Source organism: Sardina pilchardus, chromosome 15, assembly GCF_963854185.1.
Source record: "Sardina pilchardus chromosome 15, fSarPil1.1, whole genome shotgun sequence".
In the NCBI taxonomy this organism is placed as follows: domain Eukaryota; kingdom Metazoa; phylum Chordata; class Actinopteri; order Clupeiformes; family Clupeidae; genus Sardina; species Sardina pilchardus.
Genome location: NC_085008.1, coordinates 16,980,855 through 17,124,178, shown reverse-complemented (window position 1 = coordinate 17,124,178; position 143,324 = coordinate 16,980,855). Strand labels below are relative to the sequence as shown.

General features: G+C 42.3%; 8 protein-coding genes and 1 long non-coding RNA gene across 23 annotated transcripts; 4 read left to right on the top strand and 5 right to left on the bottom strand.

Annotated features, from left to right (window-relative positions):
• Window positions 1–32,031: 32,031 nt before the first annotated feature.
• On the top strand, window positions 32,032–36,289 carry dio1 (iodothyronine deiodinase 1). The gene is made up of 5 exons (XM_062556366.1): window positions 32,032–32,421; window positions 32,549–32,692; window positions 32,812–33,011; window positions 34,285–34,384; window positions 35,077–36,289. Exons 1-4 carry the CDS (start codon window positions 32,091–32,093, stop codon window positions 34,348–34,350), a joined length of 741 nt encoding a protein of 246 aa, XP_062412350.1. The 5' UTR covers window positions 32,032–32,090; the 3' UTR covers window positions 34,351–34,384; window positions 35,077–36,289.
• Window positions 36,290–38,114: 1,825 nt separating this feature from the next.
• LOC134102432 (dynein light chain Tctex-type 4-like) lies at window positions 38,115–39,842 on the top strand. Its single transcript, XM_062556529.1, has 4 exons — window positions 38,115–38,213; window positions 38,474–38,581; window positions 38,759–38,866; window positions 39,132–39,842. Exons 1-4 carry the CDS (start codon window positions 38,115–38,117, stop codon window positions 39,492–39,494), a joined length of 678 nt encoding a protein of 225 aa, XP_062412513.1. The 3' UTR covers window positions 39,495–39,842.
• Window positions 39,843–40,125: 283 nt separating this feature from the next.
• Window positions 40,126–54,761, bottom strand: ssbp3b (single stranded DNA binding protein 3b). Of its 7 annotated transcripts, none has more exons than XM_062555935.1 (18): window positions 54,593–54,761; window positions 53,799–53,871; window positions 53,582–53,643; window positions 53,374–53,458; window positions 50,100–50,189; window positions 48,259–48,333; window positions 47,967–48,029; window positions 47,481–47,544; window positions 47,100–47,161; window positions 46,040–46,104; window positions 44,443–44,494; window positions 44,318–44,353; window positions 44,076–44,130; window positions 43,854–43,945; window positions 43,571–43,643; window positions 43,447–43,475; window positions 42,969–43,067; window positions 40,126–42,380 (listed from the first exon to the last, which is right to left on the bottom strand). In XM_062555935.1, the coding sequence occupies exons 1-18, from the start codon at window positions 54,646–54,648 to the stop codon at window positions 42,348–42,350; spliced, it is 1,164 nt and encodes a 387-aa protein (XP_062411919.1). In that variant the 5' UTR covers window positions 54,649–54,761; the 3' UTR covers window positions 40,126–42,347. The 7 variants fall into 7 exon arrangements, with proteins under 7 accessions (XP_062411919.1, XP_062411920.1, XP_062411921.1 ...); XM_062555936.1 differs by having other exon boundaries at window positions 40,126–42,377; XM_062555937.1 differs by having other exon boundaries at window positions 43,881–43,945.
• A 7,364-nt stretch (window positions 54,762–62,125) lies between these two features.
• On the bottom strand, window positions 62,126–65,151 carry LOC134102591 (uncharacterized). 2 transcript variants are annotated; one of them, XR_009941527.1, is made up of 7 exons: window positions 65,079–65,151; window positions 64,632–64,693; window positions 64,205–64,315; window positions 63,974–64,069; window positions 63,647–63,713; window positions 62,639–62,770; window positions 62,126–62,413 (listed from the first exon to the last, which is right to left on the bottom strand). It is a non-coding gene; the product is annotated as an uncharacterized LOC134102591 (long non-coding RNA). The 2 variants fall into 2 exon arrangements; XR_009941528.1 differs by lacking the exon at window positions 65,079–65,151 and having other exon boundaries at window positions 63,639–63,713; window positions 64,632–64,824.
• A 1,172-nt stretch (window positions 65,152–66,323) lies between these two features.
• LOC134101929 (DET1- and DDB1-associated protein 1) lies at window positions 66,324–69,005 on the top strand. Its single transcript, XM_062555833.1, has 5 exons — window positions 66,324–66,554; window positions 67,232–67,312; window positions 67,420–67,471; window positions 67,638–67,699; window positions 67,817–69,005. The coding sequence occupies exons 1-5, from the start codon at window positions 66,546–66,548 to the stop codon at window positions 67,919–67,921; spliced, it is 309 nt and encodes a 102-aa protein (XP_062411817.1). The 5' UTR covers window positions 66,324–66,545; the 3' UTR covers window positions 67,922–69,005.
• A 2,510-nt stretch (window positions 69,006–71,515) lies between these two features.
• prpf38a (pre-mRNA processing factor 38A) lies at window positions 71,516–74,536 on the bottom strand. Of its 2 annotated transcripts, none has more exons than XM_062555467.1 (10): window positions 74,339–74,536; window positions 73,969–74,128; window positions 73,642–73,763; window positions 73,457–73,542; window positions 73,133–73,243; window positions 72,708–72,814; window positions 72,552–72,578; window positions 72,287–72,402; window positions 72,099–72,147; window positions 71,516–71,983 (listed from the first exon to the last, which is right to left on the bottom strand). In XM_062555467.1, the coding sequence occupies exons 1-10, from the start codon at window positions 74,466–74,468 to the stop codon at window positions 71,944–71,946; spliced, it is 948 nt and encodes a 315-aa protein (XP_062411451.1). In that variant the 5' UTR covers window positions 74,469–74,536; the 3' UTR covers window positions 71,516–71,943. The 2 variants fall into 2 exon arrangements, with proteins under 2 accessions (XP_062411451.1, XP_062411452.1); XM_062555468.1 differs by having other exon boundaries at window positions 71,516–71,980.
• Window positions 74,537–74,615: 79 nt separating this feature from the next.
• On the top strand, window positions 74,616–85,775 carry orc1 (origin recognition complex, subunit 1). 3 transcript variants are annotated; one of them, XM_062555461.1, is made up of 19 exons: window positions 74,616–74,720; window positions 75,945–76,051; window positions 76,144–76,271; window positions 76,364–76,536; window positions 76,893–77,340; window positions 77,616–77,862; window positions 78,136–78,240; window positions 78,768–78,833; window positions 78,930–79,031; window positions 79,742–79,991; window positions 80,089–80,216; window positions 80,674–80,775; window positions 80,912–81,083; window positions 81,488–81,595; window positions 81,836–81,985; window positions 82,459–82,578; window positions 83,013–83,182; window positions 84,352–84,439; window positions 84,598–85,775. In XM_062555461.1, the coding sequence occupies exons 1-19, from the start codon at window positions 74,709–74,711 to the stop codon at window positions 84,790–84,792; spliced, it is 2,871 nt and encodes a 956-aa protein (XP_062411445.1). In that variant the 5' UTR covers window positions 74,616–74,708; the 3' UTR covers window positions 84,793–85,775. The 3 variants fall into 3 exon arrangements, with proteins under 3 accessions (XP_062411445.1, XP_062411446.1, XP_062411447.1); XM_062555462.1 differs by having other exon boundaries at window positions 74,617–74,720; window positions 80,092–80,216; XM_062555463.1 differs by having other exon boundaries at window positions 74,625–74,794.
• A 470-nt stretch (window positions 85,776–86,245) lies between these two features.
• Window positions 86,246–95,790, bottom strand: mpl (MPL proto-oncogene, thrombopoietin receptor). Of its 2 annotated transcripts, none has more exons than XM_062555464.1 (12): window positions 95,655–95,790; window positions 94,831–94,948; window positions 94,365–94,546; window positions 93,561–93,715; window positions 93,328–93,478; window positions 91,815–91,941; window positions 90,428–90,588; window positions 89,966–90,108; window positions 89,693–89,852; window positions 88,519–88,600; window positions 88,265–88,346; window positions 86,246–87,952 (listed from the first exon to the last, which is right to left on the bottom strand). In XM_062555464.1, the coding sequence occupies exons 1-12, from the start codon at window positions 95,740–95,742 to the stop codon at window positions 87,488–87,490; spliced, it is 1,914 nt and encodes a 637-aa protein (XP_062411448.1). In that variant the 5' UTR covers window positions 95,743–95,790; the 3' UTR covers window positions 86,246–87,487. The 2 variants fall into 2 exon arrangements, with proteins under 2 accessions (XP_062411448.1, XP_062411450.1); XM_062555466.1 differs by having other exon boundaries at window positions 90,428–90,585.
• A 2,020-nt stretch (window positions 95,791–97,810) lies between these two features.
• Window positions 97,811–111,413, bottom strand: tie1 (tyrosine kinase with immunoglobulin-like and EGF-like domains 1). Of its 4 annotated transcripts, none has more exons than XM_062555996.1 (23): window positions 111,172–111,413; window positions 110,134–110,424; window positions 109,933–110,046; window positions 109,596–109,751; window positions 109,359–109,490; window positions 109,011–109,151; window positions 108,570–108,698; window positions 107,296–107,441; window positions 106,841–106,985; window positions 106,370–106,528; window positions 105,633–105,770; window positions 105,095–105,379; window positions 104,449–104,739; window positions 103,345–103,535; window positions 102,705–102,966; window positions 102,386–102,496; window positions 101,612–101,802; window positions 101,289–101,402; window positions 100,972–101,042; window positions 99,107–99,147; window positions 98,775–98,871; window positions 98,423–98,522; window positions 97,811–98,050 (listed from the first exon to the last, which is right to left on the bottom strand). In XM_062555996.1, exons 1-23 carry the CDS (start codon window positions 111,212–111,214, stop codon window positions 97,979–97,981), a joined length of 3,420 nt encoding a protein of 1,139 aa, XP_062411980.1. In that variant the 5' UTR covers window positions 111,215–111,413; the 3' UTR covers window positions 97,811–97,978. The 4 variants fall into 4 exon arrangements, with proteins under 4 accessions (XP_062411980.1, XP_062411981.1, XP_062411983.1 ...); XM_062555997.1 differs by having other exon boundaries at window positions 102,705–102,918; XM_062555999.1 differs by lacking the exon at window positions 105,095–105,379.
• Window positions 111,414–143,324: the final 31,911 nt, after the last annotated feature.

Sequence of the window (143,324 nt, the reverse complement as noted above, 5' to 3'; positions counted from 1 at the left end):
CCAGTCCTCTTAACTCGATTTCTGAAATCTAATTTGCTCGCCCTGATGTTATTAATGATATTACAACACCCAACGAGCTTTTATCAAAACCGGCACCCAAACATTTGGCATCCAATAACATGAGGAGGGAACCTAAAGCAATACAAAGGCAGAGGGAAAGAAGGGGGGGAAAGCCCCTTGAACACACTTGAGCACTCTGAAAACAGACAAGGAGAGTACACACTCAAAAAATGTCCTTCTCCAGGTGGGATGACAACGTACAACTTCTAGAGGCTACACACAGGACACAAAAACACACACACACACAAAAAAAAAACTCAGCACGCTTTAAAAAAAAAGAAAAAAAAAAAAGTTTTTCCAGACACTGGGTAGGATCATTTCGAGAATAATCCTACATACTATAAAAAATATATTTATACTTCAGTCCAGCAAGGCCAGTCAGCATTTCACTTACACGTCGCATCCCATATCCCAGCATCCCCTAGAGACACGGGATGCAGCGGGGAAGAATGTGTGATGAGAAGGCGGACAGAAGGAGGGCTGGGCTGGATAAACACATGAGCAAAGGCTGAGGCAAGGGGGGTCAGATATCACACTCACATGACTCACAGGGGTCAAATGGGCAAAATACTCGCATGGAAAACGTATCTATTGGAGAAAAGAAATGTGTCTGTGTTTGCATTCAGAAGCGCTGAAAGGATCTCTGAAATGGTCTTCACAGAAAGCTGTCTACTCCACTCACTCCACTTTCTGTGGAATAATACGTTTAATTAATAAATTGCCATTAATCATTTGTTGTTTTTTTCTCTCTTTCTTTCTTTCCCCCGTTTTCTTCCTTATGTCATTCTATTTCAATTTCAATCGTTCTTTTTCATTTCTTTTTCTTCTCTCTTTGCTTTCTTTCTTTTGGCTGAAGTTCATCACATTTGGAATGTCAAACTGTGTTTGTGTACTGCATTGAGCTTTCTTGACTCCAGGCCAAGGGTTTGTTGCTTCATCTGGAAAAGGCATGGACGTTGAGCGCGATACTGACATGCTACGGGAGATGGCCTTGCACTGAACACATCAACACTGATGGCGCTGTCAATCCACAGTCTTCTGGGTTGTGTTATCTACGGGCCCAAATGTCAAATATCACCTGAAAAGACCCTGTGTACCTGGGTTATGAACCAAATTTACAAAGTACCCTTATTGTCCGAAAACTGGCGCTCACTGAGTTTCGCAATTTTTTTGTAGTGGTCCTACAATGTGCTGTCTCAGAAATAAATGTAAACATATGACTCATCAGACCACTAATCAAATGCAAATTCCCGATCAGAAAGAGAGATTGTTTGAGTCTACCACAATTGTGTAGCACAAACATCGCAAAAAGCTGAGTCTCTGAGCCCTGAAGCTGAATAATCAGCTCACAAGCAAACTCGTACAGCATACTGTACATGTAGAAACAGAACATTTCCCAAACACAAAGCTAGAATCCAGATAGACCAGAAATGAGAGTAAAGCATGAAGTGAACTCTGCTCCCTCAACAACCTTACTGCATTAACAAGAGTGATTGACTGAAATGGCATGAAATGTTTAAAAAAAAAAAAAAAAAAAAAAAATAGGCCTATCCCTAGAGAGTAAAAGAAAGCCTTCATGCGTTGCAACCTGTCTCCCAAGAATGAGTGGTCCAGTTAAGACAGGCAGCATTGCCAAGACGCATCAAACCACATACACGTCTCGTCCACGGGCCTTACGCTGTGCTATGTGGACCGTGAGTCTATGATTTAAAGCCCTGCTACATTAACAGAATTAGTCATGGCTGGGCAGAAGGAGGTGCTTGCTCGGACATATGGTGGCTTGGCCAGGGCCCAGCAGTAAATTTGGTTTATATTGAATGTGCCGTGGTAATGCAGCGTTGAATATTTCATTGTGAGCCCGTCGTGAGCGTCGCGGGCTTGTTTTGGTTCGGGAAGGTGGGAGCCTGCGAAAGCTCCGATGACTGACGGGCAGAACAAAAAAGGTTCCGAGCGTGAGTGGAACCAGCCACGGGCAGTGGGTAGAGAGGTCGACGGTTCTGCTCCAACGCTAGGCTGACACACTGATGAGAACCCGACCCGGGTGAGTGGGGGGGGGGTCCATTCTCTGTGCTAGCGCGGTGCGCCACTAGCCCCCGGAGGGGTCCGCAAATGCTGGGACTAGAATGGGTGGTCCCGATCCCCTCAGCCAGGCCACTGTGTACTGCTTTATCAAAAACACCTTCACCTGAGGCACCTTGGACCGGCTACTCTTAACGCTTCCCAGTCCCGCCCGTCGATAACAATCCCGGCTGTGGTGCTGCCAGGTTCTCATGCGTTGATCTCTCCCCCTCTGAACCCCCCCCCCCCCCCTCCCCCAAACAAGCGCCGTGACGCAGCACGTAATCATAAGCAGTCGACCAAGGTCAGGCGCGATTTTTCCAACGCTGACCCCTGCGGCAAACTCTCTCCGTATCGCCCACGAGATAAAAAAAAAAATAAAAATGAGGCACCAGAGCTTCTCGGTCCGTCGACCGGCACTCGCTCCGTTCGCAGGCCATTAGGACCCTGACAGAGCTGGGCGTGAGATCAGGGGGAGAGAGTGGCGGGGAGCGCGTGCCAGAATCACCTGGAGCAAACCGCGGCAGCGACGGCAGTGGAGGAGGAGGAGGAGGAGGAGGAGGGCGCAGATGTGCTGGCTCTCTGCACATAAACAGCACTGATGTCAGCATATAAGATAAAAGACAGAGCCGAGAAGAAGGCCTCCATTGTTGTCCACTGCAAACAGAAAAAAAAAATACTGACACAGGCTCGGGGAGGGAGCAAGGGGGTGTTTGGGGGAGGGGGGGGGTGGACCACAGGGAAAACCACTGAGAAGTCCTCTGCTCTACTCCCTATCTGCTCTATCCACGCCTGTCCTCACCTCTGAACAATTAGGCCCCATGTGTGAGAGGTGGAACTGATCATGGATGGATGGCGATAAGGCCAAACTACTGGAACGCCACAGGAAGATGGAGTGGGTCGAGGATAAATGGCGCAGAGAGATACGGAGACAAGATGATTGTGCTTTTCACAGATTCATTTTGGAAAACCGTCCTTGAGTTTATACGGTTTCCCATATAATTGTACAGTGTATAATATTGCAGTATATTTCACCGGAGTGTAAGGCTAGACATTTTTGGAACAAATATGATGGCTTTGTGATTTAAAGCACACAATAGACACACACGCACATACTCTCTCTCTCTCCCACACAAATACACTTTCTTTAACAGTGTGTCTTCCAGACACAAATACCAGATGTCCAGACAAATGTTTTGTATTTCCTTTTTGTTGGGACCATTTTCCACATTAGAATTAAAATATAGCACTTGATGTTTTATTACACAAATGGGATAAAATGGCCATTATTTTCCAAATTCTATCAACTTTGCTGTGTTCGCACTGTAAACTGTAAGAGGCCGATCTCGTGAGAGTGCAGGTGTGGGAAACAGTTACAAACAGCCATTTGAGATGAGACTCTTTCTTTGGAGTCAGAACCCGTTCCATTACACAGCAGAGTTTTCGCTCGTCAGCTCTTTCCTCCTCCATGTTAATCCTCTCTTCTTCACACTCTATCCTTCTTCTTCTCTCCTTTTCACTCTATCCCCTCTTTCCCTGTCTCAAACACACCTCCTCATCATTTCCCCTCCTCTATTTCTCTCTCCCCCTATTTCTTCCTCCCTCATCTCTCACTGCCTTAGTTTGGACCATCCACTCATTCACTACATAGTACACTATATAGTGAATAACCACTTTAGTAATTAATAATAATTATACTTAATGAATAATGACTACATTCACTACTAATAACTAATTAATAACTACAGCTATTAACTAATAGTGCACTATGTAGTGGTAGACTGGATGTTCCAGACACAGGCTCTTTCTCCCCTCTTCCTATCTCCACTCGCATCTTTCTCTTATTTTCCTCTCTGTCTGTCTTTCTCTCTCTCTCTCACCATGTTAACCACACTATCTTTCTTCTCCTCGCACACCATATCTGTTCACCACAGACTCTTTCGCTCTCTGTCTTTCTCTCTCATCCCTTTCTTTCTTTCTCTCCTCCTTCTCCTCCTTCCCCACTCCCTGCTCGTCTGTAGGACGTGAGTGCCCCTGCATCTGATGAGCAGATGGCGGGGGCGTTATTAGGTGTAATTGGTGGTAATCTCGGGCGATTTTTTATTTCGGTGACACTTCATTTTCTATAATTCTCGCCTCTGCCTTTTAAGTCACCTAAGCGCTGCGTTAAGTGGCGGACGGAGAGCGCCGCTTGTGCCAGTGTTTAATGTTTTCAAGTCTTCCGAGATGCCGGCAATGAGAAGCAGATGTGACCCGACCGGCCGGCCAGCCGTACGCTCAGGCAGCCGGTAACCACCCCACCACCACCACCACCACCACCACAACCCACCGCCATGCTCCTCACCACCCCCTCCTCGCTGCAGGCGTACAGTAGAGAGAGTGTTGCTCTCCGACGAGGGATATCGGGGGCCCCGACCGACGCACGTCAAACAACTGAACTCGAGGTATGACGAGCTGCCAAAGCCACAAGACAGACGCAGCTGGAAATCTGCAGTGACACCAGCGAGCTCCGAGTGCTTCGGCTGCGCGAGTCGTGCCATTAACGCCTCAGACAGTTCATAATGATCAGCTATAATTTACTCGCGTCTTCACTCGCCCTGCTGGCCTGACTCAACAAACATGGTCAGACATCAGGCCACAAATATGGGGGATGGGAGACCTCTGGGGATATACTGTCTCTCTTTATTTTTCTTTTTTATCTATCGCTCTCTCTCTCCCTCTCTCTCTCTCTCTCTCTCTTCATTCTTGCTTGACACGACTTTTCGTCCGGTGTGCAGATGTTGTGTATTACAGTCGAAAGCCTTTTCCGTGTTTAAATCTCATAACTCATGTCTATATTTGTGTCTGCGCACAGGCCCGGAACTTATTTGTTTGCTTAGTAATGGATGTATGATTGAAAACCTGCGGGCACGAGTAAATGAAAAATAACAAAGTCCCAGGAAAGGCTCCTTTAAACAGGTGCCTCACGGAAAGAGAAGGGAGTGGGGGGAAGGGAGGAGAAATTCGAATTAAATTAGGAGCACAGAGATGTCTCTGTTTTTGTCACAGGATTACTCTGGTACCACCAGACATGGGGGATTACAGAGGGGATGAAATCGGTTGGTTATGGCAGATTTTGGCCACGGTCAAACAGCAACCACAAGTTTGATTTTCACCGAGCTGCATGTCTCAGAAAACAAGGTGATGGTAACCTGATAAATATTTGCAATAGAGTAGTAAATGACATACATATTCCTCCATTTCCCTTCCAGCTCAGTCTGATCTCTAAGCCAGCACTTAACAAAAGACAATATTACTTCAGGAGAACACAAAACAAGAGAGGAATTTAATTCTATCTCAAAAAGAAAAAAAAAAAGAAGCTATATATAAATTGAAAGATTTACTATATCAAATACCAAACCGGTTTGCTCCTAAATCTGCTAAAATCAGATCGTATTACTGTCTACATGGCTGGAAAACGGGACAGATGTTTGAAGGCAGCAAACTCTCGTAGGGTTTCAGTGGCTGAAAACCCAGAGCACTGACCGCAGTCTCCCGAACACAAACAAACAGCGACCAGCAACTGCACCACTCCCACAGTCCAATGGCTTAACCGCATGGCTGGACAGAGGGAACCTTGTAAATCAAAGCCCACACTGGATAAAGCATTACATGGCGATTTGAAGCCCAAGTAACGTCTCTACACACACACACACAATATCTCACTGACACACACACACACACACACACACCATCTCTCTCTCTTTCTCTCATACACACACACACACACACACACACACACACACACACACACACACAAATGCCAGATGCATTAGTGGGCCTCAAACAAGCCGTCTCGTCCCTGATTGAAGCCGCAGCCAATGAGAGGCTCGACTAAACGACTGCAGACGCGTAGGCGGTGGGGATGGGGTTGGGGATGGTGGTGGGGGGTAGCCAACCTCACCGTGTCTACCTTGGCTGGTAATTACTACCTTACACTTGTGCATGCCACCACCTGGTGGTCAGTGGATGTCACTGGTGGTGCCCGGCAGTCTCCCTGCGGCGGACGCGCGTGGGCGACCGGTGGCAGTCGTGGCAGCCGCCACCTCGACAGCGGACCACCCTTGGTTGCTAGAGCATTTCCAGTAAAGCGGGGGCTGACACATACATACAGTACACACACACACACACACACACACACACACACACACACACTAAATTGCACACACGTCCATTACGGCTCATGAGAGGACTGCTTTTCATCAGCACAGAGACTTCCCCCGAGAGACCTGTCCCGCTGTCACACTGACTCAGCCCATCAATCTCTCTCTCTCCCTCTCTCTCTCTCTCTGTCTTTCTCTCCCTCCCTACTCTCTCTCACTCACTCTCTGAAGGGCCATTAAAATCTCCAGTCTAAAGACCTGGACCCTACTGCTCATTACGGGGCAACAAGTCTATTTGTTCACAGCACAATTAAAGTCAGGCACTGTTGCTAATCCTCTTCCTCGTTAATCACGACGGCCTGTTCGCCCTCCAGCTCACCATCATCGGCCCTTTTCACGGAGGCTTTTCACGCACGCAGCACCCCGACTGCTGTTGCATCACTCTTCCAGTCAGCGTTTGTGTGTGTGTGTGTGTGTGTGAGTGTGTGTGTGCGTGTGTGTGACTGTGCGCGTGTGTTTGTGTGTGTGTGTGTGTCAGCGTTGGACGCGGAGCGCGTATAGTGAGCCAGATCCGAAGGCAAAAAGGAGGAGTGAGGGAAGGAGGGAGAGGAAGAGAGAAAGAGTGGGAGAGAGAGGGAGTCAGCGTGAGTGAGTGTGTGAAATGAAGAGCATGAAGGACAGATGGAGTGTCTGTGTGTGTGTGTGTGTGTGTGTGTGTGTGTGTGTGTGTGTGTGTAGTAGTAGGGAGTGTGAGAATGAGTTTAGATGTAAGAGTTGACAGTAGGCAGAGCGTTAGAAAGAGAAAGTGTGTGTGTGTGTGTGTGTGTGTGTGTGTGCGTGTGTGAGTGAGTGAAAGAGAACGAGCAAGTGAGTGAGACTATGTGTGAGAGAGTAGTGTGTATGGGTATGTGTATGTGTGTATGTGTGTGGGGTGGGGTGGGTTGCTGTCTGAGAGATGGCTCGGAGTAGGAGCCGGTTCCAGACATGACAGCAGTCCCCTGGCCGCGTGTCAGACAGCTTTACGAGGCAGGTGAGCGCAGCTGAGCCGAGCGGAGCGGAGCCGCGCGGTGTGGCGAGCTGAAAGCGCCCATAGAGCCGGCAGGCAGCCGGCAGGCAGGACGCAGTTCAAACGCCCGGGCCGCGGAAAATACAGCCCACATGGGAGCGCCGAGAGCGCCGGCAGCATCGCGCAGACCAGACCAGACCAGACCAGCGCGGCGCGGCGCAGCTCGGCTCCCAGCGCTGAGAACGTCCCACTGCCCAGGCAGAGCCGAGGCTCGGCTGCCGAGGATGACGATGATGTGTGTGCACACAGTCTCGCTGGCTTCCCGCACCACTCGTAAAAACAGAGGATGAAGAAGGAGGCTCTTTTTTTTCTTTTTTTTTTTCTTTACAGATTTTATAGATAAGAAATCCCCTCTTTCAGACATCCTGTGGTTAATTGCTAGGAAATGACAAATCACACATGAAATCCAGAGTACTCCACTGGATGACATAACAGGCCCCTCATACTTTGAATGCCCTCGCCAAACTACAGTACTTCCCCATTTGATTTATTTCCTATCATCCAATAACATACCATCCCTGCTTCATCCCACAGACTACACACACACACACACACACACACACACACACACACACACACTAGCAGTGTTCATCGTAGCTGCTCTGGGTGTTGCTCAAGTTGGCATAGAGTGCAGAGCGGCTTCATATTGGGGGCACCTAGAGCCCCCAGTCCCACTCTGCCTGTTCTGTGGGCCTTTTTATTGCATCCTCACTGCTCTGCTGGGCTCTGTAAAAACAAAGAGACCAGAGTCCCGCTGATACGGAGAGAGCCTTGTAGAACTCAAGAGCTGCAGCGGCAAAGTGTGTCTTTGTGATTGTGTGTGTGTGTGTGTGTGTGTGTGTGTGTGTGTGTCCCAATGTAATATCTGCAAGTTAGAGTGTGTAAAATTGCACAGGATAAGCATGTGCATGTGTGGCTCGTGTGCAACCCAAAGTGTGATGTGCAGCATCTGCATGTGTGAGTTTGTGTGTGTGTTATGTGTTTTTAAACAAGAGTGTGACCCGTGGGGCACTAACAGAAGTGTGAACTGTGTGTGTGAATGTGTGTGTGTGTAAGTGTGTGTAAGCGTGCGTGCGTGTGTGTGTGTGTGTGCATGTGTGTGTGTCTGCTCCTTTGTATAATCAGTCTTGAGAATAACCGTGGCGTATAAATCTGCTGTGACAAAATAAACAGACGAGCGTTTGCGCAGAAATTGAGCCTTCCTCTGGAACAAAAGGCCTCAGTTTCTCCCTGGGCCTGCATAAGCCATATTAAAATACTTTCGTATTCCCTGTGAAACCCAGGTGAAATTACTGCCATTTGTACAACATCATTTCACGCTAAACTTGCTTTGTCAGAATTACAGTAATAACTTTATAAAGCTGTCTTATCCAAAACGCCCCCATCGCAGAAATTGATTTTGTATAGTCCTTGTATCTGATCCAATAATCTGTATATCACATCGAAGCTAGGCCATGAGCTGGAAGCCTTAACTTCTCTCTTCATTTCGACGGGCTTCTGCAGAATTAAACCAAAGAATAAAGTGAGTACAACTTCAAGTAAAAACATAATGTGATTGACTTTTGCTTTATTTAAGAGACAGAATACTCTCACTCATTTCAGTCTTTAATTTATTTTATAAATGCATTTATTTTTTTATTACAACTTTCTTTTCAGGAAAGTGTAAAGGTCCAGCAATGGGTGCCCAGATTCAGGCCTGAGGCTGGAGGCAGTGATGGTCACTAATGGAGCTGTGTAAGCACTGCCCTGGGTCCCACGCGAGGCCAGGACTCACAGCCTGACTGGGCAGAAAAGAGAGAGAGAAAGAGTCAGGGAGAAAGAGAGAGAGAAAGAGAGAGAGAGAGAGGGAGAAAGAGAGAGAGCTGCAGCACAGGGAAGCACGCAAGAGAGAGAGAGAGAGAGAGAGAGAGAGAGAGAGAGAGAGAGAGAGAGAGAGAGAGAGAGAGAGAGCACAACGAGAGCGAGAGCCGCTTGTAGCCAGTTCTCCAATATTTACAAGCAGGCCCGAAATCTGTGAGAGAATACGATTGAACGCAGATGGCAGGAAATTCCTCCGAAATGACAGTGGCCAAGCCTGACCGCAAAACATGAGAATAACCTCACGAGGCAGATGCAAAGAGGCACATCGTATGGAATCCTTCCCTATGCAATTTGCCCGTCTGTCATTGATTACCGCTCTGACAAGGGTGAAGATTTACAGGACTTCTGTAAAACAAGTAATCAATTTGCAACAATTATTGTATATATTTAATGGTTTTTGCAAAGGGGGTTTCCTGTGTCCTCTCAAAAAAAAAAAAAAGAGCCAAGGAGATGGGATGCCTGGGGAATTCCCATGACAGCTGCACCGTCTAATACAGAGGTTGGATTTAAGTGGTCGTAATTATGTCGCAATTAAACGGAACAACATTCGAAAATGATTATATTGTTACCTACGCAGTGTATGTTAATCTGTAATCCTTCAACGGGATGCTAGTTATTTGTTTTTATTTTTTTCAAAAGGTGGTGAGGTGGTGCTGTGAGGGGGGGGGGGGGGGTGTAGTGAAACAGATGTTTACGTGTGGAATGCAAAAAAAAGAGAGAGAATCATATTTCGCTTCCTACTTTTGTTATGATTGTCTGTGCAGAGAAAAATAATGGAACCTTTCTTTCTGAATAAGATACGTTCAAAGCGCTAGCAGTAATTGGTTTGGCTTTGATGTTGGCTGGCTGAGGTCGGGATGGAATGTTTCTGTCCAGTCTACACACTGGGTATTGGGTAGTCAGAGTGATTAAGAAATGACTTGGCCCATAATGTTTCTCTTTGAGGGGAGACTTGGGTTTGCTCTTTTTTTTCTTCCTAGAGAAATGATACGATTTGCTTTGACAACAGAGGCAAGGAAGCAGTGGGCTTTTATTTTTATTTGATTATTCATCTTGTTTCATGTTCCTGTTTTCCGTGCCCTTCCATACGGCACACAAGGATGGCTCGTCCAAGCCGAAACAAGAACTTAATCCCTCTGAATATCCTAAAACAAATGTTATCTTTAAAACTGGAGACAGATGACTGGGTTAACCATCCCATCCCGCCCCCAACCCCCCCCCCCCCCCCCCATTCACAATCCACTGCAACTGACTCAGTATCAGTCACTGACTCAAGTCTGAGAGATGAAACATTGCACCTTTGAAGGAAAAGAGAGAGGGGAAGGTTTGCTGATTCGGTTATTAGGAGTAGAATGAAGTATGACGTGTTTCAAAGTCAGAGGTGGAATGCAAGTACACAGAGAGCTGCCGATTCCCTAGTGGATCTTTTAATAGGCCCAAAAGACTGCAACTCTCTAACTTCAAAAGAACCTTAATGAGATGAGGCATTCCACTTTATAAAGTGCATTAATGTGAAGCACTGTTTGAAATGATGCCTACCTACACCTATTCATGGGCACTGACTGCTACCATTTAAGGTATTCTCTCTCACCAAGACCAGAACACACACCACGTCCCATTTCTTCTCTTGACACCGTTTGCTCTCCTCTCAACTCCCAGCCCCCCCAAACTTCAGACTTTTGCCCCCTTTGCAACCTGATAGGGAACAATTCACCGGACAATATCCACCATCATCCATCAAACCTCATCCTACATCAATCTCACAGCGCAGCCTTCCCCAGAGAGGCAGTGTGAAAGTGGGGTCCGTCCGTAAAGATGGAGGGGGAACCCTTGGTGGTGGGGCTGCACTTGAGAAATGATGACTGGGGTCTCACAGCGCCGTTTGGAGACCCCGGAGGGGACATGGCTCCACGACGCAGAAGTGTGGAAACAACGCTGAATCTTTTAGTCGCGCAGAGGCGAGGGCCGAAAGGCCAGCCTCGTAAATATCTGTAAAGCTATTTACACAGAGAGAGAGAGGGAAAGTGACAGAGAGAGAGAGAGAGAGAGGGGAGCAGGGTTGATAGAGATATACAGACAGAGACAGACAGAGAGAGAGAGAGTGTGTGAGAGAAAGAGAGAGCGAGAGTGAGAGAAAGAAAGCGAGAGAAAGAAAGAGAGCGAGAGAGTGACGATGGGAGTCGGGTCAGACAGGCCCACCCTGGCAGGGTTTTATGAGCGAATCCATTCTCACTGGGCAGACGGCTGGACGTGCGAGTGCTCGTGGGCACCCCCCTCCATCACCCCCCTAATCCCCCCCTCCACCCCGTCCCATTGCTCCCCCCCCCCCCCCCCCCACCACCCCACCCCTCGCCCCCTGTGTTTAATGGCTGTTAAAAGTCATAACATGCCTCGTATTATTACATTTCCTCTCTGGGGGCACGCTCCCAACTGTCTGCCCCGCAAATCAGCGTTGAGCCGGGCAGCCCTGCTCAAACAGGCGCCAGTGCCCCGGCCCATGGGCTTCAGGGTCAGGGGACCACAGGCCACGGAGGGGATCCGCACCACAGAGGGGGGGCCCTGGAGAGGCCCCTGAGCCAACCCGGCGAGGAAGACACAGGACAGGAGTGAAGCGTGCTGCTGAAAGACTGAAGAAGGTAATGCAGAGGTGGAAGGATCACAGTGTAGTCTGTGTGTGTCTCTCTTTCTGTGTGTGTGTGTGTGTGTGTGTGTGTGTGTGTGTGTGTGTGTGTGTCTATGTAAGTGTAGGTGTGTGCACGTGCATGCTGGAATACTGAGGAAGGTGATGTAGAGATTGAAGTGTTACATTGTGGAATGACTGTGCATAAGTGTGTGCATAAGCGTGTGTGTGTGGGCACGCGCATGTGTGTGTGTGTCTGGTTGTCTATGTGTGTGTGTGTCTGTGTGTGTGTGTGTGTGTGTGTGTGTGTGTGTGTGTGTGTGTGTGTGTGTATGTGTGTGTGTGCCTCTCTGTGTGTCCGTGCATCTGTGCGTCTGTGCATGCTGAAATACTGGGTAAGATATTGCAGAGGTTGGAGTGCCACGTTGCTACATTGTGACATGCTGGTCTAGTGTAGCTGTTTGCCATGTTTTGCAACTCTTCTGTGCTTGTCTCCGCCATGTGTTGTCTGTCATGTGCTGTTGTGTTGTTGTCCTGTTGTGTTTTCCTCACTACGCCTGGTTTGTTTGGAATTACCACTTGGGGATAAATAAATGTTTTTTTTTATTGATTTATAGTTTGTGAGTGAGTGAGTGTGTGTGTGTGTGTGTGTGCGTGTGTGTATGTTTGTGTGTGTATGTTTTATGCAAACATACCTATGCCCTGGTGCGTCTGGTTTGGAGATTAATGCGCATAACAGTTAAACATGTACTTCAGCGTAACATAATATCAGAATAAGTAAATATGAGCGTTAGTGGGACCACTCAGAAGTTTTATGTGTCCTTGGTACTCGTGCTGTAACAATCCACTAAAACTGCTTTGGGAAACAAAAACAATATGGGCCGACAATGCTGGAGTTGTGCTGGGAGCCAGCGCCGAAAACAGCTGGCCGTGTTTGGAATTGATTTGTCATCAGCTCGGCACAGAGACAAATAGCGCATAATTATCCAATTGTTTTAATATTAATTGAGAGCGCCTCGTCTGTTTAATTTATGTGCCAGATATGTTCTGCTGGCCAGATTGGGGGGATAAAATGCGATGGGATTCTCTCAAGGTTGTAAGCAGTACCATGTGTCAGGTTTTTCACATACCCTGGCATTCATGCCTCTTTCATGAACTATAAAACATATTTATTTCGACCCTGAGCTTTTCCAGCGCAGACTCCAAACTCCATAAAAAGGTTTGTTTTTCATTTATTTTTACAAGCAGAACTTTGAAATGCAAATGTTTGTTTCCTCGGGAGTGGGAGACTGAAAAGCAGGTTTTTTAAAAAGTTAAATTCGAAGTGAAATATGAATTCTCCCCATTTTACATCACCCTTAACACAAACATACAAAGAAGGGAGTGGAAAAAAAAAAAGCTCTTGATGGCAAGCCCCCGCTGCCACTCGCTGCGCGCTCTTAAATGAGTGTACTTTGGCAGGTGGTCCCCCACAAACAGATCGGCCCCTGATCCGAGCCAGATCCGAGCCGGATCCGCTTCTGAACCATCTGCAGTTGGCTTACAGACGCCTGATTTGTGGCTCTCTGGTTCGACCCAGTTCATGCTTCTGTGCGCCTGAGACTTGCACAGGACTGCCATTGCCACTGAGGGTTGATTTATGAGTATGCAGGCAGCACTCTGTATTACTGTAAAGTGACGTTCTTCAGCTACGTGCTCCAGCAGATTCACACTAAAGTCACACAACAGATGCACACAGAAGTCACACTGTTCACAAAAATGCTAAGCTTTAGTTCTTCTCCCTTAATTGTGACTCCTGGAACTACCAGTGCTAATTTTTTTGTGATCATGTCTGACCACGGCCAACACATGTCAGATAAATATTCCTGGCTGACGTAAAATAGTTTCAGGCAACGGGGCCTACCGCTCGAGTTCTTAGCCCAATGTATTCTCACTCAGGTACTTGGAACAAATACATTTAAAATGTTCCAAGAAAAGGAATTACTAGAGTTACTAACTTACAGCCAAAATCACCAGAACTGTCAGAGTGAAATTCAGCCTCTGCTAACCTAGCAACCAAACAGTCCAAACAGTCTTCATTACGACCTAATAAATGCCATTTTGATTAGATTTCCTGCGAATACTATAAAAACATGACACAATGTAAAGTCATCTCGTTAGGATGGAAGGATTTTTACATTTCACTGCCCTTGGGCAAGTCCAGAAAAGACAATCCCTCCATTTGTCACTGCAGCACAGCCAAAGCTATATGGAGCCAATTAGCACACAAAGTGGTCTGAAGATGCGGCTAACCCCATGTAAACAAAGAGAGCGTATGAAACTACAATGCACACAGTCCTCCCCAAGATGTGTGGCTGGCTGCCTTCTGGTTTTGTGGAATGGAAACCATGTTTCCAAAAGCCCTGTGCTCATCTGAAGACCTAGAAGGATTTCTGAGAGAGATAGAGGGTGGGGAAGAGGGGAGGGTGGGGGGACCGTTTAGTGGAAGGCCACAAAAATGAAACCGTATGCTTTCTTGCGCTTTAAAACCATGTCCTGTGATAAGATGTTTGTCTCAATCACGTCCTAAATTGTGTAAAGAGAAAACCTCTGCGCAGCTGGTAAACTTAGGTGATTCAATTGTTTTCATATTAAAGGAAGTGTGTGTGTGTGTGTGTGTGTGTGTGTGTGTGTGTGTATTAGTGTATGTGTGTGTGTGTGTGTGTGTGTGTATGTGTGTGTTTGTGTTCCTGTGTGTGTGTTTGTGTCTAGAACCACATGTGTATATGTGGGTTTTGTGTGTAGTCAGCATGAAACCAAAAGAGATCAGCATTCTGCTGGTTCTCGTTACCCTGGGAGCCAATAGTAAACACAATTGAACAGATAGCCATCTGAAGCTGTAGATGTTTCAAAGGCATATGCTTTGGATTCAAGATGGCTCCTCTATTTCTTTCTAGCTCTCTCTCTCACTCTCTCTCTCTTTCTTTCTTTCTCCTTCTCTTTTTTTGAATAATGAAAGCCTTCCTGGCTGTAGCTGTGGACCACGCTAAACAACAGCCACCCTTCAACAACTCTGTGCGGCCCTATGCCGGCAGCCCCCGTTCCTGACACACTGTCTGCCCTGACAGCACAGCCACGTGTGTATGTGTGTGTGTGAGTGTGTGAGAGTGTGTGTGTGTGTGTGTGCCTAGGCCCCGCCGCTCCTCCGGGCCACGCAGCAGGTACTTGTTAGTGGCTGTTTGATTCGCGTCTTGTCTCTCACTGAGGCCCGTTCCCGAAACAGAGGCTGTTTTGACTCGGCCATCTTCTGAGAGGGCCCCGGCGTGGAGACGCGCAGCATTTGCTAAAGATTAGCGGCCTAGGCCCCGGTCTACTGTGCTCGTTCCTGGGGGTCAGGCAGAGTGCAGGGCCCAGGACATCGGGGGGGTGGGGGTGGTGGGGGGGAAACCCGTCCACGTCTCTTCCCTATCGCCACATCTGCAGCAGGACAGGACCGGTGGAGCGGCAAGCGGATCGTGTGGGGCGGTAATGTGATTACGCTCTGCGCGGCGCGGTGGACATGACCTTGTGGCACAGGTCAGGCTTTTAGTCGTGCTCTTGCAAAACCTCCATGTAACAGGACAGGACAAGCAAGGGGGTTTTCGACTGTTTTTCTTTTTTGGGGGGGGGGGGGGGGGGGTTGTTGCTGGTTTGTGTTCCTGCTGTTTGGTGTTTGTCACTGTTGTTGCACAGTGCTGAGCTATCGAACTGTCACTTTGTCTTTTAGCCTGAATAGCGAATGTGCTTTGCCACATTGGATAAGCCCCAAATGGGGGATGGGAGGGAAATAATGTCGAATAACGCAAAAGGAAAAAAAAAACGAAAGGGAGCACATGGTCTTAACCGATCATTAGCCAAGAGAATAAATGCAAACCAACTGTCCGGGAACAATAAAATAATTTGTCAAGGGAAAAGGGTTCAGATAAATTCTGCAAAGCATTTTCCAACGGGCCTGAGCCAATGGGGACTGGAGCCAGCTTCTCTGCACCTGGCTGTCAGAATCGTCCTGCTGCCTCGCTTTTGTTTCACTTTAATACAGAGATGATTACATCACTTCCAAAACGCAACGCTGCTGATTGCAGTTGTTATCAGGACGAGTCAACATGTGTTCCGCGCAAAAGACTTTTTAAGGGCAGGAGTTAAACAAACAAGAACCAAAACGCTACAAAAGAGGAAAAACTTCAGAAAGTGGGTGGGGGTGGGGGTGGGGGGAGGGGGCAAAACAAAACAACTTATGACTCAGCCCTCCGAACACTGACTGGGGATGGAGCCAGACTCAACCTCTGCTCTGCAATGCTCTTGTCAGAAAGTCGGAGTGATATATAAGAAACCGTTTCCTGTTGCGTGTACTCCTAAATGGGAGCCCTGTGATTCCAGGCGTCCTTTACATGTAGATCCAGGAATGCCAGCAAATCAGTTATATGGCGTGGCTTCCCTTCATGGGCCGTGCCTCTGTCGTAAAGGGCGAGCGCCGAGCCAAGCCGAGGGCCGTAAACGTCAGGCTCGGTCCAGAGTACAGGAGGACAGCGCAGTGACCTGGTTCTGATTAGAGCCGGATTGTTTTCTTTTCCACTTTCACTGCAGCCAGATCGAGAAAAAAGGAACCCCCCCCCCCCACTCTCACTCACACACACACACACACACACACACACAATAGTCCCTCAACTGCCCAGCTTTCTTTCTACTACACCAATCCAACCCCCCCCACCCCATCCACCCCCCCGAACAAATACTTCCATGCTCACGATCGCCTTACAAAGGATCATGTCTTCTTTTTTTTCCCAGCGAGAGGCAGACATGCCTTGGCCCAATCAGGAGCGTGGACGCAGGACCCAGGGATCGCGCGTGACAGAAAGCTCAACACAAAAGCCGACCGACGCGCGGCAGCTCCCTGACAGCTCCGGCCCGCGCTCCCGCGCTTCAGAGCCAGCGCCGCTTGTTGTGCTTGCTCCTGTCTGTCTGTCTGTCTGTCTGTCTGTCTGTCTGTCTGTCTGTCTGTCTGCCTCCCCCTGCGCCTCCAGCTAAGAGCCGGGAGCACACGTTACCACTAATTCCCCCCATAACACACCACGCACACGCACACTGCTAAGAACCCCCCCCTCACACACACACACACACACACACACACACACACACACAGACACACACTCGCACAGACACTTGAGAAGTTCAAGGAGATCCTTAAGTGTCCAAATAGACTGATTGCTTTTCAGCCACCTCTCCATAGGCTCACTGCTCCTGGCTGCTGGAGGAGGTGTGTGTGTGTGTGGGGGGGGGGGGGGGGGAATTGGCAGCTGGCTGAATGGAAGGACTCGAGTGCTCAAAGCGGGTCGGTAGGTGAGGAAAACACAAAAGCAAACACACTTTTACGACTGAAGTAAACTGAAAATAAACGGCGCCCTGGAGCTCGCTGAGTGGCCAGATGAAACGAAGATGAGTGCATTCGCACACATGCCGCGCGGCGCGAGTGGGCTTTTCTCCCCTCCCCTCCGCGCTGGAAAACTCTGGGGCTCACGAGGGATCCTGGAAATCTCATCTGCGAGAAGCGGTCGGCCGAAAGCCTTGAGGGTACGACCATAGAGGGGGGGAATATTTGTGGGAAGGTGATAAGTCAGCGAAAAATCCAAAAGTTGAAGTCACCATTGATTCCTCAAATTCCACTGCCTCGGTTCAAGACTTTGGGCTCTTCATTTTGCTCTCTTCACTTAAGTTGGACTCCTAAAATAGCCATTTCTCATCAGGCGTCTGTCACATTCGTGTCTAAAGGTTAATGGAATAAAAAGTCCAACAAACCAGACTCTTAGCCTCAGATGGAGAACGAGAGCTGGGACTGTGGGAGCAGGCCTACTCGCACTAGATCAAGGGTTCTTTGGGGAGGGGGGAAAAAAAGGTCCTCTACAGTGTAAGTAGAGAACAGAGGACTGTATCTACGAAATTAAGAGCAAGCGTCTGTGTCGTGGGAAACTGCGTCTGTCTTATCATGACTTGCAATCTCCCCTTCCAGATTATTAACCCGAACGCGCAGCGTCTCTCATTTCAAATATCGTTTAAGTCTGCAAAAATAACCCCAAGCAGTCCAGAGGAGATCACAGTACTGGCTGCATGCCCCCATCTTTTTATTAACATCCAGAGTTGTTCAGGCCCATGGCTCTCTCTTCCCCTTTGGATCCCTGCTGCACTGACTAACCTGGCCATAGTGTTTGCCCCAACATTCACACCACACACACACACACACACACACACACAGACACACAGACACAGACACACACACACACACACACACACAAACAAAAAAACCCCGACAACTCCCACACAGCGCACAGTGGCCAGAGATTTCACGGCGTCAGATTCAGTCCAACCGAACTTGGATTTTTTTTTACGACCCTGGCTACTGAAAACAGTGGAGGCGCGATAAAATGAAGCACACGCTGTTACACCAGTCGTTAAAGTTGTGAGCGAGTTTATCATGATCAGAGATTATCACTGACCTCATCCCCCCCGAAACTGGTGGAAGGGGCACCACTCAGGCCGGCGTCCCATGAAAAGACCCACTTGTCAGAAAGAGAGAGAGAGAGAGAGTGCGCGAGAGAGGAGAGAGAGAGAGAGAGAGAGAGAGAGAGAGAGAGAGAGAGAGAGAGAGAGAGAGAGAGAGACCTGACTTCACTAGCACTGCTATTCCAAGGGGCTCTTAATACAGTGTGGAGTTGTGCCCAAGCAAAGCATTCAAAACAGCAGGATGTGGATGCTTTTCAGCTCCTATTAGCCACTCTGAAATCACACTCTTTCCATTCCCCCTTCAACCCTACATGACATCATCATCGGCGACGGCCATATATTACGCAGCTGACATCAATCTCCAGCTTTTTGAGAGGAAACGGTCATCGCTGCGCCTTTACATATTTTTGCAAACATACTGTATACATTTCCAAGCGCAAGCTAGCCCTGAGGCCTAGCGTTTGTAAATGCCCCCGCGTGCGGCTTCAGCTGCCGAGACGTTTTGACAGCCGATAGCTCTCTCGTCACATAACTCACCACTGTTTCCACGGGCAAAGTGTTTTCATTTGAAACAAGCTGAATTCTCCCCACTCATGCGCAGTTATTAGACCAAGAAATGGTCCTGAGTGTAATTTAATATCACACCGCTATGGCTGCACTGGACCGAACCACTGAGGGACCAGAGAATAGCTAATTCTTCCAAAAAACGTGGGGCTCTCTCTCTTTTTTTTTTTTTTATTAACGACTAGTAATAAAATATATAAACTGCACTATTAGACTTTATAATGTCTTTCATAGTCCACTGGGGCAGCGCCAGCCAATCAGCTCGTGGGCTGAGTGGGCACTGCCCCATGGCAGCTTCCTGGCAGAGCGGCGCGGGCGAAACAACGCGCTGGATAAAACCAGAGCCGTTTGGCTGATTCCCGGCCTGCTCTAATGAAGGCATAAAGCAGGACTCAGAGCATCGTGTTTGCCCATTTGTTTTTGACCATTCAGATGAAGCCAGGCCGTGACTTGGGCCGCTGCTGGGTCTCTGACATGCCCAGACTTGTAAAATGCAAGAGAGAGAAAGCATGCAAGTGTGTGTGTGTGTGTGTGTGTGTGTGAGAGAGAGAGAGAAAGAGAGAAAGAAATAGAGTAAATGTCTGTGTGTGTGTGTGTGTGTGTGTGTGTGTGTGTGTGTGTGTGTGTGAGAGAGAGAGAGAGAGAGAGAAAGAGAGAGAGAAATAGAGTAAATGTGTGTGTGTGTGTGTGTGTGAGAGAGAGAGAGAAATATTGAGAGTAATTATATGTGTGTGTGTGTGTGTGTGTGTGTGTGTGTGTGTGTGTGTGTGTGTGTGAGAGAGACAGAAAGTGTGTGTAAGAGCGAAACTGAGATAGAGAGAGTGAGAAAGAATTAGAGATGGCAAAAGAGGCAGAATGGCAAAAAACACTATTAGGCACCACCTCTAAAGCACTCAATGAGTCAGTAGAATACCATCCCCTCTCCTCTCACTAAAGTCCTGAGAGTCCATTTCAGTGGGACTGAATCATTCTGGCTGGATGAACATTCACTGTGGGGTTTTTTTTCTCTCCTTTTTGTTCAACATTCAGTGAGAAATTTCACCATCTCCAGGTCTGTTAATGCTGTACAGTCTGAATGTATGCAGTGCAGCGCACACCTTAGTAACAGATGAACCGAGCAGATGAAGACACTCAAGCTGACAGATGTCGGTCTGCGGTGTGCTGTGACCATGGGGCGCTGATCCCGATCGGTCGCCTCCTCCCCCCCCCCAACACTCCAGCTACGGAAAAAAGCACCCCGAGACCACAGCCCCATGGGGTGTCCCACATAACCAGCTTCTCTGAAGTGGGGGGGGGGGACCTGAGGGTGGGGGCCCAAAGGGGTCATAGCCATCCCAGAATGCCTCAGTGTAGGAAGCCGAGCTCTCATGTCCACAACCCCCCCATGCCCCCCCTCCCCCCCCAATCCCCTCTCTCCTGGGCCGGGTGGCAGACGGCGATCGAGAGGGCCCGCTGTGGAGCGGATTTTTCTTTGATGAAACAAGCTTCGCCGAGAAGCGCCAAGAACAGCAAGTGCCACTGCTGCAATGTAAATCAAAAAGCCACCCGCGCGCTAAGTCATACACGCCGAGGTCTGGAGACACAGTTGCTGCCGTCTAAAAATGCATGAGCAATACAGGACCGCGCAGTTGTGTGGTTAGCTGTGGCATGTTCCCCTGGCACGAGAAGAGAATGAGTAGCCCCTTCATCTCAGTACGAAGTCAGCACATGAGAGAGAGAGAGAGAGAAAGAGAGAGAGAGAGAAAGAGAGAGAGAGTTCAGGCAAAACAATCAGATCCATTTCACATAAGGGAGGAATTCAACCCCTATATCAAAAAAGAGAAGAGGAGGAGGAGGAAGGGGGAAAAAACTTTGAGTGTGTGGGTGAAGCTTTATGAGTGATTCTCAAGACAAGGTTCAAGCTAAAAATACACTTTCATGGTGACATATCTGAGCCAACTGGGCTTTTTTTTCCCCCTCTTGCACAAACTGAAGTCCAAAGCACATTTCCTCTGGTATTCCAGAGATATTTCAACACTTATTCAGGCCACATAATATTTTCACAGAATTATTGAGTTGGGGTTGCGCTGGCAGAGTTTTCATACCATTGAAATCAAGGAGCGCTCCAGTTATTTATTTGTGACATACCATTGGTATGCCTCAAAAATAAAACATCACACACACCAGAATGTGTTTGAAAGCGTACAACTAGTTTTATTTGAGAACGTATTTAACTTATTCAAGTCACATTTCTTTTATATTAAAACTGCTCGCGAATGTTTCCGCACTTCAGATTAGATTTGATGAAAGATGAATAAACAATATTTGGAAATCCAAATGCCATCGCAAAAAGACTGTGTGTTTTATTTCAGTAAAGGACAAAATGTGTCACTCAAAATGAGGCTAAATGGGACTAATCTAATCAGCCATTAATCTGTGAGTGATCTAATGGCATTCTCCCTGTCTTGCATCAGAGGCTTTCCCTTTTAACTCCCCTCTGGTTGCCATGGCGGCGTAGGCTTTGTGAATAATAACTCGCTTAATCATAACGTTTCATCAAATACTTCTTTCAGTGACTGAGGAGGAGAGAGCTGATGCAACACAGTTATCTACAATGGAGACATGTGTTTCATTTAAGACTCCTTCCCTCACTTTAGACGTTCCCATCAGAGGGTGATTCAACCAGGAGTCTGTTCCATAGGAAACCTACATGAAAAAGGAGGAGGGCTCTGTCATAAAATCAGAGACAAACAATCCCTCCACCCGTCTACCCCCCCACCCCACATCCCCACCCCCCATCTCAGTCACAGCTCTTGTTCAGCACTCTCCCAAAGAACTCCGTTTAGGGTTTTCGACAAAAAATACCACAAGAAAATGATCACCGGAGCTTTTATGAATCAGTGGAACAAGCTGCAAGCATTACACTATCCCAGGCACAATCAAATTATCCGTGCCTCACGGCTGAAGTCATCGGCGGCGAGTCACCCAAAGTCTCTTGGACTCGGGGGACTGCCCGCCTCCGCATCCTCCGCTTTCATGCGACTGCTCTCTGAGGCACCACTGTTTGGAGCTGTAAGCAAACACTATGGGCCGACAAATCCTGCCCGACAGCCCATGGCAAAAGGTTAAGTCATTAGATAAATACAAGTGACTGACCGGCCATGTCCATCTGTATAGGGCCTTATAGTATCAGTCAGTTAATGCGCTGTTTCTCCCTCCACCCCCTAAATCTGTGACTTTTTTTTTTTCTTCAAACAACTAGCTAAATGTGGGGTGTATAGGAGCAGCCAAGAGTGAGACAAGCTTCTCACAGTAGCACTTAAAACTGCAAAGACCAGTTAGGAGCAGAAACAGTCTTTATTGCCTGTGACACTCCGAAACAGAGAACGACATGGCGGTAGAATCCCCTGGAATATTTCTACAACATTTAACACTTCACCTCAAATCCTGCGAGGCTAAAAAGATCAACCAAGCAGGGCAGGAAGCTCAGTCAGTCCAAGGGAATTCAGAAGGCATGCCAATGCCACTTCTTATGGACTGACTAAAAAAAAAAGTGTTGATCTCACTCGGTGTGAGTATATGCGTGGGAGTGAACATGTTGCCATGGAGATCCGAATAATCGACCCAAGGAGCCCCTCCAAAGCACATTACTCATTTATCCATGAGCTGAATCAACACTATGATTAGTGTGTTTGTCTGAAAAAGGAGGTCATTAGCTAGAAAAAGGTATGTTTTTTTCCTCACACAACCAGGGAGTCGAGGCCCGTTGTCTTCCAAAAATAATTTCTCCGGAAGGTTTCGAATGAGCAAAGATACAAACTGAGAGATTCTGTTTCAACAGGATGCATTTCTCGAAGAGGATAAGTATTTTTCTATGGTCACTGCGTGTTTTCTTTGGGTAGTGGGCACTGATAGGCAGTGTGGGATATGACACACACACACACACACACACACACACACACACACACACACACACACACACATCAGTGCAGCTGTATAGATTAATATCTCCAGTTCTCCCCTCTGACCAAAGAAGCCCAGAGTCCCAGAGACGACCTAGCAGCAGTCTGAACTGACATGTGACAGCAGAGTAACAGAGCCGTCCCATTCAAATGGAATAAACTACTTGATAATCTAGACATGACTGCATAACACATGCAACACAATAAAAAAAAGTTATTTTCCTACTGAACAACCCCATTTATGATCATTGAATCATTTTAGGCACTTTGGAAGGTAAATGACAACAATGACTCCAAGCACTGGCCCTGTGAGAGAAAGGCTTCCTTTTTGCCAAGCGGGGGGATTAAGGCGTTATATGCAGCATAAGCTCTGGCTTTGCTCTAATGAGGGGCACACTGTGTTTCCCTCCCGAGAGCAGACACCAGCCTCCAGATGTGTGATAACGCGCGGCCAGGCTCTCCTGAGCGGAGCGGAGCAGAGCAGAGCAGCAGACCGACTGACCAGTCGCTTGCTCGGTCGCCACAGCGGAGGAAATCTGCCGCAAAAGCAAGAGGGTCTCTGTTGCTCAGATTTCAATCTACAGCTATGGCTATGGCAATTCCATGTGGCTGGAGACTTCACAGGAAAGAAGAGGGAATCTCACTGGTGCCATCTTAACGAGCGGTCACTTCAATCTTTATGCTGCCAAAGCTGATATGAAATAACGTTTCAGTGACTTGGAATATTATAGAAATCAGGACGGTTAAAATGTCTAATGTGTAAAGACATAGTCAGGTAGAGATTATTTCATTTCATACAAAGGCCATTTCACCATGAAGAGATGACTTTGTCTCTCTGAAGCACTCCACACAAAACCACAGATAAAGGAATGTATACTGACTTGTAAGCTAAGATTTAACTTTTTGTGAAAAATGACCACGTCATTACTTTGACCAGACTCTACATCAGCTTCAACCAAACTACAGCATGCATATGTATTCCTTATAATTTTCTAACTTCAAAAATCATATTGCGAACAATAATACTGCATTAGAAAAAAAAAAGAAAAAATCTAATGCTCACATGCCTAACGCCCCATTTGTCAGTGACTTGGTCACAGTAACAAATGCGTATACATGCAGCTATCAGCACACTCAGCAAAACACAACAATTAAAAGGTCCCAACATTCAACTGATGTAAAAAAATATATAAAACGTTTTTAATGGCAAATGAGTTGTAATATTATAGTGAAAGGATTCTCTGTAAAGTTCTAATGTAGGCTACTGTGCGAGGCAAATACTCCAATGAGTAAATGTGTCCAAATGTCCAAATGTCCAAATATACCCGAATCCCCAAAACAAGTTTCTGGGCCGCTATCTGCGGGCTCTTGGCTGGTTAAAATCCTTGTTAACTATATCTGTCTATTTCTATTTCACAGACATCTTCATCACCTCCCTGTACGTCATGGCATCACAGAGGGAGCACAAGTACTCTGTCGCGATCCTGTATACCAGCATATGTTGGGAGAGTGGTTGCAGTGTTTAGGTTTTGAGCTTGGGGGCACAGAACCTAGCCACGGTACCGCAAATGTGTGGTGCAAATCCTTGTTTATGAGCCATTTATGTGCAATGTAAACACAACATTTACACAGGCCACAGCCCAGCAGAAACAACAAAGGCAAATACAATATGTTGGTTTACCAGAGATTATGACCAAAAAATGGTTCAAATGAACTGGATACATTTTTAGGACACGGCCAATGAATGTTTGCGTATACTCGAGTACACCAATTTCATCAGTAAGACACTGCACTGACTGTCTGATTACAACATATTGCCCCCAGGGATTACCTTGGTTAATTACTTGACTGATACAATGTTACAACACAAAACCATCATTCAGCACAAAGATACGCATTAAGCTGCTCCATGACCTGCAACTAAATCCAGAAATTGTGAAACATCTTGAAATGTGAAGTTCAAAGACACACACACACACACACACACACACACACACACACACACACACACACACACACACACACACACACACACACACACACGAGAAAGAGCATAACTTTGTTTGGCCTCATGTCCGGATCTGAGAGACAATGAAATTGTTCATGTGAAACTGGGACGATGGTGAGGGTACAATTGTGGAATAGAAGCTCATAAATGCTGAGACACATTCAGCAACATGTGGTTTGGATTTGGCAAGAAAAAGTAACAATCAACCCCTCCGAGTCTCGTTGTGCCGAGGGATGATTGCTAATATAAAAGTCAGATTTGTATAATCATAACGTAGAATGGGTGGATAATTACCTCCACCCACCACCCCAGTGACCCCCTCCTCACCAGCGCCACACCATCATCTAAACAGGATGTCGGGCATTAGGAGACATTGGGGTAAATGCCACTTGTGCATGGCCTTGGCATCTGAGCATTATTGATGTGGACTGCTGACTGTCACATACGCACACACACACACACACACACACACACACACACGCGCGCGCGCATGCACGCCCGCATACACATATATACACACACACACACACACACACACACACACACACACACAGGATACCCATGAGACAGGCGAGCCACATACACACCAGAAACAAGTCTGAATCGGGTCAATAACACTGTGGCGAAGCGTAAAATGAAGACGTAAAAGACAAAACTTGCACTTGGGTTGGTGATAAAATCAAATTGCTGTGTCAATACGAGGACTTACAGCTGTTTCTGCAATGTTAAATGTGTGTAGTCACATTTCACAGTAACGCATGTTTGGAGAAGTTGAGAGCCCTATGGTGACAAAAAAATGTAGTCCCAACAGAGCCCTTTCAATAGAGCACTATGGAACTTATACAAAACAACAACAAAAAAACCCCACTAAAATGACGTCAAATGTATCTAAAACAAGAGAGCAATTTTAGATTTCCACTGAGTGCATTTTAATACAAACAAGTAAGTCCTATTATTGTTGTGTGATTTACTGAACTGCTTCATCATTTATTATTATGCTCGGCGCGACTCCACATAACAAACCGATGATAAAATTGGTATGTCTTGCATTTATCTGCCAAAATATTACACTCTGTTTCAATAATCCAAACAAATAAAATGCTCTGCTCAAAACCACTACCCATTAAAGCCTAAACGGAAAATGCTTGTTTCTTTTAAAAAGGTATTACTACATTTATTGGAGGTTGGGATTTATTTTCAATTATAAAAACAATGAGGTCATACAAATGCATTATTCATTAGATCTGTAATGCCAAATTAATTTATTAAGATGGTCTAAACACATCTAGCAGGTGAATCTTTCACTAAAATTCATCATCACGAATAATGATGGGGAAAAAAGGATATTCATGCAGTCCTTATAATTTCCTTTGTCATGTGTTATCTGGTTACTTTCTAGAGTTGCTTCCAGTGGTTTAAAAATGGTCAAAAACTCAGGCAAACTTTTCCAGTCTGTTCCCAGTAACTAACGTATATGTTAAACACTTCCAATGAAATGATTCCAAGCTGACATCTGTTGGCATTCTTTCTAACAGAACGGCCTCTGTTATCTGGCAATTCTTCATGCAACACTTCATGATGTGATAGTTTTGGCTCTGTGTTAGATGCTGGCGGGACTTCATGCTCAGTTAATGAACAATCAGTTTAGTTGTGCTCTGGGTTGGCAAATGGGATATCCACACCATATTGTGTAATTGAGTGTGTGATGAGTTGGGGTCATTAGCTTACCCATTACTTTAATGGCTGTTAGTGTAAGCTAATCTAAATCGATGGGGGGGGGGGGGATCTCAGCTGTTTTTCTAAACATTTTCAGTGATTTTATTTAACATGTCCAGTGCATTACTAGTTTTCGCCTACTTGCATTGTTCTTTGTAAAACCTTACCTTGTGCAGTGGTCAGGGGAAAGTATGCCGTTTGTCCTTTAGCCGACTGATGCGCCCGCGGTTTCTCCTGAGCTCCAAAGCGCTCTGCCGGGACAGCTACCCGCATGGGGCTGGGACCGTGTACATGATCTGGGTTGTGATCAGGGCTTCGGCATGGCTGGCCACCACAGTCGTCGTTCCCGAGGCGCTTGGACGCAATGTCTGATTTACTGTTGAACATGGAGATGGTCAGCCCCGCGAAGTCCGTGAACGCTGGGGCTTGATGGTGACTGACCATCCCAAAAAGCGCAGAGGTCCTCTGCATCTGGAGCTCTGACTTTCCTGTGTGCATGTCCACTCTTGGCTGCGAAAGACCCAGTCTGTTCTCCTACCTGCGTAGAGATCAGTGACATCAATGTAACGCATGTGGTATTGGTAAGAGAATACAATCACAGTGGCTTAACAACCCAGCTGCTTCAGTGATCGTTTCAGTCCCTCTGGTGAACTTAACTTAACGATATATACGTACGATAAATACGATCAGCATGTAGATACGTGCAACTTCATTACATTCCTGACATAAGGAACTTTCCCCTGATAACCCAACAAAGTGTATTGTTAACTCTTACCTTGATAAACTTTGGAAGGGAAGAGAGAACAGATTAGATTTGGAATGAGCGATGAGCATCCACGTCTGCGTCAGGAAGGTTGGAACGTGCGCATTTACCGACCGCATCCTTTCTTGTTTCGGCCGCAAATTTTTATGAGTTTTCAGAGCTTGAGTTCTGAAACACCAAAATACTCGTCCTTTTTTTCTGATTGACTTCTTTAACAACCATTCGGCAGCCCAAAAGAGGTAGGCACAAGTGACGATCACGCAGTGGGCAGGAAATTAGTAAATTGAGCGCTAAGACCGCTTGAACAAGCAGTTTGGAGAGACCGCGTTAAACAATGTGTCCCAGAGGATCACGACTGACAACCGGAGTGGACAGGTGCCAGTATCAATAGAAACAAATCATAGTGGGATGAACACTACGTCTCTGTTTCAGTGGACTTGAGTGAGATCCCTCTACCCACAGGGCAATAGACGCGCATATAAGCTACATCATCATCAGAGGATGCTGTGCGAGCGACTTCCACGGCACAGAATGTAACGGTTAATTAATACACCAAAGTTCTTGCTGAAAGGTTTATTCAATATTTCAACGCACCGCCCCTGACAGAAGATCATTAGTCGTACGCCGTGTTGTTTCTCTTTGCTCGTAATTAACCAGTTTGAGAAACCTTTTTGGGCATTTCAGAATAGATAATTATGCCATATTTCAGTTACGTGGGACCTCATCCATGGAGTTTTTGATTGTTACAGTAGGCTATCAATCAATCTAATACCATTCCCTATCCAGTATTGATGGCACTTGGTTGCATATGTTAACTGTACAAAGATAACAATAGGAATACTTCAAGCAATCTGCTGACGTAGTGATACACCTTGGCACACTACAGTTAAGGCATGTTCCAGATGTTTATTTTAGTTTGCTAGAGTATGTCCACAAACAATACGCATCAGCGAGCTGTATGTTATTAATCCATGTGAAAATAACTGTCCCTATAGTTTATGGTGATCTTTTTTGAAAGATGTAAGCCAAATGTTTTTGTTGCAATATTGCTGTCCGGCGTCTAGCATAACAGTTAGCCCACGCATATTGCGGCTAATTAACAAAACATTCTTGTCTAATTGATGACAGAAGCAACATCAGTCGATCCCTAAATTCAACTGCAAGAATCCATTGCTATATAGCTAAATTGCGACCTCATGTGGTCAATAGTTTACATTGGCTATTTTGTTGCTCTCATAAAACACTTTTCTTTTGCATTGTATTCACAGTTCAACAGTCCGTTCGTGCACAGATCCTCACTGTAATACTACATTATATAAACAACTATTTTAAACCCCCTGTACATTGTCTGTGGGACCCATTTCCAATGTGGTTGGTTCTGGTTCTGATATTTGGCAGACACTTTTGTCCAAAGAAAGCGACAAACAAATAAAAACAATACAATAATTGATTTAACAGTGAACAATTTCAGAAGTTGATCTGACTACATTAGGGAGAATAGCAATTATAAGCTATAGGCTATCAATTCAAGCAATAACCTAATGGGGGTAAAAACCTTGGGAAAAGGACAATATGAAATAAACATGTTAAGGCTCGATTGCTAAAATGCCTGCTGTATGTGTGTGTGTGTGTGTGTGTGTCTTCTTGTGTGTGTCTGTGTGTCTGTAAGTGTGCGTGTCTGAGTGTAGGTCTGTGTGCGGGAATGGTGTCTTTCTGCACCTGTTGCTCCCATTCAAAGTTACATGACTGTTACATGTTAAGCACTTCTACCTGTTCTGATTAAGTTCCAAGAAATAAGCACGAATAATGGTCAAAAATGTTGTTTCTTTCTCTTTTTTTTTTTTTTTTACAGTTTTCTTGATGGAATTTCCTAATTTTAAAAGGAAATCTATATCAGTGCTAGCTAAAGTAAAATGTTTTTAAAAGTATTTTTACATAAAGTGTCTGTATTGTTTCAAAAGCCTAATAATGTGGTGGGTCCCAAAAACATTGGCTTTGTAACAAATATATGAACACCTTGCAAGGGTCAAGATTTATAAACCACGACAAAGAGCACTCAGGTAGCCTATACCTATACGTTGCAAAAATGGCTTATCTGTGTTATTAATCTCACATTAAGATAAAAAAAATAATCTAGTTGGTGTTGTTTTTAGTAGCCTATACAAAAAATACTTCACTGGCACTTTCTCAAAAGATCCTTTTGACTAAGCTTAATAAGAGTTTGACTTATTTTACAACATCTTATCAAGGCAGACTTGCTTAAGGCACTGGCAGCCAAGTTTGCTTGTTTTAAAGAAAAAATGCTTAATGCACTGGCAGCCAAGTTTGCTTGATAAGTAAGGGATAACGGCCGACGAGGTGACCGGTTCGATGGAAATAATGGCTAGGTGGAGGTCTAGAACTCCGGCGACGTGCGAAGCATATGTATACGAAGTTAATGGCCACCCCATCAGCCAATCAGAGAAGAGAATTCCATTGTTGAGGGAGATAACGTGTCTTAAAATAAGCCAAACTCTTATTAAATTAAGTGAAATTATTTCATGTGAAAGACCTAGCTTCGTGTCTTTATACTGACAACAATACCAACAATTAGATTATTCTATCTTAATATGAGATTAAGAACACACGGTTAGACAAACACATTTTAGAGTGAAATGTTTTGGCAACTTGAGGTCTAACAAGACTACCGGTGCTATTTTTTGACTCAGAATAACTGAACGATGGCAACAATAGCATACGATAAAAGATAGATGCCCCTTGATTCTGAAGAACTGTATTGTCCATGTGAGGCATTTAAGGCCTTAATTAAGGGCACTCACAGAAAGGGGGCATAATAATAAAGGGTATAATAATAATAATGATAATATTAAGCATACTGTATATACTGTATGTAATTTTTATTCATTTTATATTATTTTATTTATTTTAAAGCCCTATTAAATTGTGATGGAATTAGGTCTATAATAATAATAAAACATATTTCAGACAAATTCATGTTTGTCAACTGACCTATCTTCAGAAACCTCAGGGTCCTGAGGTTTGCTGCCATGCTTTTTGCTCTGATGTGACTGTCAGTTATACTATAGGAGTGGCCTTGTAAACAGGGACAAGTTTGAGAGATAACCTGAATGGTACACTATATAGCTATGATTTTCAGGAACACAGAATCAAGTAGGCCACGGATGTTGGAAAACAACCCTCGTTCAATGTGTTGGGGACAGGGGCTGCTGCCAAACGACCATAATATAACTTCTTCATTTTACTGTGGACCATTACCATATGTTGTATAGTCTTACTTGCTACTGTTGTGTCCATCTTAATGTCTAAATATTGCACCATGCCTCTGTTTAAATGTGTATGATATAGATAAGATGACCAGGCATTATCATCTTATCCTGTAAGTGGCATGAAGACATACACCAAAGTATTTGAGGAATTTTGTCCAGTCATGCTTCTCTATACCTTTTGCATGCAAATACACCCTGTGCTTCACAGCCAATCTAGGTGAAAGTGCTTCAGCTAAAAGATGCTACAGGCATATCCGTATACAAAAGGTGCTCTCTCTGTGAGGTATTTCACCTAAGTGTATGAAAGGAAGTATAGACTAACCGTTAGAAAACATGGACCATCTCTTGCATGCAAACCCACACTGTCCTGGTACTGTATACAATCACAGCAATAACAGGTGTGGGTAAAACTGAAACCAAATAGTAAACTGCATCTATGACTGAATATGTGATTCATGAAGTTAGGTTGTTTTCAATGTAGCCAAACTATTAATGCTTATTTTTGTTTATTTGTGTTGTTGGTTTTTTTTGTCTTTGTTGGATTTGAAACAAATCAAACATCATAAATACAATCTGCCATATGCTTGGCAAGACAATGACATGAAAAGTACATGATACGGTACCTTTTGAAGAAGCCATAACTGAAGCCAATAGATCAGTTTTTCACCAGCAGCTGTTGTCTTCACTGTTGTACTCTCTCTTTCGGGGGGATATGGGCTGCTGGGGTTGTGCAGAAAATGAGTTAGTTAGGGGATTGAACCAATCTTTGTTCATGAATTAATGGAGAAGTGGCAGGGTGAGATTGTTGGCTTGTTCTTCTTTTGTTGTACCGATAATACAACTACAGGCAACTACTTACACTTTAGAAGGTGTGGAATGTTCACTAATACATCATAGCAATTCAACAAGCATTTTGGTAGATTGTCATAAATCATGTTTTAAAGATATTTTATGTGTCTCTCCCCTATATTTATTCTTTATGACAAAACACGATGGCTCTCTTCTGCTTACCTTGGTTATCTCATGCTTTTCCAATATTTTCTCGTTAGTAAGTATGTGGAAGTAAATATTTCATGGCTTTTAAAATAGGTTGATTTGATTTGATAGTTGTGCTTCCCATTAGCTCTGAACATGAAATTGATGTGTAGGTCTAAGTGCTTGGTAGCCCTTGAAGTGTTCCATCCTCAGTCCCCAGATTTTACGCACGGTCATTGCTCGTACAGTAACCTAGCTTAAGAACTCAGAATTTAAGATAACAGTCTCACAGTTTACTGTTTGCAATTTAAGGCAAGCGAGAGGATGAGAATTTCCCGTGTCCTTCACTGGCTGTAATTTAAAAGCTACTCAGTAGGCAGCAGCCCGCGTCATGCGGAAGTTGAGAAATAGCTGAGTGAGGGAAAGGCGACGCTCGTGGTTAAAGTTGTTTAGTGTAACTGTAGAGCAGTTCACTGGAGAAGGGAACAGCGATAAAACCAGACGGACATCGGCAACAATGCCTAACGCCTTTGCTTTACTGAAGGCCATCGGCCTTGTTTGTTTTGCAACGATACAGACATCTATCTACTTTGTTCTTTCGTTAATTTCTCCGAATTTAACAAGAAAACTCATTCTAAAGGTTAGCGAGAGGACAACAATGCCCCAGAATCCTAAATTTAAGTACGAAGACTGGGGGCCAACATTCTTCAGCTTGACATTCATCAAAACTGTCGCAAAGCATGCCTGGATTAATCTTGGAGAAGAGGCATATGTTGGACATACGGCTCCTGATTCAACAGTAATCACGATGGATAAACAGAGAACAACAATCCTGAAGTTTCTTAGAGGTGAGTGGTTATTTGGATAAACAGAGAACAACAATCCTGACGTTTCTTAGAGCTGAGTGGTTACTTGGCTTGTTAGTGTGTGCGCAATGTTTTGTCGCTGCTTCTAACAGCCTATTTCCAATTCTAGACAACAGACCGCTGGTGATTAGTTTTGGAAGTTGCACATGACCCCCGTTTCTGTTCAAACTTGGTGAGTTCAAACAGCTCGTCAAGGACTTCAGCGACGTAGCCGATTTTCTCGTAATCTACATTGCAGAAGCACACTCAACAGGTACGCACGAAAGTTCACATTAGAATGAATATTCCCTTTCGACTTTATGCTGCATTTGCATTGCAAATCACTGTCGCTCCAGTGCATTCATGCTCTGATATGTTGTTGTGTTTTGACAGATGGGTGGTCATTCAATAACAATGTTGACCTAAAGCAGCACAAGGATCTGGAAGATCGGCTGGCTGCAGCACAGGTCTTGGCTAAGGAGGATCCGCTTTGTCCTATTGTGGTTGATGATATGACTAACCAAGCCACAGCAATTTACGCTGCATTACCTGAGAGGCTGTATGTAATTCAGGGTGGCAATGTAATCTATAAGGTAAGCAATTCAGAAAACAACTACAATGTTATCTGCACAAAGTCACTCTAGCCTAGCGTGAGAATGTGCGTGAGAAGGCATTTGAAGCAGTGGAATCTTATCACGCTGCTTCACCTTTCTCACGCGACTCCGTCCATGGTGGCTCACTGCCCATTGTTATGAGAGTGCATGCTTACAAAAGGTGCTGTCAGTGAACCCTTGAACCTTCGTAACGTCGAGTTGTCACGATATTCCAGGCCTCAAACGTAAACATCGTCCATGGTGGCTGACAGCCAGTTTTTTTTCATATAACAGGGGCGTAGCTAACTTGCCGGATGGGATGGGTCTTTCCCCCCCAAGTTATGGAGCGTTTGCGCTGAACCACCGTCATAACCATGACATAACAACACATTTGTTAGTCTGAAAATGGTGGACTGCTTCTGCAAGATGAAATAGAATCTGCATATGCATGCATGTATGACACCATTGTTTGTCAGTATAGTTAAACTGTTTTGTCAGTATTGACACCATTGTTTAGGCTATGCCAACATAGTCAAACTGTTTTTGTCAATATGACAGTTTACTCTGCATTTTCTAATGAACACTATGCAAGGCAACACAATATTATGTAAAAACTACGAAGTTACACAAGACAAGACAGTGCAAAACAGTGGATATGTTTTTACTGACGACAGCCATTGTTACAGTATAAAGAAAGCCAATGTTTTAACAGCATTTGTGCAAATGACTGACGACAGCCATTGTTACAGTATAAAGAAAACCAATGTTTTATCAGCATTGTGCAAATGAAAAATTACCAATAAAACAGCAAAAGACCCTTTGGTCAGAGTTGCATCACTGTAGGCTACATCTTTCTATACATCCTGATGATCCTGTCTGTCACATGTATATCGTTACAGTGCATTTTGATCAACTCAACATTAGCAATTGAAAATGTAAAAAACAGCAGGCATTTGTACATAATCAATTGCATGGATGTACTAAAGTCATTGCTATTTGTTCAAGATGAGGAGAATCTGCTTTCATGATGTGCACAAGATGAGTTTTGAGACATCATTCTCAGTTTTGAGAATTTCAATTCTGATCTGAGAAATGTGCCAAAGCAGCTGAGAAAATCTGTAAATTATTATGCTGACATGATCGTAACATTTTAGTTTGCTTAAGCATTCCATGCACTTGATTTCACAATTTTGGTACTTTTATAGGCCTATTTCTTGTGATCTTGGTGAACTGCATGACTTAATCATTCATCTTTGATCATTTTTGTTTCTAGGGAGGGATGGGTCCATTTTTTTATGACCCCCAGGAGGTACGTGAGGTATTGCAGAAGATGAAGTAGGGGATTGAGGGCGCTCTTCTGTGTAGTTTGTAAGGTGAGTGGTGTTACGGAATAGCAGTGATAAGGGATAGCATGCATAAACCTGCTTTTCTTGTGTTGCATGTGTACTAGCTGAAGGCAATCAACTCAACTTAGAATTCATGGAACGCTTTGCAGACGCACCTTGTGTGCATTGCCCATGCTCTTGAAGAGTGTCCACAGACACATACTAGGCTATAGTCCATAGTGTGCTATCGCTGTGACCTTTTTTCATTAGAAGCCTTATTTTGTCTGCTGACGTAGCAGATTATGTTCTCTAAACAAAGCTTATAAGGTGCCCATGCGATGATTGACAGTCATCACTCTCCCCACTTCCATTTATAAGAGATTTAAGCCCTCCTTATTCGTGTCTACCACACACTCTGATATTGCAAAGCCTCCCACCACCTCCCCATTTCACTTGTAGTTCTGAACCTACATAAACCCTTATCCAAAGAGGGTGGTCCAGCAGACAACGCAATCTCTGCTGTTGGTGTCAGAGGACCGTGGCCAGTTACCATGCCAAATATGCTTATTTTCGGCACTCAATATCAAGCATTTCGAAGGGTGAACTAGTGCAAGAATAAATGCAGTCAGACAATACCCCTGATCCCAAAGTTATTTTAACTGCCCATTTTAACTGGCACTATCTTGTCTCGTGCTCTCTGTTTTTTTACTGTCAAGTTAGTGACTGTTCTTCTTTTCCAGGGAGGCAGTACAGTATTATTCCTACAGCAAGTCCTCAGAAGATGAGAAGACTTCTGCAGATTTTTTTTATTTCATCAGGTAAATCCCAGAATAATCCCAATAATTTCCAGAAACAGGATTTAAAAAGTGCTTTGTTCTTATTTCTTCACATTCAAGATAGTTGTTTAGAAGATCACTAACATGACAGAGTGATGTTGTAGTGCTCAGCTAAAGATTTAAATCCCAGTAGCTCATTTTTTTGTTTATGATGACTACAGATCAAACCCCTGGCCTCTGTAATCAGATGTTTAAAAACATGAGCAGGTGATTTATGTGTTAAGAAGACACTTTCAACATTCTATAGGAGTTTATGAACATAATGTTTGATACATCAAGTTTGCAAGTTTGTAAGAGCAAAAGCAAAACATGCTGAAATCTGGATAAATGTGCTTTTTGTTCCTGGAGATATTTCCGTCATCTCAAGCAGCCTATTCTTTTTGAAGTGCCACATTAATTACCCTTTGGAGGTGATCTTTTTTGTTGCATTCATCTACATAATATATGTACAACTCCTCATCTAGTTTAACTGAATGGTGAGAAATGTAAGATTTGGCTGACTCAAGAAATGAATGGCAACTTTCCAATAAATCTCTGATTAGAGATAGTTTGCATTGACACTGCTTTAGAAATTAATCAAAGACATAAAAGGTTGCTTTTTCAAATGAAAGATGAATGTTTTAAATATTAATTGACAGTTTCCGAAATATGCAGCATGAGTGGGTGTCTTGCACCCTCCTCCCTCCCTTATGTGTTTCTTTGTGAACAGCCATGTTTTGGGTGTTGTATCTATCCAAGTTGTGTTCATGATATCACCAAAATACATTATTTCCAAGTTGTATTTGCATTATATGTTAACATCTATAACATTCACTATATCTTGAAGAACAAATGTTTGTAATGTTATAAGTGAACTGCAATGCTGAAGTTAACATTGACTCTCCAACTTCAACTAGTGTTTCATCATACACATTGTGTGTTAATGTTCTCCCATGATTTTGTATCGCTGGTATGATATGTGATGATGACAGTGTAAACCTGTAGGTCGCTGTAATCTGATGGCTTCATAGTAGATTGTATACAAAGTTCTGACAGCGTTGATATCACAATTGTTCAGCTCTGTGTTAACTTAGGTATTTTTTTATTGCATTGCATTGTTTAATAAACAAATGTACCATATTGATTGATTGATTTCTGGATTAAGACAAAAAAGACAAATCCAAAGGATAACATGCAAAAGTACAATAAAAATAGCATGGTCCTTGGTGTTAAGACACAACAAAGCAGACAAATAGACAAGACATATAGACAAGAAGAAAGCGCACTCTAAAAGGCTAAAAAGACATAGGCCTACAGTACAGTTCGCCTATTAGGGTACAAGGGAGAAAAGACATCCCATAAAACAAAACAAGATAAAAGAAAAACAACTATGCTATAAAAACAAAAACTATGCAAAATATCGTCAAATATTTACCTTATTACATAAAAGCAGTTTGACCTGTCTTTTAAAAATCCTTCGTGAAGATAGGAGCTTTGTAGCAGTAGGCAACTTCTTCCATGCTATGACACCAGTGTAAAAAAATGTTTTTTTAGTTGCATTATTAGCTCTAGGAACTGTGCAGGAGCGTATGTTGACTCTAGTGTTATGATAATGTTGTGTGCGGACCATGTTTATATTAGAGCATAAGTATCGGGGCATGACCATTAACAATGTTAAACATATGAATTAAGTAAGGGATAATGAACGCTGGTCATTATCGGAAAATAATTCCCGACAGGATGAACAGAACCCCGCGCTATACATAAGATGTAAAATGCATTTTGGAGTACTTCATTAGAATAAAAAATACAAAATAAGAAAGAGTTTCTAAGGATTTGGATTTAATGTTAAGTTTTATTGTTGTATGCCTTTAGAAAACACATCCATATTATCTCCTCAGCTACACTTCCTCTTTGTGGATGAATATAGGAAAGTCAAAGCGTTTACAGGATTTCCCATAAAAAAAATGAAGGTGCCTGTAATGTTGGCCTAGACATGTTCTCTGGAGTCACATACTATAAAAAAAATTTTTTACCAGCGTCCTGTTCTAGTTTGTATATTTACATTGTGTTTGGATTCAGTGGATGATAATAATGTACTGGCAAATGCACATTTACCTTTAAAATAGACAGCAAGAGTGTATATCAGGGCACAACTCTTAAAATGTTTTATAGCAGATAATACAGCCTTGTCATGGCACAGAATACTGACAGACATGAAAAAAAGGCCAAATCAGTAACTCCTTTCCTGTGTGCACCAGCTCAGGGTTGCTATGAAGTTAACCTCAAACACTCTCAGCTAACCTGTAAAGATTTATTAGACTTCTCCTCTACCATGCTAAATCTTGCAATCACCAACAATAGGTCTAACTCCACCAGACCATGAGAATTCATGGCTTTGATTGTTAAGCAGGAAAAAAATGGTTGGAAAAAAAATTGGTCTAATGATTCTCAGGCATTTTAACGGTGACTTTGACGTAAGTCCTCATTTCAACTTCGATGTAACCTACTGGTCAAGCCTTGCCCAGCACAACTGCAACTGGGGAGATAGGCAAGGGGAAACTGCCAGGTCTTGTTATGTTGACAAAGCGTGACAGATATGCAGGGAACTGTTGAGGGAGGTCCAAGCCAACTCAACCAAACCCCTCAGTTCACAAACACACACTGAACTCAAGGCACAGGTAAGAGATTTTCCCTGTTGCTCAAATATCTTTGTCAATGTGAGATAATTTCACACTCATCTTTAAAACATTCATGGGTGAATTAGTGGTCTGAATATAAATGATCTAAATTAATGACATTCCAAGATACTGACATGCTTTTTGGGAGATACTGTCATGAACTATGCCATCAAAAAAAAATGAGCACGTTTCTAATATTTCACTACTTATTGTAATATAGTTTCACATCTGCTTTGTCATTCTGTGCTCATCTTTTGATTCATACTCACTGGTAGCTGAGAAATGGATAGGTGCGTGGAGACACGCAGGATGAGCAGAGTCCCACTGAAAGAAACAGGACAAGGAAACAGTAAGGAAAGGGACACCCTTACATTCAAAGAGGTAATGCACAGCCAAATAATTTCCTGTTGAGAGTTTATGAATGGTTCCTGAATATTATTTACCACCTCTCTGTCTTTGTGATGTGAATATGAACAGCAATGATGCTTGATCGCAGAGATTACAGTTCTCTACATAGCTTGGGGTTGAAGTTTATTTGGTGTCTGTTCACAACAATTATTTATTTAACCACAGATGCTAAAATGTAACTTATCAACGTATAATGAGTGGAGATCTCAGTGTCTTACTGTGTTTGACCCCAGGCCTCCACTCAGCGATTGTCCAGACAAGTCCAGGTCCCGTCTCTGGACCGTCGCCTCATCAGTCTGAAGGGCCTGCTCACTGCTCAGAAGTTCTCAAAGGGGTTAAAGGTCTCTGCATATCTCTATGGCCTCTTCTCATTCGTCTTTTTATCTATCTATTTTTAAAAACCTGTGCCATCTTGCAATTGGTTTTGTGTTTTAGTTATTCCGCCAAGTGAATAAACAGCATCTCTGCCAAAGATTCATTTGACTGATTTGTGAATACATGACAAAAGGTGAACTATCTATCTCTCTCTGTGGCTCTATTCACAGGAGAGAACAGCACAGAAACTAGCAGCAAAGAAAGGTGTCAGAGGCCCTGCAAGAAAGTTGATCCCAATCATAAATGACCAGGTCTGAATATGAGTATTGCACAACCTCTTCCTTCCTTTAAGTAACCACAGCACCTTAGCCTTTAGTTGTCATGTCAGACTACAGGTCTGATGCAACGACATCGTCTCCTGTCTTATGATTGGCAAGTATCTATGAATGACAATGTCCTGATGAGATACAAGTTCTGGCTTCCTTTTGACAGTTGGAGCACATTAACTCAGAACTTCACCTCTTCTCTGTCTCTCTCTCTCTCTCATTCTCACATCCTTGACATTGTGATCTGCAGGTGCCAACCGGCTGTGCCCAGCCCAAGGAACGCTTCCCAGTGGCCCACGTCTCACAGCTGCTGCATGACTTCCTGGCCTCCCGCCTGGACGGTGTGGCCTACGCAGCTGGCTCCTGTGGGCCCTTGTCGGCCGGACCCCTTGCGCTGGCGTTGAGCGAGGACCTGCGGGCACTGGTGCGGGCCATCTGCCCGCCACGCTACCGGCTGGTGTGCACCGTGAGCCTGGGGCCAGCGGGGCAGGAAGGGCTGATGATGGCCAGCCGATGTCTGTGGGACGCACACGCAGACACCTGCATCTCACACACCACCCAGACAGCACAGATCTTCTGTGTGGCGTCAGTGTTCGCAGTATATCGTGAATGACAATAAGAGAGATTTGATTTTTATGGTATTTGGCAGAAGCTTTTGTCCAAAGGTGACAAGAAATTGAATAAGAGATTTGAAAGGGAAACATGCCGTCAATACCCATTACGTAAATATTCTTCAAAAGTGTTTTTAGTTTTGCCTTAGATTATATATGCCATTAGCCTGACCAGTCAGACCTGCCCCTAGGGGTGTCTAGATTTCTAGGCTAATATGCCATGGTTTATCTGTGTGTTGTAGACATTTTCTTCCCAGAGGTAAAATGACTTTGGTACCTAAACAAGTTGTAAACTCTAAGGACTAGTTCCCCATACATGGCCAAATACTAACCTAAAAGAAAACTACAAGGGCCGGGTTTCCCGAATTCGTTAAGAAGCTCTTAAGTGCTTAGAACTTCTTAGGAGCGCTCTAGCACTTAAGAGCTTCTTAACGAATCTGGGGAACCCGGCCAATGAATGTATGAGAAACTGGACTTCATAGTACAAGTGCTGTGAGCATTTAGCATCCCATAAATGAGAATGAAAAATCAGTTTGGACTTAATCAGCTTGTTTTCACTTCATGGTCTGACTTAACAGGCTGCAACTAAAACGATGTTTCAGTGTTTACAATTATAGACAGGATGTCACACTGTTTTATAGGATGATGTCTCTGAAATGTTTTTTATTACACACAATGATGGGTTTATAACCAGTGCTGTAGAAATGGGTTTAATAATGGTTTAGATACTTTTACGTTCAATAAACATTAGAATCAGGAACAGTGCACAGTATTGCAAAGAGAGGACACAGTTCAAAAGCAAAAAAAATAATAAAAAATAAAAGAAAAATAATAAAAATAAAATAAAATACACTGTTTGTTTTCATTACCACTTAAAATCCAGGTCCCATTTCAAATAGCATTATAACCCGTTCTGCTGTGCCCTGGTTCTATCCAATGTCCTGTTTCCCTAGACCACAGCTAAGCCTAGCGCAAGCCAGGCCACGACGCAGCGTGGATACGGTTCCAAAGCCAGCTGCTTTCTGGGTCGTCCTACAGAACCTTCACAATCATAAGAGTTATTGTAGGATCTCACGTTTGATGTTTGGTGACAAAGAATCTATACAACAACTCATAATGCAAACTGGAAAATACAGAATTCCCCTTTTTAAGTCTACATCTAAAGGACATCTGTACGGTCTGCCCTGGCTCAGGAATAGTTTTTTTTTCTTCTACTACTATTGTACGCATCTCATTGCTAAAGCATGCAGTGACCGTCCAGCAGAAAAAAAGGGCAAAAAAAGAAGGAAGGAAAGAAAAAAATATATATACCCATGTGAAAGGAGACATATAATTTAGTCATAAAATTATATACACACAGGCCTTTCCCCTAAACCAGGTTTAACAGGGACAATCCAACAACAAGTAAAACAAAAAGGAGTCATCTGCATTATCAATTGTTCACATAAATATAATAAATTAAAAAATATCCTATACTAGATTTGTGGATGTTGGATGAAGTGTTCCAAGTGGAAATAAGAAAAGTATGGCAGAAGGATTTCAATTAATGTCTCAAAGTCTTCACTTAACTGACAGAGATTACAGAGCTACTGTTAACTTCAAAAAGGTGTTCAAAGGTGATGATTGGGGCATAAACTGTCTAAATAATCAGCTTCCAACTGCACTAACAATACAAGAAATGGAGTGGCTACAACGTGCAAGGAACCCGGTGCGGGCAGAGAGAGAGAGAGAGAGAGAGAGAGAGAGAGAGAGAGAGAGAGAGAGAGAGAGAGAGAGAGAGAGAGAGAGAGAGAGAGAGAGGGAGAGAGATAGAGAGACACACACACATGCACGCACACACACACACACACACACACACACACACACACACCACACGCGCCTATGCAGAGGATGATGATTCGCAGACCTGAGGAGTGAATTGGAGTGGGCTCAGAGAGCAGCCGACTACACAAGCAGCTGACTGGACCACGTTTGGGCCGGATCAGGCGTGGGTCCGATTCAGAGTCAGCCACCATCTACTGGGGGGGTGGGGGAGGGTTGATTTCTAGGTAGTACACTTGCAGACCGGGCAGGGAGGGCAATACTCTGTAGTTTCCAAAGAGTTTGGGATCTCCTTACGACAGCAGTCATATACCTCATAAAAAGTCGTAAAACGTTAGGCTAAAATCAGTGCAGAGGATAAGACATGGGAACTTCTCAGATGGTGTGTGATACTTATCAGCATGGAAGATTTCTTGAAGATAAAAATATCTATATAGAATAAAAACCATTTACAACGGTAATTGCTTCTATTGAAACGTGTTATTCTGTCACTCTGACATTTTGTTCTCTGTATTGGAGAGTTAAAACATAAAATAATTAAAAGCGAATGAACTATATCACACAGTTGAAGGCCACATATTAGCAATTCCGGATTTTGAAGTAAGTCCACTTTACCCCATGCTGTAGTCCGACAATGACAAGTAGGCAATATCAGGGAAGTGGGGATTCTGGGCTGAATTAAAAATAAAATTAAAATAAAACAGTGATGGGAAAAAAAAAAAAAACTTTAACATGCATCCAACTGTAGATGTCGCAGTGGAGAATATTTGCCGACGCTCCCGTAAATATACTTGGTAGGTGGAACGTCAGACAAAAAAAAAAAAAAGGTCAAGAAACTGGTCGTCACATTAGGAAAGTTCGTAGATTTATGGCAAAGTCCTTTTCAGAAAAAAAAAAAAAAAAAAAGATAACTCCCCAAAAAACGCTGCACGTAACAAAAAAACTTGGGGCCTACGGCAGTTGTATTTGGTCATGTCCAGTATTTACGTATGGCGGTCAAATTATGCATTTCCCAAGGCAGGATGGACAGGTCATCACACACTCATCGTCATGGAGGGGGAGTACTGCTGAAAAGGGCAGAGAATACTCCATTTAAAACAAATCTTTCAGAAAAAAATAACTTAAGTGTCAAGAAATACTTCAAACACATTTCATGTAGTGCAACGATGAAAGTTGGCTTCCCCGCTAGTTTTACGGGCCAAACATAGTATTTTGCTTCTTCGTTATGACACTACTTCTACTACCAATGCTACTACTCCTTCCACTTATGCAGTGGATGAGGATGACCTCATTTGTAACAGGACCAAGTAGACCGGCTTCCAAAAATTCTCAGTAGCACCAATGCACGTGTATGTATGAACCACTGCTGCCTGTTTTCTGAGCTACAACGTCAGAGGTAATTAGACGCGTCTAAAAAACACACACCGAATTCCCATGAAGTTGCCTACCTCCATACATATTTGTAAAGAACATGTGTACTCTAAGTACTCTCTACTCATAGTGTAAATAATAAAAAATGATTATCCTAAAGTAATACAGTATAAATGTGGTTCCCTAACACTACATCAAAACTTTCCCCGAGGCTGTTGTGGCCCCAGATCTGGCTTCAGACCAGGTTATTTAGTGTAGCAGAGTGCTTGACGGTGAACACTCACGCTCTCGCTCTGGAAGGAATGAAGATAGCTGCCTCCTACGTCATCATCTCGCGGAGTTCCGGATGGATTGCTCATGCCACTTAAATTGTTTGGTGAATTCTGCAGAGGTCATAATCATTCATTCATGAGAAAAACGCAATTTCTACATCGAAAGGCAAGGGGGGGAAAATGATACTCCCACAGTATACACTACTCACAAAAAGTTAGGGATATCTGGCTTTCAGGTGAAATACATGTTTTCTGTACAGAAAACACTGAAACATTAAACTGTTGTACATGCTCATTCAAAAGTGTAGAGACGTTCACTTAAAGTTCACCTGTAGGGGTTATAGTGGATTTTAGGTTCTTCCTAATATGTAAGGACTTGACGATGACTTTTTGTGAGTAGTGCATATGCATACACTACGTTATAATTGTATACTAACAATGCAGTAAATTACCAGTACATGAACGTAATAGCATAAGAAAATCATTTTACCTTGGGTAGACCATCCAAATCTCCGGATCCTGAAAAGCAAACACAACACCATTTCAATGAATAAAACACACTGCTTGCTCTGTGAGCTTTTGGGCTGTACTATCAGAGAAACAAACAGCCGTACCTCCGTTCAGGTGAAGGGGATCCATTCCTGCCATGGCTCCTAGTGGACCATCAGAGCCTGGGCCTATTGGAAACTACACAGGAAGACATGGATTTAGACAGGATGGACTGATTAGAGAGGTGAAATATAGAATGCAGAAGACAACCAGACTGAGGGACTAAACTAAAGATCAAACTCACACTACACTGGACAACAAGAAAGACTGATATTTTAAGACATAATAGAAACAGTTTTTGTTAAAGTGTTAAACATTTATGTTCAATGAAGTAAATACAAACAGTACCCGGTATTGTGCATAACTCGAACTTACGTTCGATCTGTTTCCCGGTCCAGAGTTCACCATAGTATACAAGTTTTCACTGGAATTATTGGAATCTGTAAGGTGAAAAGTAACATTCTGTGACCAACAAGAACAATCTGAATTCAAATGAAATATGAAGGAGAGTGAATTCCATAACGTCCGACTGTGTGTGTGTGTGTGTGTGTGTGTGTCTCCGTCACCTACCTGCGGGGCTGGGCACTATGGGGGTTCCAGGAGGGCCTCCTCCACCAGGGGGTCCCTGTTTCAAACACAACAGACAAGCAGGTTGGTCAACATAAGACTTGGCTAGAAGGGAGATCAGATTAAAATGCATGCCAAACTGTACTGGCAGGTGTAACGTATGTGTGTGTGTGCTCTACGTGCTGCATATGGAAATCAGTAGTCTTAGCATTAGAATGTGCGTTTAGCATTTGGTGCGGTCTTACCCCATAGTTGCCAGGAGAGGGCGATGAGTAAGGCATCTGAAATCAAACATACAACCGGTTTTAAAACTGAAACTACAAACACTACAACTGAACAACAAGGTGCAATCCGTGCTGGGTGAACTCACATTGTTGTTATTGTTTGGGTTTGGCCATGGTGGTCGTCCACCTCCGGGTCCCCTGGAAAACAGAAATGCATTGGACACCCATCACAAACTGCACGACAAACCACATGCACAGTACCAGAATTAAAGGATACTAGTGCAGTGCCCATTCAAACATGGCATTTCCTGTTAGAAAACCCATCGTCCAATTACATTATATTAATTATAATTATTGTATTATATTAATTATATTAGCCTATAAGTGATGTGCAGTAAGCAGAATTTAGGCATGGTTGCCGAGCTGTGTTATGGCTGTATGTATGGCTATATGTCTATTGTTAAACGTATTGAATAACTTCCTGATGAAGACAAACCATTTCGTAGAATGATGCATCATCGTGTGAAATTTGCAGAAATGTGAGTCAACCATCTTTAGCCTATAAGTGACTTCCCGCTCTGAAGTCACTTATAGGCCAGCCACTCCACTTGTCTATAGCTGACCGAAATGACATAGGCCTAAAACTTTCACGTAAGGCCATTATGTTTAGCCTATTGAATAACTTAACGATATAGAAGATTTTTGTAGAACCATTTTGTATGAGATTTGCAATGGTGTGACTCAAAAGTCTTTGGTAGGATAAGTGACATGATGCTCTGTCTGCCACTCGTTGTCTAGCCGTGTGGCAATCTGGAACCTTGTTAAATTAGCCTAGCCATAGCCATTAGTCTCAAATTCAAAGTAGCCCGGGCTATTCAAAGTGTCAGTTCATTGCATATCCTTTTAGCATCATTTTGAATAGCCAGCCACTGCATACCAGTGTTTACTTGCATAAAATGATTCCACATTTTGCAACAACACGCCAACAAACCGCATACAGGGAATCTTTATTGTTGACGTCAGATTTGACAGTCATCCAAACATCTTGCATCTTGACCCGTGCGGTGCCCTGATTCAGTGCTGCCAAAACTCTGTTACCCTCCGTGTCTATGGTCCCCCTCTCTGTTTCCGGTCCTGTGCTGTACTGTGTAAGAGGGGGAGCGGCTACAGTAGAGCGGAGAAACCCAACGTGTGCTTCTTTTACCAATGTATTTAACGATATATTTTGCATTGCTTATCCAAACAACGTCAAACTTGGCACTACACTTATTAGTGCCCGTAGCAAGACACCTGTCAAGTTGGAAATCAATTAAGGATTCGATAGATATGCGAGCCTACAGTGCTGTTTGAGAGAGGAAGTGGATACAGTAGAGCGAAGAAAGCCAATGAATGCTTCTTTTACAGACATATATAGGACTGATACACAGGAAATTATTTGTGCCTGAAATTATCAAATACATTCAAAGGCAATAAAGAGAATAGCCTTTCTTGACATAGCACATGGCCAAGCTCAAGCCTGAATTCAGGCACCACACCTGAACTCTATCAGGCCTGCCTATAACGATATCTTTTGCAATCCTTCCTACATCAAACTTGGCACTGCACTTACTCGTGCCCGTAACAAGACACCTGCCACGTTTGAAATCAATCGGAGGAACTATGCAAGAGATATGTGAATAACAGACAAACAGACATTCCTGTAATTTATAGATAGAAAAATGAAGTAGAAAATTGCGGTCTTACATGTTCATTCCTGGCATGCCAGGGCCCATAGCGTTGTGTGGAGGTCTCATGCCACCGCCAAAGTTCTATAAAAACACACAGACGTCAGAACACCAAGAAGGGACTCTTAATTTGCAATCACATCATTTATCTTTTACATCCCTGAGCTCCAGAAACAAAACCAACTCTGGAACACACCATGTAGCTTTTCAATAAGGACAAGTAACACACTTTGTAGATAGGTGGAAAGATTAATGTAGTGAGGGACTATAATATTGAGTGGGAAAGCTATGGCTACTGTGATCACCAATTGTCATTGTATTTTGTTCTCATGCACTTCCTAGTCCTGATTTACCTATGCAACACATGGGTGCCTCTCATTTGGTCTTTTATACACCCTCCCTTCCTTCCTCGATCCTCGTCCTCACTGATCTAGATAAAGAATGATGGGGTGGCAACAATGGGATAGTCTATCCAGTGTTAGTTATAGATCAGTGGGAACGAGCCTCGAGGACCGAGCATCGAGGATTAAGGAGAGAGTTTGAGAGCCACCCATTGACTGCGCTTACATGCACTAGTATTCCGGTTATGAGGCTTATCCCGATTTTGATCATACTCAGGATATGGTGTTTACATGAACACAGAGAAACCCGGTCATTAATATCCCTGTTTACATGATGAATAATAGTATTCTGGTTACCAACGCTAAAGTTCTATTAGCACTCCGTATCCCGGTTACTAATGTAATACGTGTTTTGCCTGAGAAACCGGCATAAGGTGTATACATGGAACAGTATCCCGGTTTCTCTGGGAGTACACCACCTAGCATAACCGGAATACTCGTTACCTGGATAAGGGCTTATCCGGGGTTCCGAAATCGGCGTATGATGTTTACATGTGCAAATACAAAACCGGGATACTTCAAAACCCCGATCGTAACCGGGATACTAAAGTGCATGTAAACGCAGTCATGGAGAGAAACCATTTGTTCCACTAAGCCTGCGATGGCATGGCCCAGTACAAATACCTTTGGTAAACCAGCTTTAGGCCACTGGTGGACATGTGACTGTGGTGATGTTACCTGGGGTCCTGGTCCCATTGGGCCCATCCCTCTGGGATTGTTCATCCTCTGCATTGGTACTCCTGCTTCAACACACACACACACACACACACACACACACACACACACACACACACACACACACACACACACACACACACACACACACACACACACACACACACACACACACACACACACACACACACACACACACACACACACACACACACACACACACACACACACACACACACACACACACACACACACACACACACAGAGAGAGAGAGAGAGAGAGGGAGAGAGAGAGAGCTCAGAGAAAGCATGCGGCTCCAGAGAGGAGACCTCAGTAGCAATTTTAATAAACTCTAATTCACTTGCTCAGCAACTCCAACTCACCTTGCATTCGCATGGGGTCCATGTTTGGGAGCATGGGCTGGGCAGTGGGAACACCTCCGGGAGGCTGTCAGAAACACAGACATGGGACACAGATTAAGGACAGTTACAGCAACTGTTTGGGATCTGGAGTTGAAACCACCATAATCCTTTTCAAAGAGTGCTCATCTCATTAAGCAACATCAATGAGGCTGGCGACTCATTTGGCTCTAACTTTAACAAGATCTAAAAGGAATACAAACATCTTGTTAACACCACCCACTGCACAGCTGGCTGTGGTAAATTCTGGCTGGTATGCTAACGGGTGTATTTTGTTTTGGTTAAATATTATAATTGTGAAAGCTTTCCTTAAAATGTTCACAGGTGGTCTCTCCCATAACAGAAGTCAACAGATTGCTGCATGGCAATAGCGCAGTATGTGATCATGCTAATAATTTGAATGGGAAGTACCAAACACAGAAGGTGCAACGTTAGTGTACATCTCCATACCTGGTTGCCCATGCGGATGGGTGGGCCTCTAGGGCCTCCAGGAAAGCGTGGCGACATGAATGACTGCGGAGGCAAACAAAAAACATGTAAATCTCAAACACTTTCTGTAGTCAGCGATAGATACAACAATAATGTCAATTTTCTTTTTTACGCTTGCACATTACAGGCAGACAGGGTTGGACAATCATTAAAGCACACACACAGTCAAGCTTTTATCTGCGTGAGAGCAAAAAGGGGTGTGTGTGACACTTAAAGCGAGGGAGTGAGGCGTGAGCGGGACAAGTCGCGGTACCTGGCCGTGGGGTCCCATCATACCGCTAGGAGGGGGAGGCTGAGCGTGAGGAGACGCCTGGGAGCCAGGGGGTCCCTGTGGCAGAACGGCACAGAGGAAGGCAAAGGAGGCAGACAGCGAGAGACAGAGAGAGAGGGAGAGACAGAGAGAGAGATAGAGAAAGAAAGAAAGAGAGAGAGAGAGAGAAAGAGAGAGTCAGCAAGCAGGTATAATAATAAAAAAGCCGAGTGGAGAAGGGAAGCACTTGACGCGCGAGTGGTTAATGAAAGCAGGCGTGGCAGCAGTGGAGCGCTGTGTGAAACTGGGCTGAGCGAGAGCAACTGAAACAGAACAAACAGAGCAGGCCTAACCAGACACAGGAAGTGCTCACCAGTCCTACAGAACTGGTTCACTTCTATTGAAGACGCTACCCTACTGCACTGACTATGAATACACAAACAGTGGCTTCTCAGATTTGTTATGTATAATAATTGACTCCGTATAAAAATGTCCTATGTCTAAAATTACCTTCGCCATTTCTCATTACATTAACTACAGCGTATAAGCTCTCTCGCCCATGTTTTATTGCAAACCAGCTGATGCACCGAGAGTGTGTGTGCAGAGTACAATGTGGTGCGGTTGGACACATTACAGCCATAGAGCCTATTAACCTATTAGCAGTTTGCCAACTCAGCTAAACTGCTATCGGCGGACTTGCTTAGTTCAGCTAACATTACTGTTGACCTCATGGGCACTTCAGCGACAGAGAGACTGACAAAGTGATGATGGTGAGGTCAACCAGCCGTCCTCGTTGACCTCACTCTACCCTGGTCAATGCAAGTCCCGTACTTTACGACACCAGGTCAAGAATATACAAAAAGCACAAGCTAAATCAGTTTTGCTTTCCAATTCCTCTAGTGGACATGTCATGAAAATCCTTGCGTCTTGTGAGTGTTAATGTAAACTATTGTGATTATCTGACATGATTTGTGCTTTGTGAAGTTTAAATTATACATCAGCTGTCACCTTGGATGACAGTCACACTGAACATAGAGACACAGAACGCACTTAAGCTATCGTGTACCTGAAGTTGTATGGCAACCTAGGTATTCATAATTAAAAGTTTAAATGAGGCAGCATTTTCACACTTCAATATTTTTTTAAGGACACCAGCGCCCTTTTAACGTCATCATTCACAACATGACTGATTTTATTCTCAAATGCTCTGCCATTTTCCTCGATCAAAACATGACAACGAAGCTATACATGCACAAGTAACCTGAGAAACATTCCTACAACCTTTAAACAATACTGAGCAAGTCCAACAAGAAAAATCGCCAGGTTACAAAGCTAATTCTTAAAATAGCACAGGAAGACGCTGCTGTGCCATAGGTTAATGGAACTGGTGCTGTCTGCACATACATTTAACAGAACACATACATTAAATCAGCATATACCTTATACATCCAAGAAAGAACAACAATTCCACTGTTCTGAGACAGCAAATTATATCACATCCCTCTAATGATTAGCAGACGGCTTCTAAACAGAGGTGCCAGGAGGTCTGAAGGCTTAATTCAAAACGTGGAACTGATTTAAAGCAATTATCACTAATAAAGACTAGACACCAATCATCTATTCAATTCAGTGAGCCCACCCAGTGGTCTCAACAACCTACCTAATCTCATCAATGCCCCCTGGAGAAACTGCAGACTGGTGGATTGTTTCTGTGTAAGCTAGTAACATCACACCACCAAACCCATGCTAGCTCACACACGTATACACACACACACACACACACACACACACACCATAATAGCTCACACAGTCAATTGAGGAAGACAGATAGACTTGAACCTGACCTGAAAGAATCCCGGTGGCATCGGTCCCCCTGGCATGCCCTCTCCTGGAGGCATGTTGCCCAAGACTGGGCTGGGGGCCGCTGCTGCACTCTGTGGAGATTAAAAAAGGTCAAACATGCAGTCAAAAGGTCAAAGGTTAAAAGCCCAACAACAACAAAACAGAAAAAATCCACAGCACAGTGTTTATAGTGCACAGTAGTGCACAGCACACCCAAACAAAGTGTGGGAAAAGTGCTGAACGCGGTAAGACATGTTTCCAGGCCAGCACAAAGACGGAGGATCAGCAACAGTGATCGTCTCTGCGCTACATGCGGTTTATTTAGACAGGCTTGGCTCGCGCAGTCCCCGAAGAGCAGAAGCACTTAGAGGCATAATATCACCGAGGACTATTTCCCTGGTATATCCTCAGATTTAATTTACAACCATCATTAGTTTCTGATCGTTTATTTGGGCCGTAATTGGCCATTTTCCTGTTGAATTGAGAGCACTTTAGAGTCGTGCTCTAATGCCAGCCGTGAAATCCCAGAAAAACAGATGCACCGGACGGGGAAATAAGAAGGCATATTAAAATGAGAGTAAACACTTGAAAAACAACGCCACACTGCCGCTGAAAGGGGTGAGTCTTGCTCACACTATCTCTCCATATATCCTGTGGAGGCTGCTCGCAGCCCATGTGAAATACCACAACAGGGAGCCAAGGGAGGTCTACGGTAGGAGAGCTTCTTCTCGTCCACTCCCCCAATCCGGACAGTATTTCAGACAAAACAAAGCTCTCACGAACCACTATAAAAGTGACAAACCTCTTACGCTTTTATATCATAACACTTTTTAGTTTTACTAAAACATACTCCACGCTTAACGGACTACATGCTCTTCAGTGTTTTCTCCATCTCTCTTTTTGGATAGGGAGTCCTCTATCCTTATTTGAGAGGTCCCATCACCAGCACACTGAAGTTCCTCTTTGTTCTGGCTCCTTCTTCTCCTCCACCACCTCCACTGAGCATCTGTCACTCTCCTCCCCTTGCAATCTGTCCCTCAGCTCCTTGACAGCCATCAATCACCCTGCTAACGCCACGGGGGCCAGAGGGGGGAGTATCCCTCCGACGCAACATGAATGCAACATGGCCTCCGCTTTACAAGGCTGGAGACGGCCACCTCCCCCACCCTCTCAAGGGAACAGCAGAGCTCAAAACCCCGACTGAGCCGTCTACCCGCTGGGAACAAAGACGGGGCCCTAGTCAAACGCCGGTAGCAGCAGGCTAGCAGACTCATGGCCGGGTCACTGCTTACTGTGTGGCTACTACGGGACGCACCGTTCAGTAGAAAGGTTGCGGCTATGGTCAGTTTAGTAGTGGTGCGTTTCTGATAGAACTTTTTTTTTTTTTTTTTTTAAATAGAAATAAAAAATGTGGCCATAGTAAACAAAGGGATTTGTATCCATGTCATTACAAAAGAGCAGTCACCAGGAATCAGTGTGGATTGTAAATGTAAACAACATAGTCGTGAAATGCTCTTAAATTCACCATGCTGACATTATTTTGCTTGTAAATTGCTTGTGTAGCAGTGTTTATTAGAGTAAACACTGCTACACAATTTCTTTGAACAAAACAGACAAATTACTGGCATACTAACTGACGTTACACAGGTGGATCCAATCTGTTCATTTGCGATGAATTTAATGCCGATACTTGATGTGATTAAATGGAGTAAGCACTTTAATGTGTTTAATGGGCCAAATGTATAAATGAAGGTTGAAAACTCCCAGATCTTTTGTCTCTCTGATCATTTAATTCAACATGGACTGTAAAGATTCCCCTCAGAAGCTACTTGCGCTTCGCACATAGAGGTTGGATGACGTTTTTTTTTGGAGGACAGCCTAAAGGCTATGTGCGTAGATTCCCTTCAACACTGAGTCAATGAGTCAAAGGTAGGTAGAGAGAGAGCGAGCAAGCGAGCGAGCGAGCGAGAGAGAGAGTGTGTTTGCGTGTGTCAGAGAGAGATCCTTGCGCTAATGCAACCTAATGCTAAGGCAGGGGATGAAGTAATGTTGATGGCTAGTGAGTTTGCTCTACACAACTGCTTTTTTAAAACAGTGCATCATTTTATCATCTTTATAAAAACCATTAACCTGTGCTTGGAGTCTACAATGTAGGCAAAAAGATATGCAAAGACAAGAGTGCCGCTTTCTAACCATCATTTGCAGGTCCATTCCAGAAGAGGCTATTTTCAGTTATGATAGTAGTATCTGGAGTTGAACTACCACCTCTCCCCACAGAAGGGAAAGCTGACAGCTTCTGACAAAGTCCTAGGCACCAAACTTGCCAAGGACACGGAGCTTTGTGTCCGCCAGCGACCCTGAGATTGACAGAGTGTTTAACCTAAAAGTTCTTGACGTCAGCAGCTCTTTCCAAGATGCTCGTGAACTTCTCTCGCTCCTCTCAAAAAGGAAACGGGCAGCGAAGGTGTCATATGGATGCAGTGTAAAACCCAGGAGAGGAGGATTCTCAAGCACAAACATATACCAAACCAAGCTACATGCCAAGGAGACACACATACAGTATGATGCTTTTTTTCTTGCTACATCCTAATCTAAATACACATAAATGGCCATATAGCTGATACCCAATATGTAATTCACTGAAACTGTAACTACCAGGCCACTTCACCTGGATTTGTTTCTATGGCTATCAAAATCCCATAACAACACTGTAGCTCTACATAAATGCACTACTACTGAGATTCTATAGGCTCTAATGATAATATAGCTAATCTCCTGCTGTTCAGGTGCAACATTTACTGAACTGGACGAAAGAGAAAATCCAACACACAAAATAGGGCTTTGTAAAGAAAAAAATGGACAATAATAAACACTGTAACCAGGGAGTTAATAGTTCCAAACATGGCACATAACCACCAAACAAAGTTCTCTCTGCCTCTATAAGCAACAAAATGATTGAAATTGATCAATCATTGTAGTTCATCTACCACAAATAGAATTATGATGGCTCATTTAAAACTCATTGTGTTCGAGCACTGCCACTGTCCAAATAATATGCTCTCCCTTGCAATCATTTCATGCACATTTTGGAAAATGAGAACAGGCGTGAGGTGATGAGACAATGTGGTTCATAGTTAAGTCTGAATTCTGAAAGAAATTTGAATCAGAGTTGTTGGATTCAATTCAGGCTGATTACAGTCATGGTATTCCCCAATCACTCAACCTACTTAACTCTCATCTTCACCTCCAGTTTGGGGGAAACTGAGCAGTACTCACATAGTCATGAAAGGCCTTTGCTTCACTCGAGTGTTCACAGTTTTCTCTTCTTTCAGGAGCAGCACAGTACAAGTCCCAGAAAACACTGCAGGAAAAACCCATGTTGTTCAAGTTACAGAGGGAATCAGTTGATATTCATGGAGATATAGGTTAACATAATACACCACTGCCACACAATTAGAAAAACTGGAAATAATCTGAGACGTACCACCACCATGAGTGAAGAAATCCGGGAGGTTCCCCAAGTGTGATATTCTTCTCCCATCTGATCTGAAACAAACATTCATGGCATATTGAAACTTTTCAACACATTTGGGATTCCAGCATCACATAACACCATGGTAGAAGACTTTTAACACTCCATTTAAAAATGGAAGTCAGAAAGAACGTCAAAGGTGTAGAGAAGACTTCAGAGCATGCCTTACCTCTGACAGAAATGTCTGTGCCGACTTCTGTGCTCCTATGTGTAACAAGTACTCGTAGACGTACAAGGCTAACCTGGGTCATACGTGAAGGAGAGAAACGGTAAGGATGAGTTTACAGAGACAGATACCTGGGAGGGGGGTCGCAGATGACATGTGTGGTGCTATTCTAAAAGTGTCCTGCACCTTCTAAAATTGCAATCATCTCTTGTTCCCGAGGGAAGCTGCCAAATAAACAACAACTAGCCTACTGCATACAACTTTGAGTGAATGTATCAATATGGTTGCAACGATTGCTCACTTGTGTCCACAAACAATGAATTTCGACTGTGATACAGACGGGGTTCGAATAGCCTACATGGGTTTACTTGTAACGAAAATAAACTGTGTTGCCTACTAGTCCACTACTGTGGTGAAAGCTAGTGTGTTTACTTATCTAAGTACATGCCCATTCTGATAAAAAAAAAACTGTTTCCATTCCCGCTCAGATAGGGGCTATGATGTTTTAGAAAACGTTAAACTGCGCAGCCCAAATAAAAACATTTCATGCGTAGAACTCAAATGCGTTAAATTGTGCCACAACACGTTCGCCTAGCCATACACATATTTTAATGGTTTCGTGCGTTTGCCGATATTGATGGCGATTAACACTAAAACCAGGAACCTCATAGAATGGCGAATGGAAAGGGCGGTACATTCAATTCCTCACTGCTGGTAGTCGCCCCGCAGGCAACAACCAGTCCTGAAAATCACACAAGCAACGCCACAATAGATAGGGAAACAAAGGAAAGTCTTACTTTTCGCGTGCCTGGTTATCCGATGGCACAACGGAGCTTTTGCCTTTGGAAAACATAATTAATTGAAAAAGCTCGCCCGCGTTCTTTTTTTCGCTATACCCTAAAATCCATCTATGAAGACGTTTGTCTCGGCTTCGGCCGCCGCAGGCTCAACAAGGAAAGTGGTTGAGTCTCAACCGAGCCTGGTAAGGGATGGGTACACGCTGACTGGCAAATTTAATTACCAATGAGAGCACAATAATTCCCTGAAGTCCTGCCTTAGTTGAATGACGTCATTCACCATGTCCAACCCCACAATGGTAGCTTGAAAATTGCAGAACACCCTCTGTGGTAGCCACCAACGTGGATACGAAGCCTATCTGATTATTTATTCTGGTTTGTAGCTTAGAATATTGTATTACGATAAAAAAAATTATTGCACGCACAGCTATTTTCCTTCGATGAACCTCGATCCGACCGTATCCCTTATTTTACTATTAAGAACATATATTTAAAAAATCATGGAAATGACACAAATCTCGATTGCACAGAACATTTAGAAAGCATGGCCACGTTACAGTGTGTTATGTTTGAGACGATAACGTGGAACGTTTTAATTTTGTAACATGTATCCGACTGGCCATGTAGCCTACACAGAAAAGGCTGCGCGTTCGAAAACTTGACACCATGTTAACAGCAGCAAGCCTTCTGAATGTAACACAGCTAACAGACATAGCTGCAAAGCGTTTCACGATTTGCTCTGATTTTTATTGAGCTGGTGGTTTAAACGGCTTTGAAAAACACATGCATCAGAATATGCGCAAGCAATATTATCTCTCTCCAGTCCAAAAACGGCAGATGTATTTTCTTTGGGAGCAGTAGCCTACTCCAGAGTGTGAAACCTCTCGTCGGTTTGGGTTTTGGACTGGGTTAGGGGTTCCTTAAAACCGACATATGTAGCCGAGCATACATGTAATGTCACCAAGCACAGTTGCGCCTGGTTCAGCTAGCTACTTTTTCAGTTTGATAAAGTGAAATTACCACGCTTGCATTAGCCTATTGCTTTCCATTGGATTGTGCCTGTCCTAAACTAAAGAAGAGAGCAGGCTTATACACGGTGGCCTAAATGTCAAAATATGCTAAATAATTATTTTAGTGCCACCTATAAATTATTGTAATTCTGTCCACATTCTAATTACCTAATGGCATAATTAAATTAACATTTGACACTAAAATGTATCTATCCCTAAATGGCTACTGTTAGGTCCCCTTTCATAACCACTGACCCAGTTAATACAAGCAAACACAACAACTGGTCCCAGATAAATAAATGTTAGGTTGAACATGTTAAAGCGAGATTTAAAAGCTTGAACTATCTTGAAATATTCGTAATCTAGAGTAAACCTCCTCAAAAGCAGACTGTAAAATATAATTCTATTTTCAACCACTAGGTGGCAGGCTAAGTAAACAACAGAACAGAATTCTTTACAGGCTTGCGACGTGGTGGCATGCAAGTTTCCTACTAAGGTATGTTTGATGGGGATCTCTCTACTGTAGGCTACTGAAAATAAACATAGGTTAAGGTTGGTGTCAGATTTATACATCTATCTACATCTACAGTGTATTTTCAGAGCCTTTTCAAGTTTTACACATTGTGTTGTCATGTTGGTTTTTGCTCAACATGGAGTTTCAAGACTGAACTACTCAATCTAGGACCAAGTATTCCGTCCCTTTTACTCTTATAATTGTTCTGGGGTTGTACATTTGTCAAATCAATGGTCCATGAGATGCTTCTGCAATTTCATTGGAGATTTCACAAGTGAAGGTGTATTTCAGAACAGACTTGTTTGTACCAGATTGTGTTAACTCACAGATCAGGGGAAAGAAAATGCCACCTGCATTGGAAGTAAGAGTAGACCTACAGTTTCCACCACCACTACATTCTCACATGGCGATTTGGAACCACCAACATTCTTAAATCTGACAGTCCAGCCAGACCAAGCAATCAGAAAAAGGGTCTTGGTCAGACAGGAATCTAACAGTCACTATGAATTTGATACAGAGGTCCTTTCTGGGAGTAGAAGAACCGAAGGATTAACATCAGTACCCCGCGGATCAGGCCTTTATGGTACAGTGGCCAGAAAGACGCAGTTCCACCCTAAAAGGCACATGACATCTCACTTGTAGTTTGCCAAAAACCATCTGAGCAGCTCTCTAACCATGAGAACAAGCATTCTCTGGTGTGATGAAATGAAGATTGAGCTGTTTCGCCAAAAGTCACAACAAGAAAGCAGGTACTGACTGAGCATCACCTCATTACTACTATTGATGCAGGGAAAATGATGAGCAATCCTTAGTGAAGTCCTTTTCCGTAGGGCTCAGGATCTCTGGGGTGAAGGTTTACATTTCAGCAAGAGGACAACACGAAAATGCATCGATGAAACAAAATGGTGGCTTTGGGAAAACATTTTTAGAGAGATCTATCCAACCTACGATTGAACGATTCTGCCATGAAAAATGGGAAAAGATATGTGCAACACTGCTAGATTATATGAAGGTCTGACTAATTTAACCCAAAAAAAGTCCATCAATAAATTGGTTGCACTGTGGAGCAAGCAGTGTTCTACTTTTCTGTTCTCCTACGTTTTTTTTTCCTACAGTAATTTCCTGCATATAAGCCACGTTGTGTATAAGCCGCAGGACAGTGTTTTATGCAAGTTAAAAGAAACAAAACCATATTAACACCATATTAACTGCCCCCTGTATTAACCTCATTGCGTAATTTATTTGGCAAAATCAATGAAACGCGGCCTATAGTTGGGAAATTACGGTAAATTGCTCCACCTGCAATATAATCTGTCAAGGTGTGCAGGCTCCTCTTCTGTGCCATGAGGTATAGGAAATTAATCTAACATAAAGGTGCGCCAAGGTTGTAGGATAATTCCCAAGAATAGTTGAGGCTGTCATTGCTGCTAAAAGTGCTTTACCAAGAGAAGGTTCTGTATATTTTTGAAAATATTGTGAATCAAAACACTCTAAAAACATGTTTTTGCTTCATCATTGTGGGGTCTGAAACACTGTCTGCGACATCTTTCTGAGTAGGAAGAATATTTACATAGTCATGTACTCATTCTGAAATGACCTGCAACTATAATAACTACATACATCAGTCAGCCACAACATTATGACCACTGATAGGTGAAGTGAATAGAAGGGTTTCCTGCAACCAATATTACAAGATGTGAGCGCACGCCAAAGGGCAAAATAAATGCTCAGTGGCTGGCCACAATGTTATAAACGTAATCTAATAGTCAACTGCTGTAACCTAGAACTGCATGGTTAATAATAACATGCCATTTCAGTGCTCATTTCATTATTAATACTGTAAGAGAATCCCGCACACTGTCCATTACGCATGCATACATTTATTTAGAATTCACAACGTTTCGGTCATAGACCTTCCTCAGGTGAATTTCCTATTCCGACGCACCTGTCCCTACAAAAGAGGTGTGCAAAAGCGTTTTGTAAATGATTAATACTGTATAAAATAATCACCACCATTTTTTGGTGAAGGCATGCATTCCTTTGGTGTACATTCTGTCAGAACACACAGTGCAGCAGTTTGTTGCATATGGGGCTGTGTAGCCACCGATCATAAGTGCACCTTGTCCACTGCCGAAAGCGCCAACAATGGGCACATGAGCATCAGAACTCAGAAGAGACATGGATGGCTGCGTGCTTTGCATTGTTTACCTGGGCAACACATGGTTCCAGGATGCACTGTGGGAAGATGGCAAGCCGGTGGAGGCAGTGTGATGCTTTGGGCAATATTCTTGGATCCTGCCATTCATGTAGATGCAGAATTGACAGTAACTACCTAAGCATTGCTGCAGACCAGTGCACCCTCTGATGGCAGTATTTCCTGATGGCAATGGTCTCTTTCAGCAGTATAACCTCCTAGGACCAAGAAGAAAAGCAGTTTTAATATCAAGATATATTTTTTAGCATGATTTAAGTATATGGTGACTCATTTAAATATGTATTGGATCATCAAATAATGGACTTGATCCCTTAGTTCCAGTGAAAGGAACTCTGAATGCTTCAGCATTAGCCAAGCGATTTTAGACAATTCCATGCTCCCAACTTTGTGGGAAGTTTGGGGATGGCCACTTCCTGTTCCAACATGACTGTGCACCAGTGCACAAAGCAAGGTCCATAAAGGCAAGGATGACAGAGTTTTGGTGTGGATGAACTTGACTGGCTGCCCTGCACAGAACTCAAAGAGATGGGAAAAATGGTGATTTACAGAGGTCTTAGACTCACACTCCCTTAAGAGGACGAAAATGAATCACTGGGACTGCACAAAACAAAAATGGTTCAGGAATGAGTTTGAGGAACACAACAAGTTCAAGGTGTTGACTTCGCCTCCAGACAGGTCTTCTTACCAGATACCACAGCACACATAATGTTATGACTGATCAGTGTATTTAAAGATGTAGACAATTATATTCAACCTTTCTGTCAGTCACCAGCAACCAGGTGAGGAGGCAGCTGGGTAAACTCCACCTCAACAAGGCCGCGGGTCCAGATAACATCAGCCCCAGGGTCCTGAGGTCCTGCGCGGACCAGCTGTGTGGGATTCTACAACACCTGTTCAACATCAGCCTAGAGCAGGGGAAGGTGCCGGCGCTGTGGAAGACTTCTTGCCTTGTTCCAGACCCAAAGAAGCCCTCTCCATCCACCCTCAATGACTACAGACCGGTTGCCCTGACATCACACATCATGAAGGTGCTGGAGAGGCTGGTCCTGGTCCACCTACGACCGCAGGTGACTTCCTCCCTGGACGGACCCCTTGCAGTTTGCCTACTGCCACAAGGTGAGGGTGGAGGATGCTATTATCTACTTGCTCCAGAGGGCCCACTACCACCTGAACGAAGCAGGCAGCACAGTGAGAATCATGTTCTTTGATTTCTCCAGTGCTTTTAATACAATCTAGCCTGTGCTGTTGAGTGGAAATCTGCAGAGGATGCAGGTGGACATAGCCATCACCTCCTGGATTATGGACTACCTCACAGACGGGCCACAGTTTGTGCGGCTGGGAGGCTGTGTGTCTGAGCAGGTGGTCAGTAGTACAGGAGCACCACAGGGGACGGTGCTATCCTCCTTCCTCTTCACACTCTACACCTCTGACTTGAGTCTTGCCATCTGCAGAAGTTCTCTGATGACTCTGCATTGGTGGGATGTGTCAGGGGGGGGTGAGGAGGCGAAGTATCGGAAACTGGTGGACAGCATTGTGGAATGGTGTGGTAACAACCACATGCTCTTAAATATTGCCAAGACCAAGGAGATGGTGCTGGACTTCAGGAGGACCAGGGCTAAGCTTAACACAATTTCCATACTGGGGGTGGAGGTGGTGGAGGCTACAAGTATCTGGGGGTTCACATAGACTGGAAGCATAACACTGAGGCTTCCTTCAAGAGGGGCCAGAGCAGACTCTATTTCTTGAGGAGGCTTAGGTCTTTTAATGTGTGTACCAAGATGCTGGAGATGTTTTATCAGTCTGTGGTGGCTAGTGCAATTTTCTTTGCCATCATCTGCTGGGGTAGCAGCATCAGGGCCAGTAAGGACAGATAAAGAAGGACTTTCCTACCCACTGCAATAGCACTTTATAATGACTCCCCCATGAGCAGAGAGAGAAGATTAATCTTTTAAGGACATTGGTTTTTAGTCTTGATGCAATTACACTTTAACTTTAACTTTACCTTGTTGGGAAGGTCTTGTTTCTGTTTTCTCTAGGCCATTCTTTTATCTTTTATGCCTTTGACAACTGCTTTTGGCTATGTCTTGTGCTATGTCTTGTTTGCAGGCGATAATAGACATGCTACTGTATATGGGTGTGCTACTTAAACATAAATATGTAAACTGTATATCGCACATAATCAAGCTCTGAGATCAAGACCACACAGCACTTCAAGTAGAGAGGGTGGAGATGTGTCTTCAACTTAGAAGAGACTGCTTGGCTTTTGTATATTGTGAATTTGAGGGGTCAAGTCAAGTCAAGTAAATTTTTATTTATATAGTGCATTTGCAGATGGCTGAGCCGCATCAGAGTGCTTCACAATAAAGTGCTTAAGCACAATAAACAAAGCAATGACTTAAGGCAAAAAGAAATCATACCCAGATTTCTGACAGAGGGCCTGATGTTAGAGGTGAGAGGGCCCAGGGCATCGGTGGAGAAGGCCGGGGAAAGTTTGCACTCATCCATGCCATGATGTCTGACAGTCAAGCAATGGAAGGAGTGCAGCCTGCCCATGAACCTTTAGGGGGAGATAAAGCTAGACATCGTCGGCAAAGCAGTGGAAAGATATGTTGTGTTTGACCAGGATTTCCCCTCGGAGTAAAATTTGCAACAGAAATAGGATGGGACCTAGTATAGAGCCTTGAGGGACCCCGCAGGTAAGAAGGGCAACAGAGGAGATGGTATCTCGAAACTGGACAAAGAAGCTCCTGTCGGTCAGGTAGGACTGAAAGAATTTCAGGGCTGTGCCTTTGATGCCTATGCAATGCTCAGCAGGATCCTGTGATCCACCGTGTCACATGCTGCCATAAGATCTAAAAGCACCAGGATCACAGGGCTACCTGAGTCAGCGACTGGAGGTTGTTAAGCATTCACCGAGGGAGAGAGAGAGAGAGAGAGGTCAAATTAGGACTAGGAGTTATGGCTGGATAAAAAAGCGAGAGGTAGGCTAAGTGAAATGGATAAGGTTATCGAGTTTACTGGAAGAAAAGGAAGAAAATTACATGTAAGAGGTTTTTGACAGAACTTCAAATTTGGTTTTCGGACCAGCCCAGATGTATAGTCACACATTAACATATAAACAATAATGATGCTATATTGTTGTGCTTATCTAGCATCTACCACTGGGTGAAAAGGGTCTGAATCAGGGGATATTCATTGTGATATATTTCCTGATATGTGGAATATCAGGGAATATATTGGTTGATATGCTCCTGATATTTTTGTCCCATTTCGCATATCCGGAGCATATCAAAACTCCTGAATGGCACTGCGACGGCATGCCAGATATCCTGACTTCATATACTCACCAGATATGATCCATGTTTCAAGTATTAGCTACTTATATGACCCAAGATATCTCTGGTATTTGTTGCCATATATCCCCTGATATGTCAAACATGACACTACGCATATACTGCCCAGATACTGCCAGGCAGAGCTAATTTCACAGGCATTTATGTGCATGCCTTTATTAGTTATATATTTAATAGTTTTAATTATTTAAATGAGTTATGCCCTATATGAAATAGTTTTAAATGTGGGATAGGCCTACATCACCAACACTGAGCTTATTGTTACACCCACAGCCATTCAACATTTCAATATTTCATTGATTGCATAAATTATTATTACATTATTATATTAATTTTACATAAACTTAATTACATTATTTACTTTGCACCTGCATTATTACACCTACTAAATCCCAGTGACTTAATCTAAACATTTAAATTCATATATGACAGGCAATAAAATTTGTTACATGGTCTTTATTGTATTTATCAAGAAATACTCAAATCAATATGGCTTTCTCGTCTGCAGTGGGGGTACTTGGGTAGTGACACTCGCCGCCTGTCAATGACCTGTCTCGAGTGAGAACAAGACTTCTGCTTGACCTCAGTGGTCTCAACAGTCCATGGTCTGGGCGTGAAATGTCCTTTAAAACATGTTGAGTCCATGCCCGTACTCTTCTGGTATAGTTGTCCTGCAGGGAAGGCAGAGGTGCTCTGATGGGGATCCCTTTGGCAGTAAAGGTCAGGTGTCTGCAAAAAGAGAAACAAAGCATATATTGTACATGAATATAATTAATGTAAACTACTCAGTTTGTGTGACAAATAAAAGCAAATCCACAAGAGCCTAGAAGTCAGGTGCAATAGTTAGGAATAAAGTTGGGGTACACTTAGAAATGTCCGGTGCATTTATTTTGATCAAGGGGACATTTCGAAGTGACCCTACACTTCCGAACAGTAGTATATCTGTGTGCATACCTAATTGCAACACTGTCTGCAGAAGCTCTTGCCTTCTTGCGTAGACCACCTTTCTGATGCCTAGCACAGATCATACCCCATCTGATGTGCAGTACCAGCCTCTGGCTCCAGGCTGGGGTTGTTGGAGGGCACCTAAAATAAATAAATAAAAAAACAGCAATTGCCATAAATTATGTTATTGTTGATTAAAGGGATAATCCGGAGTGAAATGCACTTTAGATCAATTTTTCGGACTATTGGGAGTACATACGTTGAGTTGACACCAAAATCATGTCATTCGGATGTATTTTGAGAAAGTTCGAGTTCACCGTTTTTAGCCAAAACTCGTTAACCTGTAAGTGACCGGGGCAGGTCCTTTCGCCACTACAAAACGCTATTTGTATACCTCTTCTACTGTTCCAAACAACACTACACTTACGTGGTAGTGAGTAGAGGGTCCCTAAAGCCAAACCGAAGTATCCCCACGTCTTTATGTGGCCGGATAGAGAGTCCAGAATGAATTTAATCGAGTCAGTACCTTCCGGAAATGTCGCTGCGGCAGCTGCGCAACGCTTCAACAACACTTTACTAACATTTCCGGAAAGGTACTGACTCGATTAAATTCATTCTGGACTCTCTATCCGACCACATAAAGACGTGGGGATACTTCGGTTTGGCTTTAGGGACCCTCTACTCACTACCACGTAAGTGTAGTGTTGTTTGGAACAGTAGAAGAGGTATAAAAATAGCGTTTTGTAGTGGCGAAAGGACCTGCCCCGGTCACTTACAGGCTAACGAGTTTTGGCTAAAAACGGTGAACTCGAACTTTCTCAAAATACATCCGAATGACATGATTTTGGTGTCAACTCAACGTATATACTCCCAATAGTCCGAAAAAATTGATCTAAAGTGCATTTCACTCCGGATTATCCCTTTAATATCAAAGCATTAAAACAAAAGGTAAGTCAATCAGGTGTACAAACATATATATATATATATATATATATATAAATATAATTACCTTATTACCTTATGAAGGCCTTTCCATCATCACCATCAATGTTAATTCTTGATATCAGTTTATTTGTGAGGGTTTCTGTCAATAGAAGATATGATTTAACAAAATTATACATTCTGTACAATACATTTGAAATAGTGATTATGATCAGTTTGGCATATATTCACAACACTGTTTACCTTACCACCAACATAATGGTAAACATGGCTAAATTTCAAAATTCAAGACTATTATAAATAGCCGCATATTCATGCATTACACTGTGCACGTATGTCAAACAAATTAGTATGGACAGTAACATACCCCATAGCCCTCATTCAAAACACAAAGATACTTACAGCATGTTGAGGGCAGCATCCATGGCTTCCAGACAAAGTCAAGTAGCATGTAGTAGTAGAAGGACAGACCGACTTTGTCCTGGACTATTGAGCCCACTACACAGTCATAACAACAAACAGACACATGAAAAAAGGGGATAAACTAACCACAGTAACAGACACAAATACATGCACACATATTATAATGCTATATGTGATACTACGTGTGTAAGTGTGTGTGTCTGTTTCTACCTGGTGAGTGTACTCTTGATTGGAACTTTTTCCTTATGGAACTGGCACACATTTGGAATATTCCAGACTGCACTCAATGGTCTCAGGACAGCAGTCGTCACAACTCACCGCCTGCAAACAGGGAACAGAGGGAGACTATGATTAATAACCTGAAAATACCATCACTGAAACACTACTGCCCTCACTTGCATCTTAAATAAACACATACTTTTGCACAAGGTCAGGTATAAGCAAATAGGGGCTATGAAATGAATAACATGTTGCCTAATGCTACTCATACATCAAAATAGCCTACTTTGACAAGATTTGAGTCATTAAACTAATGCCCCCCCATTCAAGCTTCAGTGAAAAGACTACAAGCGGTCAACAATCTTACCCAAATCTTGTCAAAGTCTTCTGGTGTAAGGATGGCTTAACACTACGTTACCTTTCACAAACTAAAGATCCCTGGCATTTACTTCGGTATTGACGTGGGTCAGCCGCCTGTCTCTGTAACGTTAAAGTTCACGTCAGCAGCAGCCACTTTAAATGTAAGGTATAGCTTCTAGCTAGGTTAGCTAACATTCAAGACTGATAGCCTAGACCATTTCATTCAAACTAAAACTTTACATTCATAACGACATCTCAGACAGACTTATGATACTACTACCATTCCATAATGGTAACGTTAGTTATTGGAAAAGTTAGCAGCTAACATTAATTTGTAACAGCTAACGTTAGCGATGTTAGCTCGCTAGCTAATTCATAACGTTAGCTAATTCTAACATGACAGTTGACGGTTAACATTAGTGCTACATTATAAATAAAAAAAAACCTGTATTTTTCTAATTAATTCCAGTTTTCAATTAGCATACAAAAGTACTGTAGTTCTTACCTTGGATATGAAGACGGCAGAGTTTGTACAGCTTCAGATACATGACAGAAAAATTACGGTTGAACTGAAGTCGGACTCGGCAGCACTGCAGTGGTTGGATTTTAAAAGTCAGTTGGGTGAGGAAGTGCGTGCGCATGCTGATAAGCATCCGTTATATTTTAAGAAATCGTGGAAATTAGACATAGCCTACTGTTGGCATATTTTAAACTGTTACATTAAAATGACTACCAAACTCATAAAATCGGATATCTAACATAATAGCCTGTCTAAGGATGATAGACCTATTAATCCAGAAATGGTGTGCGTGACTTGTGCTTTGAGTATCGCACCCCTGATTTCTGATTAGCAAATCAGGAGTCGAAATAAGTCATATTTCCACTGATTCTTAAAAACTCAAGATATGATCAAAATTGTTCCTGATATGCTGCATGTCATAAAAAATATCCGGACGGCATATCCCCTGATTCAGAGCCTTTTCACCCAGTGTACTAGGACATACAACTGAAGAATAAATCCAGACCACTTTAAAGGACTGACAAAAGGGTGAATTGCCTGTTAACCCAAAACTAAAAATAACAATTTCTAAAAGAATTAAAGATGATTGTTTTAGTAGTAGTATGGTTTGCTTATGGGTAGAGGGCAATACAGTTGTAATAACTTCAGCCTTAAAACATTTCTATCTGAATAAAGAGAAGATATCCTGTTTGAGATCATGCAACTGGCAAATAATCTGCAAAAGTCTAGAATTAGTATTGCAATTGTATACCAGGTCATTGAAGAAGGAAACAAGTTTGCAGACAAATGTGCTAAGCAAGCAGCCGGAAAAACCTAATACAGAGGCTGACATTAAATATAGTGACGCAGAAGCTAAAAGTATGGTTAAAGCTAAAGTAAAGGATAAGTGGCAATATCTATGGGATAATGAACAGACTAGAAAGCGGTTTTAAAATATTCAAAGAAAGTGATGGAGCAGGAACACAAAGTGAAGAATACCATATGGACAAAAAAGATTAAAACAGCAGATTTTTTTTATGAAGAAACATGGTGGTGATAGCTGTAAATATTGTAAAAGTAGAAGACAAGATTGATTCAATTCATTATAGTTTTGTAGAAGACAGAGTTGATTAAAATTATAGTAAGCCCTGAACAAACATCTTGATACACACTTTTCAGTCCAGGTGGTGGCGGTAGTGCACCAACAAAGCTGATTGCCAACCACGATAGATATTGAAGAAGAAGTAGTAGTTGAAGTTAGCATGTTGACTGTTCTGTATGTGGCTACTATCTAACGTTATCGATAGCATGCTTTGGCATAGCTTTCTAGATGAGTAGTTGGATTGCAAGTAGTATTCAGCAAATATTTGAAGTTAGGGACATCCTTGTGGCCTTAAAAACACTGTTGTGTGTGGTGGCATCAACCTTGGGAGAGACTACATTTCATTATCTGGACATAAGCAAAGAACCAAGATGGACAAGGTAACGTGTTAATGTTAGCCAGTTGGTTAGCAACCTAGCTAGATACTTTGCTAGTTATTAACGTTACCCACTGTGGTTGTCTTAGTATATTGATTGGTTATGATTTAGTTTGCGATTCTGTTAGATATAGCTATGAAGCTGTTAGCTGCTAGTTCATTCTTAAATCCTGTATTGAGGTGGTAATAGAGCTTAGAAAGGCATTTACCGCTTTGGTGCAATGTGTCAATTAGACAGCAAGACAGATTATTTAAATAATCGAACCTCTAAAGACAGTGTTGCACAGGAATGTAAACTGATTAATTTTTGCATCGGATGAATCCAATCTTCAGTCATTTTTGTTTTAGCGAAATTCAGCCTATCTCCATCCTGCCAGAATTGATATAGCAGGCAGACAGCCTGGGAACGCCCATGTTTTATGGATGGACAATGTAACGCTACAAGAAACCTTTAATGAAACGGAATTGAAAACGAATGAGCATACCATTATGCAGTATTTGGTATTTGTCTCATGTTGTAGTTTGAAAAAATGCTACAAGCGGCTTTTTTGTCATCCTCTCAGTCTCATCCCTTATGATAACTAAGCCGAGTCTGACTTGCTGTGATGCAAGGGGAGCCACTAACGTATCCTACCAGGAACACTGAGCCTTGTTGAGTTTTATCGTCTTATCTTTCTGCAGGCAGATTTTTTGAAGGGTCTTCCCGTGTACAACAAAACCAACTTCAGCAGGTTTCATGCAGACTCTGTGTGCAAGGCATCGGTAATGGTGTATTTCGTTTTCAGCCATATTTCTTTTCATGCTATTGCATGCTTATAGCTGTGTGCTTTTGGTGTAAAACATGCATGTATATTTTTTTCCCTATCCAGAATAGAAGACCATCTGTCTATCTTCCAACAAGGGAATACCCTTCAGAACAAAGTAGGTATCTGCAGAATTAAATTGTGGTTTTGCTCAAGATGTGCATTGTGCAATAAAAATATAATGTACATGAATGTTCACTGGACAATGTGTTCTTTATTGGTGGCTTCTTAAACTACAGTGATATTTCAATATTCCATATTTAAAATGTACTTGTTCTCCATAGTTATTGTGACAGAAAAAACGAATATCCTCTTGCGCTACCTTCACCAGCAGTGGGATAAAAAGGTATGGGGTCCAAGATGGTTACTGTTTGCTGGCTAAACACACAATTACAAACCTGAATGTGTACATACAGCTGCCCAACTCTTAATTGACCTATGTATTTATTAAACCAAAATGCAGAATGCTGCCAAGAAACGGGAACAGGAGCAAGGAGAGACAGGAAGCCCACCACCGCCCCGAAAAATCGCCCGGACCGACAGCCAGGATATGAATGAGGATTCATAGATACGACTGGAATTGGAGACACTACTTGGTCGGAGTACATGAGAACTGATGGAACTGTGGGAGGGCAGGCACAAAAGAACGATCCAGCTCTATGGTCCAGTATAGGTGCCTGAACACTGAACTGCTGCACAATAGAGGAGCAGGAATTTTGGAGATGAAATGACAACAGGATATCTATTTTTTAAGTTGTATTTTTTTCCCCCTTTGTTGTTGTTGTTGTTGTTACTTTTACAAAGAGCTTCCCGTCAGGCTCAGTGTGTCCTTTCTCAGCTTAACTGCCCAGTCTTGAGCACATGGTGGCGCTATATGATTATATTTTCACTGCCAGTTATGTAGTAGACCCATGGAGACACTGTGAACTGCCAAGTAGTTAGTCTTTAGGGGAAGTCTGCACAACGTGTTGACCCTTTACCATGCATATTTTTACTGTGTGTTGGGAGTTTTGTTAGTAGTTCTTGCAGCATTTTACTTTTTGACACAGGTGGATCCCCTGGCGTACAGAGTCATTAGTGGAGGATCCCATCTCAAGTGCAAATTCATAAATCCATTCATGTTGGTGCATGTCTATCTAGAATGGGATAGATGTATTATGTTGTTGAAAGTGTTCTTGTTTGTGATTTTTTTTTTTTTATCTGCACAGTGCACATACCAGGATTTACATTATGTTTTTGTAAAGGTATTATGTTTTACATTTCTTTGTTACAAGGGATAAAAAAAAAGGTATTCAGTTACCCTCCACCTCATGACAGTAGTGATGTGTTCGACAGGAGAAGTAAGACAGTATTATTTATCTGTCCCTGCTCATTTTTATAAAAGTTAAAGGTGTATGCACATTTGGTGCAAAGTTGCAGTGACCATTTCATAGGACTCATGTCACAGTAAGATGTTTATGGTCAAATGTGAGGGGTCACCAAACAACCGGTTAGAAAGTTTTCCCCCTCACTTCAAACTACATTTTTGTGGTGTATGAATGTGGTCCACAAAAATTGAAGTCATATCTGTTGCAGCTATGATTTTTCTCCAACGTTGTATGGTGAACATGGAGGTATTTGTTTTCATAAAGAAGCATATGGTGGGCAAGATACTGGTAGTTTTGTCTCTTCCTCTGTCCATTTTCTCAAGTGTGTATGAGATATACTGTGTGGTTAACTATACTAGTTGCTATGTGGTTCTTGTGATTGTGTGATTTACACAGAGCAACTGATCTATAGCCTGACGAGACCTTCATCAAGATGTAGGGTCTGGGAACTCACCATAGGCAGGGCTCAATCAGCCAAAACCAATCACCTTGTTTTCAAGTAGCAGGATAGGGAATTCACGCTTAATGGTCGCAACCTATGGGGTGCCTCTCAACTTCTCTCCTCGATCCTCCAGGCTCATTTCCAGTGATCTATAACGAACACTGGATAGACTATCCCATTGTTGCTGCCCCATCATTCTTTATGTAGATCAGTGAGGACAAGGACCGAGGAAGGAACAGAGGATGTATTTACAAGACTAAATGGGTGCCTCTCATTTGGTCTTTTATACACCCTCCCTTCCTTCCTCGATCCTCACTGATGCAGATAAAGAATGACGGGGCGGCAACAATGGGATAGTCTACCCAGTGTTAGTTATAGATCAGTGGGAACGCATCTCGACGACCGAGCATCGAGGAGAGAATTTGAGAGGCACCCACAGTCGCAAGTCAGTCGTAATTATGTTAAGCCCGCCCCCCAACTCTCTACACAATGTGATTGGCCCGATAGAGGTTTCATTTGTCCAGCTCGCAAGCCAACGGAGAGTTACTAGACTACCCTGGCAGCAAATTACATACGCAAATATAGACTAGAAAAGCACTCAAGAGGGTGCTCACATCATGAATGCCTTCATTCATAATTTTACTGAATCTTTGGTATCAAGTTTTCACCTATTGGAAGTTATGGACTATGTACCAGGGTACAACATGGCAACAACCTTCGGGTTTGTGTCAGTAGTACCTACTACACAAATTGCTTCAAATATTTCACTATGCATATTTTGTTCCCCTCAACATTTTTTGGGGTTTTCCTGTTTTGAAATCTTGCCATCCTATCTTGTCTAACAGACAAAGAATCTCACTAAGCAGGAGTGCTGTGCTTCTCACGCATCCCTGTCCGTAGAGCCCCAATTTAAAGTGAAATTTGGATTATTGAACTTCAAAGAGTGTTGCAGGAATTATATCACAAATTAATTAAATTGCAATCTGTAAGAAGAAAATGCAATTGGATATTTTACTCAAATTGCCAGACGTACTGTAGTAGTCATTTAGAAATATAAAATGGGTGTTAATGTTAGATTGAGTTATGGCAGCTCATTGGCTATCTAGCAGCAGACACCGACCTCAGTACCAGTATCCTTTTACGGTTTGAGGTTTAACATAATGAACAAATATTTACCTAAGCTAGATCAGAGTCCTTCCTGCAGGTACTCAGATAGTGATCTAGTTCTGAAACTCAAGTCACGTACACCCAGATTTCTGACAATCTGTTTGTGGCAAGAAGCAATGATGATGGGTAATGCTTGCACTCCTTCCTCAGAGATAATGCAGAATCTCTACTCGGTAGCCCAGGCTGGGGGCATCATACCAGACATTTCCTTTGACAAGAAGCTTGCTGGCTACCTCTCTCTGAACTCTGGGACTGCGCTAACAAACCACTACGAAGCCGTTCAGCAGCGTCTCTCCACTGAGCAAATGGCTGTGTTCAACCAGAATCTTACTTCTACTTTCAGTGGAACAAAGGTGACGTTTGGAAATATAGGAGTTGTGGCGTTAGCACTGTCATTGTTCTTGGATTCTGTGTCCAATGACATCCTGGGTCAAACAACCCCAGACCCTATCAAGAGAATGTTGGGGACAAGTGACTCGTCAATTGGAAGCATAATCGGTGAGTATCTGAGGAAGGTGCCTGAAGTGGTCAACGACAGTGAGGGGATGGCAGACATAACAGAGCTCTGTGATCAAGAGCTCAAGTTTGAACTCATTGATCTTTTTGAGCGGATGACTTTGCATCGTCAATTAAACTCGCGTGCCATTAAACTGTGGCTGAACGGAGCCGCCATTCACCTGCATGTGAGGATCCATGGAATCCGCCTAGGCTCTGTTCCACGGGGTTCTGCAGAGTCACTGCGACTCTCCTACAGCACGGCATTCTCGAGTCTTGCCCGGAGATACACCGGTTACCTGCGGCGCTACATCAAAGAGACGCCACCCTCTGCTAGAACACATGCAACTGGATTACTGGTTATTGAGCCCAACAGGAATGTGAGTCACTGGGTCATGCATAGTCCCTGTGAATCTCAAGCAATTGAAAATGCCATAATGACTCAAATCATTGCAGCACAACGCATACAATGGAGTGAAGACTATTTTGAGAATTTAGGGAAAAACATTAATCATCTGGTTCGACAACGCAGCAATTTTGAGTTGAAAAAAGGAGTCTGACAATGTGCTATGCATAGGGCAGATGACTATGCACATGGTCTCTCCTTGAACTTGTGAGGAGATAGCAATAGTGTTACAATATGTGCTGATATACAATTCCAAATGCATTACACAAATACAAAAAAAAACAGTTATTGCATTTTTAAATGGGTTTATTGTCTGAGCTACCCCTCAGTATGCTGTATTTTTGCAGGTACAAATCATCTCATCACATCCATTTAGAAATATGCATGGGCCCACAACATTGACCTGAATATGTAGGTGCATTCACATTTTAGAAAACGTTTACCCATTAAAGTCAACAAGAAAAATCCTCTCAAAGAAAAAAGTAAATCATCTTCAAAGTCTCACAAACTGGTGGCTCACCTTATGTGTACATCGGAGACACTATTAAAAAAAAAATGGATGGACAACAACAAGACTATATCCAAGTAAAAACTGTACAAATACGGGCTATTAAGCTGTGATGATGAAAAAAAGAAAAGAGAAAAAGGAGATGGAATTTGAGTTTGTGTTGGTGGAAATTAAAAAAAAAAACATTGGTAAAAGTAAACAGACATCAATCTCTTCTACTCTTCTTGTGGCTCCTCTTGGATCTGCTGCAGAATAAAAGTGGAATTAAAGGCAATAATAAAGTGCTTCATTATTCAAGTGAGGTGTAGACAATAACCTGTCTTATTATTTTGTTTAAAGATCTCAACTATATTCCCTTACCTTTCTGGAGATTTTGAATGACTGCGATGCCTGTGACTCCTGTGATGACCTGTGGAGAAACACAGCCCACACTGTTAGAATGTTGTATACAAACTGCCTGGCTTTCGTCTCTGTACTATAAAGACTGAAATAATGTTGGCAGAAAACAAAAGTTTGTGTGTGTTATGGGTCTTTCTAGATTTTTTTACCTGGAGATTTGGAGCGGTGACGTCTTTCTCTGGAGCGGCTACGATGTCGCCGCGGGCTTTTGCTGCGGTGGCGTTCACGTTCACGCTCACGCTCCCGATCACGTCTCGGTGAAGGACTGAAATGAGCAATTGGTAATAATTAATTTAGAAATAAATAAATAAAACACTCACCATTTCTATTCATGACAAAAGCTGAGTAATTTCTCTAAAATTGTCTTTTGCAGATTAGCACATTTTTATGAGAAAGCAAAAGGGCCATATTTACCTCCGGCGTTTTGGAGATCTGCTCCTCCTAGACAGAGAAGAATGCAGCATGTAGCTTCAAAACAGTCGTTTTGGAATAGCAGTATGTAATACCTAAGATAACAATAGAGGTGTCGCGGCTGTGATAATGGTGTAACAGTAAGTGCATGAGTCTAACCTTCTCGGTGAGCGGCTGCGTCTGTAGCGAGGAGATGGCGAGCGGCGCGGCCGATCGTTGTCACGATAACCCCGTCTGTGGGGTTCAGGAGTCACCACTCTCTCGGGCTACAAAAAGCGGTATGGAGTCAGCAGTATGCTCACCCAAATCCACATGGTGCAAGTATAAAGTTATATAACTTTGTAGGTAGGAGAGGAGGTAGGAGGTAGTTATTTACAAAATGAACATATCAATCACTGCTTGTGCTCCCAGAGAATTAAACCAATAGGCTATGCTGGACATGTCTGGTAAGCTACACAAATGCCATGTGTACATGCACTGTAGACCACTGCCATCTGTATAGCTCGGTATATTCTCCTGATATGCAGGTTGGAACATTGCATGGCACCCTCCACCATCAGTGTATGGAGATTTGTGATCAATACCTTTTCTTCATCCTCATCCTCCTCTTCACTGCTCTCTACTTCATCTAGATCTTCTTCCAGGGCAGATATCCGTGCATCGAGCAGTTCTGCCTCTTCCAGGACTTGCCTTTTCTGTGTTTGAAGCACAAGGTCCATTTTAATGTTGGTTTAAGTGATGTTGTACCTTGACTCAAACGTATTAACCAAGATTCACAAACACACAACTATAACCAACACTCTCTTCAGGTGAGAATCTAAAAGTATCAAGCAATGTCATTCAATTTATCGCAAATGAGTATTCACAGAATGTGCAATGTAATAGGCAGGGAAACCATGTGAACTGACCTGAAGTCGAGGGAGGATGACATCACAGACCCTCTCAGCATGCAATAGCTCATCAATAAATTCATCCACATGCATCAGTTCAAACTCTGTTGGGGAAGTGGGGAGGTTAAAGATGGTTGGCCTAGTCAAATAAGATTCATGGCGAGATATGACATGTCATTACAACAAAAGGCAAATATAAATACCTCCATTTCTGTTCTGCATTTTGACTTTCCTGTAGTCATTGTATAGTGGTTCCAAGTATTTGTAGCAATCCACTGAGGTGCCAGTCAAGCGCATGTACAATGCACCAAGCAGACGAACATACCTGTTAGAAAGATTATGCAAGTTTATGACTAACCATGCCTTTCCAGTTACTAAAATGCTACACCATAGATAAACATTAACGGCTAAAGACAAATAAGCTTTATTTGGTGATGATGAATCGCCATATTTCTTACAGGGGAAGGTCTATGATAGTCGTCACAGTTAACACCTAAACAGAACTGCAGTTTGTTTGCAACTGTACTTACTTGAAATCTTCGTTTTTAATAAACTCAACGATGATATCTTTCTCTGGTTGGATCTGTAACATCTTGAGGGTCAAGCACAGGAATGGGGCAGGTTTGATGTTACCACCATACACCCCACCAATATACTTCAGCTCCATGGCCTTGTCAACAACAAGTTCGGCTTTATGAGGGAATCAGAGGTGAAAAATGGTTACTTTGTAATCACGTTTAGCATTTACCAAATGCATTCACACATGCAAGTAATATAATTACTAATTGTTTACCACAATCGTTGGGCATACGTTAGTAACTTTTGTAGGCTAACTACATTACTGGCTAAATGGCTAATGCCTAGTTAGCAAAACCAACCAAAGCATTACAACACACTCACCGGTAAGTCCAAAGCATTCTTCTTTCCAGTATTTAGACTCATAGATACGGGTGCGTATAATCTTTTCCACGAGATACTGTGGATTTGTTCCATGTATGCTGTTGGCATCTTTGACTGTCCTATTTGCCATTTCCAAAGAAGATATTCAATGGAACGCGTTTTGGATACAGTCAACAACTTCCGGGTCAGCTGGAAACACTTTCCTGTGTACGCAAGGGGGCGGGTACGGATTCTTCATGCCCAATCAGATCAGAGGTGGATGTAATCTTCGCGCGAAAATCCAGTGTGGTATCCTCTGAGTTTAAATGACACCAGCAGCTCACTGAAAAGTGTAAGGTTCAACTATTCAACTAAACAAAATTACCCGTGGATGCCACTTGAGGTGAATGAAAACGTTTTGTAATATTTAGTCGTGGTATCTAGCAGCACTAACCGACTGACACATACGTTGTAACTGTAAGTACTTTTCCTGATCAACTTTGTTTGTCCAAGCTAGCCAGCTAACTTTAGGATAACCACTAACCGTTACGGTATTTGACACTATATGGCTGTTAAATGATCATATTTAGTAAAATACACCTGGCGAATGTTTTGAAAGATTGTAGTCTTTAATTGTCAATTAAGATAACGTTAAGGTTGTTGTTGCACCGGTTTAGATTTTGTTTAAACCGTCTCTATCGCTCAAAACAACTCGTCATGGCCTGTAAAATATAAGCTCAAATCCAATCTTAATATTTTTCAGCCCTTGATATAACTTAAGTTTGACGGGAAAGTTATCGGGAAAGTTATGTCTAAGTTAGGCATTAATCCATTCGTAAAACCTATATTATTATTACTATAAACGTATTACTCATGGGCATGGCCAGCTCAAACCATTGAAGACAAACGTGTTCGGTTCAGTATGACTAGACATTAACGTTAACATTTTTTAACCATTGTTGAAGTATCTTAATGTATGGGCTTTTAGTGTACAAAGTAGCAGGGTTCCCAGGAACTAGTTGAGTCAGAATACTTGAGCAAGAATGAAGACGCGGTGGTACAACGTATCAATGTACAACGTTACAATGTAACTACAATTAACTACAGTGTTTTCATCTATGAAAGAAACATTGAACATTGAAAGGACATTGAAAGTGTATATACTAAATGATTACACATTGAACAGTTCTGGATCCTACTAGCTAACCCACATGCCAGTTCTATGAAACTGTAACCACACCTACGTAGTTTAATCCTTCATTTATTCATGTTCATATGCTGTCGGTGCCTCACATATTGGCTCAAGATTGGTATTGCATAGATAAAATGCTGATTGACGCATGCCCTCCATATCACTCTTTCCAACCGTTTTCCTGGATTCGGTCTTGATTTGACGTGGAATGACCCACGTTGATAAAGATGGTTGTTTTACGGAATAAAACATTAGTTTAAGTAAGATGTTTTTTTATGGTTTGTTTGTTGCTATGAGCATGAAATTAATTTGTACCAGTCAACATATTACACTTATTAAAGGCTAATGTTTAAGATAATTATCTGTTTGTCTAGGGATTGGAAAGTAGCATTGTGTTTCACACAGTGTTTGTAACAGCATTCTTTTATCTTGTAGGTTTGCAACATGAGCCGATATTTAACAAGGCTACGAGTGAAGAGGAGCTACAAATGGAAAAGTAGACCCATCAGTGTTGATAGAAGATTGAACACACAGTTTTATGAGTATGTTTAAAGTTACCTATTGTCTAACGTTGCACACAGTTTTGCCATGGAAACCGTGAAGACTAAAGTATTTTGTACACTTCACTTTGTAGATCGTTGATTATTCAAGTGGAAGGAAAACCTGTAGACACCGTTGTGACTTTGGGCCAGTACATTCTCATTGAAGGTGATGACGACGACAACCCATATGTCGCTCAGCTTCTGAAGTTGTTCAGTGATGGTAACAGTTTTTGTCATATCACATCACACAAAAGTGCTTTCCTCATAGGTGGAAAATATCTTGACTCGCTCTGTATTTACATTGCTTTCCAGCGGATGGCACGGTGAAGAAGGCAAAAGTGCAGTGGTACATACGCTACTGCGAGGTGCCGCATAACAAAAGAAAGCTGCTCAGCAGGTCTGCACATGCTCAGGAGGTCTTCTACTATAATCACTCCTCATGTGACAGTGAGGTGGATGCAGAGACCATCTTGGGCACAGTTGAGGTGAGCTAAGAAAATGGCAATGCCATACATTTGCCGCATGTCTTGTCTGCATTGCTTAAAAACACGCTATCTAAAATGTACTCCTCGGTCAAAGAAATAGTCATTATGATCTCCGTGGTAGCAAATACTGTGTTGCTGTATCTGCTACATTTCTCGGTTTGTCAGTGTCAAATGCTGCTGATGAAGTGCATTCGAGTAGTAAACTTTGATTCTCTCAACTTAGAAATGATACAATTATTCAACATGGTCTGTAGTCAAGAATCATGGGACATAATGGTAAAATGGGGTATTTGTTAGAAGTTTTCTGAAATTATTATTAAAAGGTTCTCTGTGTCTGTTATTTAAATGATCCACAGGTGAAGCACATTCCAGGGGAGCTCCCTTTCCCTGACGCCAGTCAAGACACTCTCTTTGTCAAGCTGACATGGGACACCAAGGCCTTCAAGTTGTTCGATCCAGACCTCATGAAACCACTCCAGAATGCCACGAGTCCTCCATCCAAGCAGATGCTCCAGTCACCCGTGCAAATGAGTCCCACGTTAACGCCACCCGTCACCCCCAAAGCTCGGGGCACCACGCCGCGCGCGCTGCCCACGCCGGACCCCGTGGTGATGAAGCGGGCCAGCTCCGCCACGAGCCAAACTCCCTACAAGCGCGGCTGCATGAGCACGGGACGGAGGAACAGCCGCGAGGCCGAGTCCATTCACTCGGCCTCCAAACTGTCGGCCTCCAAGCTGCTGAGCGGGAAGAGGCGCGGGCGGATCGCCTCCGAGCCAGCAATCCGCAAGAAGCTGGAGCTCAGCAGTGAGTCGCAGCCCTCCTCCACCATCATTAATTGCAGTGTAGTCACAGGTCACACTCGAAAAATGCACGTATTCAGGCCACAATAATTATATATGCTAAAAGTTTAACGTTCTATGACATTGCTAGTGAAATGGTCATTTCTGTACAGCAGACAGCGAAACATCCTGGATGTGTAGGAAATCTTAATCCTTGGATTAGCCAGAAGGCCTGAGATGTTTTGACCAATACATGTCCTTGCATGTCGGCTTTCTATTGACTGGTGTTTGTGTGTGCAGGTCCAGGTAAGAAGATGACCAGGGACGACGTGCTGGGAGAGCTCCTTGATGATGACCTGGCCCAGGAGCTCACCACCTCTCCTCCACGTGCTTTGAAGCTCACCATACGCCTGACTCCCCTCGGTATCAAACAGCCGTCCTCCAGAGACGAGGAGGAGGAGGACGACGACGACTTCTCCCTTCAGCCTCTTAGCCAGAGTCCTGAAAAGCCCACACCTACTGCTGTGGACGAGCAGGATTTAGCAAGGTGGGTGGTGATGGACACATAGAGATTTGGCATACAGAGGAAGAAACAAATGTAAAAATAATGCAAAATCACATTCAAATTGAATTGTATCCTCATTAGTGCTTTTAATGACATGCAGTGTTGTGGATCGAGTTTGGGGTAGTTTTTAAGCTGTATTTGCCCTATTTTCCTAGTCTAGTAAAATGGAGGGACCATACACTGTCAGCTCTAATACATTCCCATTGCAGAGAAGGGCAAAGACAAAATTGTCCAAACACATGTCCAAATATTCAGTCTAGGGGTATGTCCCCTGGAGGATTCTGCTGATGAGGGAGTGACGGCGCTTCCAACCCCACTGCGGAGAAGGGCTACTCCCAGGAGAGGCAGTCTGAGGAGGCAGTGAGTGGGAGTCCTCTCTGGGTGTCTGTGCAGTGGGGCATATCACAGTGTTGTTTCCCAGGCATTCACCCCCTGAAACATGCTCTTGAGGCATCACACCATTCCATTCTTCCAAGGCACCAGGTGCAGGTTCTTAAGTGCAAATTGTATGTTCGTATGAGTTTTTCTCCCAGTCACGGACTTGCCATTCTGGGTATCCCAGTAGTCCACTTCACTAAGACACCAGGGTGCAGGTTCTTGAAAACGGATTTAATTCTGGCATTTTTTCAACCAGAGCTCTATTTTTAGATGTCTGTAGGTGCTTTCATTATGAGTAAAAACAACAAAAATCTGTTCAGTATTCAGCTAGCTAAAGAAACCTCACATATCTTCATTGTTTTTACCCCTAATGGAAGTAGTTAGACTCCATAGAAATAGGGACCCAGGTAAAAAAAAATGCTGGAATTCCCTGTTGAGTAGAGGAAGAGAAGAATAGCGATAACATGTGAGTATATTCATTTTGTTTTCTTCCACCTCCTCTTTCTCAGGTCAAGGACCCCTTCGCAGAGGAAGAGCTCCTCTGATCTCCTGCGGGAGCCGTCGCTGTCCGTGCTGTGAGTGCTTTTCACTTGTCTGATCCCCAGTGGCTCTCCCCTCTGTGTGATGGCTGCTTTACTGACCTCTCTCCCCTCTCCTCTCTCTCCTGTCAGAGCGGAGGAGGAACACGAGGACTCTCCTGTCCAGACTGCAGCCACCCCTCGCTCCAGGAGGAAGTGTGCGCAGCTGGTGTCCTCGCGAATCAGGAAACAACTGTAAGTAGCTAGATCCATCACCACCGTATTAATTTGATGTGCAGTCTTGTTTTGTTGAGGAATTTTAAATACCTGCACGCATATAGTATACTGTATAGTGTGGTGACGGTAAAGGTAAAGGTGTGTAGACCTTTGCATTTTAAATGTTAGGAAGGGAACCATAGCTATATGTCCATAGAGATGACACTCTATTTACTCCTCCTTAAAGGAGAATTCCGGTGTGATATTGACTTAAAGTGTGTTGAAACATGATACCGAGTGTGAATGTTTGTCTCAGAGCTGATCTCGACCTGCCCCCTACACTCAGAAATCTGCCACTAGTTAGCCGATGCTACCAACAGGTTTTCAATGGGGGTGCCTCGGGCATCGGCTTAGCCATGCAAATAAATCACTGTTTTACACCATTTATGAGACTCAAAGTAGCTCCACACTTTATTGGTAGACTTCTGAGGGCCCTGATATTTAAAACGAGATACTGAGAACTTTGGAAGTGCACAGGAACAGGATGTAATCTATACAACGCAATGTAACTCACTCTTATATGTTAATAGTTGTCATGCTAAACAATGACTTGCTTCTAAGCGGGTAGATGCAGATATCCATGCTCCTTATGTTATGGGAGTTGTTTATTTGCAGTAGTTCATTAGGAAGGTTCAGTTCTTTTACTTTTGTCATTGGTGTATGCTGATATGATTTCAATGTTTCTTCAGTGGTGTTGAGGAGCGTGATGTAGTGAGGTTAGACAGTGAGGACGGTGATGACGGCGATGACGATGCCTTCGTTCCATCGAAAATCGACCTCAACAGCAGCAGCGATGAGGAAGTAGATGCAAAAGTGGAGAGTGACGATGAAGTTGTGATAGTTCGCAAGACCCGAAGGCTGACTGGGTCTCGCACCCCGCAGGCCACAGAAAAAACACGTTCCTCTACCAGGACCCCACGGAAGACTCCCAGCAAAAAGGTGGGTCATCAACAGCTGTGGCTGATCGCCATGTCCTCATTAGTGTCCGAGATGTGAATGATGAGCCTTTCTCATAATGTGAATTTCTGTTGTCCAGCAGACTGCTCCCACTACCCCACGGACACCGAGAACACCGAAAACACCTCGTCATGCAACGCCCGTCATCCCTAGCCGGAGTCAGCCTGCCAAAACGCCAGGGAATGTCTTGGAAGAAGCACGTGCAAGGTGAGGAATGTTTTCCCAATGTAGTGCAAATATATTTATATATATATATAGCCACTTGTAATGTCATTTGAGCTGTAGCTCTGAAATAATACAACTAATTCTGTAATTCAGTTGTAATGAAGAATGAAGGTACGGTTATACTCATCCAATTGAATGTTACGATCGTCATTTCCGTGAAGTGCACAGAGGTTAGCGTTTGATATGAGACGACACTATTCTGTTGAAATGTGCACACTTTGCCAGTAAACACACAGGGCACATAGGGTACTGCACGAAAGTGTACTCACGGAAGTAGTCAATTTGAGACAGTCATTAGTGTAGTTAGAGTGTAGTTGTTTATTAGTGATAACTTATACACTCAGATATGTGACTATAGCAAATAATCACTTGTTTTTAACAGTTTGCCATTTAAATGCCTTATATATTTGTATTTGACAACTCTGTCTCTTGCTCCTAGGCTGCACGTGTCTTCAGTCCCTGAATCTCTGCCGTGTCGGGAGCAGGAGTTCCAGGACATCTATAACTTTGTGGAGAGCAAGGTCATCGATGGCACTGGAGGGTAAGACTGCTTTAGGTGTAGTTGTAATGTTTGTGTTGATGTTGTGTGGCTCTGTCTTACTCCTCACAATCATTTCTTTGATCATCTCAAAGCTGTTTTTTGACCATGCGGCGTGCGTGTTTCTTGCGACTGACAGGTGCATGTACATCTCTGGAGTGCCGGGCACCGGGAAGACGGCCACCGTGCATGAGGCCATCCGCTCACTGCAGCAGGCAGCGGATCTGGACGAGATCCCACAGTTCCGTTTCATTGAGATCAATGGCATGAAGATGACCGACCCGCACCAAGCCTATGTCCAGATTCTGCAGGTACTGGTCAAAAAGGCACAGCACTTTGATATGGTCTGACTCCACTGCCATGGCTTTGACATTTGCAGGTCAACAATATAAGATGACATGCAGGAATGTGTTGCAATGACCTTTTTTGAAGTTGCATATCTCCTGTTGAACAGAACTGGAAAAGCATGAAATCTGAAAATGGTTTTCATGTCTATAACATGCAGGTCAAAAACATGGCAAAGCCCTCAGCAACTTCACTAGCCAAATAAAGACTATTTAATGTTAACCTTGAAAAAAAAATCATTCTTGGCGTAAATCTGATCATGAGAGTAATAACAAGAAGCATGTAGCATTTACTTGCTTGATTTTAATGGCGGTCATGTGAATGCACACAAATGATGCTGAAAGCGAACATGTTTTTTATCACCCAACAGAAACTCACCAATCAGAAGGTCACGCCGGACCATGCAGCCAGTCTTTTAGAGAAACGCTTCAGTAATCCTGCTCCCAAGAAAGAGACTACTGTCCTACTGGTCGATGAGGTGAGACATATGGGAACAATTCTGATATGGCAACTGTGACTTCTCAGGCATAGTCAGTGTTGAAGACAAATTTATGAAATAAAATGTACTTGAAATGTGTGCTTAGATTACTAAAGATAATTGCGATCTTTTCAGCAGTATGTTATTGTTGTATTTAGTTGATGTCTGATATAAATGCATGAAGAGCTATTATGGTTGTACTTGGGTATGTATTAACAACTGACAAACACTTTTATTTAGCTGGACTTGTTGTGGACCAGGAAGCAGAATGTGATGTACAACCTGTTTGATTGGCCAACACGTCGCCATGCTCGTTTGGTAGTGCTGACCATTGCCAACACCATGGATCTTCCAGAGAGAATCATGATCAACCGCGTGGCCAGTCGCCTGGTAGGGCATCTCTAAACTGCTGTGAAGTAATTTCCGGTGTATTAGCCGCATTGTGTATAAGCCGCAGGACAGTGCTCTATGCAAGTTAAGTCATATTAATACCATGTTAACTGTCAAACTATCGGTGTATAAGCCGCGGCTAATAGTTGGGAAATGACGGTACTCAGGGTAGCTGACAGGCCCAAAGACATCATGGCTTTCAATGTAGAGTTTGTTTGTGTAACTGGTTGACTTGTAACATCAGAAGGGAATTTTGATTCCCTGCTCTATGATGTGAGGTTCGTTGGTTAGGGAAGTTTGTTGACACAAAAGCCAGGGTTTTCCATGACACTAAGGTACCTCTCTCTTTACCTGGGTAGATCGACCATTTTCCTGGTCTGATTTGCGACAGAATGACCCGCTGAATTTCTGTTTCTTTTATCATGTGTCCGTGTGTGCCCGTGACCGTGTATACATGTGTGTTTCTGTCTTAGGGCCTCACTCGGATGTCGTTCCAGCCGTACACCTTTAAGCAGCTGCAGCAGATCATTGCCTCCAGGCTGAACAGGGTGCGGGCATTTGAGGAGGATGCCCTCCAGCTGGTGTCCAGAAAGGCAAGCACGTTTTACTGCTCTTGGTCAGAACATACAGTAGTTTGTGGTGAATAGTGGCCTATCCAATGCGATTTCTGGAAACTGGAAGGCTAAGAGATAAGAGCTATGTTTGCACCAGAGTTTTCATTCCTAATAGCCTTATTCGTTAGTGGTGTTTTCCGATTTAATTTGGTAACTAGAGTTTATCGGGATTGAATGTTGTCAATGATATTGGCTGTAGCCAGTTTGAACAAAAAAAGATTCATGGCTGCAGAACAGTCTTTAAACTTAACCTTCACTGAGATCAAATGTCCACTAGTATAGTGTGTTGTCTTAAGATGGACTTGCCTTATATGGCTGAAACATGAACCCACTGTCATTAAATGCAATGATGTATAGCCTAACTGTGTTTCCATGTCAAGACTTGACAATGATTCTGACCGGTTGTCTCTCAGGTGGCCGCGTTGTCAGGTGACGCCAGGCGCTGCTTGGATATCTGCCGCCGGTCCACAGAAATCTGTGAATTCTCAGCCAATCCCAAGAGCGGCACGGGATTGGTTGGAATGAGTCATGTGATGCAAGCACTGGATGAAATGTTCTCGTCCGCCTACATAACTGCCATCAGGTGAAGTTCATATCTATATTTGAGAGTTTGTTTCAACATAAAGACTGGTATTCACCATGTTTCGCCATGTCCCTTTTTAGAAATGTATTTTCTTCTGCCGTGTGCTCAGTCCTCCGGTCGGCTAGTTTTAGCTAATTAACTTTTTTCAGAACACCGCAGAAAAGAATGGAGAGGCTAACTTTGGACCACACAGGAGGTCAGATGGTCAATATTGTACTTCGCCACCCAAGTAGTATAATTTTCATAGGATTAATATGGTATCTGTGGAAGGCACTTGAAAATCTATGTAAAAGTAGCTCAGTGTATGGGCATTTAGTGTACCAAGTGCCAATGTTGAATTGAGTCAAAATCGTTTTACCAAGTTATGGTTACAGCAAAGATCCTTCATTACTTGCCGCTTTAATCCTCTCTGGTTATAGTTATAGTTATAGTTATCGTTATGGTTCTTGGTGTGAATGCCACTTTAGACTTAAGATTTTGCCTGATTTGACATGGAATGACAGCAGGTGGCAATATTGTACTTAGCCACCCAAGGCTGTTCATCTCTACGGAGTGAGTAGATTGTATGTGCCGGTGATCTCCTGTATCTTATGGAGATGTATTTTAGAGACGGCCATTCTTGGCATAGTATGTCAATACATAATTGTCATAATATATTCTTATGAAGTGCTTTCTTTATTTTTACCCAAACCCCAATGCCGCATTGTGTATAAGCCGCGGGACAGTGTTTTATGCTAAGTTAAAAGAAACAAAACCATATTGATACCATATTAACTGTCCCTGTGTATTAACCTCATAGCTGAAGACATGTTGCAAAATCAATGTATAAGCCGCGGCTAATAGTCGGGAAATTAAGGGAAGACGAATGACTACTGGGAACTTGGTTTGGGAAATTCATTTCTAAACTGGAATTAAATATTGAGTATGTCTTAAGTCTGATGTTAAAGTGGACATGAAACCGTTTCATTTTTGAATCAAAGTAAAGTTAAATGGAATTGATTTGGACAGAACTAGTCCACACTGTTCTCTAGATCTTCAAGGTGTGTGTGTGTGGTGTGTGTGTGGTGTGTGTGTGGTGTGTGTGTGGTGTGTGTGTGGTGTGTGTGTGTGTGTGTGTGATGTGTGACTGTAATGGCATCTAATCTCATGTATGGCCGATTGCCCTGCAGGTGTGCATCCGTTCAAGAGCAGCTCTTCCTTAGGGCCGTGATCGCAGAGTTCCGACGCCTCGGTTTGGAGGAGGCTACGTTCCAACAGGTTAGAGATCACTGCACCGCCGAAGTCATTGTGCCTACTGTATGTAGGGCTCAAGCAGATTCAAATGGTTTACTGTTGTGATTATTACTCTTGAAGGGAATGCTTGAACTCCTCTTTCTCCCTCTGTAACCCCCCCACCCCCCTTCCCCTCCCCTCAGGTTTTTGTGCAGCACCAGGCTCTGTGCCGTGTGGAGGGGCTGCCGCCGGTCAGCGTGTCCGAGTCGCAGGCGGTGTGCCAGCGTCTGGGCGCGTGCCGCCTCCTGCTCCTGGAGCCCAGTCGGCTGGACCTGCTGCTGCGCGTGCGCCTCAACGTCAGCCAGGACGACGTGCTCTACGCCCTCAAGGCCGACTGACCGCCTGGCCCGCTCCCCGTGGCTTGAGCTTGAGGGTGCTGGGACGAACTTGGGCTTAGCGCTCTGTGTGACCTTAAGCCTGACGGGACTGCGCTCACCTGAAATCCAGCCCTCACACAGCTTCACTCACCTGTGTCTACTGACTACGCTCAACTCAGCTCTGAGCCCTGTCGGATGAGTGAGATTTAGACTGAGCACTTGAAGTAGCCATTATCCTAGGCATTCTTATCAGTCAGGATGGCATGTTTTATTGCCAAAAAACTAAGTACACTTTAAAAGACTTCAATGCTGCAGGTAACAGATCTTTTTCCACTCGCGTCCAAATATGAGCTCCAGTTAATCCTTTGTCTGTGGCTGCATCATGGGGTCTCCTGGGCCTCACCATTGAAGTCTCCTCACTGACCCCCTCTAGAGGACACTGGGTGGTAAGTGCAGGAAAAAGTCTTAAAGGGTGAGCCATGTTGAGTTTCACAGAATTGAAGTGGTATGATACATGTGACTAATGTATGGTCTCTGAATGTGAGGTTTTTTGAGTGAGTCATGTTTTTCGTGTGGGTCCCCTGCGGGTTTGGCTTTTTTTTAAAAAGAAAGGTTTTAATTTTGAGAATTCTCACAGTTTTTGAGACCAGTAATGTGATGCATACTGTTCGAACTGTTTGCCGTTAACCCTTCAACTGAAAATCATGTCACTAGAAACATTATGTAAAACTGTGAATGGTCTTGGGGCCTATTTTGACAGTTTGACTTATTTTTTATTTTAAATTATTTTTAGAAAGGGAGAGTAAGTCTTCCCCGTGTGTATTAAGAACAGTGTTCAGTATTTTAATAGGGTATAGGTGATTGTGCTGTCTTGTCTTGTCTTGGATTTGCATCCGCTGTCTTGAATTCTTTTGCTTGATACTTGTGCTTTTATTCTCAAAGCAATTTTTTAAATGTATGTATGTAAATGTATTTGTGAATTTAATAAAGATTGAGTTTTGGAAGGATGGCTTTTAATTGGAATCAAGAAGGTAACACTTTTATACAGTTTAAAACAATACATACAGTTAGCAACGTCAACATTCTGGAGGAAAAGATCAGGCAGTCTGCCAAGATTACCTGTCCCAATAGGCAGCATTGGACCATTAAACTACACAACAGCCAAACAAGGCCAGAAATGGTTAACAGAGAACAATATGAACATTTTAGAACAATATGAACATTTACATTTTTTGGGCATGCCATTTTCCATTAATTATTTTTTATTTTTTTCTGATTCCATGTTTCTGCCACATTGTCTTACATTTTGGCATGTGACCGTGTCGTTCTCAGTCAGAACAAAGTGAAGAAAAACATCAAATCAATATTTGCCAGGAGTATGAATAATTTTGTTCCTAACTGTACCTGCATAGTTTTTGTTACAGTTGTTATTATATAAACAGTCGTCAACAGTTGCTGTATTAAGAATACATAATAATAATAATAATACATTTTATTTATAATGCACTTTACATCAGAGATCTCAAAGTGCTACAGGTTAAAAACAAAAATAAGATGAGCAATTTCATTAAAAAGAAAACAAAAAGAGGAAAAAGAAAAAGGTTTAAGAACATCTAAAAGGGACCAAAAGCTTTGCTAAAAAGAAATGTCTTTAGGTCTTTTTTAAAACAGTCAATGGATTGTGGTGCCCTCAAGGTGTCAGGGAGGGCATTCCATAGACGCGGGGCAGCAGCACAGAAAGCCCTGTCTCCCATGGTCCTGAGTTTGGTTCTGGGCCTCACATTTGTGCATTAATAGTACCTGATGACTATAGCTGTTTACCATGGGTTTTCTGCATGTTTTTCCACAAAAAGAAAGAAGGGTACACTTACAGTAGAATAACACATTTTGCATTGTTCAATATCAAAGATCATCACAATAGAGCAAACCTGAAGACGCTGACAGCTAAATGTGCCATTCGCTCTAAATAAACAATCCATGATATTATACCAGTGTGTGTGATCTTAACTTTTGAAGTCTGATATATTTGTCCGAAAACAGCCAGTGCTCAGGGATTTTGTCCTTCTAACAATATACACGGTTGTTCTGACAATATCTGCAAGAAGAATATGTACACAGATTATTTAAATGTTGCTGAATCACATGACATTTCTTGCATCACAAACACTGCAAAACACAACAAACAGTATAAGCATTAAAATATATTTATACTTGTATATGTAGGCTAGTACTGTTTCAAGAGTCCCCCTCCTATTTACACTGCTTTCCCTGTGGGTACAACTACTTTACACAATGCAGAGTGAAAGTCCAGCACATGGATTTCTACTTTCTGAAGCTGGACTTTTCCACCTCTGATACAATATGCTGGACAACTGAGAGTCTGGCCCCAATCATGTTTTTAAGGAGGCCTATCACTTAAAGGTTCTGGACTTCAACAAGTCTGCATGTAGGGCCTCATTCCCTCAGTAATCATTGTGTGAAAGTATCTGGAACTCAGCATCACTCTTTACGCCAGACGGTTGTCTTCTTCGAGTGTAGGCCTACTGATGATTTAGGACTCGCTGTAATTGGACTGCTTATACCTGGTGCATGTTGCAACAGCCTTTAATGGCAGAGCCACAGAGAAAAAAAAATGTTTTGCAATGGATGTGCGTGGCTGTTCTGTCCAGTTCACACTGTTCTGTGCATCTGATCTCTTTATCTCTGTCTGAAGGCTTCAGGCAGTGCCCGTAACTGCGGCATCTAGGTTGGTGTAATGCGTGAGGTTCTCATTCTCGCAGCCATCTTCGCGCTCTGGGAGTAGCTGATACGAGTGGTTGAAGATGCTGGTTGCGGTGAGGCCTGAGACAGGGGAAGTGTGGATTTGTGTGTTTGTGCAGTGGCATTGCACCTCCGCCGAGCACGAAACCGATATGTCGCCGTACACATACTCGTTGCCGTGGAGACAAGGGATGACTTCGGTGGTCAGGGTTACATAGTCACGGCCTGCTTCCAGACAACCCTCCACCACTGGACCACCTTCTTCTTTCTGAGGAACCCGACTGTAGGAGCCTGTTTCAAGGCCAGAGGTGCAGACTGTGATCCCCTGGATGGTGTCAGAACTGGTAGGGTTGTCAGACAGTATCTCCACCACTGAAGCAGGGGTTTCATCATCACACTGCTTAATGCTGAATGTGGGTTCCTGAAAACAGGAAATAATTGTACATATTTGTAAATGAAGCCTGCAATTCTGTTGCAGAGTTATTTCTGCAGTTACAATCAACTGGGAAGAGCAGACAGATTTCTGCTAAATTAGTTATTAGACTGTGAAAACATTGTTGAACACAGAAAAAGGAATACTGCAGGCTAAACCTGTTCTGTGTTATATGTTACAATATATTGCAGATTGCATATTTAGAGAAGTATGTCATGTCTTCTGTCTGTAGAATGAAATCAATAAATATCATGCAGCGGGTGACAGTGTTTTAACACAAGAAAATAATGCACTACTCACCCATTGAGGCCCCTCTGCTAGAAAACTCTCCAGAATCTTGTCAAGTCTGGGGACTGGTGGCCACAGATACCGTTTGACTTTACTATTGGAGAAAAGTGTATTTATTATAATCAAAAACATAATTGACTCAGCTGCCTGAACCATATTTAAAAAAAGACGATTTAGAGAGTTTGTGTTTCCTGTAGAAGGATCTCTGATAGTGACTCATTCTGGTTAAGGTGGTTTAGGAACATGCTGCAATAACAGAAACAAACCTGAAGTACTGTGAAAACACAGAGGCAACCACAGCCGATAGGAGAAGGATTGCAAGTGGAATGCACGCGATGAACACCAAGCCTGGACAGAAAATCAGTACTGCTCCCTTCAAATCAAGTCAAGTTTATAGCGCATTTCATACACAGAGGTCATTCAATGTGCTTTAAATAATCAAAATACTAACAGTAATAGCAGATAAAAGCATAGATGGGCAAAGAGTAATAACAATTGAAAAAGATCATAAAAGGAAAGCATAAAGCAAGGTAAAATCATTTAACAATAAAAGATAATTAACAAGAAAATATAAAACAGGTGGAATAATTAAAAGACAGATACAGGTCTGTTCTTAACAGATAGACTTTGCCAGTCTAATATAGCAAGCCAATGATAGTGATCTTCTCAAACACCCAGAGCTGTTGCCGTTGACGTAGGCCCGTCTGTGCACACACACACACACAATATTTCCTTTCTTGGGGAGACCTTAATGCCCAGGGCCGTCACTGACACTGACCACCATCCAACAAAAACTATCCCTAAACAAATACTGTCTATTTGGTTGAGAAAGACAGGTTTCCTACACACCCGAATCTCCCTTTGCCCAACCAAGGGCAGAACGCAGCACTTAAAAGGAACATACCTACAAACTACTCACCACGAGTGCAATTCGGACATCCAGGTGTTGATTAATTCTATACATGGACACAGAGAATCAAGGGGACCATAGTCGTTTGGCAACAGAGCTAAGTAAATTTGTGTGTCATCTGCAGAGGTGGAAAAGTCCAGCTTCAGAAAGTAAAAATCCAACCATGTTCTACCTGTGCACTTGACACAGGTGATCACACTAATTAGCTGCTCTACCTAGCTGAAAAGTTGTGCTAATTAGAATCAGCTGAAGCTGGACTTTTCCACCACTGGTCATAATGCAGAGCTATGATATGAAATAAAATTATTTTGGATGATTTGTCCAAGTGGGAGCATATAGAGGTTGAATAATAATGCCCCCAAGATTGACCCCTGGGGAACACCAAAGGTCAAGGACGTTGGTGTAGAGGTGTAGAAGCTCCGTTCTTGTAGATATGATGTGAGCCAGTTGCGTATCCCTTTTAACATGTATGCATGCACATAATCTCACAAAGCAGCTCCACAGTTACATCTCATTATCTCTGTACAAACCATAGTTCCAGGATTCTTCAACAGTTAACATGCTAGACCAGTCACTCCAGTCTCCCTTGTAGAAAGAACCATTGGGCTTGGATTTGATTTGGATGAAGTATTGACTGCTTGCTTGCTCATGTAGATATGTACTGGTCTTTGGGCTCTTCCATACAAAGTGCTGTGACCACAATGAAATTGAAGTGAATTTGTTTTGCAAACCATTGCTGATTTTATTATAATTTATTTATGATGTCTGGGCCATAATTTTTCAGTGAATACATTTCTCCTTACCTTCCAGGCATTCTCATCCTCAGAGCGGTAGCGTATTTCATATATCAAGTGCTTTGCAAGGATCTCAGAAGGACAGTCCCATTGTAGATGAAGCCTCTCTCTTTCTGGCTCTGCCCGGAGTGCTGTCGGTGGTTCAGTCTTAACTGAGCACACAGACAAGAGGTCAAATCAATCCACACTTTGGAAGCCCCCAGCACGAATGACATGATTTTAAATATTTAGCCATGTCATAATCAAGTTGCTCTGTCAGGTAACGCAAATATTTTATTTATTTGTCTCTGTGTGTGTGTTTTATTAGATAAAATATCTTCCCATTGTAGGCTACATACTGAGATAGGGCATCTGTGAAAATACACCTTCCACAGACTATCAATACAGGACAGGTATCTTTCTTCCATATGTTATTGAGGATTTTGCTTTGACCATAGAAAGTATTATGCAAGGCTATAAAGTTGAACTCACTTCTGTTGTTCACTGTAAATTCTTCAGTGTAGAATGTTCGATTGAGTGGGCCAGAGCCCGTGTGGAGGCTGACTTGGATGGCTCCAGACTGTCCATCAAAACTGCAGCTCGGGGTGCTTCTGTGGTTCTTAGTACAAAGTGTCCAATTTCCCCATGTGCTGCTGGTAGTAAAAGACAACACATCATCTAGAACTGACATTATTGCTTGGACAATGGACATTCTGTTTTCTAGAGAGAAGCAAGACCTGGTCCTGTAAAGTGGACCCAATTTCATTGTCACTTTTTTGTGAGTGCAAGCACATGTGTTCCAAATGCCCAGAGGGGTTAACCTGGAAAATCCAGACCCTGGTGGTAATCTTTCAGATTAAGGGGCTGGCCATGAATAATGTAATGGCCCAACTCGAGGGAAGGCAACATTTGAAAATCTCACTGCACTACCAATGTTTACTCTGACTGATTCCAGACTTCGACGCAATTGCATAATCTTACGACCAACATGACTTTGAATGTTGCAGCACTGTCGTCATCAGTTTAGCACGCCTCTGGCCCGCCTATATCAGATACACCGATTTGATTGGTTTCCCGCGATGCCTGGGGTAAAAGTAACATGCACCATCGCTCATTTGAGAGAACTCTGGATTTCCAGGGTACAGAGGGGTAGGCCTATTTCACAAACGGATTAAACTGGGATTTTTTGGTTATCCTGCATTAATTTAGCCTTGACTTTGTTTCACAAAAGAGATGGCACATAAGTTACCACAGGAATTTATTCTGTGCACGTTGCTAACAGCCAGACTTCATTCTAATGATAATTATGTTTTTTTTTAACTGTTCAGCCATGGTGTCATTCAAATCAGACCTCTATATGAAATATTTAAGAGATTTAGCACATTTATTCTATTTGCTCCCAAAACACAACAGGTTGTAGACATAATTCCATATGGTTATCATTTTAATTGTGGTACTGTAGGCTCATAATTATTAACATATAGCCTACTTGTTGTTTGCTTCTTTTGTTGATGGATGTTTGATGAAAATATTTCTAATCTTATCTTTGATGGAAATTTGACTCTTATTTCACTCTTATTAAAATTGTGATAATTCTCTGCTTTTCTCTTCTTCACAATTGTAGCATATAAAGAATCTCCTATTTTGGTCAAGATATCTGTCCATAGTAAATTGTTGTAATAAGTGTTATTAATAGGTCGTGTTCAAGTGGTGTCGTGAAATATATATTTGACAAACAATGAAAAATAGTCACTGATCTGATACATCTTGTCATTTTAAGATACCATATTTGGCTGTTGGCTGAGGTTTCGATTTTGCATCCCTACTGTGTGATTGAAATACAGCCACTCTGACGATGACAATAACTGTGAACTCTGACCTATTTTTTTCTCTGTAGAAGATGGTGACCTCTTCGTCGTTGATGCTGCCATTGTTCTGGGCTTGTTTGTTCCATTGGCACTGGATGGTGCGTAGGTCGGAGGTGTAACACAGGAACCCTGTATCCTCTGCAAAAGATCAGTTCATGACATTTACATACCTGGCTCATCAACACTCCAGCTATTTCAGGTCTACAAGAAAATGTAGTGTTCTGTTTTGAAGTGTAATCTGCAGTATCACAGAGTACACACAGCCTAATGCAATATTTTGGTGTGCATGTAGCCCCACAAGACACTTTTTTCCTTTTTGATCCGTCACCCACCCAATTTTGCTACTACTTAGGCCTTCCTGTGGTTTTGATCAGCCCAAAAATCTCTGAGATGTCAATTGGAAACACTAAGATGAAATGTGTTGAGACTGAATTCCGCAAACAGATGTTTATCGGCTTTGAGGTAAAATAAAGTATCCACTCCTGCAATATGTTCATCACACTTTGCATTGGCATAAATTGCAGCTTTGCACAGACATTGGAAATTATCGCATCAACACTGTATGTGGCATCAACCTTTAATGGAAACGTTATGGATGTGACATGGCCATGGAAATTGCGGACTTATAAACAAGAGCCTAACCAAATTTAAAAGAGCTCTGTTCTTAAAGCAAGCTGAGCATACACATAGCTCTTCCACTCCCTTTTCATTCTGGAATAACAGTTTGAAACCTTTTGAGTTCATTCATAACCCCTTTTAAAATATGTACAATATTGCAATGTCAAAAATATTGTTTCCATATGGTTGTACACCACATCTATGATGGAAAAGAGTAATTTTCCATCAAATTCAATCAGATTAGTTATTATATAAACAATATAATACAGACCTCAATGAATATTTTAACAACAGTTCTATTTCTGTCTGCACAACAGTTTCAAAACTGCAACTGAAAGCTGAGTCAATCAATACGTTTCTCAATGTTTCTCAGTGGTGAAAGGAATATTTTCGTTTTTTATCATTGTTGAACTTTCCAATGTACTGGATTGAATAATAGTTTGAGTGTGTGGGTTTGTCATTTCCTATCAAAGACATGATAAAGGCATGGATTAATTTTCTGCATCTTTTTGAGTTAAAACGGCTGCACTTCCACTCACTGTCAGAGAGACCCAAGGCTGTTCCTGTGCTGTGATTGGATCTAAAACCTGATTGGAATATTTTGAGAATACCTTTTTCGTTGAGCAAGGTATTTAGCCAATTACAGACAACTTTTTCAAGTGCTTTGCTCAGAAAAGGTAGGTTGATGGCCTGCAGTTACCCAGTAGCCTTTTTTGGGGGAGGGCTTTTATGCCCCAGGATAGGATAGTAGAAAGAGAGACTGGAAGTGAGTGGGAGAGAGAGTTTGTGGTGGGATCCGGAAAGGACCACATGCAGGGCAGGAATCGAACCCGGGTTGCCGGCGTGCAGTGCAGGTGCCCCAGCCAGTCCTGCCACAGCTGGGGCCATTACTCAGTGTAGGCTTACCTGCTTTTTCAGGGACCATGGCCATGACAGGTTCTGTCCAGTCACTCCAGAATCCTTTCCTTCTGGACTTGACTCTCATCTGCACACAGCACACTTCTCCAGAGACCAAAGATGTCAGCACAGCATTAGGTAGTCTAACCGGACGGTCTACCTGGAAGACATGCCATTTCTCTTAATAGGGGAGTTGAGAGAATGCAAGATAAAGTGTGTGTGTGAGTGTCAAAGTCCCATACCACTGTTCTCCTCTCAGGCTGTGTCTGGGAGGAGTATCGGATCTCAAACTGCTCTTGACTCTTCGTCCTGCCTTCCTCTTCCTTCCACCTCACCAGAAGCTCCTCAGCTTTCCCAGTTTTTTCAACAGAGATGTTCTTCGGAGGGTATGGTAATTCTGTACAAGACAGAGAGAGAGAGAAAGAGAGAGAGAAAGAGAGAGAGAGAGATTGTCTTGACCAGTATGATGCTGCGTAGATACACACTTTCATTTTTTTTAACCCTTGTAAGGTTCATATTTTTGTTACTAGGCCAATGCCCACGCCTGGACTCAACACATTATGAGGCTTTTTAAATCAATACAGCCATAACAATGTATGTAAAAATACTTTACTTTAGCTCAATTACCAATGATATGCAGTAGACATCTTTTGTTGTTCTTATTTGCCGTTTATCTCTGTGAGATCACATGTATGATCGTATGAATGACTTTCCTGTTTTTTGTGTGTGTGTGTGTGTGTGTGTGTGTGAGAGAGAGAGAGAGAGAGAGAGAGAGAGAGAGAAAAGTAGGCTACCTTGTGAGTACCATGCAAAGTCATTGAAAGTAAGTATTTTTGTTATGTTCCTCACAGAAAATGAGTCAAGGCCAATGGTTTGAAGAAATAATAAATGCATAATTTCTTTTTGCAAACACTGAAAACGGGTCCCACAGATCCGAACACCTTACAAGGGTGAGAAGTGGAGCAAAGATGGAAAAAAGGCACTTTTAGTTGCCTTGAGCGTGAAAATGTGCTCAGTTATTACACTTCACTTTGTTTTCTGCTCACCTGTTTCTTCTATATTTACTTCCCGCTGGAAGACTGTGGTATTGGTGAGCGCATCCACCACCGTGATGGCGATGGGGATGTAGAGGAAAACATGGGAGGGCGGGAAGGAGCAGATGTGTAGGACGGTGCCTCTTGACGTTGTCCTCTGAGTGAGATTGCATTGTGACTTACTCTCTGAGTCCCTGAGAAGGAACAGCACGAGTGAGAGTTTACTGTACGTATGCAGAGTGCTCACAGTGATGAACACATCACTGTGATTCAAAGAGATATGGGCTTTATATACAGTTCACAAGCACAATTATGCGCTGTGAGAAATGAATTACAGTAATCTGCCCAGTCATTCTCTTTCCTCCATCTCTGTCTGTCTTTTTCGTTTAGAACAAAATGATGCCAAGCATTAGTTTACCTCTCAGTGTTCACTAGTATTGTCACCACTATTTATTGGCACAGTCATATAAATACTTACTCATCAACATAGGAAAATATGTAAGAGTGTCCACTCCTGGCCTCCCAAAAGCATGTGAAGTCATAATCAGTTCGCGTAAAACACTTTGGGTCATTTTCTGAAGCCAAAAGTTGGAGTTCTGTATAAAAACATATCATCATCATGATAATTATCTTTTGTCTGAACTGCAGCATCATTACCTGACAACAGTTGACATCCGTTTGCAAGCTTCACTAGGAATAAGAAATATTATATGACCAATGGTGTCAGGGAAGAGCAACAGGTTTAAACCATTTGCTACTGTATGTAATGCATGTATTCATCAATCTAGAGGCTAACCATTCCTGTCAAAATGTTGGAAGGTACAGTAGTAAATACTTCTGTGATTTGGTGAAAAGAGAAAGACAATCTCAGGTCAAGTTCATTAAATTCACTATGATGTAAGAAGGGAACTTAAAATGCCTAGTAATTTGTTTGCATAAGCCTAAGCAGAATATTAGCAGCCAAACTGCATATTTGATATACGTATAAACTATATTCACATAAGGATTGCATGTCATGAGTTTAACATATGAACCATTATAACGGACAAAGTATACTACTCACAAAAAGTCAGAGATTTGGCTTTCGGGTGAAATTTCAGGATTAACCTAAAATCCACTGTAACCTACAGGTGAACTTAATGTGACCTTCTCTAAACTTTAGAATGCGCACATCCAACAGTGTTTCAGTGGTTTATGCACATTACATTTCACCCGAAAGCCAGATATCTCTATAACTTTTTGTGAGCAGTGTATATAAAAATGAATGATTACATTTATTCATTCTAGTTACAGATATCTTACCTTTCTCCGATACCTGCACATATGACCCAATGTGTTGTGCCAAAATGCAAGAAGTTTGCAGGCAGACAAAAACCATCCAGATCAACATGGTGGTGGGCACTAGACTTGAGCTATAATCAGGTGCTCATTGACCCATGTTTCATCAACAACTGCATGTGTGCGTGTGCATGTGTGTGTGTGTGTGTGTGTGTGAGAGAGAGAGCGAGAACTGAAGGTGTGATAACAGAGATGTGTTGGTGTTTGTGTCTGTGCCTGTGTGTGTAGGCAACCCTATCAGGCAAGGCTCAGACAAGCAGGAAGTGTGTTCAGAGAGGATTGAGGCAAGTACCCAGGCAGGGCCTCAGAAAACACACACACGCACACACACACGCACACGCACACACACATACATACACACACACACACACACACACACACACACACACACACACACACACACACACACACACACACACACACACACACACACACACACACACACACACACACACACACACACACACACACACACACACACACACACACACACACACACCAACTCTTTCTCTTTACATCCCCTCTCTTTCCTGTGCGAAATCAAAAAAATAAAAACTGTTTTTCTTGATAAAAAGGAATAAACCAAGATAGTGGTTCACTTCACTGCCAAGAGCTTGCAGCTAATCTGATGGGGGGCGGTCTGATACGCATCAAGGAGCGACTAGCATCAGCTACGCTGTGTGATGTAAATGCAATTGCCAGCGCATGAGTTTATGAAATATGTCTGATGTGCAACTCTGACTCCACTATGGTGACACAGAAAGAGTGAAACATCAGTCCATTACTGTTTTATGTAAGCATTACTCCTGGGCTCTTTCACGTATTGTTGACAGGTCACAAAGAGAACAGTCTTTGTGTGTGTGTGTGTGTGTTTTGTGTGAGAGTGTGTGTGTGTGTGTGTGTGTGTGTGTGTGTCTTTGTGTGTGTGTGTGTGTGTGTGTGTGTGTGTCTTTGTGTGTGTGTGTGTGTGTGTGCGTGTGTGTGTGTGTGTGTGTGTGTGTGTGTGTGTGTGCGTGCGTGCGTGTGTGTGTCTTTGTGTGTGTGTGTGTGTGTGTGTGTGTGTGTGTGTGTGTGTGTGTGTGTGTGTGAGGGTGAGTATGAGTGTGTGTGTGTGTGTGTGTGTGTGTGTGTGTTTGAGGGTGAGTATGAGTGCACACGCTTTCTCAGGAAACTGTGCTGGCATCCCACTGCATGACAGGCTGTGGCTCTGTGGCTCTGTGGCTTGTTGCTCAAGGAAATCCTCTGAAAGATCAGTGACTTGCAGCAGGGACGAGGCTAACTTTACACTGGTCCATCACTGTCCTACAACAAACCCCCAACTAATCCCTAGCTAATGTGCGTCTATGCATGTAAACAAACAGTATGTGTGTCCAAATGTGTATTGACATGCAAGTAGCTGATCTTAGGCTTATAGTGGTAGGTAGTAATTGTAATAAAAGTAATTAGCAGAGCAGCTATTTCATTTCTCTTTGTAGTGAGGCCAGTCACAGCAAAGATCCTTTAATTAAGAAAACACATATGGACATTACTGGTAGATTTATATACTAAAATGGCAGTAAAAACTGGTTGCATATATTCACTATACACAAGACTTCACATTCCATCCATAAAACAGTTCATAAAAAATGGAATTGGTCTGCATTTCTGGAAATGGGCTCAAAACATAAGTATACAAGGCAACATACAGTAAGATAATATGCTACAAAGCCTTATATAAATACATCAGTCAGAAGGAAGGAAGCAATCATACATGTACTGTACAGTATATTGTGTATATACTATTTATCTTAAGTGCTACATTGTGAGACATTATTCACCTCTGCTGATTTGAGTCAAGTGTAATCCAACGTGTGTCCATTGAGTCTGAAACAAAGGAAGAAGTCCCCCCATAGTTGGGGACAGCAGAGTTTTGTGAGCAGTGTTACACCCCCAGACCCCTGTCGCCTGGCAAAAACACCAACACAGGGAGTTGCTCGAAAAAGTCCCATCCATGTTCGGACGCTCCCGAGGCGAGAACCATACACAAGACCACCAGACCTGAGGCTCAAGCCTCCCCGGCAGACAGCTCCACGGTGGGCTCCCAGAGAACCCCCCCTCCCCCCCCCCCTCCCCTCCGGCCCCCGCGTCAGTGTCCTTTCACAGTTTGCTGTCTAGAGCCAGGTGGTCCGGGTGGAGTGCCGGCTGTGGGCCTTGGCACGGGCCGCGGGGGGGTGGCAGTAGCGCGGTGTGCGGCCACGGCGCTCCCTCCCCGGGCGGCGCGCCCTCTCAGGGTCTGGGGGGGCGGGTAGTCAGGCTTCCTCAGCAGTGGCGTCTATACCAGCATAGGTGAAGTTCTCAAAGAGCGCCATGTTCACGTATGCCTGCGGAGCAAAAAAAAAAAGTTATAAGGACGTTTGTTTCACTGGAGTATTGACTACCCCAGCAATACGCTAGATAGAAATGTGGCTTGAATTGCGTGCTATCGTGTGCAATCATCATCCTCAGCTCTTGCTTAGATTAGACTATGTGGCGACCACACATATCACTGACTGTGACGGTAATCATACCCATCAATCTGTGCTCTTAAATTCTACCTCAGGACCACAACAGTTTTGTGTCTTAATCTGGCCAATTAAAAAAAAAACGCTTGTGAGAAGGATTGGCTTATTTTTGCTTGAATTCAGCTTTACTGGTATGGACCCAAGCAGCCCATGACTAGGCCTACATCTCAACTTTTGTATTCAGGCCCTCACCTTCCTTGCCTCTTGCATCCTGGTGAGTTGCACAGAGATTTGTGAGAACGGTGGTCGCTCGTACGGCCGATCCCTCCAGCACTGTCGCATCAGCTCATACCTGAAGAATAGAAAAGCCTCTCTTAGCTCTCACTTCCGAGTCATTTTGCAGATTGTTTGTTGTTTGTTAAATAAGCCTCTTTTTACTGTGAATTTCAACATCTGTTTTTACATTCCTCCTTATAATGCACAATGCAAAGCATAGATTTATCAGTCGACAGTTTTAGATAAACAAACAGGGCGTACAGTATGTCTTAATAATGCTATTGGCCTTGTAGTGGAGCTGTGAGAATGAGAGATTGGGTATATTTACACTTCATCATCACAGTTCTTGGGTTTCTCCATTCGGTATCCCTGTGGGAGTTTCTCGTAGAGCTCTGCACAGGTCATTCCACAATACGGCGTTCCACCTGAAAACAACATAGACAGTGATAGTGCCACCCATACCAATATGACTAACCAACATTACCATGATCAAGTATACTATCATTATCAGTGTGGTAATTAACTGTGATCATCACCAGCATCACTCAGTCATACGCATCCTTGTTCTCTCCACAAGATAAACTGTACTTGGTGTACATTACAGAGGTGGAAAATTAAACTGAAAAAGAGACATTTTGTAGAAGACATCTATTTGCTCACCTAAGCTCACAATCTCCCAGAGAAGGACCCCAAATGACCATCTGATGTAGGTGAGGAAACAGGGAGGTGAACATCACGGGAAAGGGAGGAAGAAAGAAAGAGAGAAGAGGGAGAGAGAAAGAGAGAGAGAGCGCAAAATAACACATTGTTTACTAAACAACACAACTGAACAGTGAATCATATTCAGTCATTTTCAGATCATTTTCTTTCAACATTGGTGTAGTTGTTTGTGCCTCTGCAGTGTGATAGAATCTGCCATGGGGCCACGGGGTAATAAAAGAGGTGGCACTTCTGAAGCTGTTTGCCACTGCTGAACTTGCCATTTGTGGCACCAACTTCCTTTGGTTGTTGAACTCTCTAGCACACTGAGTTCTCATGGCTATAAAAATAGGGCTTTGACAGGGGGGTTTGTAGGCTTGCGGCAGAAGTATGTCTACTTCTCCAACTTCCTCCTTTACTTTATCAGTTCCTTTGCATGAATTTATCAGGGTGTGTGGAGTAGCACATTTTGTAGAGGAGTAGGAATTGTTGTTTACTAAGCTATATTAAGGTCACATTATGACACAGAACCGCTGGTTGTTGTTTTGCAGAAATGGGACATTACAGCATGAATTTGTTTTGCCACAATTGCCATAATTTTGCCATAATGTATATATAACATCATATAACATCCCTGAGTTAAAGTGTGAACTCCCTGAGAAAACATTAAGGTCCACATTAGGCTCTACAAAGCAAATAAACAATCTTCATCTAAAGAAGATTTCTTCAGACTGTTTGCCATGGTCTTCTTGACACTTTCTCTTGACAAACAATCTTGAAAATGAGGCTTTCTGCTACAAACACATTTCTGGCAGATAAATCTCTCTGGATAAACTTGATTTCCGTGGGGGAACACCTTCCAAGGTCAGAATATCAATGTTTTGTTTACACGTGAATCAGGGCCAAGAGAGTGATATCAACATTGCTTCAATACATCAAAATGTTAAGATCCCTTGCATCTGTAGAGGGTCCTCTGCAGTAAAAAAAATGCTGTTGTGAACTTGTGACAGAACCTGAGCCGGGATTTCCAAGTAAGCACTCTTTATCTTTTCAGCCCACCTCGGTAATCTGGGACACATCCTCAGTGGACTAGTGCACGAAAGGCTCTCAGTGAGCTTGTCTGTTTCCTGTGGAGCCAGGTGTGTTTGAACCTGCCACTATTCTGAATGTAATTAGTGTCTAGAAGCCCTTCTTTATCGTAACATTCACTTGGTGCAACACCGAACTGGGTCCATCTAGACGCTAATTACAATCAGAATAGTGGCAGGTTCAAACACACCTTTCTCCACAGGAAATAAACAAGCTCACCGAGAGCCTTTTGTGCAATTAGTCAGTTCTGTACCTCAGTGTCATTGGCACTGTCAGCCTTTTAATCACAATGACACCCTCCGCTAAGGCAGGCCCATCGCAGGCTAATCAGACCTGGGCATGTGTCCCAATACCTCTGGGGCCCAGCTGAGGTATTATTTTCCTCATCCGCTATTATCCACTGACTAGTGCTTTGGAGTCGCTGATGTTGCCTTACTGGTCCACCGCAGGGTTTGGTCATGAATCCCCAGGCCTTTCAGGAGCCGAATAATGGCTACCACAAAGCCCCCACAACCAACTTCTACTGATTGGACTCTTGCTCTCTAACGTAGCTGCTCTGCATCAAAGTCAGCACCTCTCCCTCTCCTTTCCCTCATCCACACCAACACAGTTCTTATCCACTTTTACTTAACAAAACATTAGTTTAAACCCATTGATATGAATGATACAAATCAGCACACTGTAGGATTAGCATCCTATGTAGTGTAGCAGAAGGGAGTGTCGCCCCAGATACTCACACATCACTCTTTGTGGTGTAAACACTGTAATTTAGCGACTCTATAGCCATCCATCGCACAGGCAATCTCCCCTAAGAGATAAAACAGAGAGATTTTTGGTCTTTAATATTTAGCACACATGCACACACATTTTCTTTCTTATTGCACTGATGGAGTTAAACATTAGCATTTGCTCAACCACAAGTGGTAGGAGATGGCATGTCTTTTGGCTCTCTGCTGACCTCTGCTGGCTCAAATTGAACACACAAAATATACAATAATCTATCAAACTCATGAAATACCGAATGGCAAATCCTCAGATCTGTTAATGCATTTACCATGGTCTTCTTGACATACACCTCCTCTCCTCGAGACAAACCAAAATCGGCAATCTTGGCAACCAGGTTTTCTCCTACCAGCACATTTCTGGCAGCTAAATCTCTGTGGATAAACTGGAGACAAAGATGAGAGGTCATACTAGGTTTCAATCAGGATTTAACTAAAATATCTGCACAGTATTATCCCTCTGAGAAAACATATGGCTAAAATGACAGTTTTCCTAATCGTAAGAGACAAAAGACAAAACAAGATGTAATGTAAATTGTAAACATTTCCCAAAGCCACGGCCATGTTCAGTTCAAGACCAGCTACAGAGCCATACCTGTTTGTCACTAAGATAATGCATGCCATTGGCTACATCAACAGCAAACTGAAGCAGCTGTTGAGAGGTAAGAGTCGACGCAGTGCCATGCTCTTTGGCGAAGGCTGGGTCTGTCTCTAAGACACGGCTCTTTCTCAGAAAGTCCAGCAGATTCCCGTAAGGTGCGTATTCAATGGCAATGTAGAGGTACCCTGTGAATAGAGGTTAACCGGAGTCAAATTCCTCGTTTGTTCACACAAACCTGGCCAACAAATCTGATTCTGATTTTAATTCTGAATGTAGGCCTACAAGAATATGAGACACATCTGAAATCTTCGATTGAACATGCACCTGAAAAAACCCTGAAAACTGCTAAGAATCTGATACACTGTATGCACAACTTGCTTTCAAGGCAATTATGCAACAACCTAATCTGTTTCTAATGGAGTTGTGGCACAGGCCAAAAAGGGGATTTCTTTTTACTCAAAATGCACTAGGGTCCCATATCAGGTTTTGTTTTCTATAATAGTGGCAAAGATACAAACAAAACAAACATAATCGTCCAGATTCCTCTAACAGTGCTAATATTGGCGTGCCAAAAAAAGAATCTAATAAAATTTAAATTTGACTATACAAGTTAACTATTTCCTGTACTATTTCCTTGCACACCAAAATATCAAGAGATTTAAGACAACAATTAATCTTAATGCATATCTTGACTGTTACGTGTACTTAACTGATGGTCGACTGTGTCTAAGGTAAGTACCAGAAATACCCACAGGATGGCGCTCTCACCTCTATTCTCACAGGCACCAATGAGGTTAATGATGTTGGGGTGCTGGCCAAGTTTACAAAGGACCTCCAGTTCTCCTGCAAAGTCTCTGTGATCATTCTCAGAGGCAAACTCTAGACAGGACAAACACAATGGACACCAACACACACACACACACACACACACACACACACACACACACACACACACACACACACACACACACACACACACACACATTGGTCAGTTGGACTGTTGGACACATCAATATGTATGATCCTGATATACTCTGTGCGTACAGTATGTGTTCATTGTTTTCCGTGTCTCTCCCACACGATTCACCTTTCAGCATTTTGATGGCAGCACTCATCTTGTTGCCGTCCTTGTTCTTGATCATAGCCTTGATCACTTGACCAAAGTTGCCCTCACCGATGACGTCCTCAAACTTGATGTCCTCCCACACCAGGATGGGGTATGTCAGAGGCTCTGGGTTGGGCTTTGGGCGCCTGGTCAGGGTCAGGGTGCCCGAGTTGAACTGCAGGATGGTCTCCTCCCCCTGAGTGGGAACAGGGAGAAAGGCATGATCTCCACGAGGTGTCAATGCCTATGAAAGCGTGATTAGACCACTTGGCACTATGAAGAACAGAAGTACATGTTTGCCTGTAAATGTGTGTGTGTGTGTGTGTGTGTGTGTGTGTGTGTGTGTGTGTGTGTGTGTGTGTGCAGAGGTGGAAAAATCCAGTTTCAGTGAGTAAAAGTCCTACCACATAATCAGTGGCAACCATTAATTTAAACCAGCTGATTCTAATTAGCACAACTCTTCAGTTACTGTACGTAGAGCAGCTAATTGATGAGATCACCTGTGCTAAGTGCACAGGTAGAACCAATACATGATCAGACTTTTACTCTCTGAAGCTGGAGTTTTCCAGCTCTGTGTGTGTGTGTCATTTCTATTCAGAACGTTGGAGACGGCCACGCTTACCGATCCAGACTGGTAGGTGAACGTGCGCCGACGTTTGAGCAGGCTTTTGCGTATGCAGAAGAGGACCACCAGGGCCAGGAGGATGGTGACACAGGTGACGGTCACCGAGCCCACCACCGCCACCAGGAGCTGAGAGCTGTCCCCCCCTGGTTTTATCACTTCCTGGGTGGTGGGTGTGAATCTGAGTGTACCTGCAGGAAGATGGTTTAATGTCTCAGAGGGGAAGGGCATCCACCATCATTTCACTGGCTCTATGAATCAGTTTAATGTGTTATATTATTATAATGATACAAGAAAATAGGCATGAGTAAAACAAGCATTGCACATCTACTGTATATAAGTAATCATGAAAAATGCTTTGAGCATAAGACTTTCTTGTACATTACACTATCAAGTGACTCTGACGAGACTAGCACAGAATTGTTCTCTTGAAACACTCAATCATGTATGGTGTAGATATTTTCCTTTTAAGGTTAAATTCTGTTTCAACAGCATTTTTTTTACGAGTATCTAGTTTTTTATGGCATCCTCAAATTCGATCCCATGGGACAGTGTTATGAGAGCAGATGATAGCCACACCTGTCATTTCCTCTAGCCTTGCAGTCTAACCACTTTGTAGTTGTGCCATAAAAAATTACAGATCAGCCTTTAACACGACATCAAATGTAGGCTACATCACTTGCTGGTGGTTGACTGTTAGTAAGCTTGCAAGTTTTAGGCAAAACACCATATTGCCTTTTTATCATCTACAAATGTGCTACTCTGTCTATTTCATGGTTAAGATCCTCGATAAAGGCTTTGGTACTACAAAACAAAAAGTGCCTGTTCTGGTATTTACAGTACAACACCAGATGTTGGCTTTAAAACCACAAGAATCATTCTTAACCTTCTCTGAACGACAGCACTTAAATAACAAATATCTCACATTCTGAGCAACAACATATTAAGATTTCTTTACACTCAAGGTACTATATAGAACCAAAAATGGTTCTATTGCATGCTACTGTATACAGTATGACACCCCTAAAAGGGTTCTTTAAATAATTTTGAAGAGAACCCCTTTTTAAAGAGTGTATGTTCACTTTTTTATGTTCAGACACTCACCATCTCCTTGGATCGGGGCTTCCACAAACGCACTCCACTCTCCAGGCACCTTGGAAAATGCCCTGACCCTGAACTGATAGTGGGTGCTGCCATTGAGGGCAGTAATGTCTTTGGTGGTCTTGTTGCCATCTTCGGTGTCCACCCAGAGATGCACGCTCTTTTGGCCGACAGGTTGGTACTCAATGGTGTACTTAATGATGCCCCCGTTGGGGTCCACTGGAGGCTGCCACTGAACTCGCACTGCGTTGAAGGCGATGTGGTCCACACGGATGTTCTGCGGTGACGAGGGTCCTGAAATGAAAATGACAATGAAGAAAAGACACACAGCGGGTTACTACCAGAGGAGGACTCTCTTTCACTACACATCCACATTCAACGTTACTTTCCCTGCGCTTGCTTCAGTATATCTGAAATGTATAGCCTCTACTGCAATTTAACAACTTTTCAAAGAATAACATTACTGTGTCTTTCTAAGTCCCTGAGACTTCCTCTCTCTATTCTCTCAGAGTCTAGCTAAAACGGTGCACCTATACTACAGGTCCCATAGCATTGGACCTGACGCAGAAGGCACAAAGGCAGCTCTCCCAGGCCTCTGAGTCGAGCACAGAGTGATATTGCCGTGGATGGTTTAAAGGGGAAATGTTACCCTGACTGTTGACGCGGAGGATGTAGGGCTTTGAGGCCGGCCCGAGACTGCCACAGTTGACCAAACGGACGACCACGCGGTAGTCCTGGTGGTACTCCAGGTTGTGGAGATCGATGGAGTGCACACTGAGCATGTTGTGCTTCTCCCACAGCTTCGTCCCCGTGGGTCCGTAGAACTCAACTAAAAAGCCCGTGGCTGAGCCGTGGCCCTGGGGCAGAGACCACTTGACCGTGGCGTTACGGCCCTCCAGCGAGTGGAAATCGATCTTCGGTCTGGCCGCGGGCTCTGACGACACAGAACATGCAGTCAGAGGCAATCCGCCATGCCTGCGTGATGATCACTCACAGACAGGCTGGGTCACTTTCAGCTACCCACTGCTGCTAGCTACAGTAGCGGGCCAATAAAATGGAATTAGCTATGCTAATGCTTTGCTCTCTGCTCTACACTGGCCAATTTAGTGTACTGTACTCACTACTCTTATTCCCTGACTGCCCTGGTTTTGCGTATCACTGATGGGACGGGTTTCGACGCCTCTTACCTGGACAGTCGGTCTTCATGATGGCCTCTGGTCCGGAGGCCCCCTCTCCTCCCTCCCCAGGCCGGCTGAGCTGGACCTGCACAAGATACCTGGTGGAGGGCTGCAGGTGCATCAGGCTGATGGGGTCAGTGTTGTATACTGTAAGAGAGAGAAAGAGTCAAAGACAAAGACTCTCTGGTTGGGTCCTTGATCTGTAAACCTCTTGTTTATGTTTTAAATAGAGAAGATTTCACAGAGGCATTTGACCTTGCTATTTCTTTACTTGCAGGGCCAGATGAGATCAGCCATTTTTGAGGAGACATGTCTTAATTTACATTTCAAATTGCTATTTCTTTGCTACCCATAGAACAGATTTCTTTAGAAGAAACCAGCTCTCAACACCTTCCAGACTAATCGAAGGTGAGATGACACCCTTGTCTCAAAGGACTGTACAGGCAGGCCTTGTACTAATATAACTGTACAATACAATAAACATCTAATACTACAACTAGTACTACATCTAATACTACAGATCCATCCAGGAGTGTACTGCCCTACAAAGCAAAAAGGCAGTAACTACGCAGAGTGAAAACAAATGACCTTAAAGTTATCCTGTTGTCCAGCCTAAGTAATTGTAGGTGGATTTTTGGACATGTGGAGGTTGTGTTACTTTGACATTAACTTATGAGTGTAGACCAAACAAGCGCAATGGCACAGTGTCAGCAGACAGCTTTCGTGACCCTACAGCGTGAACTCACCGCTAAAGGAGGAGAAGAGATCCGACGAGTCCAGGCGTTTGTAGAGGACTTTGGTGGCGATGATGGGTCCGTCTCCTCGGTAGGTGTCCCACAGCTTCACCTGGAGATACTTGCTGCCCTTCTCCAGCAGTGTGGGAGCTGTGGTGGGACATGGTGGCTCTGAGTGGAGAAGGCAGATCTTGGTCATGAGAGGCAATGTCACATCAGAGTATCTACCGATGTAGGCCGAGTGCATTAAAAGGAGAATGGTGAACCGTAACTGCTATGCCAGATTATTAAGAGATTAAAAAGTTTGCTCAGTTCTGGTCTAACAAGACAACACACTGACTACAGTATAATGCCATTAATGTTTAAATGTGTTTTTTTTCCCCATCACGTATGCAACAATCACTGTTATTTCACATTCCCGTCTATTCGTTTTCACTGTCCTACTCTTGATCAGTAAGAGCGGTTAGCCATGTCTTGGCTCACCTTTGACAGTTAGATTGAACTTGCGTGAGTCCTGCCCGCCGTTTGTCGATACTCTGCACTCCCACAGGCCTCCGTGCTCTGCTTGCAAGCGAGGGATTTCAAAATGGGCGGTGCTCTTGTTCGAGTCAGTGGTCGTGTGGATAGGCTGGTGACAGAACATGGAGAAATTCTGTTAATGCACACACACACACACACACACACACACACACACACACACACACACACACACACACACAGACATGCAGGAATGGAAAAGTCTAGCTTCACAAAGTAAAGCTCCAACCATGTATTGGTTCTACCTGTGCACTTACAGTAACACAGGTGATCTCACCAAACAGCTTCTTTACCTGGCTGAAGAGTTGTGCTTATTAGAATCAGCTGGTGAATGGTTGTCACAGACATGTAGGACTTTTACTTTCTGAAGCTGGATTTTTCCGCCTCTGCTGACATGTTACCTGAAGTTCAGTGCTGTCCAGCTTGCGCAGCACTATGCTCATGTGCCTAGGCGGGGGGTTGCCCGTGGCAGAGCACGTGAGCTTCGGGCTTGAGTGCAGGTTCCACTCCAGGTTGTCGTCCATCTCAATGATCCGAGGGGCGTGCTCTGCAAGGACAGAGCAAGACCATCAGACAGCTGGCAAATGAAGACATGCTTCAAATTCAGAAATTTAGCAATAGGCCTCGGGATCATGACGTGAAAACTTTGCGGGCACAGCCATATTGGCAGCCTCACTCCTTAGTTTACTATGGATTACTATGGATTTACTCTCGCCTGTTAGTGTGTTCCTGTTACTTAGTTTTTGCCTTCTTGGTCGTATGTTGCTGTGTAGTGGGGTGTAACAGTGCAACCCACGATCGCAAGAGGAAAATAATCGCTAAAACTATATTTCTGCTCCTTGTCTTCTCCATCTGAATGAATGAATTATTACGTTCGGTGCGCTACCAACATGGCGGCAATATTCCTAGAATGCAAGGCGTGTGCCCGAGCCCTATTCAGCAAATAAGCTCAAGGACACATCCACTTGCACCAGCTACCTACTGATTAGTGAATGACTCTCCAGACCTCTCGAGTCACTGCTGATGATATAGCATACAGTTCAACACAAAAACGCTAAATGTCATTCCTGTATTTAGAGACTTTACAGTCTTTTAATGTTTTACCCCAGCCTCTTTATAGTCTCACTGACTTAAATCAAAGTATCTACCAAGCATCTGGGTATCAGATGTAGGAGCGTTTGAGGACTGCTAAAAACAACAGGAAGGCAATAAACCAGCAGGAGTAATGAGCACCAACGTCACCAAACACAAGCATCTTGTGGTTTGTTGAATACCACTGGAGAGGATTCACTCCATAGCGTCAACTTCATGGGGTGTCGTTTGAATAATAAGTAAATATTTTGTTACAGTTTACTTGAAGGTATCTACATAAAAGTGGCACCCTAACCCTAAACCAGACAGGGTTAATGCGGAGAACTGACTCCTAATGTGAGCATTATGTCATAAATATGTTTATAATGTTTATGACACATTCATGACAGTGTCATGTCACTCTTATGTAGATACCTTCAAGTGAAGTGTAACCAAATACTTCTACAATTTCCCCCAAACTGAATACAAATTGAAATGGTGGACACATGAAGGCCCGTGAGGTCCGGATGTGAGTCCTACCCTGTGATGCCCCTGATCTCCCCCGTTAGTGCATCAGGTGTCTGAGCTGAAATTCCTCTCTCACCTGATTTCTCGCAGTGTTGCCCACGCCACCCTGTCTGGCACTGGCATCCACTGTAAGGGTTGCAGGTTCCCCCGTTCTTGCAGTCACAGCGCAGTCGACAATCCGCACCATACATGCCATCTGGGCATTCTATCAGAGGGCATAAAGGAATCTTAGTTGCACATTCTGTTTTTCCTGCAAGTCTCATACCCAGTAATCTACACATGATCATCCAAACAAAATACATATTGTGTAATGTAAGTGTTTTACTCCTGTAATATAATGATCATCATCTGACTCCAAGATGTAGCATTTGGAAGAGGAACAATATAGTGGCACATATACACCATTCAATAACTTCATTACAGAAGTCCTCTACACATGAAAAAGACAAAGAATTTCAGCAGACTTGCCACTAGATGTACCTACACTAGGTGTACTAGAACCTGAATCTGCTCTTACTTTCATTGCAGAGAGCTCCATGCCAACCACTGGCGCAGGAGCATCCATAAGGATCCAGCAGACAGAAGCTTAATCCTTTGCAGTTCATCAGCTTACTACAGGATTCCTGACAGTTGTGACCAAACTTCCCTTCCCGGCATGCTGCAGAGGACAATACAGAGGCATTTTAGGCTGCAAAAGAACATCATCATAGACAATGGACTTTGTTCCGCAGACACAGTACAGTCAGATGGGTGTTCTTCCTTGCCAGCTCAGTCGGGAGCAAGGTCCATGTCCTGTCTCAGACCCCACCAGCACCAGGACCATGACTCACTTCAGGGCGAGCCTTTTCCAGCCGTCCCCACCCACCTGTCTCGCAGCGCATTCCCATGAACCCCGGCGGGCAGATGCAGTCGCCACTCTTGTCGTGACACACCCCACCGTTGAGGCACTCGGGACAGTCCTGATCGCAGGCGAGCCCCCACTTCATGCCCGGACAAGCTGCCACAATCACACAACAGAGTGGTTAGTTAGCCTCAGCACCAACATCGACACCATCTGAACACGATGTAGACTGGTGGTTTTACAATGGGTAATGCTCCGTACCTCTCACAATGAGTCTCATGATGGCACCAAAGAGCATACTCTGACCAATGAAGTTGGCACTGTAGATCCCAGCGTTTTCCTCAGTGACTTGGCTTAAAGTCAGCTTGGCTGTATTTTCTACCCGTTCTTGCACATGTGTTGTAGAGTAGAAATTACCTGAAATGGTAAAATGTTTAATTTATCATCTTATGAAATCAGGCCATTTAAGCCTGGAAACTTTAGGTAACACAGAGGAGGAAGAGGAGTACTCCTGAGCTTAATTAGTCAACCAAGAAATATATTCAGCCCACAAAAATCACGTTTTTGTTTACTTGGAGGTTAGGGAAGATATGCTTACCATTATGTTTCCATGTGATCTCTTCTTTTCTATCCGTTTTGTTGATGTGTGTGACCAATTCCACTGTATCTCCCTTATTGGCAGTGACAGAGAGTTGTGCTGGGAACAGCCCCTCTTTAATCATATAAATAAAACATGTTTACTATGACACAAATCAAGTGACAGAACACTACTAGTCTGCTGTCAATTGCTCCATCTTACCTTTGTAAAGGTTGCTGACCAAAGTCACTGTATGATGGCTGGAACGGCAGTGAAAAATGCCTGCATGCTCTATTTGATGGAAGCCAGATGCGATCACCTTTCTGGCTTCATTGGCCACACCGGCCACTGGGGTCACTTTGAACGTGGGATTTTTTGGATACATGATGATTGTGTTGTCTTTCTTGATATCCAGGTTAAGTTTAGGGTTGCGCTCACCACTGACACACGTCAATTTGTGCATGTTGCCATTGGGCCCCACTTCAGAAATCATGGTGAGATCCATGACAGAGTCTAGAAAAGACAATGTAAACATTCAATGTTTAAACTGAAAACCTTAAACTGTGGTCCCATTATCCATGACTTTTTAGCACCAAGTATTATCCAGTTAACATTTAAAACAACTATTATCCCAGATTTTATTAGGCTACTATACTGTCTTATTCCCTAATATAACAAAGAAATGATTTCAGATATACAGTTTATAATGTAGTCGCAAAAGTGAAAAGCATTTTTGCTGGACAACAACATGTCCACAACCAGTAGCTTCTGTTGCTTTGAGTCAGTTGTTCTCCATCCTCCATCTATCCCCTTCCTCTACATGCCATTGCTAGGCATATGACCCCCAAACAATGGTAGGAAACAAAGATGAGCCCTGGTAATCTCAAGAGATCACATTCCACTCCAGACATTGTGGGCTGGTGAGTTCCCTAACCAACCAAGAAGGTACTTATAACATTGGCCTGCATAAGTTGAGTCCGTATAGAGGTGCCTTGAGTTGTTCATGTTCATAGCAAAACCAGATTTCACGCATCTGATTTACGATGGATTGATAGTCCTTTTGAAATGCCTGATGAATGTTTTCAAATTCACCCAATCGCCACACAATGTGAGCTAATGCTAAATATTATAACGTATGTAAACTATATCTTGACACTCACTCTACACAATAATGAAGTTGATTTCTTGTGTTGGGTTCGGGCTAAAGACATACAACTTAATTAATTAAATAATAGCGGTACATATTAAAACAATACTCACCTGATGAGGAGATAAAACATAACAGTAAAATGACGTAAATCATTATTCCAGATACGTTGTAATCCGTAAATTTGCGGATAATTCCGATATGTATAAATGGGTATAAAACCTGCTTTCCAGTTTATTATTCCACTGTGGCGCGTTACTGCGCATCTCCAGTAATTCCGATGTTACATCCGTACCATTAAATTCAGACAATATCTAATATTTTCTGAGACGTCTCTTGGCGTCAAAGCGTGTAATCCGTTCAATAGCCTCTAAGTTATGTGTTCTCAGTAAGCTCCTCTGCTCTGGGTGGGAAAGGAAGGAAAACGCGTCACGGCGCTGGAGAGAGAGGATTGAGGGTTTTGGCACTTTACGCTGTTTGACATCAAAACATGGCATACTTGTTGTCTGCAGTAGAATACATATAGCCAGTTTACATCGATGATAGTATGATTAGATGAACGTATTTCTTCAGGTGTTGTGCGCTAATAATCTAAGGTGACATTTGATCTGCATAATATTGTAGAACAAGTCGATTCCTACCTGATATTAGTGAGAAATCAGCATGTGTCAACTTCCTCCGAATGTTGTGAGGTTTTAGACGAATGATTCGAATAAATGAGTTCATGCATAACCGAGGCCTAATCATTACAGTGCATGAAAATGCACTGTACTGTTCTTCCTATTCTTCTTATTACAGTGCATGAAAATGCACTGTACTGTTATTCCAAGTCTTCTTATTATTATTATAGTGCATGAAAATGCACTATACTGTTATTCGAAGTCTTCTTATTATTAAACTTCTTCTTCTAACGCAGCCAATTCAGCTTCAACCGTTTAACGTAGAAACTTCATTCAAACGTTGTTGCGTAGGTCTTGCTTATGCCATGCCTGCTTTGTATTTTTCAACTTTGTCACTTTTATACTTTTTAAACTACTAGTTAAAAACTATTACAATTTCCCCCATAGACTTAACATTGCTCATTATGACATCACGGCAGCAATTAGAATCTTAGGCCAGGTGGCCGGCCACCTGGGCACCAACTGTCAGTTTCTCTCAGGCTCCTCTCTGAAGACTACATATTCTGTTCCCCTGTATCCTCTGTGCACAACAGTATCAAAATAAGTCCTCCTAATTCCATCCAACTTTATATCCATTCATCTTCTTCAAACCATTCACTCATCCACCCATTCTAAACAGTCTGCCTATCAACATCAATTAGACGTTCTACATTCAACTTTTAAACAATCTACTCTGTCTCAGGCTGGCTCTCTTAAGACTAGCCAGTTAAATTGATTACACCTGTATCTGTATCCACTACTCTCAGTAGAGAGCTGTGTCTCTCCATTCTACAAGAATATAAGGCACATTCCATCCAACATTCTATCCATTCATCTTCTTCAGACCATTCACTCATCCACCCATTAAACTGTCTATCAACATCTATTAAACAATCTGTCTATCAACATCCATTAAACTCTCTGTCTATCAACATTAATTAGACTATCTACATTCAACTTTTTAATTATTTACTCTGTCTCAGGCTTTAAGAGTACACTCTGGCTGTCTTAGGACTAGCCAGTTAAATTGATTACACCTGTGTCAACTACTCTCAGAGAGCTGTATCAGTGTCTCTCTTAACAAGAATATAAGGCACATTCCATCCAACCTTCTATCCATTCATCTTCTTCAGACCATTCACTCATCCACCATTAAACTGTCAATCAATATCTATTAAACAATCTGCCTATCAACATCCACTAAACATTCTGTCTATCAACATTAATTAGACTATCTACATACAACTTTTAAAGTATTTACTGTGGGTCCCTCTCAAGCAGCGTTTATATGTCCTCCCTCGCTCCTCGATCCTCAATGATCTACATAAAGAAAGATAGAAAAAGGGCTAGACTATCCCATTGTTGCCACTCCATCATTCTTTATGTAGATCAGTGAGGAGTGAGAGAGGACGCGTAAACGCTATATGAGAGGCACCTTCTGTCTCAGGCTTTAAGCATACAATCTCATTAAGACTACAGATCCTGTTAACTGTTTCCTCTGTCCACAACTGTTTCAAAATAAAAGTCCTCACTGCAATAATACACTATTAAATCATTTGACCATTGAAACTACTCAACTATTTAACTGTTCAACCATTCCAACTGTCAGTTATCATCAACTATGCCTCCAGTCAACTACATGAAACCTCCATGTACCTAGCAACCAACATAGCAACCATTAAAATTAAGCGTTTATGACCGTTTCCATAGCAACCAACATGATTATACTGCAGTAACTTCTTGTTTCCTGATAGTGGCCACCATGGATACCCTAGCAACAAATGTTTCAAAATAAAAGTCCTCACTAGCAAGTTATCTAGTTAGCATGGTTAGCTTTGTTAGCATAGCTAGCATTTTTAGCATAACTGCAAAAAAGCATCAACTAAGTTAGCTAATCAACCTGGCTAGCATTGTTAACAAATCTAGCATTGTTAGCAGAGTTAGCATTTTTAGCATTACTGCTAGAAATCATCGGTTAAGTTAGCTAATCAACCTGGTTAGCATTGTTAGTAAAGTTAGCATTGCTAACATAATTAGCATTTTTAGCACAACTGCTAGAAATCATTAGCTAAGTTAGCTAATCAACATTTTAACATGAATAGAAATCATTAGTTAAGTTAGAACTGGAATGTTTCAGCTTTAAACTGTCTACCTTCACACTATCAACTCTCTGTAAACGATGCAACCACCATGTTTACCCTAGCTACACCTTAGTAACCATATCTACCTTTTTTTGCATTTTCATGCACTAGTAATTCCTTGGAATTGCATTTCTAGTTAAACTTCTTCTTCTAACGCAGCCAATTCAGCTTCAACCGTTTAATGTAGAAACTTCATTCAAACGTTGTTGCGTAGGTCTTGCTTATGCCATGCCTGCTTTATATTTTTCAACTTTGTAACTTTTATACTTTTTAAACTATTAGTTAAAAACTATTACAATTTCCCCCATAGACTTAACATTGCTCATTATGACATCACGGCAGCAATTAGAATCTTACTCCAGCTGGTCAGCCACCTGGGCACCAACTGTCAGTTTCTCTCAGGCTTTACAATATCCCTGAAGACTACATATTCTGTTCCCCTGTATCCTCTGCGCACAACAGTATCAAAATAAGTCCTCCTAATTCCATCCAACTTTATATCCATTCATCTTCTTCAAACCATTCACTCATCCACCCATTCTAAACAGTCTGCCTATCAACATCAATTAGACGCTCTACATTCAACTTTTAAACAATCTACTCTGTCTCAGGCTGGCTCTCTTAAGACTAGCCAGTTAAATTGATTACACCTGTATCTGTATCCACTACTCTCAGTAGAGAGCTGTCTCTCCATTCTACAAGAATATAAGGTACATTCCATCCAACATTCTATCCATTCATTTTCTTCAGACCATTCACTCATCCACCCATTAAACTGTCTATCAACATTTATTAAACAACCTGTCTATCAACATCCATTAAACTCTCTGTCTATCAACATTAATTAGACTATCTACATTCAACTTTTAAATTATTTACTCTGTCTCAGGCTTTAAGAGTACACTGTGGCTCTCTTAAGACTAGCCAGTTAAATTGATTACACCTGTATCAACTACTCTCAGATAGCTGTATCAGTGTCTCTCTTAACAAGAATATAAGGCACATTCCATCCAACCTTCTATCCATTCATCTTCTTCAGACCATTCACTCATCCACCCATTAAACTGTCAATCAATATCTATTAAACAATCTGCCTATCAACATCCATTAAACATTCTGTCTATCAACATTAATTAGACTATCTACATACAACTTTTAAAGTATTTACTGTGGGTCCCTCTCAAGCAGCGTTTATATGTCCTCCCTCGCTCCTCGATCCTCAATGATCTACATAAAGAAAGATAGAAGAAGGGCTAGACTATCCCATTGTTGCCGCTCCATCATTCTTTATGTAGATCAGTGAGGAGCGAGAGAGGACGCGTAAACGCTATATGAGAGGCACCTTCTGTCTCAGGCTTTAAGCATACAATCTCATTAAGACTACATATCCTGTTTCCTCTGTCCAAAACTGTTTCAAAATAAAAGTCCTCACTGCAATAATACACTATTAAATCATTTAACCATTGAAACTACTCAACTATTTAACTGTTCAACCATTCCAACTGTCAGTTATCATCAACTATGCCTCCAGTCAACTACATGAAACCTCCATGTACCTAGCAACCAACATAGCAACCATTGAAATTAAGCGTTTATGACCGTTTCCATAGCAACCAACATGATTATACTGCAGTAACTTCTTGTTTCCTGATAGTGGCCACCATGGATACCCTAGCAACAAATGTTTCAAAATAAAAGTCCTCACTAGCAAGTTAGCTAGTTACCATGGTTAGCATAGTTAGCATTGTTAGCATAGTTAGCATTTTTAGCATAACTGCTAGAAATGATTAGCTAAGTTAGCTAATCAACCTGGTTAGCATTGTTAGCAATTTTAGCATTGTTAGCATTTTTAGCATTATTGCTAGAAATCATCAGTTAAGTAAGCTAAACAACCTGGTTAGCCTTGTTACCATAGTAAGCATTGCTAGCATAGTTAGCATTTTTAACATAACTGCTAGAAATCATTAGCTAAGTTAGCTAATCAACCTGGTTAGCACTGTGAGCATAGTTAGCATAGTTAACATTTTTACCATAACTGCATGAAATCAGTAGCTAAGTTAACAATCAACCTGGTTATCATAGTTACCATAGTTATCATTTTAACAGGAATAGAAATCATAAGTTAAGTTAGAAGTGGAATGTTTCAGCTTTAAACTGTCTACCTTCACACTATCAACTCTCTGTAAACTATGCAACCACCATGTTTACCCTAGCTACACCTTTGTAACCATATCTACATTATCTATCTATTTTTGCATTTTCATGCACTGGTAATTCCTTGGAATTGCATTTCTAGTTACAGTGCATGAAAATGCACTGTACTGTTCTTCCTAGTATTCTTCTTATTATTTTTCTTCTTCTAACGCTCGCAATTCAGCTTGAACCGTTAAACGTAGAAACTTCATTCAAACTTTGTTGCGTAGGTCTTGCTTATGCCATATGTGCTTTGTATTTTTCAACTTTGTAACTTTTACACTTTTTGAACTATTAAATAAAAACTATTAACAATTTCCCCATAGACTTAACATTGCTCATTATGACATCACGGCAGCAATTAGAATGTTACGCCAGGTGGCCAGTCCAGGTGCAGCAGCTCTCTCTCTCTCTCTCTCTCTCTCTCAGGCTTTAACATGCACTGGCCCTCTTGAGACTACATTTTCTGTTCCCCTGTATCAACTGTATCAACATAAGTCTTCCTAATTCCATCCAACTTTCTATCCATTCATCTTCTTCAAGCCATTCACTCATCCACCCATTCTAATCAGTCTGCCTATCAACATTAATTAGACTATCTACATTCAACTTTTAAATTATTGACTCTGTCTCAGGCTTTAAGCACACTCTGGATCTCTTAAGACTAGCCAGTTAAATTGATTACACCTGTATCTGTATCCACTACTCTCAGGAGAGAGCTGTGTCTCTCCACTCTACAAGAATATAAGGCACATTCCATCCAACTTTCTATCCATTCATCTTCTTCAGACCATTCACTCATCCACCTATATTAAACTGTCTATCAACATCTATTAAACAATCTGCCTATCAACATCCATTAAACTCTCTGTCTATCAACATTAATTAGACTATCTACATTCAACTTTTAAATTATTTACTCTGTCTCAGGCTTTAAGCATTCAATTTGATATTGTGTAGGCCTACACTAGGCTAGTATTTTTAAATAACCTAGGCCTAGGCTATATTTCTTTGTGTCGAGGCTATGGCATCATTTTGACTGCTGATAATGGTTTTATTTGTATTTTAGTATAATCCCATTATAATTTATATTACTATTATTATTATTATTATTATTGCTATTATTATTATTATCATCATCATCATTGTTTTTTTTTTAACCTTTTTTTATTATTATTATTTAACTCTGTTGGTCAAACTGACCTCTTACGTCGCCCAGTGGCGTGCTTGACAGCTTCATCAGACAGACAATCAAGCATTTTTGACTTCACTTCGTTCGACCCCGTCGGTCTACTCCGCTTCATTGGTGTTGCAACTGAGTGGTGTCGTCCTACTGTGCCTTCAAAGACTTCGACCAGAAGTTACGTTGACTCTTCACATTACCTCCAGAGTACGTTTTCTTTGTTTAACGTTAACACTACAGGTATTTTGGTAGCCTAAGGTTAACAGCGTTCTTAAATCTTTGAGTCTGTTAGCTGACTAGCGAACGTTAACGTTCGAGCTAACGCTAACGACCAACTGTAACTTCTAGACCTGTAGCAGCTAGCAGCTACTTTGTGAGGTGTCCCCTACCATATCACTTTTATTCAACGTATATGTTGTCCAAAACAATGTTTACGAATTGTTTCCGACAATTTAGTAGTATAGCTGACTCAAAGTCTGCTACTTGGAAATTGTCGTAGCCTAATTAACGTGAGCTACTTTGCCTATTAGAAGCTAGCTGTTAGTGCTACTGAGGTAACTTAACCATCTTGGAATGAACTTTGGCAGCGAACTGTCTGTCTAGCTATTAACTACTTTCACTACATTCTTCTTGAGACATTAATTATCATCACTTTTATTCATTGTATGAATTGTCAAAAACCCTAGCAGCTACTGGTGAAGTCTGACATTTAGAAACTAGGCCTACTGTCTGGTGTAGTCAGCTCTACCGATTATAGCAGACGGTTTTTGGCCACACCTGACACGGCAGCGCATCGAACATTCTAGAAAATACTCTAGTCTTTTGCATTTGCGGTTACCTTGATATCGGACGTACAGGCCAGCACATAACGTAGACTAGATGTTGCCAACACACCTGTAATATAATAGCCTATGTGTAGGCCTACTACTTGATCACACAGATGAGAAGTTGCATTTGGCTAAATTAATGTGATTGTGTTGCATTGTAATGTTATAGCAGTGGTCACAATTTCACAATTGTTTTCTTATTCACAACAGAAAACAACAGTCTTTTTAAAGATTTTCATCTTTCACCCTCCATCTCCACCTTCCTTTGTGGTGAGGCAGTTTTTGCCACAGCAAAAAAAAAAAATCTCAAGACTCCCAACCTGTCTTCCTTTGTGGTGCTGCAGACTTTTCAGGTATGTAATTAGAATTAGTTGTACTGCTAGACCAGCTATGCTGCTTGTCTACACTTTTTTTTTGCTTATACAAACATATACATTGTGTTTTTCTACATCTACTAGCTACTTATTTGTTTAATATCAGAATGGTCAGTCCTCCATATTCTTAAGTGCCTACCATTGACTACTACAAATGTGTCTGAATGTGAGGATGTCTACAAAATCTGCTCCTGCATAATATACAGCTGTGCTGAATTTTGTATTAGTTTTCTTTGCTCACTATACTTAAGTCATCCTACATCATTATTACTGGTGTATTGCTGAAATTGATAGAACCAAGAATGCTTTTTCACTGTGGAACGAGCAAAGCAGCAATGTTGCAGTGTTGCTTTTTTTGGAAGTATATAACGTGTGTTTTTTCCCCCTCTCTTTTTTTGTCTCCCTTTCAGGCTTGTTCCAGACCAGCCCTGTCAGAGTGGTGTCTGTACGTCACGTGTGACACTGTGCCTGTCTTCGTCTGCACACCCTGCACTGCACTCACATACAACAGAACCCACTTAACGCCTACCTGCATACATATCTACGACAATAACTGAACACTTCCTGAGAACATATTTAACTGCACATACCATACTCTGCACATACTATACTCTACCATTGTCAGACTGAATACTCCTTTGAGACTTGAATACTTTGAGATTTGAATACTACTTTGAGACTTGAATACTTTGAGATTTAAATACTACTTTGAGATTTGAATACGTTGAGATTTGAATACTACTTCGAGACTTGAATACTTTGAGATTTAAATACTACTTTGAGATTTGAGTACTTTGAGATTTGAATACTACTTTGAGACTTGAATACTTTGAGATTTGAATACTTTGAGATTTGAATACTACTTCGAGACTTGAATACTTTGAACATATTTGAACATATTTGAACATATTTCAGACAAGAATTTTCTCAGTTTCTGACCACACACACTGTGAACTATATAAAGACTCTAAGCCATACTAAGAATTAACTGTGAACTATTCAGATAGAGAACTATTGCAATCAATTATTGAATTAATAATTAGACTAAAGTCAATATTTTGTGTGAAGTGTGAAAGTACAGAGTACTCTGAACTATATAAAGTTTCTGGATCTTACTGATAACTACCTGTGAACTATTCACATCGAGAACTGTTACTGTGAAATATATAACCGGTTAAACGTTTAAATAGTTGAATAATTTCTGTTAAAGTTGTCTTTGCTGTTGTATATCTACTTTTACACCTGAGCTGTGCTGCAAGACTGAACGTGGGCTGTGTGAGGACTTCAACATTCCATCCTAGTTCTGCATAAAACTGATTATTTAACTTTTTTTAAAAAAATAAACCATTGAAATAAATACCAGTGCTTGCATATTGAGTTTATTAATGTTAAATCTCATCTAACTGTATTTATATACTCAGATTAAGTTGATATAACCTGTGAGTGGAACAGTGAGTATATTCTAGTGTGTTATCTGTGATAAACCAATAATTTGTACAACCAATATTTAAATAAACTTGATCAGTAGACTATATTTTTCTGGTAACATTTGGAAACATGGGAAGAAAAGGCCGTCGCTCAGAGGCTCAAAAGAGACGTTGGCGTAAATTGGACCTCTCAGAAGTTGAACCACATGAGTCTTTAGACCAGAGTAACTTGAATGACAGAGAACAGGTGAATGAGGTAACTAGTGCTTCCAGCATGAACATGGAGCAGAGAGCAATAACATGTGTCCAAGCAACTCATAGCCAAAAAGATGTAAGATATGGGAACAACAGTAACAAGCAGTGCACCTGCAATTCCCTGGTATTTCTTGCTACACTTCACTACCGAACAGAGCTCAACACTGATGATCTTGACTACGTTTTGCAAAAAGGTAACTTGATGTACAGTGAAGTGCAGGAATGGTTGAGCACGAGAGGCAATGGAGCACATGACCACTTGGCTCTTGACGAATTACCTGATAGTGTTGAGATCTATGGACAGATGTATCATATTGAGAAGTGCCTATCACGGTATGGCAATCTGAGGCAAAATGGACCTGATGGTGTGGACTACCTACAACTCTCTGAAAGACTGCATTGTTTGTCAAATGATGTAAAGTATGCACTGCTAACTTTAGGTTGCTTAACAATAGCTTTGTTCAGAGATGAGGGTACATATGGACTTTTTGATCCACACTCTAGAACACCTTATGGATTTCCAGTAGACAATGGTACTGCTGTGATGATGACCTTTGTCAACTTGAGTGACATGATTGATCATCTGCTTGCATTCTGGACCATCCTTGAAGCACGTGACGAATGGGTTTATGAGTTAATGCCAGTTTTATTTACATCTGAGTGCAATGAACAAGGAAGCCACACTGACAATGCACAACCTTCTCAGACTGCAGAGTTCCAAGTTCCAGCCATTTCTGTGAATTCACGTACTAAACGTAATAAGGATCGCAGGCGCCGAAAAATTGCCAAAAAACAAAAGGACATGTCCTTCAATGAGAACAACAGAATCAGACAGCGGAAATATTACGAACAGAATAGAATGAAAAAAATGGAATATGAAAGAAAGAGGTATGCAAACTGTGTTCAACACAAAAAGAAATCATACCTCAGAGACCGTTACATGCATGAACTTGACTATAAGTTGAAAAAAAAGTTATATTTAAACAGCCTATACTCCTGTGACATGAGTTTTAGATCGAGAAAACAGGCTTACATACAGAAACGTTACTCAAGTGACGTTAACTTCAGATCAAGGCAGCAGGCTTACATACAAAAACGTTATGCCCATGATATAACCTATCGTTCAAGACAGAAGTTGACCATGAAAAATCACTATGCAAATGATCCAACATACAGGCAGAAAAAAAAGGAAACCATTACTACTAGATACAGAATTGACACTTTATTCAGGCAGAACAAAATAAAAACTTTTACTGACAGATACAGAAATGACCCTGTCTTCAAGCATTATCATTCTCTACAAAAAAGGAAGAATGCAGATGTGGGCCTAAATAACAGTTTCCAGAGAATGCTTAGCAAAATGCGATGTGCTTTAAAAATACAGCGCAAGTACCGTCATCTTACACACCTGTCTAGACTTCAATCAGAGCATGAGGTTGAACAACAGTCTAGACTTCAATCAGAGCAAGAGGTTGAACAATCAGTTGAACAGTCAACACCAACAGAAAGCACCCTTTTGCATGATGCCATCACATCTTTTCGAATGGATGTACAGAACGGCCCTACTTTTGTGTGTACAGTGTGTCACAGAGCTTTGTTTTATAACCAGGTAAAAGTGTGCCATCATGAATGTTATCGAAAAAATCGAGGAATGGTTGATCGATGCTTAACAGGCAAATATGTACATACATGCACCGAGCTGTGCAGTGCACTTGAATCATGTTGTGCATCAAATGAAAAGACAGAGTGGATTTGTTACAGCTGTGATGAAAACTTGAAGATGGGGAAAATGCCGGCCATTGCTGTAAACAATATGTTAGAGCTATCACCAATTCCTCCAGAGCTTAGTAATCTGAATATACTTGAAAGGCACATTATTGCACTGTACATACCATTTGCAAAAATAATCAGTCTTCCCAAAGGCCAGCAGAAATTAATACATGGTGGAGTTGTGTGTGTCCCTTCAGAGGTGGAATCCACCGTCAATGCTTTGCCTAGACCCACTAGCCAGTCACAGCTTTTGAAAGTGAAGTTGAAAAGAAGAATGAACTATACAGGGCATTACCAGTTCCAAACTGTAGACATGACCAAAGTATTACGTGCCTTATCCAAACTGAAAGAGATGCATTCAGAGTACAAGGACATAACCATAACTAATGATTCACAAGCTTTTGGGGATGGAATGAATAGCTTGACAGATGAAAATGACATTAGTGCTGTAGAGGATGTTGATCTAATGGAGACTGATGCAGTGGATGAGCTTGACATTACTGACCCAGAACATTCAGAAACAAATAGTGCAGGCAATCAGCCTAATGATGAAACCCACGAGTTACATGATAACCAGGATTCACTTGACTCTGAGCAGGACACAAGTCAACAAAATGGTGGATGCTCTATAGATTCATGCTTACAGCCAGCTGATATTGCACAGGAAATGATAACATTTGGTGAAGGTATATTCACTGTGGCACCAGCAGAAGGAAACAGACCAGTGAGTTTTTTCAGAGTTCCTAAACTAGAGGCAATGGCTTTCCCTGTACAGTTCCCCACTGGAATGAACACTTTAGATGAAACACAACGACCAATGAAATTATCGCCTAGCAGATATTTCAATGCACGTCTCTTTTGTGTTGACAATCGATTTGCTCTTGACTCCAATTACATTTTCTTTGCACAATTTGTCACAGAAATGCATTTGGCAAAGTCTTCTATGTCTATTCAACTGCGTAAAGGAAAACCTATGACCAGAGATGGACGCAAAATTACTGCAAGATTGCTCCGAGACAAACATGAAGTGCAAAAACTGATACGGAACAAAGATGCCACACGATTCATGCAACCCTTGAGAGGTACTCCTGCATACTGGGAAAGAACACTCAGAGACCTCTTTGCAATGCTTCGTCAGCTGGGTACCCCAACATTTTTTTGTACATTTAGTGCTGCTGAAATGAGATGGCCAGAGGTCATACAAACAATAAAGGCACAGCAAGGAGAGCAGGTTGACTTTTCTGAGCTTGACTGGGCATCAAAATGTGAGATTTTACGTAGCAACCCTGTCACCACCATGCGCATGTTTGACAAGCGTGTTGATGCACTTCTCAGACACCTACTTTTGTCACCAGCACAGCCCATTGGTGAGGTCATTGACTACTTTTTTCGAGTGGAGTATCAAGCTAGAGGTTCGCCACATATACATATGTTGGTTTGGTGTAAGAACGCCCCTGTATTTGAGGATGATCCCGATGAGAGAGTGTGTGAATTTGTGGACAAGTACATAACATGTCAGCTGCCTGACCCAAATACAGACCCTGAGCTTTTCAAAATAGTGACAGAGGTGCAAACCCACAGCAAAAGGCACTCCAAGTCATGTAAGAAAGGAAATAAGCACTGTCGGTTTGGATTCCCGAAACAGCCTGTCGAGAGCACATTTATAACACGACCCATGCCAGCAGAGCACATGGACGAATCTGACGATGAATCTGATCATGACCGCTCTTCCATGTCTCCTGAAGAAGCCAAAACTAAACTGAGGCCTTTATGGGAATTGCTAAATAATTCCACAACATTGTTTGAAAGCATCCCGCAACTACTTGCCCAATGCAACTTAAACTATGAGGAATACCTAAACTGTGTCAATTCATTAACAACGTCCAGTGTGCTAGTGATGAAACGTCAACCAAAGGACTGCTGGATTAATGGCTATAATGAGCATTTGTTAAGGGCCTGGAATGCAAATATTGATATTCAGTTCATCCTGAACCCTTATTCCTGTCTGATGTACATCTTATCATACATTTCCAAAGCTGAACATGAGATGAGTGAGTATTTGAAAACAGTTGTGTCTGACACGTCTCAATCCAATACCTCTGACACTGAGGAAATGAAACAAATCATGCAAGCATACTCCAAAAACAGAGAAGTTAGTGTTCAAGAGGCTGTTGCACGAGTCTGTAGCTTGAAACTGAAGTCTTGCTCTCGAAATGTGATATTTATACCCACTGATGACAATGCTTTAAAAATGAGTGTCCCATTAAGATACCTGAATAACAGAATTCCTGATTCAGAGAATGTTTGGATGTCCGGAATGCCAGATAAATACAAAAACAGACCAGATACACCAGAGTTTGCAACAATGTTTTTGGCAGAGTTTGCTTCCACTTACAGAGTTGTGTATGGAAGGCAGAAAGAAGGAAAAAAGGTTTTACCACTTCAAAATGAAATGGGCTTCATTCAAAAGAGAACAAGAGGAAAGCCTGCCATTATCAGATATGCCCGATTTTCTGAGCAAAAGACTCCAGAGAAGTTCTATGGCACATTGCTCAAACTGTACCTCCCTTATCGTTCAGATTCACAACTGAAACCCACAGGATTTCCTACGTATGAGTCATTTTATACATCAGGCTATATATGTCTTCCTGGAAGAGACTATAATGAGAGAGTAGTTTCTGTTGTCAAGAAGAACAGGTCACAATATGAAAAGAACAGTGATGCAATAGAGAAAGCTATTGAGAACATAGAAGAAAATGGACCTATGGAGGATGCATGGACAACACTTGCACCTGAGACAGAGCTTCTTCGACTTGAGTGCATTTCTGAGCGTGAGGAAATGAATCCAGACGAAATGAATGAACGAGATGACATTCCTGAATACAGCTCAAGTACCACAAACAGAGGAAGTGCAGCACCAATGTTTGAGGCTCCTCAAATAGACCCCACTGTGGTCCGTAACATGTATCAAAATTTAAATCAAACGCAGGCATCTATATTCTATACAGTGCGTAAATGGTGCATGAGACGCGTATGTGGACAGAATGCCGATCAGTTCTTTTACTTTGTCACTGGTGGAGCTGGAACTGGTAAATCACACCTCATCAAATGCATTTACACAGAGGCATCAAAGATACTCCGCAAGTTACCTCGCATCACAGAGGAAAGAGACATGTCCATGCCCACTGTCCTTCTCACATCATTTACTGGCACAGCAGCTTACAACATATCTGGCAAGACACTGCATTCTGTACTGAAACTACCAAGAAGCCTTAAACCACCTTACCAGTGCCTTGGAAACCGTCTAGATGAAGTGAGAGCAACCTTATCCAATGTTGAAATAATTGTCATTGATGAAGTGTCCATGATATCAAAATCACTCTTTGCATATGTCAATTGGAGACTGCAAGAAATCAAAGGCAGCAAAAAACCTTTTGGCGGAGTCTCAATACTTGCCTGTGGCGATTTCAATCAGATAAGTCCCCCCGGTAAAGCCAAACCTCTCTGTGTGTTTGAGGATCATGTTCTTGATATCTGGAAGGATCGGTTCCAAGTAGTCACTCTCACAGAAATCATGCGCCAGAAAGATGATGTGCCATTTGCTGAGCTGCTCAACAGGATAAGAATGAAACGCAAAGGAGAGGCATTATCTGAAGCAGACAGAGTTCTACTTGCACAGGCCATATGTCAAGCTGATGAATGTCCCAAAGACATTCTGCATGTTTTTGCTACAAATAAAGAAGTAAACCAACACAATGCAAACACAATATCTGCTCTATACTCTGATCTGATCAACATTGATGCACATGACTATAAGAAAGATCTACGAACTGGTCGGATGGAAAGACAGAGTGCACCTTTTGAAGGACATAAAGGAGATTTACCAGACAGACTACAAGTTGCTGATGGTGCTCGTGTGATGCTAATAAGAAACATAGATGTGGAAGATGGACTGGTGAATGGTTCATTTGGAAAGATTGGTAAAATTGTTTATCATGACCAAGATGGCAGATCACTTGTAAAAATGCTTGGTGTTGAATTGGACAGTCCCAATGCAGGGCAAAGACATCGCAATAAAGGACCAGAAGGACCGGACAATTTGGTGTACATTGAAAGAGTAGAGGAACCTCTTAGTAAAAAGGGTGTGGTTCGTCACCAATTTCCAATGACTCTAGCCTTTGGTTGTACCATACATAAATGTCAAGGCATGACGACAGTTTCTGCAGTGGTCTCGTTGCAGCGCATATTTGAACCTGGCATGGCATACGTTGCTCTCAGCAGAACGACTTCACTACATGGTCTACGCATAGTTGATTTTGATGAAAATAAAATATATGCCGATCCAGAAGTGACCGTTTCCGTGGACAGTATGCAAAAAGTCGACTTTAGAAATGCCATGCCCCTTCTTCACTGCCTCCCCACTCTGAGATCACCATCTTTAACACTGATCCATCACAACACTGAAGGACTGTCAGCCCATATTGATGACATTAAGAGACATCATGAATTGTGCCTCGCAGATATTTTGTGCTTTACTGAAACACACCTTTTTGGCACATTTGTCCCAGAAAATATCCATTTGGAGAACTATCGAATGTATAAGCGCAATAGACATGTGTCATACACTACTCTTTCACATTTTGCACAGAAAAATGGTGGGGGAGTTGCTATGTTTGTAAAAAGCCATCTTCAAGCCCATCACATGCCATACATACAGGGTGTGACTGATCTCGAATTCCTGGTTTTGAAATTTGCTGCTCCAGTTCCACTACTAATTGCAGTGATTTACAGACCACCGGATTACAACACAAACCTATTTTTGCCAAATCTCTGCCATTTATTGGAGTCTTTACATGTTATTGCTGATAGTCCAGTTATAGTCTGTGGGGATTTCAATGAGGACATGTTGACCAATGGAAGGAAGCCAATCTATGAGTTGTTCCAGTCTAAAGGATTCACAAATCTCATTACCACCTCGACCACTGAGAAGAACACATTGTTGGATAACATCTTCATCTCTGATCCTCAGCACTGTGCCCATTCAGGTGTTATACAGACATATTACAGTTATCATGATCCTGTGTTCTGTATTCTTAATTAATTTTTTGTTCATCAAATCTTTCGTACATCAAATCTTTTGTACATCATGTCATTTTACACATTTTACTCATTTTAAACCATTATATTAACTTACACATTTTACTAATTTAGAACCATTTTATCAATATTATAACAACTAGAAGCCATGAAATATGATGAATGTTTTATGACAAAAACCAAAATCAGGGTTCCCACTCTAAGTCAAATATAAAATTCCTTGACTTTTCCCCGACACAAAAAAACTGAATTTCTATAGACTTTATAATGAAAGGTACAATAGATCAACCAATGATTTTGGTGTAATTGTGTGGCGTCCAATAATCTTTTACCTTTTTTTAAAGCCAACAAATGGACATTGAATAATTAAAAGTTGGGCCACTCATACAATAAAGTTGTCCTCCAAAGAGGGGGGGGTGGTGGTGGGTTTAAATTACAAAAAATGAAGTTGAACTGATTAATGAAATAGCCCTTATACTGCTTGTTTTCAATATCAAGATAAAGATCAAGAAAATTCTATTTAATGAAAGGTCAAAAACGTCAAACTCTACATCCAGAGGCTATTTGATTTGTATAGATGTGTGCTCTATGAACTGTCTCTAGCTTATTGTATTTGAGGCTAATGATTTTGGAGGAATCTAATCATCAAACCTTTTACATGCTGATTAATTTGAATTACATGCTGATAATTAAAATCAAATATTCCATGAATCAATTATATAAACAATCCATATGTTTTACTGATGCCATTTGATACCACATGAATGTTAGATGTTCAAACTAAATTGATCTCTCTCTCTCTCTTGCTTCCTCATTATGCATGAACTATATTATCAACTGGATCTCTTAGATTACATCTGAATTCAATTTCATATCTTTGCATTAAACTATCAGCCTATGAACAACTTTTAAACTATCTACTTTTAAAATATCAACATTCATTAAACTTTCTGCATCAACATCCATTAAACTATCTATCATCATTCATTACACTTAATGTGTATCAACCATTCAACCATTCCAACTGTCAGTTATCATCAACTATACCTCCAGCCAACTATATTAAACTTCCACCTACTTAGCAACCAACATAGCAACCGTTGAAATAAAGCATCTATGTCAGTTTCCATAGCAACCAACATGATTTTTCTAGACAACCACTATAGTAACCACCCTAGCAACAGCTTAGCAACTACCTCAAGTACCCTACCAACAGCCTATCAATTACCTTAAGTACCCTAGCAACAATCAACATGCATTAAACTATCTGTCAATCAACAATCATTAAATTGTCTTTTAAGCTATCCATATTCAACTTTTAACCTACTGATACACTATCAACTTTCATTAAATTATGCAACCACCATGTCTACCCTAGCAACACCTTAGTAACCATATCTACATTATCTTTTTCTACATTTTTGCATTTTCATGCACTGGTAATTCCTTGGAATTGCATTTCTAGTTATTATTATTAAACTTCTTCTTCTAACGCTCGCAATTCAGCTTCAACCGTTTAACGTAGAAACTTCATTCAAACTTTGTTGCGTAGGTCTTGCTTATGCCATATGTGCTTTATATTTTTAAACTTTGTAACTTTTATACTTTTTAAACTATTAGTTAAAAACTATCACCATTTCCCCCATAGACTTAACATTGCTCATTATGACATCACGGCAGCAATTAGAATGTTACCCCAGCTGGTCAGCCACCTGGGCACCAACTGTCAGTTTCTCTCAGGCTCCTCTCTGAAGACTACATATTCTGTTCCCCTGTATCCTCTGCGCACAACAGTATCAAAATAAGTCCTCCTAATTCCATCCAACTTTATATCCATTCATCTTCTTCAAACCATTCACTCATCCACCCATTCTAAACAGTCTGCCTATCAACAACATCAATTAGACGCTCTACATTGAACTTTTAAACAATCTACTCTGTCTCAGGCTGGCTCTCTTAAGACTAGCCAGTTAAATTGATTACACCTGTATCTGTATCCACTACTCTCAGTAGAGAGCTGTGTCTCTCCATTCTACAAGAATATAAGGCACATTCCATCCAACATTCTATCCATTCATCTTCTTCAGACCATTCACTCATCCACCCATTAAACTGTCTATCAACATCTATTAAACAATCTGTCTATCAACATCCATTAAACTTTAAATTAAACATTAATTAGACTATCTACATTCAACTTTTAAATTATTTACTCTGTCTCAGGCTTTAAGAGTACTCTGGCACTCTTAAGACTAGCCAGTTAAATTGATTACACCTGTGTCAACTACTCTCAGAGAGCTGTATCAGTGTCTCTCTTAACAAGAATATAAGGCACATTCCATCCAACCTTCTATCCACTCATCTTCTTCAGACCATTCACTCATCCACCCATTAAACTGTCAATCAATATCTATTAAACAATCTGCCTATCAACATCCATTAAACATTCTGTCTATCAACATTAATTAGACTATCTACATACAACTTTTAAAGTATTTACTGTGGGTCCCTCTCAAGCAGCGTTTATATGTCCTCCCTCGCTCCTCGATCCTCAATGATCTACATAAAGAAAGATAGAAGAAGGGCTAGACTATCCCATTGTTGCCGCTCCATCATTCTTTATGTAGATCAGTGAGGAGCGAGAGCGGACGCGTAAACGCTATGAGAGGCACCTTCTGTCTCAGGCTTTAAGCATACAATCTCATTAAGACTACAGATCCTGTTTCACTACTTCCTCTGTCTACAACTGTTTCAAAATAAAGGTCCTCACTGCAATTATACACTATTAAATCATTTAACCATTGAAACTACTCAACTATTGAAATGTTCAACCATTCCAACTGTCAGTTATCATCAACTATGCCTCCAGTCAACTACATGAAACCTCCATGTACCTAGCAACCAACATAGCAACCATTAAAATTAAGTGTTTATAACCGTTTCCATAGCAACCAACATGATTATACTGCAGTAACTTCTTGTTTCCTGATAGTGGCCACCATGGATACCCTAGCAACAAATGTTTCAAAATAAAAGTCCTCACTAGCAAGTTAGCTAGTTAGCATAGTTAACATTGTTAACATAGTTAGCATTTTTAGCATAACTGCAAAAAATCATCAACTAAGTTAGCTAATCAACCTGGTTAGCATTGTCAGCAAATTTAGCATTGTTAGCATAGTTAGCATTTTTAACATTACTGCTAGAAATCATCGATAAGTTAGCTAATCAACCTGGTTAGCATTGTTAGTAAAGTTAGCATTGCTAGCATAATTAGCATTTTTAGCTTAACTGCTAGAAATCATTAGCTAAGTTAGCTAATCAACATTTTAACATGAATAGAAATCATTAGTTAAGTTAGAACTGGAATGTTTCATCTTTAAACTGTCTACCTTCACACTATCAACTCTCTGTAAACTATGCAACCACCATGTTTACCCTAGCTACACCTTAGTAACCATATCTACATTATCTATCTTTTTTAGCATTTTCATGCACTGGTAATTCCTTGGAATTGCATTTCTAGTTCTTCTTCTAACGCACGCAATTCAGCTTGAACCGTTTAACGTAGAAACTTCATTCAAACTGTGTTACGTAGATCTTGCTTAGGACATTGGAGGGATGTATTTTTCAATTTTGAAACTTTTATACTTTTTAACCCTCTATACCCCAGTAGAATTCTACAACAATGCTCCAGATTCCTGGGAATTCCGAAAACAAAAAGGCAATTTGGGAAACATTTCAAATAAGCAAGAATAACTAAAAAGCTAATGAAAAGTGTCCATTGTAAGTTTCTTTCAGTTTAAAGATTAGAAATAGCTCTTTCAAATGATATGTGATCCATTAAGAATTATATATTCATATTTTCCATAGACGGGCACTGAACTTTATCAAAAGGATAATTTGTGACCAAACGAGTATTCAGTCCTCTTGTTAACTTGGATAAAATACTTTGGCAGTAAGTTATAATACAAACATGTACTGTAGACCTACATTTTAGTATTGTTGTGCATAACATATCAACATATCAGGTGATTGAGGGGTTCAGTTGTTCTGTTAGCAAAGCACAGAAATGCGGTTCAGAGATTTAACATTTTCATTTGTGTCGTGAATCAGTGTGAATGTTCACATATCATCAATAAATACAACACTATGATAGGAAGACAATGGTAATACAATGTATTGTTAGCTACTAGTGGTTGTAGAATAAGATTAGGATAATAAATATGGATCTTTTTACATGTAATATCAAAGTTATTAAAATCATATTGAAACACTGAAAAATGTGACATGTGACACAAATGTAAAAGTTACACTGTGCATAGTAATAATAATCATAATTATTTACAAATCAATAGTTTATATTTTATATTTGTGTAATAATAATGTTATAGGGTTAGAGATATGGATTCAAACCGATTGTGGGACATTCTGTCTGCAACGTACGATACTCAGAGACAGCTATCAGTGGTCCAGTGGTCCGCAAGACATGGCAAACGGTGGATGCCCATCAATATATTAAAACCGAAAAAGGCCCTCATCTCCTCCTCTGTCATATAGCAGAAGGATTACATTATGCATACATGTTTACTCAACAAGATTGGTCAGAAAAAAATACTCCAACAAGCTGCCACAAATGTCCAGGACATTGGTGACTATACATTTTGGGCCTGCTTGGACATCACACGGCTCAATGGTAGGAGAGACGAGTTTCAGACCAAAGTTCCTCTTCATTCAATTCATTGTCTCTCATCTGCACTACTCTTGGTCCTCCTCTTCTTGCTCCTGCTCACCCCCTTGCCCCTCCACCTCCTCTCCGCTGCTGACATCTCCCTCTCCCTCCTCTCTGTCGACCTCTCCATCTCCTCACTCTCACTGTCATCTCCCCAGTTTCCTATTCAACTGCCTCCTCCAGCTCTTCTCTCACTACCATCATCTCAAACTCTTCTTCCACCCCATTCATGTCCAACAAAAATAATTTCATTACCTATAAATCATTTTATGAGTAGCCTACATGACTATAAACTACTTGAACTTGAAACACCTAGGCCTACAACACTAACTACGTGTGGCGCTGAACATTATGTAAAATAGTCTGTGCAATTTGTTCAGTAAAAATCACATTATGGCCTATAGGCCTACTATAACAGACAACGTTACAGTTTCTCTCAGTCGCTTTGGTACATTTCTTGAATCATCCTTTATTGTGTACGGATAAGACAGTCAAATGGCTTAGTCCTGTTGTCAGTATAGCAGTGTACTCTGGAGGGATGTTCTGATGTAAAATAAGGCTAAAGTTTTGATGATAATTTTTGTAAATTGTAGGTTACACCTTAGTGTATGTGGGAGTTTGATTGCAAGAGACTGGACAAGATTCACTAACAAGATTAATTTACTGTTTTGTTTTACTGTAATTTGTTGACAGACCATGTCATTGCAATACAGAAAGGAAAAGACAGCACTGCATAGGCCTAATATAAAGGGAAAAAATGTGACCATAGGACAAACTCTTTAGGTGTGAAATGTGAAATGTGACCATAGGACAAACTCTTCAGGGAAAATTATACATGCAGTGCTGTAGGAATTACAATGCAGTCTTCCTACTCCTCCTGATATTCCTGTCTTTTAGGCCACAAATTCTCATATGACAACATGTTCAACCATTTTGCATGTAAAGACTTAGACTTCTGCTATGAACTGATGCCTAAATGTTGTGGGGGTGAGACTATTCAGCAGATAATTGTTCATAATGATTTGCATGGATGTACCAAAACATTTGCAACTTGCTAAAATAAATGAGAAACTGCTTTGATGTGCACAAGTGACACAATGATGTGAAGATTGAACAGGTAGTTTTGAGAATTTCAACTCTGATCTATGAAATGTAAGCGACTGAGAAAAACTGTATGAGTTGTTGTTTTCGTAGCCATCTATCCATCCATCTATCCATATCCACAATTATTATCTAGTCTCATTTGCCCGTGAGATCTCGTGACGTTACATGATGACAGATCCCCTGCTTCATTCACTGACAGTGATGCACGTAACAGGCAGCTTTAGTCAGCCAATATGACTACAATGTTTTTGACCGAAAAATATCACGTTTATCTGGGTACCCACCCGTTGTTCCAATAAAAGTTTAAATGTTTTAATAAAATCGCAGTTATCTCCAGACCGTCACTTGCATAAGTGAACTGTTTTGTGCTACTAGGCTGCAGCTCCAACTGGATTAGCCTACCTAAAGTTACAATTGACGTCGTCTAAACTTGGACAAATGGATGTAAACTCATTTCAAAATCGTTTATGCATACTAGAAGATATGATATAGTATAAAGAAATAAAGTCATTTGAGTCATCAACTACGACCTGGATGACAGCAAGCCATCGTAGTCTACTGCCCGAAAGGCTTCGTTCTGAAGTTAGCACAAATTAGCTATTGACTATCCTCGATGACAGACGGAAATTTAAGTTTGAGTATTTATTGAAAACGATAAATGTAACACTTACATCAGTGGCATTACCATCCAACATAGGAAGTTCATCTCCCAACACCTGTGAGCCATCGGTGCAGATCAGTAGGCTACGTTACAGTTTCTTCAAGGCTGAATAGTCGTTTCGGTGCAGGCAGGGCAGACATATCAATAAAGTCTCTAGCTGAGGTAATGATTTCAGTGGCTGGCTGGCTATACTACCACGTTATAGCCTAGGCTATTAATTGCGGCGGGAAGCAGAGTAAAATGTAACAAATGATACTGCTGTTGTTTCAAAGAGTTATTGCTGTGACAAATGACTTTTACTAGGTAGATAGCCTATACGCTAGCCAGTGACTTCAGGCGAACCCCTGTTCCCTCCGTGGCAGACACTGACACAACTCAGAAAACGAAATTATCTCAAAATAGCTCAATACAAACATATAGTTATAATTATTAAAATATGTAGGCAAGGGTTCAAAGTATTATTTAGGAATGTAATATATATTTCAGAAACAACGAGATATCGTGTTTACAGCGATTATAACACTGCGGCCGGCCGCGGCCGTTACAGTAGAATTCTAACAGGCCGTCGGCGGCCGCTATGGGGTAAAGAGGGTTAAACTATTAGTTAAAAACTATTACAATTTCCCCCATAGACTTAACATTGCTCATTATGACATCATGGCAGCAATTAGAATCTTACGCCAGGTGGCCGGCCACCTGGGCACCAACTGTCAGTTTCTCTGGCTTTAAGCATACAGTCTCTCAGAAGACTACACATATCCTGTTAAACTGTTTCCTCTGTCCACCACTGTTTCAAAATAAAAGTCCTCACTGCAATAATACACTATAAAATCATTTAACCATTATAACTACTCAACTATTTAACTGTTTAACCATTCCCACTGTCAGTTATCATCAACTATGCCTCCGGTCAACTTCATGAAACCTCCATGTACCTAGCAACCAACATAGCAACCATTAAAATTAAGCGTTTATGACCGTTTCCATAGTAACCAACATGATTATACTGCAGTAACTTCTTGTTTCCTGATAGTGGCCACTGTGGATACCCTAGCAACAAATGTTTCAAAATAAAAGTCCTCACTAGCAAGTTAGCTAGTTAGCATGGTTAGCATTGTTAACATTGTTAGCATAACTGCAAAAAATCATCAATTAAGTTAGCTAATCAACCTGGTTAGCATTGTTAGTTAAGTTAGCATTGCTAGCATAGTTAGCATTTTTAGCATAACTGTTAGAAATCATTAGCTAAGTTAGCTAATCAACATTTTAACATGAATAGAAATCATTAGTTAAGTTAGAACTGGAATGTTTCAGCTTTAAACTGTCTACCTTCACACTATCAACTCTCTGTAAACTATGCAACCACCATGTTTACCCTAGCTACACCTTCGTAACCATATCTACATTATCTATCTATTTTTGCATTTTCATGCACTGGTAATTCCTTGGAATTGCATTTCTAGTTTTGCCTTGCATTGCACTTGTTAGCTTTAATATTTCCATAATTACTTTTACCTATTCAGATTGAGGTTTTCACTTCAACCAACCACGCAGCTGCATTTCAGATTATTCATCTCCATTATGGGTCCTGTTACACAGTATGTCACTCATCTGCCTGTGCAGGTTGCAAAACACAGGGAGTGATAACGCAAACATTCATAGAAGCAGATGGTTGTACTGTAGTTCGCCTGTGTTACCAACTGAGCGTGATTCAAAATTCGTATGCTGTTGGGAACACGTGCACCTCCTAACACAAACTTTTCTATGGTTTCCTGATGCGCGTCTGTGCTTCAACTCTCCTGATAATCAACAACAACACATGGGTTTCAACTTGGGGTCGGTCTGTTGGATTGAAGCAATTGCAAATGTCATCAGCATTGTGATCATCCAAACATTCTTCCACTACTTCAGTGAGCCCGTGTGGAAATGAAGAACAATCTTGCGCTGCCTTTGTTATGTCTGTCAGTTCAGTCTGGCCTGTAATTACATGGAAATCATCCAGCATCACACACTTTTTTTTAACTCATTAAGAGAGCGCTTGAGCACACTTTGGAGAATTACAGTATGGATGGGCGGATTGCAAAAGTGTTGATTTCATGCTTCCCCCTTGTTTCCTGATCACTGTACGCAGTCTGAGTTGACTCACTTCGGTATTGTTGGGATTTCCTGTTTTCAGATTGTCGTAGGCTAAGAAAAAAAACCCCAGTATGAACACTTCTATATATTCTTCTGCTGACTAGTCCTTCTTCTCAGTTTTGTTCATTGTTTCACAAAGCTATCCTTCAGCTCTATCATCTTTATATGCTTATGCAGGCACATTAAGCAAGCAGGTTATCTTGAAATACCATTGTTTTTTTTTTTACTTCTTATGGTGACCTTTGAAGACAGTGCAGAGTAGAGACAGTGGACAAAGCAGAATGTTCTATAGTCTTCTTTTGGCACTGTCCACTGCAGGAGGGTTCCTCACACCAAGAATAGCGATTACCTTGAGCAGCCTTTCCTTTTCCTCTTGCACGTGGCTACAAATGCAGAACAACACCCAAAAACAAATCTCATCTGTAGAAAAAAAAGTTGATTAGCCTTTAAATAAAATCTGTAATATACTCTTTAGTAGGCTATTTACAATATTCTCTCTTATCTAATATGGCCCAGCGGCGCCCAGTGCTGTAAAGTTAATCAACTAAGGAACAATGCATTTGTAAACATAGGATCATTGTTGTTTTGACTGCCTCAAGTGCAGATGATAGACGTATGCATGCCTGTGGGGCATTTCAATGGAAATAACTAACATTCCTAAAACATACGAATACCATAAATGTCAATGTTTTATGGCTCTCCAGTCAGTCAGTGGTCCCACTGGGTAATGACTGTGCACCTAGTGTTTCATGCACCCCGGTCCACAGTGTGGAGAGGACATCACTGAGGAGAAGGAAACCTCACGGGAAAAGCACTACATGCTGTATCAACACAGACACGGGGCTCTGGGCCCTGGGCTCAGGGAGACAGGGTGTGTAGATGTGCCGTCTGCTCGGTCGGTCGGGGTGGAGACCTGGCTGGGGTACAGCGCCGCTCTTTAAGCACCAGCAGCCATTGTCCCAGCCGCCTTTTGTTGTCCCGCAGCAATCATGTGTTGAGTTTATTATGAGAGTGGAGGGCTTGTTGATTATTTTCCCTTGCTGTTTTTGCTTGCGTCGGACAAAGACAAGTCCTTCTCTGTGTCTCTTTCTTTACATGCCTTCCTTTTTGGGGTCAGCAGACAATATGCACATGGTCAGTAAGGTCATGTCTGAGAAAAAGAGATCTCTGGAAAAAAAACAACAACAACAAAGAACTGTTGTGATTTATCAGTAACTTTCAAACTTGAAGTTATGTTTATTTTACGTTTCAATTTCAGTCATAGTATTTTGCTATTGTTTTACGTATTTGTATGAATGATCTTAATGTGGGTCCCGGTTTGCAATTTAGTCAAACTTACTTGTGTGTTTTTCTAAACAGTACAGTTATGAATCTGTGGGAATATTTCAAATCTCACCAGTGCTCTCTCCCAAAGAGAGTCACTTAAAACACCCGGCCACTGCTTTGGCACTTTTTTTCCTGCTTTGCATGTGTGATGGTGGGGGTTTGGTTGTGAAAGCCTTGTGAGAAAGTTTGTATTAAATTCCCATTTCCACCCATTGTGAGGAGCACTGGCAGACTTCCACACGCACCGACCCACTCCGTGTGAGGGAGGGCAAGAGTGTGAGTTTGAGTGTGAGAGTGTGTGAGAGAGAGAGAGAGAGAGAGAGAGAGAGAGAGAGAGAGAGAGAGAGAGAGAGAGAGAGAGTGTGAGTGAGTGAGTGAGTGAGTGAGTGAGTGAGTGAGTGAGTGAGTGAGTGAGTGAGTGAGTGTGTGTGTGTGTGTGTGTGTGTGTGTGTGTGTGTGTGTGTGTGTGTGTGTGTGTGTGTGTGTGTGTGTGTGTGTGTGTGTGTGTGTGTGTGTGTGTGTGCATGGCACACGGGTGGTGAAGGTGGGGGGGTGCGCGATCTGAGACGAGCGAGCGCGCCCCCACGGAGGAAACCCTGCCTGGGATCCTGAGCGCTCTGGGTGCTGCGATAGACCTCGGGGAGGCTGCAGGAAATCCCTGCCGCGATAAAAGAGGGTGAAAACACTGGGCAGCTTGGGAAATAAGTGTCGGGCCTCCTGTGTATACGGTTAGGACAATCCATCAATCAGCTTCCGGCCCGGCACTGCAGCGAGTATTTTTCCTGCGCACCCATTTTTCCCACCTTGCCAGGGGTGGCGGGAAAAAAGCTCCTCCGTGTTTGAGAGCTCACAAACAAACACCAATCCATCCCTCATCCTAGATGTCACCTCCCTGTTTTAATTCCAGAGTCACTGGAATAATATGGTCAGCGCTCTGCACATGTGGGACGGTCAGAGCTGTCCTGCAGTGCTCCGTGGAATAATAAACAAGACAGACAGCCTGGCCGAGGGAAGATGTTCCCTTCCTTGGACGCGGTCAGCCAGCCAGGGCCAGAACAGCAGAGCGACGGAGGCAGAGACAGAGACCGATGTTTGATGATGAGCAGCAGGCCGGAGGGACCTTGTGAGGAGGATACAGGGGCAGGGTGGAGGAAGAGACAGAACAAAGAAAGGAGATCTCGCAGGCCGTGACGCCGAGGGGATCAACACTTCCTTACGCTCCCGCCGAGCTCCCGACTGCTGACCTTCGATTGTTAACACGGTTATTCTTGTCAGGCGTTGTCCCATGCAAACACACACAAACATGTGCACATGCAGAGATGGACAGAACAGAGGCTTTTGAAGTGTATCAGACAAACAATTTTTGAAAATGTTCAAAGATGTTTTACTGTGAACAACACATTACTTGATTTTCTTTTGTAAGTCAAAAATATTGGCTTATCTCTTACAATTTTTTTTGTTACAGTATATCTGTATTCATGGCATTGTTGTTTAAAAACAATCTATAGTAGTGTTGTGTAACACATTTTAAGCTATATTTCATGCAGATATTTGATATACAATTGTGCTCATGAGTGTACATACCCTGTACATATGCTAACAGCCTGTCGAAATATCAGACCCATCCAGTGTCTGCATATTTGAGCAGTTTCTAATTCAGAATGTCAAATGTCTGAATTGTATCCTTTTTGTCATGTTGCTGGTTGCACCTTTGAATTTTGGCACCAAACATGCTCAAGGATGTCTTGAACTGAAAACGTGGAATAGTCAGTGGCTCCTTAAGCAATATGATTCTCTCCGAAAAACAAATTCAACAAATTTTCTTTTACAAAATCAGGACAAAACATGGTCGCCAACTGAAGTAATGGAAATTTCAAGCCAACTTCCTTCTGAGGACATGCAGTTGGCCTTCAGTCAAATCAATCTTACAGGCGTATGAGATCTTGTTGTACTGTATATAGAGAAGATGTTTTTTCCATGACCCAATAGCCACATCAAGTGGTAGGAAATCATGAATATGTCACTAAAGCACTGATACGTGGAGATCATGCAGGGTATGGGATAACAGAATATATTTTTGAATCACTGATATTTGGGTCAGGACGTTTGAGCACATTTTCTCCTTGTTCTAGCCAGAGGAGGAGGAAAAGGAAGGAGTGCTGAGAGTGTGCTTGACATGCTGGTTAGTTTCTTCTGAGAAAGTAGTGCTTAGCAAGCAGTCTGTACATGGATATAATTTACTGCCTGTACAGTGAGCTTATATGACCTCACATTGACAAAACAACATTTTTGCCCATTATAGTTGTGCTCATAGGTTTACATACCCTGATAGGCTACACATTGTAAAATAGACTAAGGGATACATTTTCTTTGTGAAAATGCAAATGCAAATCAAACCAGCTATTAGGCTAAATGAAATAAAAACTAATCTCTAGGTATGGTGAAGGGTATTTGATGATGTGGGGCTATGTTGAAATGAAATAACTGGCTAGAACTCTGCTAGAATTTAACCCAGGGGTATGTATACTTATGGCCCCTGTATTTTAAAGAAGAACATGTATTGATTTATTTACAATACATTATTCATTCACAAAGAAAATGGTAAAAAAAACATTTTATTTTTTATTTATTTGTTCCTCTTTTTAGTCTACTTTAGCATGTGTACTGTATGTACAGTACAGGGTATGTAGACTTATGAGCACAACTGTAATGGGCAACAAATGTTGATTTGTCAATGTGAGGTCAGATGAGCCCACTGTACAGGCTGTAAATGATATCTATGTACAGAGTGCTTGCTATAAGTGCTCGCTCAGAAGAAAGTGTAGAGACTACCCAGCATGTCAAGCACACCCTCAGCATTCTTTCCCTTTCCTCCTCCTCTGGCTGGAAAAAGGAGAAAATGTGCTAAAATGTCTTGAGCCAAATATCTGTGATGCAAAAAATAGATTCTGCTATCCCATCCCTCTGGAAATCCAGAGTTCTCGTGAGAGCACAATTTGAGTTTGCTCGGCGAGTCCCTCGATGCCCTTAAAGCTGACCTGCACCAATCACACGGGTGTATCTGATTTAGGCGGGCCAGAGGCGAGCTAAACAGATGACAACAGGGCTGCAGTGGTGAAGTCCCAAATCTGTCAGTGATAGTGATGCAATAATATTTCCAATACGTGGTGCCTCCACTCGAGTTAGGCCATAGTCAGATCCTAAATCTTTTGTAGATTTGGGGCTGGATTTCCAGGCTATGTGGCTACTGGGTCATGGAAAAAAACATCTTCTCTATAACGCTACAACAAGGTCACATATGCTGTAAGATCATTTCGACTGGTGGCCAACTGCATGTCCTCAGAAGGAAGTTGGCTTGAAATTTCCCTTACTTCAGCTGGTGGCCATGTTTTGTCCTGATTCTGTAAAATAAAAATTGTTGAATTTGTTTTCGGTGAGAGTCACATTGCCACTAACTATTCCACTTTTTCGGTTCAAGTCATCCTTGAGCAAGTTTGGTGCCAAAATTGAAAAGTGCAACCAGCAACATGACAAAAAGTATAAAACTCAGACATTAGACCATAATACATTTATACTGAATTAAAAAAAAAAACAGTTCAAATATGCAGGCACTGGATGGGTCTGATATTTCCACAGGCTGTTAGCTAAGTTTTTCATACTTGTCATCTCATGTGGAATTAACTTATTGTGAGTCATTGCACCTAGGAGGTCTCGGTCAGTTTTCTGTTGCACTCTGCAAACATATTTCCACAAAGACTGCCATGGCTTTTCACTCACATTGTCAATAATCAGTCTTGTTTCCATGCGCTGTCACATACGATGTGTGTTGACCAGGGGGAAGTCCTCTATCCGGGTGTAGTGTGACCATTCCCCCGAGTCAGCCACTGGCCTGTGCTGTGTTTCCTATCCCTGGTCCCTGGTCATCTGCCGTTCCTGCTAACGCTAACATAGCTTCTCATTATGACCCCGTGCCATATTTTCAAAGCTGCATAACTTTTCCTTCCAGCCAAGGGAGCTCCCACCCACACACACACACACACACCCACACACAGAGACACACAAACACACACAGCTGGACACTCCAAGCTGACATATGTTGTAGTATGGTGGTATAATGGTAACAAATGTTGTTTGGTAAATGTGAGGTCAGATGGTCACTGTACAGGCAGTAAATGACGGACAAGAAGGGAGAGAAGGGGAGGTCTCAGCAGGTGATGACTAAGTCAGGCAAACAAGATGTCCATGTACTTCCTGAACTGCCAGCCCACAGTTTATTAGAGGGAAGTAGTAATCATAACATATCTGGTGTCGATATCATGCAGTATTCTTCTATTTGTCTGCCAGACTCGTTTCATTTTGGGGGAGTGGGCTCGCCAATTTAACAGTGACATCTGTTCTTCCCTCAGAAGAGCAAATCATTTCAACTCACTGTTTTTCAAAGAAAAACACTTGCCTCTTACGAGAAGTCAGATTGGGACATGCAAACTTGTGGCTGTCGGGTAATATCCTTGCTCCTTGTGGAGGTTACAATAACAAGAGAAGGAGATAATGGCTACCTGTGAGGTAATTTTAGCCACAGAGCTTGGACAGTCACCACAGGAATAGGACAACTTTCCTTTCACAATTATTTATATCATGGAATGGGATGATATTTTAACCAGCGATAGTCTCTCGGGAATAGAGCCAGAGTCAGGAAGTTTTGATATTGGACAGGATATGGGTGTGGTTTTTATGAACTGTGTGTATTTATGAGTCAAAGGGATAAAGAATAAAAATATAATATTTTATGTGAATAAATTACAGAAAAAAACACTGAGAGAGCAAGCAAGAGAAAAAGACAGATAAAAAGAGAGCACTGAGGGATAGCAGGCTTTATATTGATGCTGACAGGGGATCAAGGCAGATGGAGAAATATTGAAAGATCAGGAGAGGAGATTGCAAAGATGATGTCAGTCTGCGCAGTAACCAAAGCTGCGAGAGGTTTGGAGGAGTAGGCGAGAGAGGAGATAGTCAGATATGTCATAACCGCACATGAGCGAGAGAGAGAGAGAGAGAGAGATGGACAGATCTGCGGTGGACTCTGCCGGCCTTTGGAGCCTCTGGGTCAGGAAGCGTTGCTGCTGGAACTGATACACGAGCAGGAAACGGGCCAAGCGGGAATGAAACAGTGGGCAGCAGAAACAGGAAGTCCTGCGCCGGCCTCCTGTCTGCTGTGTGTTTGCTCAGCCCGCGGCTCCTATCCCAGAAGCCTCTCTGGAGAGCAGCTGGAGCGGTGGCCGCACGCCATTGGCCCAGCATGCACTTGGGCCTGACCAGGAGTTCTATCAGTGTGACACTTGCAGTGGTATTGGTTTAGGGTAATGTACACTCCTGTCTCATGGTGACTTCCACAGTGAGTGTTATGGGGGGCTCATTCACATGACCAAGAGATTCACAAAGCACCCCATGAAGGCATGAACACATGCAGCAGTACTCAGCTATACATATATGCATACGTGTACATACATATATGCATACTGTACACATACATATATAGATACATGCATACATATTACTGCTGACTCATTGGGGGTCCTCATGCATGTTGGATATTCCAAGAGATATGGGAAATATTGAGTGAGATGTTGTGGGAGAGAGATAGGATTGAGATAGATGGGAGTGGGAAACCACCGTGAATCAGATTCGAACCCAGATCCCCCCGTGCACACTTGAACTAGAATGTGGTGTGGACACCGCAGCAACTCGCACCACAGCTGCCCACAGGGGTTTGAGATTATTTTTGTTTTGCTGTATGCTGGGAGGACTTTTGTCCTTGGTCAACTCTGGAGGAGTGTCTTGTCTAGTGTGTTACAGTTTAGCTTGCTCTTTCAATGATTAGTTGTTGTGTTTGTCCTCCTTGGTTATATGTTAGTTATTTGATCTTCTTAAACACCACTGGCAGAAACTAAAACAATGACGTCACACCATAGCTCATTTCAAATAGTCCATTTCAGTCAAATATTTAATACTGGCAGTAAACATTGTCATTTGTCATGTGTTAAAAGTTTATCTTATTTGAGCAAGACCTTGCATTATTGTTCAAGATGTGAAGTTTGTGAAGTGAGTGAAGAAAGCCCCCTGATCACCTGCAGAACACACTCGAAAGATTCATTTTTAACATTTGTATTAAAGCAACAGAAACATCATCAGTCACTACCATAGACATTGGTGCAGCTATGCACTGGTTGACATTGCAACAGCTGTGTAGAACAAATCAGAACAAAACAAGGGGCAGGTAGGTTTCCCAGAGCTTAGTGCTGAAGTGAACAAACCTTCACTACATAGGCTTTTGACAGCGTATTGGTCCTGTTATCATAACCCTCTTGTTCACATGCTCACGAGCCA

Excerpts from the sequence above, each read along its gene's own strand:
- LOC134101929 (XM_062555833.1), top strand. Across the intron at positions 67,313-67,419 it reads ACTCTGTGTGCAAGGCATCG|AATAGAAGACCATCTGTCTA; the intron begins GTAATGGTGTAT and ends TTCCCTATCCAG. Across the intron at positions 67,472-67,637 it reads GGAATACCCTTCAGAACAAA|TTATTGTGACAGAAAAAACG; the intron begins GTAGGTATCTGC and ends TGTTCTCCATAG.
- LOC134102432 (XM_062556529.1), top strand. The coding sequence starts at position 38,115 with ATGGATAGGTGCGTGGAGACACGCAGGATGAGCAGAGTCCCACTGAAA. Across the intron at positions 38,214-38,473 it reads ACACCCTTACATTCAAAGAG|GCCTCCACTCAGCGATTGTC; the intron begins GTAATGCACAGC and ends GTTTGACCCCAG. Across the intron at positions 38,582-38,758 it reads AGTTCTCAAAGGGGTTAAAG|TATCTCTCTCTGTGGCTCTA; the intron begins GTCTCTGCATAT and ends AGGTGAACTATC.
- ssbp3b (XM_062555935.1), bottom strand. The coding sequence starts at position 54,648 with ATGTTTTCCAAAGGCAAAAGCTCCGTTGTGCCATCGGATAACCAGGCA. Across the intron at positions 44,495-46,039 it reads GGCATGCCAGGAATGAACAT|GGGACCCGGAGGTGGACGAC; the intron begins GTAAGACCGCAA and ends TCTGTTTTCCAG. Across the intron at positions 44,354-44,442 it reads ACCCAAACAATAACAACAAT|ATGCCTTACTCATCGCCCTC; the intron begins GTGAGTTCACCC and ends GTTTGATTTCAG.
- tie1 (XM_062555996.1), bottom strand. The coding sequence starts at position 111,214 with ATGATTTACGTCATTTTACTGTTATGTTTTATCTCCTCATCAG. Across the intron at positions 102,967-103,344 it reads TCACCTACCAGTCTGGATCG|GCATTGACACCTCGTGGAGA; the intron begins GTAAGCGTGGCC and ends ACGCTTTCATAG. Across the intron at positions 98,523-98,774 it reads AAGAACTGTGATGATGAAGT|GTATGAGCTGATGCGACAGT; the intron begins GTAAATATACCC and ends TCTATTCTTCAG.
- mpl (XM_062555464.1), bottom strand. The coding sequence starts at position 95,742 with ATGTTGATCTGGATGGTTTTTGTCTGCCTGCAAACTTCTTGCATTTTG. Across the intron at positions 89,853-89,965 it reads AGGATGAGAATGCCTGGAAG|CACTTTGTATGGAAGAGCCC; the intron begins GTAAGGAGAAAT and ends TTGTGGTCACAG. Across the intron at positions 88,347-88,518 it reads GTGTTTTCACAGTACTTCAG|TAAAGTCAAACGGTATCTGT; the intron begins GTTTGTTTCTGT and ends TTTCTCCAATAG.
- orc1 (XM_062555461.1), top strand. Across the intron at positions 77,863-78,135 it reads GACGAGCAGGATTTAGCAAG|TCTAGGGGTATGTCCCCTGG; the intron begins GTGGGTGGTGAT and ends CCAAATATTCAG. Across the intron at positions 81,986-82,458 it reads ACCGCGTGGCCAGTCGCCTG|GGCCTCACTCGGATGTCGTT; the intron begins GTAGGGCATCTC and ends TTTCTGTCTTAG.
- prpf38a (XM_062555467.1), bottom strand. The coding sequence starts at position 74,468 with ATGGCAAATAGGACAGTCAAAGATGCCAACAGCATACATGGAACAAAT. Across the intron at positions 73,764-73,968 it reads ATTAAAAACGAAGATTTCAA|GTATGTTCGTCTGCTTGGTG; the intron begins GTAAGTACAGTT and ends TCTTTCTAACAG. Across the intron at positions 72,579-72,707 it reads CGCAGCCGCTCACCGAGAAG|GAGGAGCAGATCTCCAAAAC; the intron begins GTTAGACTCATG and ends TTCTCTGTCTAG.